The sequence below is a fragment of the Heptranchias perlo genome, chromosome 1, assembly GCF_035084215.1.
Source record: "Heptranchias perlo isolate sHepPer1 chromosome 1, sHepPer1.hap1, whole genome shotgun sequence".
NCBI lineage: Eukaryota > Metazoa > Chordata > Chondrichthyes > Hexanchiformes > Hexanchidae > Heptranchias > Heptranchias perlo.
The window spans coordinates 162,512,163-162,656,341 of NC_090325.1; the positions used below are offsets into that span (position 1 = coordinate 162,512,163).

A 144,179-nucleotide genomic window follows, 5' to 3' on the forward strand; every position below is an offset into this window, starting at 1 on the left:
TGTTTTTCCTTTGAACACTCCTGTTTATTAGTCATAAAAATATTGGAGATGGGGACAAAGGCTGCTTGACTGACACCCAAGAATGATCCAATTGGGTAATGAAGAGCTTTCCAATTGGCATGGGAAGGCAGTGCGCCATGAGAATGGACGTGTTGGGCGATCAATGGCAGGAGTTGGAGGCAAGAGGTCATGTGGTGAAACCTCCAGGAAGTCATTCAACCAGAATTAGCAATCCTAAGTGTGACTCTGATACCAGATCCAACAAGATCACACCCTTTGACCAGAGTCAAAAATGCTGCAGGATTCTGTTCTGTGCAGTAGCTTCCTGTGTGTTTCAATGCAAATACAGAACATGGATGATCTTGACCTTTTTTGAGGCCTGAATAAAATGCATGTAGAAGGCATTTAACTTTTCCTTGATAACTGCACTGCCATTCCTTGAGACGTCAGCCCTGTTCAGCACATGATTCCTTTCTCTGTCACTCAACAGTAGCTCAAAGCTGAAACTTTACAATATGGGAATTGTCAGAAATTCTACGGCAAACTACAATCTCTTATCTCAAGCATTGCTTAGTAGCCTATGATGCCAGTCAGGATATTGATGGATCTTCCTGTTACTAGTTATCTTCTGGACTGAGGTCATTCCATAGACCATTGTCAGCCATTAACATAATGCAAACATCACCAATGACAATTTATAAAACATGGATATGAAGCCAGGTGTATCATTTGATGATATTTCCAACCATGAACACTTCGTGGAAATGTGTTAAGAAGTTGCTCAACATGCCTACTGAAGTAGACTTTGAGGCATATTACCAACTAATGAGCATCAAAGTGCTGTCTGACTTGGAGATCACAGAACAAATCGGGTCAATGCATAGTGACAGAGGATGATTATGAAGATGACTAATCTGCCACCAACAACCAAAGTAATGTTAAATAGCCTGAAGACTCCACTCCTTTCCTTAATCCAGTAATGATATCTTGTATGTTAAGTTATCCTTGCCAACCTAGGTGAGTGTTGAGACAAATCCACGAGAAAAGTAACCCGACAGAGTTGATCACCTGCTCGTTGTAGAATCCACCTGATTTTTGTTCTTTTGAAAATCAGGCAGTTTCCACAATGGGCTGGTGATCCAATTTTCAACTTTGCTGCCCATGCAGCAAAGTTGAAAATTGCCCCCAATCACTTTTATTACTACACTTGTTAGAAAATGGTTCAACTGTAGTTACTGGGAGGATAGAAAGTTTGGTGTTCTGGAAGGGCAAGTAAAAATGGGTTGAGGGCTGTCTTTATCCAAATCTATCTTGCGAACAAACACTGTAAATTACCCATTTCAAGATGTCCTAACAATAGGATGCTTCAGCTGACATTAACAGGGCGGTAGTGGCCTCAAAATGGGGTTGGTAATGCCTCCCTGTTTCAGGAGGTAGGCCCCTTTTAATATTGCCATTTTAGGTTGGAACTGGTTGGAGCCTGTGGCAATGGAGCCGAGGAGGCCCAGCAAAGGTAAGTTTGGAATTATTTTTGTTGGGTGCGGAGCCCTGCAAAAATAATCTGGGCCTCTGCCTTCCCCCCGGTACCAGCCCCCCCAACCCCCCCGCGATCCCGACCCCTCACCCCAAATTTACCTTGCTGGTGGCTAGGGTGGCCCGATATTGCTAGGCCTAAATCTGATGGACTGCACAGAGGGTTGCCAACTCTGGTTGGAGGCATTCCTGGAGGATTGATTACGTGACGTTCGGACCTCATGACGTTCTGACCAAGTGACGTCTACAAATGTTATTCACCCATTAAAGATTGGGTCCCCTGTTGTTGAGTATCTTTGCTAGTGTTTTTGTGCCAGCCGCTGTTGTGCATGAAGTTCTGAGAACCAGGAGGTCACCCGGGTGATCAGGCAAAGAAGGGAAAGCGAGGGTGGGGAAGAGGGAAAGCGAAGGTGGGGGAGAGATTCGCAGGAGGAAAACCAGAGGTGCAAGGAACCCTGATTCCACCAGTAACTAACAGTAACACTCTGAACACTCAGATTCCCTTCCTAACCAACGGTAATACAATAACCCACTGTTAGTCTTTATATAACTGGTAGTAATAGGTGCAATGCCCTGATATCCTATCTGTAACTAGTAGTACTCCTATAACCCGCTGATATTCACCCTGAAACTACAATCAGAATCCCCCTGCACTGCTCCCCAGTCGATGCTACTTTTAACATGCCCCATCTCTCTCCCAATCTCCTTGGACTCTGGTTTGGGATCAGGTGCCATGTGAAGGAGACAACTCTGAACTGCAAGCCTCAGTCAGAGCCGATCTACACTTGAACTTCACTTGGCAAAACCAGCTGGCACAGATTGACCTGAACCAAACCGAGAGGTCACACAAATAGCCGTGCTTGGGACACTTCTCACAGTGCACATCGTCCTAAACTCTGTTTATCATCAACATTTCTGAACCACTCCCTGGACTCAGACTCAATAAAGGAGTTCTCATCGAATTCTAGAAATTACAGCCCCGGAGGAGGCCATTTTGCCCCCATTGCCTGTGCCGGCGCTGTCTCCTGTAACCCCATTCCTCCCAAATCCTTTAATATTCCTCCTTATCAAATATTTGTCCCATTCCCTTTTAAATGATGTTCTAGGCTGTACCTCAATAACCATTTGTGGTGAAGCATCCCATGGCCTAATATCCCTCAGTTCAAGAACCTTCTTTCTCCCTTTCCCCCTGGTTCTTCCAGTGATAATTCTCGGTCTCCATCTCCTTGTTCGTCTTCATCTCTATTCGCCCACCAGTGGAAACAATCTTTCACTATTTATCTACAGTAAAGTCCCCAGGTTTCACTCATCCCTTTACTGGCTGCTCCTCTTACGGCACCACTCCCACTCACCATGTTGCTGCTCCCAGCTCTGCAGGATATGCTGGCCCCAACGGACACACCCACCCAACTCTCCAATCTCCTTCTCTCTCACCCCAGCTTGAGCCCCAATCCCTGACCCCCAGTCCTTCTTCTTCTTCTCTCCCTACAGCCTGAGCCCCAATCACCTCAACCCCCCATTTCCTTCTCTCTCCTGATCCCCCCATCCCTGACCTCCATTCCCCAGACTCCCTCTCTCCCTGTCCCCCCAACCCCCAGTTTCCCTCTCATCTCTGATCCCCCACCCCCCATTCCATCTCTCCCCATCCCCATCCGACTCCCGAGCTCCCCATCCGACTCTCGAGCCCCCGATCGGGCTCCTGAGCCCCCGATCCGACTCCTGAGCCCCCGATCTGACTCTCGAACCCCCCCATCTGACTACCGAGCCCCCCATCCAACTCTCGAGCCCCCCCATCCAACTCCCGAGCTCCCCATCCAACTCTCAAGCCCCCGATCCGACTCCTGAGCCCCCATCCAACTCTCCAACCACCCCCCCCATCCTACTCCTGAGCCCACTCTCAGACTCCCAAGCCTCCCCTCCGACTCTCGAGCCCCTGATCCGACTCCTGAGCCCCCATCCGACTCTCGAGCCCCCCCATCTGCCTCTCCAACCCCCCCCCCATCCTACTCCTGAGCCCACTCTCAGACTCCCAAGCCTCCCCTCCGACTCTCGAAAGCCCCCATCTGACCCCCGAACCCCCCCCATCTGACTCCCAAGCACCCACCGACTCAGACTCCTGATTGTTCTCAGCACACCAGCCTGTGTGAACTCTCTGCGGCGGCAGCCGGTAACATCATATAGGGTGGGTGAGGAATTTAAAGCACGAAGATCTCCTTGGCTGCTAACCACAGTGCCCGAGAGATCCATGCCCCATTCTGGGAGACTCCTGGGCAATCTGGGAGTGTTGGCAACCCTAGCTTCATCAGGGGTCCTGTTTAGCGGCCCACAGCTCACCGGCTTGATGTAAATAAGGCCTGGGCGACTACATCCCAGTGAGATTGTCAGATAATCGCCATATATCAGGGGCACTATCACTGTACGGCTTTTGTGGGTGTGTGAGTCAAGTGGAACTTTGAATTCAGAATGTTACATTGTTTGTTTATAAGAAAGGAAAGGTCTTGCATTTATGTAGCGCTTTTCACAATCTCAGGATGCCCCAAAGCACTTTACAGCCAATGAAGCACTTTTAAAATGTAGTCACTGTCGTAATATAGGAAACGCAGCAGCCGATTTGCGCACAGGAAGGTCCCACAAGCAGCAATGTGATATTGACCAGATAATCTGTTTTTAGTTGTTGGTTGAGGAATAAATATTGTCCAGGACACCGGGGAGAAATCCCCTGCTCTTTGAAATAGTGCCATGGGATCTGGCCCGGTTCTTCGCTTGGAATGTGAGTGACCGGCTCCGTAACCCAAAAGTCAAAATCAACCCCACAGATTCTTTATATAACTTGGTACATATTTTTAATTCGCAGAAGCATCTATTTTTCATCTCTGATGCCAAACAAATCACAGTAAAGTTAATAATTACTGGTTGGCAACAACTGGTCACTGCCCAAGATTTGAGAAGTTTCATACAGACACTTCAAAGGTATTTGTCAGCAAAGCTGCAGATGCAAGATTAAAGGGATCTAGAAATGACTAACTAACCAGTTAGAAGCCTTTTGAGAAACTGGGCAGCAGAAACAGAAACAACAAAATAAAAATGGGGCCATCCAAACAAGTCAGATCTATTGCCAATGCCAAGCCCAAAACCCCAAGCTAAAACTGTGATGGTGAAAACCCATTCACCAAACATGTAGTCAGATGGACTTACTGAAAATGCAACCATTTTTCAAAGAGTTTGGTTGAATTCCTTTGGATCTGCAAAGAAACATATAAGACTACAAAAAAGATGCCCAGTCCAGCACTGTGTAATCCATGTTCAACCTGATGATGATGAAACAAAAACGGTTTTCCAATTTAGCCTTCTTATAAAAAGATAAACATTTCTTATAATAAGCTGGCTAACCTCAAACATTTCAGAGTAGACAAAATTTGCATCCAGTTTTTGTTTCCAGTCTGGCCCTCTATAAATTACAGTATAGTTTAAGAATGTGTAAAAGTTTCCTATGACCTTCATCTGATCAAGTAGAAATCAAAATATGATTCACATTATTGGCGTGTCTTGTGTTAAGAGATCAAGTATTCATTAGCACTGATACAAGCATACCAACCAAAAATGGAAAGAATAAACATTCATAAAAATCAAAAGGATTCATTCGTGGGATGTGGGCATCGCTGGCAAGGCCAGCATTTATTGCCCATCCCTAATTGCCCTTGAGAAGGTGGTGGTGAGCCATCTTCTTGAACCGCTGCAGTCCGTATGGTGAAGGTATCCTGACAATGATGTTAGGTAGGGAGTTCCAGGATTTTGACCCAGCGACAATGAAGGAACGGCGATATATTTCCAAGTCGGGATGGTGTGTGACTTGGAGGGGAATGTGCAGGTGGTGTTGTTCCCATGTGCCTGCTGTCCTTGTCCTTCTAGGTGGTAGAGGTCGCGGGTTTGGGAGGTGCTGTCGAAGAAGCCTTGGCAAGTTTCTGCAGTGCATCCTGTAGATGGCATGCACTGCAGCCATGGTGTGCTGGTGATGAAGGGAGTGAATGTTTAGGGTGGTGGATAGGGAGCCAATCAAGCGAGCTGCTTTGTCCTATATAGTGTCAAGCTTCTTGAGTGTTGTTGGAGCTACACTCATCCAGGCAAGTGGAAAGTAATCCATCACACTCCTGACTTGTGCCTTGTAGATGGTGGAAAGGCTTTGGGGAGTCAGGAGGTGAGTCACTCGCCGCAGACTACCCAGCATCTAACCTGCTCTTGTAGCCACAGTGTTTATATGGCTGGTCCAGTTAAGTTTCTGGTCAATTGTGACTCCCAGGATGTTGATAGTGGGGATTCAGCGACGGTAAAGTCGTTGAATGTCAAGGGGAGGTGGTTAGACTCGCTCTTGTTGGAGATGGTCATTGCCTGGCACTTGTCTGGCGCAAATGTTATTTGTCACTTATCAGCCCAAATCTGGATGTTGTCCAGGTCTTGCTGCATGCGGACACGGACTGTTTCATTATCTGAGGGGTTGCGAATGGAACTGAATGCTGTGCAATCATCAGCGAACATCCCCATTTCTGACTTTATGATGGAGGGAAGGTCATTGATGAAGCAACTGCCCTGAGGAACTCCTGCAGCAATGTCCTGGGGCTGAGATGATTGGCCTCCAACAACCACTACCATCTTCCTTTGTGCTAGGTATGACTCCAGCCACTGGAGAATTTTCCCCGATTCCTATTGACTTCAATTTTACTAGGGACTCCTTGGTGCCACACTCGGTCAAACACTGCCTTGATGTCAAGGGCAGTCACTCTTACCTCACCTCTAGAGTTCAGCTCTTTTGTCCATGTTTGAACTAAGGCTGTAATGAGGTCTGGAGCCGCATGGTCCTGGCAGAACCCAAACTGAGCAGGTTATTGGTGAGTAAGTGCCGCTTGATAGCACTGTCGATGACACCTTCCATCACTTTGTCGATGATTGAGAGTAGACTGATTGGCCGGATTGGATTTGTCCTGCTTTTTGTGAACAGGACATACCTAGGCAATTTTCCACATTGTTGGGTAGATGCCAGTGTTGTAGCTGTAATGGAACAGTTTGGCTAGAGGCGCAGCTAGCTCCGGAGCACAAGACTTCAGCACTACAGCCGGGATGTTGTCCGGGCCCAGAACCTTTGCTGTATACAATGCACTCAGTCGTTTCTTGATATCACGTGGAGTGAATCAAATCTGCTGAAGACTGGCTTCTGTGATGGTGGGGATATCGGGAGGGGGTTGAGATAGATCATCCACTCGGCCCTTCTGGCTAAAGATGGTTGCAAACGCTTCAGCCTTGTCTTTTGCACTCACGTGCTGGACTTTGCCACCATTGTGGATGGGGATGTTTATAGAGCCGCCTCCTCCTGTTAGTTGTTTAATTGTCCACTACCAACTTTAATTCACAGCTGTCAAATCACTGGCGAACCATTAGGAGCAAGTTCACAACGTCCACGTTTGAGTGCGCACGTACAAATGCGAGAACTTGCTCCTTCAATTAGTCATAAAAAACAGAGCGTGTTGTTGAGTGCCTCCGTTATTTCAGGTGCAATTTCTACCCCTACATCTTTATGAGGAGTTCAGTACGTAGGCGTAATTGGGGCTCATTGCCCAACAGAACCTTTTGCAACATGTGTGATTTTTCATGAACCAAGTTTCAGTCAAAGCCAGGATTTTAATGCAATCATTGACAATAAGATTGTGGATGACAAGGGCCTTGTTCCCAAGTGAACAGACATTTTGCAGGGAAATGCAGAGTGGAGGGGGGCGTTATTTGCAAAGTCCAAGGGTGGATGTGGTGAGTGGATTGGGAAGGAGGTTAGATCCTAGCAGCCATATGGGGCAGCAAGAAAGGAGAATGGCTGGAGAGTCCAAAACTAGAGGGCATAAGTCACAGGATAAGGGGTTGGCCATTTAAGGCTGAGATGAGGAGGAATTTCTTCTCTCAGAGGGTTGTGAATCTTTGGAATTCTCTATCCCAGACGGCTGCGTATGCTCAGTCGTTGAGTATATTCAAGACAGATCGACAGATTTTTGGACTCTAAGAGAATCAAGGGATATGGGGATCAGGTAGGAAAGTGGAGTTGAGTTGAATGGCAGAGCAGGCTTGAGGGGCCATATGGCCTACTCCTATTTCTTACGTTCTTATGATAGGGCAGTTTAGGTGCTGCTCATAAGACAGCAACCAGAACTTCAATAGGCGCTTCAGATAATTCCATGAGAGACACAGAGGGTAGCTGTGGGCTTATTCAAAGGGAGATTCAAGCATAGAACAGCAGGCGAGTGGGAAGGCCAGAGTAGTAATGGATTGGGATAGGGACTGGTAGGGGAAAAGTACGCTAGAGGTGAGAAATGAAAGGTGGCATGACTAGGGACAGGAAGGTGAGGTTATAGGAGAGAAGGACTCGAGAGGCCAAGAGGAAGAAAAGATGAAAGTAATGAGCTCAGGTTCGGAATGGCAGGCAAAATGTGCATGCGAATGGACATCGAGGGAATTCAGATTACATAAGCATGGTAAAGATTTGGGTAAAGGTCAATTCAATTCCATTTACCATTCAATACGGATCTAAGATGCTGGATTAGTCCAGCAGTACTATCAGAAAGTACTCCATACAATTTACACAGACACTGAAATTTCAGTGTTTCATTATCCATCAAGACCCCTTTCAATGTTCAACAATCTTTAAAAAAAACTTCTGTGGGGAATTACAAGTATGATTTACATTTAGTTTTCCCCCCCTCTTATACTGCATTCTCCTGTCCTCTGCAAAGCATTTGGATACAAGATGCAATAGTCTGCTAATTCACTGTCTGCAATTGAGAGTGCTTTCCCCCTTGTTCCACAACCTTCCAGCTCTGTGGGTTTATAACCACCCCGTCCTGTAACCATCAATTCCATCGACTAATTTTACCCGAGAAACATCACATTGTCCAGTAACTTGAGCTAATAAAGTTTTCACCAGCTTATCCATTTCTATTTGTTTTATACAGTTGCCTGTGGTCCCTGGGTTTTAAAGGCCTGGAGTTATTAGGCTAGGAAAGACTAAATGTAGAATGGCACTAAAACTTATAGAACCACTTCTCTAGCGAGAATCCAGGCAGCTGAATCTACCTGGAACACACACGCACTTCAACCAGGAAGCAGCTACGAAAGATTAGAGAGTCATAGAGTTATAGAGTCATAGAGTCATACAGCACCGATAGAGGCCCTTCGGCCCATCGTGTCCGCGCCGGCCATCAAGCCCTGTCTACTCTAATCCCATATTCCAGCATTTGGTCCGTAGCTCATAGAGTCTGAATCCCTTGTAAAAAGAGTCCTTGATGTTTGACAAACTGCCGATGCAATCCCAGTGACAGAATGACTCAAGCATTTTTTTAAAATCCTGATATTAACTTAAAAATTGTAAAACCAAGCATCTCCTTTTATTTTAATCTCAAGACAGTAATTGTTGATTCTCATCCTCTCCCCGGGATTTTTTTTAAAAAAACGTCCAAGGAGTCTTTCTAATTATTTTCCAAGATGCAAAATGTATTTGATTGCGGTATTAGATCCATGAAAGTGAAAGAAAGAGACACACACACTTTACAAAGATTTATCTGTTAGACATCTATTACACACCAAAAGCAATTACTGCCATATAAAATACATGGTAGACATTATCCATCACCTTATGCCAATAGTTTACTCCAGTTATGTAAACATTGTTTTAGTGACAATTACTTCATCAATAGCTAAAAGATTAAAAGGTTTTTGTAGCAATAGCTCATGTTAATTGAAACTAGAGGCGGTAGTGCATGATCTAAAGGATAAAAAGCTTTAAAGTGTTGCTCCCAGAAAAACTGTGATGCCAAAAACTTCCTCTTATACTGCCAATTAAAGCGAAGATTGATCTCACCACTAATGGTTTTATACCTACAGAGCCATCCCAACAACCATTTGTGCAGTGATCCTTTCACCTGCCCCCAGTAGAAACATTGTCCAATGCCTTCCATTCAAATTAATACAGGGTATCAAAACAACAGAAGTCATTTCCAGGAAGGGTAATTACAACAAAAATACCACTTGTCTTGGTCCATTGTTATGACAGAAGACAACATGCTTCAATACTGATTATATAGTTATTCTGCCTTCATTTGATATATGCATTAAAAATACTAGTCTCCCCCAGGAGTAGGGCAAAGACACATGTTTAGTCCTTATTATCTCATGTTGGTCCTTAGTTAGCTCATGTCATTTATATTAAGTTTATAGTTATCCATTTGATTTCTCAGACATACTGTTATGACAATAAAAAGCTTTTGAGTTAGCAGCTATATTAACTATTGGATTATGGGAGGCTGTTTTGCAATATCCAAGCTGCAAAGCCAATAAGCTCAACATAATGAACCCCATTGAGGTCAGAGGGGAATTGCTAATTTCAGGCATCACAAGTAGGCAACGAGGAGATATCAGAGTCCTTTCTCAAAGTGTTAAAAATACATTCCTAAAATGCTTTACAAGCTTTAATTCAGAAAAATATCTGCATTACAATAGTATTCGGTTAAGTAATCATACAGGCCAAAGCCTCAATACTGTATGTGGAATGGACTTCTTCACAAGGAGCATTATTTATTTTCACCACCACACATGCTTAGAAGAGCATTTCTGTAATCACCTGAAGTATCGTTCTGCAGAAGAAAAGGGATTTGTTAATTAAATCCTGCAGAATAAATGTATGGTTATTGAGGTGTATTGTTCAGAAAAATCATTTTAGACCCTGGGCATTAGATTTACATTCAGTCCTGATAAGAGGATAAACTCTCCTTGAAGATATTAAGGATCTTATGACTATAGCAAGTACTTTTGACAGTTTTTAAATAGGAATGAGACCACAGACAAGCTTAGTGACAGCTTATATAAACAGAGCCAGGAGGGAACTGTACAAAATAGATTTCCATGGAAACTATGGTCTCTCACACTTAAACCTTTTGTTTAAAAATCCATCTCAAGAGCTCAAAGCAGTTTCTTCCACATTACACATTGCAAAATCTGGAGATACATAATCACAAATCAAGTGTTTTATGCCATTTAATCTTTTTATATCTGCATTTCCAGCTGAGGGCAAGCAGATAATCTTCTCCTAGGCTTTGGAAAATGTACAGAAACCCAGGAGAGTGAATCCCTTTTCTGTCAGGGGAAAGTTATTCGACACCTAACTAAGACTGCACAGCTGAGTTACAGAATGCCTTGTACTGGGAAATAATGGATAGAAATTTCCTTTTTCCATTCAAATTTTATTCCCATTACCCTGAGCAACAAAACTGAAACCTGGAAATGAGTCGATTTCCCTAGGAGAGAGAGATTCGTAGTTCAGACTGGACTTAACTTTTGATCCTCATCTCCATCTCCACTGGGAAGGGCAAAGGATGAAAATGGTCTTCTGGCCCACCAAAGTTTGTCCCCACCTTTCCCAGTCTGACATAAAAGTTGATTTTGAACATCCTTAAAGTTTGTGCTGATAACCCTACCAGCAAATTATTGTACATATTCTACTGGAGAATGCTTTATTATTGTGCAAAGCTGCTTTATCTAGTCAAGCCTCTGGTAGCCTGTTTGCACTTTAATATCGCTAAGCTGTTTTTGTATATCCTGCATCCCTCCTGAGGTTCACCTTCTCCCCTCTCAAGGATTTATATTTTTTTTATAATTTCCATTTTAATTGTCCTGTTCATCTATTTTGAAACACTGTTTGAGCATCCTGCATATTCAACATTATGGTTTAATTTTGTTCAATTTCTCCTCAATTGAGATGTCGGTAGTACTATCAATCACTTTCTTCCTCTCATTCCTTGTTGACTTTGAAAAGGAAAACTAAGGTGTGGTCTTGGACCTTAGCTGTGCTAATTGCCAAATTATCTAAAACTGAAATCACGTTGTGATAAGATTCCAATACTACTTAAAATATGAATGCTTCCTTGATTCCATGCAAGAAGGTCACAATAAACTTTATCCTAAGTCAGGTTTTGACATACTGGGTCAAAGGAAGCAATCTTCTACCACATTGACCAATTCTGAGACTTTTTTCATTTAAATATACCCATCTTAGATCGAGTTGATTGAAGTTATCCATGACTATCACATTATTGTCCCTTCAAACCCTTTACAGATTATATCATCTTTATCATTATCCTGTCCTGGGAGTCTGGCCATCCATTGCTAACCCCATCAATGTATGCAAGTTAATTCAAGCCTGACTACCTCATTGTTTCCTGATGTCTCAGGGAGCACACAAAGAACAAACTTGCAATTACATGGCACCTTTCACATCCTCAGGACCTCCTAAAGCACTGCACGGCCAATTAAGTTCTTTTAAAAAGTGTAGTCACTGTAATAATGTAGGCAAACTGCTTTCATTTCTAAGTTATCCTGTACATAAAACACTATCCTTTTGTTCTGCCATTTCTCTCTTTCTTGAACATCCTAAAACCACTGATATTGAATTCACTCCTATCTTCTGGGGTGAACCATATTTCAGTCATCTTTAAATTGTCATTTAACTGGCACCAGTTCTGCCTCTACTCAAGTATCTTATTCCAAATCCTTCCAACATTCAGACAAGGGCACTTTATTGTTTTATTTTTAAACTTGTAATTTAGTTATATATCTATCTTCCATATCTGCAGCTTTGGGAGACAAATCACAGACTAGTTTTCTTTTATCTTTATCACAAAGTGGCACATTCTGTTTAATAGTCATACCTTGATCATGCTGAAAAGAGATTTTCCGTAGTTGGCATTGAATTTCTCACGGATATCAAGCAGATCAACTTCACTCCTTGAAATCATAACCCTGATAAGCGTGTCGTCATCTGTGCCAGCTCCCTAGTTACAAAAGAAAATAGGTTAAAATACTTAGTTATTTTTAACAGACTCCGATCAATTCACCATATCTGACATAATGCTGAGGCTGCATGGTTTATGCATTATTCTCAATAGAGAACAGAGTCTTCTCTAAAGGTGGTAAATCTGGTTTTACAAACTGTTTGGACTGCAATAAATAAGGAACAAGTTATACCGTGCTCAACTTATTCCTTTAAATATCAGACAGTAAAGGCAGTTACATAGCCAGAACTCTCAAGCAAGTATGAACAAGTTAGAATAATCTTCCTCCCATTTTAAGAAGTGCACAATCACTGGTGAACAACTGTTTATTCTATTGAAATATGCCTGCCAACTGAAACTACAAGTACCTTGCTAAAAATGTGCTCTGAAGCAACACACATCAATGTGGGCCTCCAATAAATTACATGGCAAGTGTTAATCTGTTTAGTGGACAGTTACATTCCCAAAGGCAAGCTACATTGCTACATTTTCAATGCTTCCAACATAATGCTTATGTAGTTGAAAGGAATTGCATACTATTGAAAGATTCCTGCTTATATTAACGTTTGAATAATATTGGGCCAAGTCTTGCTGGAAAATAATGGCGTATTAACAATGCTACCATTGTTAATGTGCAAATCAGCCAGCACATTCAGGGGGATTAAGATACGCTGTGAGCTGTAAATCTCCAGAATTTGCTGGACAATTTACGCCATTCTGCCATTTGCTTTGCACAAACTGCATCTCGCCCTAGAACTCCAACAGCAAATTAGGACTGGTAATTAAGACCGTAAGTACCCTTTTAATGATGTGATAATTGTTCCTGTGAAGCCAATCAACCTCTCTGGCTCAGAAAGGGAACAATTTAAACTACTGAATCTTATTCCTGCATGGAGCAAATTCTTCAGAGATTTAAAAAATTTCAAATTTAACATTTTTAATTTTTTTCCCTTACTTTTCCTTTGCCTCTTTTTTCCCTCTTTCTCTTAATCCAATCTTTCTTTCTCTTTCCGTATCTGATTTGACTATAAGTCACTCTCCGTCGTTCCTCTGTTTCTTGCTCAATCCTTAAGTGTTGTTGGTTAAGGAAGTACACTGTTGGTCCCGCCATTCACTAAGGTCCCAGATGCCCTGTTCCCCTTGTCATGCCATGATCAGCTCACACTTCCAGCAAGTTAGTGCAAAAAAGTTGAACTGATGGGCACAGGAGAAAGTCGAACTAAAGGCTAAAACCGTGAGATGCCCCGTTCCCGCAAAATTTGGCAAATCATTTAGCTCATAAGGAGCATTGCAAAATGTCTTCATACATAATGAATGGATACAACAAATTTAGAGGCAGAAAAATCAAACTATTCTTGTACATTCACATTTTACTCTAGTTTAACTGCAGATGTTTCAGTAGCAGTCGTTTGGTCAATTAAAATGTTGAGCACAACTTGGAGGAAGCACTGAGGGTTAGCAAGGGCACAGAATGTACTCTGGGTGGGGGACTTCAATGTCCATCATGAAGAGTGGCTCAGTAGCATCACTACTGATCGAGCAGGACGAGTCCCGAAGGACATAGCTACCAGACTGGGTCTGCAGCAGGTGGTGAGCGAACCAACACGAGGGAAAACCTACATGACTTCGTCCTCACCAATCTACCTGTCGCAGAGGCATCTGTCCATGACAGTACTGGTAGGAGTGACCACCGCACAGTCCTCGTGGAGACAAAGTCCCATCTTCGTACTGAGGACACCACCCAACGTGTTGTGTGGCAGCATCCACGAGGGCTGTGGGCCATCAGCAGCAGCAGAATTGTATTCCAGCGCAATCTGTAACCTCATGGCCCGGCATATTCCTCACTCTACCATTACCAACAAGCCAGGGGATTAACCCTGGTTCAATCAGGAGTGTAGAAGAGCATGCCAGGAGCAGCATCAGGTGTACCTAAAAATAAGGTGACAACCGGGTCAAGCTACAACTCACGACAACATGCATGCTAAACAGCGGAAGCAACATACCATAGACAGAGCTAAGCAATTCCACAACCAAAGGATCAGATCAAAGCTCTGCAGTCCTGCCACATCCAGTTGTGATTGGCGGTGGACAATTAAACAACTAACGGGAGGAGGAGGCTCTGTAACCATCCGCATCCTCAATGATGGCGGAGTCCAGCACGTGAGTGCAAAAGACAAGGCTGAGGTGTTGGCAACCGTCTTCAGCCAGAAATGCCAAGTGGATGATCCATCTTGGGCTCCTCTCGACAGCCCCACCATCACAGAAGCCAGTCTTCATCCAATTCGATTCACTACATGTGATATCAAGAAACGGATGAGTGCACTGGATACACTGGGCCCAGACAACATCCCAGCTGTAGTGCTGAAGACTTGTGCTCCAGAACTAGCCGCGCCTCTAGCCAAACTGTTCCAGTACAGCTACAAAACTGGCATTGACCAGACGTGGAAAATTGCCCAGGTATGTCCTGTCCACAAAACGCAGGACAAATCCAATCCGGCCTATTACCACCCCATCAGTCCACTCTCAATCATCAGCAAAGTGATGGAAAGTGTCGTCGACAGTGTTATCAAGCAGCACTTACTTACCAATAACCTGCTCATTGATGCTCAGTTTGGGTTCCGCCAGGACCACTCGGCTCCAGGCCTCATTACAGCCATGGTCCAAACATGGTCAGGGCAGTGTCCTAAGCCCAACCATCTTCAGCTGCTTCATCAATGACCTTCCCTCCATCATAAGGTCAGAAATGGGGATGTTCGCTGATGATTGCAGAATGTTCAGTTCCATTAGCAACCCCTCAGATAATGAAGCAGTCCGTGCCTGCATGCAGCAAGACCTGGACAACATCCAGGCTTGGGCTGATAAGTGGCCAGTAACATTCGTGCCAGACAAGTGCCAGGCAATGACCATCTCCAACAAGACAGAATCTAACCACATCCCCATGACATTCAACGGCATCACCATTGCCGAATCCCCCCCATCAACATCCTGGGGGTCACCATTGACCAGAAACTTAACCGTACCAGCCATATAAATACTGTGGCTACAAGTGCAGGTCAGAGGCTGGGTATTCTGCGGCGAGTGACTCACCTCCTGATTCCCCAAAGCCTTTCCACCATCTACAAGGCACAAGTCAGGAGTGTGATGGAATACTCTCCACTTGCCTGGATGAGTGCAGCTCCAACAACACAAGAAGCTCGACACCATCCAGGACAAAGCAGCCTGCTTGACTGGCACCCCATTCTCCACCCTAAACATTCACTCCCTCTACCACCGGCGCACAGTGGCTACAGTGTGTACCATCCACAGGATGCACTGCAGCAACTCGCCAAGGCTTCTTAGACAGCACCTCTACCACCTAGAAGGACAAGGGCAGCAGGCACATGGGAACACCACCACCTGCACGTTCCCCTCCAAGTCACATACCATTCCGAATTGGAAATATAATCGCCGTTCCTTCATCGTCGCTGGGTCAAAATCCTGGAACTCCCTTCCTAACAGCACTGTGGGAGAACCTTCACCAGATGGACTGCAGCAGTTCAAGAAGGTGGCTCACCACCACCTTCTCAAGGGCAATTAGGGATGGGCAATAAATGCTGGCCTTGCCAGTGACACCCACATCCCATGAACGAATAAATTTTTAAAAATTAAGTAACAAACTCAAGTTCAGAGCAACAGCCTAGACCACAGAATGCAACACTTTTAGTATCAGCAAGACAAGGAAATAGTAGCATGAACTGGCAAAACTGCCTTTGACTACTGAAGTCACCAAAAAGAAAAGTTGATCTCAATTTCTTCCCTCTTTAGGCACTAATCCTTTCATCCCTACAACCAGGGTTCAAATCCTCTGGTGCAATGAATCCCCTCCCAACACTGTACTGTGAAGAGCAGCCACTAGGAGTCACATGAACACGACAAAGGCTCCTCAGACTTGCTTCCCCTCTGGAAAGTTTCCACTTTTCACTGATCCAGACCAGAAACTTGCCATGCAGTAGCGAAATAAGAAAAGAGCAAGATTGTCAGGGCAAGCTATATCTTGACACCTCATGGCAGTGAATCTCTACAGTTACAGTAATAAAAAGGTATTTCTAGGGTGTAGATTAGCAATTTATTTCTCATATATACACTTTCCTCAGACCAGATCTCAATAACCACTTCTCTTTTTGTTACCAAACATTGCCTTCCGGATAGAACGTTTGCATTACTTGATTTTGATAAAATAAACAAAGATACTGGTGATGCAATGGAAAATCAAGAATCAGATGCTTACTAGCTTTACAAACAATTTGCTAGATAAATGTTCCTTTAATATATTGTTTTCAGGTACCACATGCAGCAGTTCCTAGCAACTAGCACTCTGCATTTAGTTGAAGAATGTGGGAACAAGGAGGCCGGTCATCTTTGTATTAAAGATTCTACCAAAAATAATTAATTTCAGCTTCTCTAATAAGTGAAATTAACCAGATAGTTTCAACATACCTGCATGGCATTGTGAAGAGTTTCAGCAAAATACTCAGGAACACCTCTTACACACTTCACTGAAATAAAAGTTAAATTGCAATTTAGGTTCAAAGAAAACACAAACATCAGAATTTATCTGCTTGGATCGCTTTAATTCCTTTTGACAAGGAAGCTCATCTCACCTACAGCTCTACCATTGAAGTGTACAAGGAATCAGTAAGTCATTTGTTTCATTTAATGAAATGGAACAGTTAATAGGGATGACTTGCAAGTCCAATCGGCCACTAGAACATTAGCTCTGGTTTCTTACCAACTGCCAGTAATGCACTCCTCAGATTTCCTGACGTCTCAGAAGAAATGCTTTCTTCTATTTGATAGCCTGAGATTTTCATGTACTCATCAAAAACTGAAAAAGAGCACATATTATTAAACGAGGCCATTCCCAACAATTACAGAATGTTGTGTCCTTTCCTATACACAAAAATGTGCATAGGTGGTTTAGAACATGAAACTTATCAGGAAAATTCATTTGTACAGAAATCAAAGTTCTTCATGCAAGAAGCTATGTTCTAGCTTTTCCCAAGCCCAAGTCAAGGATTGCGAGATACAAGATATTATACCTTGCATCTGATTTTTTTTTGAGGGAATAACATTGAAGGGTAAAGGCCCACAATGCAGACACCACTAGGATTGAAAAAAACTAAAAGAAAACAAGGTAAATCAGGAAGTAGCAAGGTGATAAGCTTAGGTTTTAAGAGACTATGGGGAGTAAGGGGTTCCATTTTTTTCAGTTCCTAGGAAAAAGTTAAGAGGAGAAGAAGGGGAAGGGTGAGCAGCCACAGGTGGTCCATATTGGTACCAATGACATAGGCAGAAAGAGGGATGAGGGTATGCAGGCAGAATTTAAGGAGCTAGGAAAGAAATTATCGAGCAGAACCTCAAAAAGGTAGCAATCTCCGGATTACTCCCAGTGCCACACGCCAGTGAGTACAGAAATAGGAGGATAGAACAAATGAATACATGGCTGAAGAGATAGTGCAGGAGAGGGCGCTTTAGATTCCTGGGGCATTGGGGCTGATTCTGGGGGATGTGGGGCCTGTACAGGCCGGACGCGTTACACCTCAACAGGGCTGGGACCAATATCAGCATGGGGAAGTTTGCTAGCACTGAAGGGCTAAAACTAGCTTGGCAGGAGGATGGGAACCTGAGCGAAGATTCAGAAGGAAAAGAAGCAGAGCGGAAAAGAAAAAAGTAGTAAGCGAGTATGGAAGGCAGAGAAAACAAAGATTAGAAAATGGACAACAAAAGAGTTTGGCAGTGCTTAATACTTCAATGCAAGGAGTCTAGTGAACAAGGCAGATGAACTAAGGGCACAATAGACACATGGAAGTTTGATATCTTAGCTATTCCTGAAACATGGCTTAAAGAGGGGGAGGGACGGCAGCTCAACATTCCTGGTTAGAGGGTTTTCAGATGAGAGAGAGGGGGTTAAAGGGGTGGGGTGGCAACATTGGTTAAAGAAACAATAACAGCCGTGAGGAGGGATAAGTTAGAAGGATCAAATGAGGCCATATGGGTTGAGCTAAAGAACAAAAACGGGGCAATCAACCCTGCTGGGAGTGTACTATAGACCGCCAAACAGTCAGAGGGAGATAGAAGAGCAAATACGTAGGCAAATTTCTGAGAAGTGCAAAAACAATAGGGCAGTAATAGTAGGGGATTTCAACTACCCTAATATTAACCAGGATACAATCAGCGTAAAAGGTATAGAGGGCACAAAATTCTTAAATTGCATTCAGGAGAACTTTTTTTAGCCAGTACATAGCAAGCCCAACAAGGTCAGGGGGGAGCAGTTCTGGACTTAGTTTTAGAGAATGAAGCTGGGCAGGTGGAAGAAGTATCAGTGGGACAGCATTTTGGTGGTAGTGATCATAATTCAGTTAGATTTAGCATTGTTATGGAAAAGGACAAAGATGGAACAGGAGTAAAAATTCTCAATTGCGGAAAGGCCAATTTTACTAAGCTGAGAAGTGATTTAGCAAAAGTGGACTGGAAACAGCTACTTGAAGGTAAATTAGTGTCAGAGCAGTGGGAGGCATTCAAGGGAGAGATTGAGGGTTGAGAACAAACATGTCCTCACAAAGAAAAAGGGTGGGACTGCCAAATCAAGAGCCCTTGGATGAAAAGGAGCACACAGGGTAGGATACAGCAAAAGAGGGAAGCTTATGTCAGATACAGAGAGCTCAATACTGCAGAAAACCTAGAGGAGTATAGAAAACAAAGAGGGCATGAAAGAATACTGGCATGTAAAATCAAGGAAAACCCAAAGATATTTTATAAATACATAAACAGCAAGAGAAAATTAAAGAATAGGGCCTATTAGAAACCAAAGAGGTAACCTATGTGTGGAGGCGGAAGATGAGGGTACAGTTCTAAATGAATGCTTTGCCTATGTCTTCACAAAACAGGGGGACGATGCAGACACTGTAGTTAAGGAGGACGAGTGTGAAATATTGAATGGGATAAACATAGTGACAGGGGAAGTATTAAAGGGTTTATAGCATCTTTGAAAGTAGATAAATCGCCAGGCCCGGATGAAATATACCCAAGGCTGTTAAGAGAAGCAAGGGAGGAAATAGCAGAAGCTCTGACCATCATTTTCCAATGCTCCCTGACGACAGGTGCCGGAGGATTGGAGGACTGCTAACTTTGTACCGTTGTTTAAAAAGGGAGAAAGAGATGGACCAAGTAATTATAGACCAGTCAGTCTAACCTCGGTGGTGGGCAAATTATTGGAATCAATTCTGAGGGATAGGATAAATAGTCATTTGGAAAGGCACGGGTTAATCAAGGACAGTCAGCATGGATTTGTTAAGGGAAGGTCATGTCTGACTAATTTGATTGAACTTTTTGAGGAGGCAACAAGGAGGGTCGATGAGGGTAATGCATTTGATGTAGCGTAGATGGATTTTAGCAAGGCTTTTGACAAGGTCCTACATGGCAGACATGGGATCCAAGGGAAAGTGGCAAGTTGGATCCAAAACTGGCTCAGTGGCAGGAAGCAAGGGTAATGGTTGATGGGTGTTTTTGCGACTGGAAGGCCGTTTCCAGTGGGGTTCTGCAAGACTCAGTACTAGGTCCGTTGCTTTTTATGGTGCATATTAATGATTTCGATTTGAATGTGGGAGACTTGATCAAGGAGTTTGCAGATGATACAAACATTGGCCGTGTGGTTGATAGTGAAGAGGAAAGCTGTAGACTGCAGGAAGAGATCAATGGACTGGACAGGGGGGCAGGAAAGTGGCAAATGGAATTCAATCTGGACAAGTGTGAGGTAATGCATTTGGGGAGGACAAACAAGGCAAGGAAGTACACAATAAATGGGAGGATACTGAAAAGGTGTGGAAGAACAAAGGGACCTCGGAGTGCATGTCCACAGATCCCTGAAGGTAGCAGGGCAGGTAGATAAGGTGATTAAAAAGGCATACAGGATACTTTCCTTTATTATCCGAGGCATAGAATATAAGATCAGGGAGGTTATGCTGGAACTGTATAAAACATTGGTTAGGCCACAGCTTGAGTACTGCTAACAGTTCTGGTCACCACATAACAGGAAAGATGTGATTGCACTAGAGAGGGTACTGAGGAGATTTACGAGGATGTTGCCAGGGCTGGAGAATTTTAGCTATGAGAAAAGATTGGATAGGCTGGGATTGTCTTCTTTGGAACAAAGGAGGCTGAGGGAGATTTAATTGAGGTATATAAAATTGACGGGTCTAGAGAGTGCAGAGGGAGGACCTATTTCCCCGAGCAGAGGGGTCAATGACCAGGGGGCATTTTTTAAAAATTCATTCATGGGATGTGGGCATCACAGGCAAGGCCAACATTTATTGCCCATCCTTAATTGCCCTTGAGAAGGTGTGATGAGCCTCCTTTTTGAAGCTCTGCAGTTTGTGTGGTGAAGGTCCTCCCACAGTGCTGTTAGGTGGGGAGTTCCAGCATTTTCACCCAACGACGATGAAGGAATGGTGTGTGACTTGGAGGGGAACGTGCAGGTGGTGTTGTTCCCATGTGCCTGCTGCCCTTGCCCTTCTAGGTGGTAGAGGTCGCAGGTTGGGAGGTGCTGTCGAAGAAGCCTTGGCGAGTTGCTTGAGTGTTGTTGGAGCTGCACTCATCCAGGCAAGTGGAGAGTATTCCATCACACTCCTGACTTGTGCCTTGTAGATGGTGGAAAGGCTTTGGGAGTCAGGAGGTGAGTCACTCGCTGCAGAATACCCAGCCTCTGACCTGCTCGTGTAGCCATAGTATTTGTGTGACTGGTCCAGTTAAGTTTCTGGTCAATGGTGACCCCCAGGATGTTGATGATGGGGGATTCGGCAATGGTAATGCCGTTGAATGTCATGGGGAGGTGGTTAGATTTTCTCTTGTTGGAGATGGTCATTGCATGGCACGAATGTTACTTGCCACTCATCAAGCCAAGCCTGGATGTTGTCTAGGTCTTGCTGCACGCGGGCACGGACTGCTTCATTACCTGAGGGGCTGCGAACGGAAATGAACACTCTGCAATCATCAGCGAATATCCCCATTTCTGACCTTATGACGGAGGAAAGGTCATTTATGAAGCAGCTGAAGATGGTTCGGTCAAGGACACTGCCCTGAGGAACTCCTGCAGCAATGTCCTGGGGCTGAGATGACTGGCCTCCAACAACCACTACCATCTTCCTTTGTGCTAGGTATGACTCCAGCCACTGGAGAGTTTTTCCCGATTCCCACGGACTTCAATTTTACTAGGGCTCCTTGGTGCGACACTCGGTCAAATGCTGCCTTGATGTCAAGGGCAGTTACTCTCACCTCACCTCTGGAATTCAGCTCTTTTGTCCATGTTTTGACCAAGGCTGTAATGAGGTCTGGAGCCAAGTGGTCCTGGCGGAACCCAAACTGAGCGTCGGTGAGCAGGTTATTGGTGAGTAAGTGCCGCTTGATAGCACTGTCAACGACACCTTCCATCACTTTGCTGATGATTGAATGGACTGATGGGGTGGTAATTGGCCAGATTTGCTATGTCCTGCTTTTTGTGGACAGGACATACATTTTTTTTTTTATTCGTTCACGGGATGTGGGCGTCGCTGGCAAGGCCGGCATTTATTGCCCATCCCTAATTGCCCTCGAGAAGGTGGTGGTGAGCCGCCTTCTTGAACCGCTGCAGTCCGTGTGGTGACGGTTCTCCCACAGTGCTGTTAGGAAGCGAGTTCCAGGATTTTGACCCAGCGACAATGAAGGAACGGCGATATATTTCCAAGTCGGGATGGTGTGTGACTTGGAGGGGAACGTGCAGGTGGTGTTGTTCCCATGCGCCTGCTGCCCTTGTCCTTCTAGGTGGTAGAGGTCGCGGGTTTGGGAGGTGCTGTCGAAGAAGCCTTGGCGAGTTGCTGCAGTGCATCCTGTGGATGGTGCACACTGCAGCCACAGTGCGCCGGGTAATTTTACACATTGTCGGGTAGATACCAGTGTTGTAGCTGTACTGGAACAGTTTGGCTAGAGGCGCGGCTAGTTCTGGAGCACAAGTCTTCAGCACTACAGCCGGGATGTTGTCGGGGCCCATAGCCTTTTACTGTATCCAGTGCACTCAGCTGTTTCTTGATATCACGTGGAGTGAATCGAATTGGCTGAAGACTGGCTTCTGTGACGGTGGAGATATCGGGAGGAGGCAGAGATGGATCATCCACTCGGCACTTCTGGCTGAAGATGGTTGCAAACACTTCAGCCTTGTCTTTTGCACTCACGTGCTGGACTCCGCCATCATTGAGGATGGGGATGGTTACAGAGCCTCCTCCCGTTAGTTGTTCAATTGTCCACCACCATCCACCAGGACTGCAGAGCTTTGATCTGATCCTTTGGTTGTGGAATTGCTTAGCTCTGTCTATAGCATGTTGCTTCCGTTGTTTATCATGTGTTGTAGTTTCACCAGGTTGGCACCTCATTTTTAGATACGCGTGGTGCTGCTCCTGGCATGCTCTTCTACACTCCTCATTGAACCAGGGTTGATCCCCTGGCTTGTTGGTCATGGTAGAGTGACTGATATGCCGGGCCTTGAGATTACAGATTGTGCTGGAATACAATTCTGCTGCTGCTGATGGCTCACAGTGCCGCATGGATGCCCAGTTTTGAGCTGCTAGATCTGTTCCAAACCTATGCCATTTAGCACTGTGATAGTGCCACACAACACGTTGGATTGTGTCCTCAGTGTGAAGACGGGACTTCATCTCCACGAGTACTGTGCGGTGGTCACTCCTACAAATACTGTCATGGACAGATGCATCTGAGACAGATAGATTGGTGAAGACTAGGTCAAGTAGGTTTTTCCCTCGTGTTGGTTCATTCACCATCTGCCGCAGATCCAGTCTGGCAGCTATGTCCTTCAGGACTCGGCCAGCTCAGTCAATGGTGGTGTTACCGAGCCACTCTTGGTGATGGACATTGAAGTCCCCCAACCAGAGTACATTCTGTGCCCTTGCTACCCTCAGTGCTTCCTCCAAGTGGTGCTCAACATGGAGGAGGACTGATTCATTCATCAGCTGAGGGAGGGCAGTAGGTAGTAAAGATGATTTAAAGTAATTGTTAGAAGGATTAGATGGGAGTTGAGGAGAAATTGTTTCACCCAGAGGGTGGTGGGGGTCTGGAATTCACTGCCTGAAAAGGTGGTGGAGGCAGAAACCCTCAACTCAGTTAAAAAGTACTTGGATGTGCACTTGAAGTGCTGTAACCTACAAGGCTACGGACCAAGTGCTGGAAAGTGGGATTAAGCTGGATAGCTCTTTTTCGGCCGGCATGGACACGATGGACTGAATGGCCTCCTTCTGTGCCGTAACTTTCTATGATTCTATGGGATCGTGCAATGAGCCTTATTTGAATACAGCGCATAGTTGCCAACTGTCTATGTATGGAGCAGGCAATCAGATTTTCCAGGTCTCGCCCATGTTGTTTGAACAGGAGTTAAGGAATCAGATGATTGATGAGGTCACATCAGAGTACATGCTCATGGCTCTGTAAATTTGATGAAGTATTTGGGTGTAATCTGCTGGTTAAGTTTCCAGTCCACTGATTAAGCAATGCACAAGCTGCAGTGACATTTTTAAATACACTTCATTTTAGTTATACTAGTACACATATTAGTTCCATCATTAATTCACCACCACCTTCTCAAGGGCAACTCAGGATGGGTAATACACTCATCCCAACAACTCATTTTTCTTATAAATCAGTTTATCTGAATTAGAAAAGACAAATCTGTGCCCACCTTTCCCACACCTATATGTTTGAATCTCTCCAATCAGGTTTCCACCCCTTCCACAGCATTGAACTGCCTGAATTAATGTCACAAATAACATCCTCTGTGACTGTGACAATCAGTTCATTTTGCATTTGAAATATTCTATTATTCGCATTTGTTTCAATAATTTTACCATGTTGTAAGTAAGCCTACAAACCATTATTATTTACATTTTCATCTAATTCAGCTTTGTCACCTGCAATCATGTAGGCTTGCTGAGTTGTACTCAATTATAGCATAACTGTATAATAAAAAAAAATTCAAAAAAAATAGCTTTGGCTTCAAAATACTAAATCACAGTACACATCAAGATGATGGAAAGTTGACAAAGTCAAAAATTAAAAATTTCCTTTTGATAGAGGTGGCATTTTGTACCAGAGTTAATATCCACTCAGCAAAAATTGCACTTGTGTGCTTCTCTTCTCCCCTGCCCCCCACCACCAACCCAACTCTGTACTACAATTGGTAGAACATTGGGTACAGTTGCAGCTCAAGTCATGAAAAGTTCATATCCCACTGCACTCCCATTGTACGTTTGGGGTCAAAATTAAGTCAACCCTAAGATCTTCCTCATTAAATGAAATCTAAATGTGTTTAGCCTGACATGCTAACATCACATGTCATTCACCCACTTCAAAGTCAGCCAAAATGTTCTGGAACGATTCAATAATGCTGTGGACAGCTCTCCTCTCCTCCCATTCAACATGTGAGCTTCAGCAAAATAAGGCTTCAGCCAACTTTCAGTTAGATCTTGCAAGTGAAGATAATTACTGTCCTGAACTGTATTATAAAGGTTGCTTTTCAAGCACTGTTGGTTGCATATTTGCCTATATAAAAGTGACTGTGCTTCAAAAGTAGTCTTTAAGTGCTTTGGGATGTCCCAAGGACATAAAAATGGTTCTATAAATTTTTCAGGCATTTCAAGCACTGAAGTTTTAAATTCATTGTTTTTTTCCAAATATTCTGTTAAAGTTGAAGAGTCATAGTTCAATATATTGCTTGACTAATATCATCACATTAAAAGTCAGTCACTATTTGTTACCAGTAGTGAAAGCTAAACCAACAAAGCATACCTTGCCGAAGATGATGAGCACTCCTGGTCCCAATGATGGTGAGGAACATAGACTCATCAGTACCACATTTCAGTTCTCCAGCTTGAAACAGCTCCTGTTGTATAAAGATGTTATTCATTAAAAGGGTAATCTTTTCAAGTTGTAAAGAAACACAGGGGGAGAAAATCATTCACTTTGATCCGCTGTAGAACCTGCATTTATTGCCCATCCCTAGTTGCCCTCGAGAAGGTTCTCAAGTGTTAACCTTATTAATGCTCATTAGACCAGAAGAGAATTTCAAGAGTGAAAATGAAGAGAGCTTCTGCCATATCTCAAGTGGGTGACAGGATTTTTAATTTTTTTTTAAAAATGGGTTAAGATTTAAATTTAAACTACATTTATGTGTCTAACATTGGGTATATTAGAACATGAATATCCTTTACTGCGATGAGTAAACAAAGTCACACCAGAATGTATAAAATTCTTAAGAGGGCTTGACAGGGTAGATGCTGAGAGGCTATTTCCCTTGGCTGGAGAGTCTAAAACTAGAGGTCATAGTCTCAGGATAAAGGGTCAGCCATTTGGGACCAAGATGAGGAAAAATTTCTTCACTCAGAGGGTTGTGAATCTTTGGAATTCTCTACACCAGAGGGCTGTGAATATACTCAGTCGTTGAGTATATTCAAGACTGAGATCGATAGATTTTTGGACATTAAGGGATAGGGCGGGAAAGTGGAGTTGATCAGCCATGATCTTACTGAATGGCGGAGCAGGCTTGAGGGGCTGGATGGCCTACTCCCGCTCCTATTTCTTATGTTGTTAAAACATTTCCCCTGCATTTTGTAGGTTGTCTGCTTTTCAGTGCAGGGATTATACATGCAATTGTACTAGACTAGTTCATCTTTGGACCTGCATCAGAACAGATGCCCACTGGGTAGTTTCAAGAATTTCTAATGGCTTGAGCCCAATTCAACAATCCTATTGTTCTGAGCAGCACCAAGATTTTCCAATCTCGCAACAGCAGGAATCCCGCCAGGAGTCCGTTCTGCATTCTCAATGACCCTGCACCCAGGAAAATGGGTTGGGATAAAGGTGGAGTTGGAGGGACAAGAAGAAATCCTGTCCTGCCACTACTCCATCTACAAAGGAAAACTCAACCCACTGAGTCCATAGGAATAATTGCTTCATTAGTACAGTAGTTTCACACACTATGGAATCAGTATTCCCAAGCAGAATGGGAAAGATAATCATGCCAGGTTATAAAGGGATTATCCTACCTTTTCTGGAGGTGCCATTCAATTGGGTCACTATTCTTGCAGTGCTCAGAACAAATGGTGATGTGCTCTAGTCCTCTATCTTGTACCTGCCTGTTCTGCTCTCTGAAGGGTATATTGTGAAGCTGATTGGAGACAAATGTGTTGGCCTCTAGGTGGAATCTGTACGTTGCATTTTCTAAACAGCATATATCCCCACAGGTGCTTAGTGGGAGAAACATAGGAACAGGAGTAGACCCCATTGATTCCCAATTCATTTCTCTGTATCTACCCTATCAAATCCTTTTAACATTTTAAACACCTCGATCAGATCATCTCTCATTCTCCTATACTTCAGGGAATACAAGCCAAGTTTATGCAACCTGTTCTCAAATTAACCCTCTAAGCCCCAGTATCATTCTGGTGAATCTGTGCTGCACCCCCTCCAAGGTCATTATATCCTTCCCAAAACTGAACTCAGTACTCCAGATGGGGTCTGACCAAGACTCTACACAAATGAAGCATAATTTCCTCCCCTTTGTAATCCAGTCCCTTGAAATAAAGGCCTCCACTGAATTAGACTTTTTGATTGCTTTTTGTACTCATCTACCTGCTTTTAATGATGTGTACTTGGACGCTCAAATCTCTTTGCTCCTCCACAGTTCCTAGTATCTCACCATAATACTCCGATTTAGCTTTCTTGGCTCCAAAGTGGATGACATCACACTTTCCCCACATTAAATTCCATTTGCCATAGTTTTACCCATTCACTTAATCGGTCTATGTCCCTTTACAACTTTCTGCTCCCATCTGCACTACTTACTGTCCCTCCTAACTTAGTGCCATCTGCAAACTTGGATAAACAACTCTATTCCTTCACCCAAGTCATTAAAAAATATGAAAGGTTGAGGCCTCAGAACAGATCCCTGAGAAGCACTTATCACATCTGCCAATCAGATTACGAACCGTTCAAACCCATTCTGTCTCCTATCTCCAACCAAATTTTCAACCAAAGTCAAAAAGCTATCTCCAAGTCTGCACGCTCTCATTTTTGCTAATAATGTCTTGCATGGAATCTTAATGAATGTGTTCTGGAAGTCCATATAGATAACATTCGTAGACATTCCCTTACCTATTTTGTTAGTGGCCTCCTCAAAAAATTCAACTAGATTAGTCAAACATGACTTACCCTTATAGCCATGATGGCCCTCTCCGATCAGCTCGTTTTTGTTCAAGTGCTCAGTCACTCTATCCCTAATTACAGATTCTAGAAGCTTCCAGCAACGGACATTAAACTGGTAGGCCTATGCTTACCTGGGGCTCCATTTTAGCACCCGCTGTCGGGTGCGTTCCTGGCGGGAGGGGCTCCGAAAATCGGGAAATCCCAGAGCGGGTCGGGAGCCCAGCTCCAACCCGCCCACTTCTGGGTTCCCCACAGACGCGCGCGCACAGCCCCCGCATGTGGGACTCCCGCAGGCCAGCAGGGTGCCACTTGAGAGTATTTATCTTGTCATTTCAGGTCATTAACAGACCTGATTAAGGGAATATGTCAGGAGGGGTGGGATTTTAGAAACAACTGGGACTGTTTCCCATACTGGGGGAAACACTCCCAGTTGAAATGGACGTGTTGCAGCTATCAGCCTGTGGCAGCTGCAAAGGTCCATTTGACAGGTGGGGGTGGTGGGGAGACCCTCACTCATTGCAGGAGGCCACTCTATCACTTGGGACAAAGTTTGGCCTCCACCACCCTCCTCCTGACGATCAAATTCACAAACTTGCATACTTACCTCGGGGTCCAGACACATGTACCTACCTTGCGGACCCCCTCAGATGTACATCTTCCGGATGGGGGCCGCCGTAGCTGCAGTCATGACCTCCTCGGAGGGTGAACAGCGTCACCAGCCGTCCACCTCTGACACGTGGAGCTCCACAACACAGTGCTGTGACACATCCACCTGCACTGCAGGAGGGAGGGCAACCGCAGAGAGAGATGCGTCGCAGGGGGCACTACCCTCGCCACAGGGTCCACAGACAGAGGCTCAGAGTCACTCGACATGTAGTTGTGGACATCTGCAGCCTCCTTCATGCCGAGCTGCTCCCGGCTGGCCCGAGCACCATCTTCTTACCTGTCGCTGTCAACGTCACCACTGCCCTCAACAACTTCTCCTCTGCATCCTTCCAGGGTGCCACCGGGGACATCGCCGACATCTCTCAGTCGTCTGCACAAAAAAAGCCCTGCAAATACACCTACACCCACTCTGCAGTGACACAATGGGTGGCATCAGGTGTGGGTCTTCATTGTGATCCTCAGGAAAGAGCATTATTGCACAAACCAGACAAGATTCGCAAAGACGTGGCAGTAGTGGTGCCAATATAATATGTGATGTGAGTTGGTCAGAAATTAAATAAGTAAAAACCATGACAAACCCTCGAATACCCTTGTGCAACCCCTTCATGCTCACGACACGTTTGCCTTACGCTTCCTACTGCACATGTGATGCACGCCCTGTGGCTGCAGCACAGGTAGTGGCAGGTTGAGTGAGGCTGACCGTGAAAGAGATGCATGAGAGGGTGAGTATGAGATAGAGCCATGAGATTGTATGAGGATTGGGTTGAGTGGTAGTGGCGGGATGAGTACTGGCGAGGTGAGTAAGTGCAGGTAAAATGAGGATGAGTTTTGAGTGGGTGTGAGGGGTGATGTGACAGAGTAGTGTTGGCAGTGCAGAAGGAGACATGGGGTGGGGGCGGTGATGTGCCAGACGGAGTGTCGGGGAATGAGTAAGTGTACTCACTTTGGCTGACCTACTTAGGGCATTGCAGCGCCTCCTGCACTGTACGCAGGTGGGCGATATGTTGGTGGTGCAGGTGACCTCCTCTGCCACCTCGAGCCAGGCCTTCCTGGTGGCAGAGGCAGACTGCTTCCTGCCGCTCACCGGATGGGGGGGGGGGGGGGGGGTGGGTGGGAAGATCTCTGTCCTCCCCCTCCTCCTCACCCCATGTATTGATACCTGGAGTGAGGCATCATTAAACTGGGAGAAGCCTTCCCCCTGGGCTGCTCCATGCTGTAATTTTTCCTATTTGTTGCAGCATCTGTCAGTGGAGGACTGCCCCTTTAAATAGAGCTCCTCCAGCTGACATACCTTACTGTGCATGCGCAGTCCGCCCGACGTGCAGCTCAGCAGTGGGGAACCCGGAAGACCAGGTAAGTGGATCCAATTAGGCTGCGATCGCACGCGGGGCAGACTAATTTCAACCCCCGCCACGAACCCGCAGCCCTGGCATTATCGAGCCCCTGGTTTCTCTCTCCCACCCTTCTTAAATAATGGAGTGACATTAGAAAATTTCCAATCTAATGGCACAATTCCAGAATCAAGAGAGCTTTGAAAGATTATGACTTACACTTCTGCAATTCCCTCACCTCCTCCTTTTACTATCCTGGGGCCGAAACCATCAGGTCCTGGAGATTTATCTATTTTAAGTCCCATTATTTTCTCCGTTATTATTTTTACGTACATTCAATTCAATAAGTTCCTCCCCTTGATTTATTTTTAGTTTCCCTTTCATCACTGGTGTTTTATCTTCCTCTACTATGAAAACAGAGCAAAAGTACTCATCTAATAAATTTGCCATTACCTTGTCTATTACAATATCACCTGCGCCTGTCTTTAACGAACCCAAATATTCCTTAGCTACTCTTCATATATTTATAAAAATGTTTACTATTAGCTTTTTTAACCATATTCCCTTTTTGCAGTTCTTAATATTTTGTGTCCCTTTGTTGTTTTCTATATTACTCCCAGTCTGCTGGAATACCACTTTTCTTGGCATTTGTGTTAGCCATTTCCTTTAGTTTTATATTCTGTCTCGCTTCACATGTTGACCACGACTGCGTGCCTGTACAAGTGGAACTTTTGCTCTCAGTGGTATGTATTGGTTTTGTATTGTACTAAATAGCTCCCACTGTTTCTCTGTAGGTTTATCTAATAACAGCTCTGCCCAGTTTAACGAGTTCAACTTGTGTCTCATTCTGTCGAAGTCAGCCTTACTTAAGTTTAAAACCTTGGTTTGGCTGTGAACTTTCTCCTTCTCAAACTTAATGTCAAGCTCTTACCAGAAGGCATTTGACAAGATTCCACATAAGACTTAACAAAAATGAGAGCGCATGGAATTGGAGGCAACCTATTGGCTTGGATAGAGATTTGGTTCGGAGGTAGGAGACAGGAGACAAAGAGTAGGGATAATAGGTACGTACTCAACTTTGCCAGATGTGGCTAGTGGCGTCCCCCAGGGATCTGTACTGGGGCCTCAGCTTTTCACCATATTTATAAATGAGTTGGATGAAGGAATAGACAACTGTATATCTAAGTTTGGTTCAATGTGGGAAAAGGTGAGGTCATCCACTTTGAACCCAAGAAAGATAGATCAGAGTATTTTCTAAATGGTGAGAAGCTAGGAACTGTGGATGAGCAGAGAGATTTAGTGGATAGTACAGAAATCACTAAAAGCTAGTGGACAGGTTCAAAAAATAATTACGGCATCTAAGAGAATGTTGGCCTTTATCAGGAAAGATAAGGAAGGAAAGGATGGGGGATAGCAGTATTGATCAAAGAAACTATTATAGCACTGGAAAGGGATGATGTAGTTATGGGGTCAATGACAGAATTAACCAACTTGATTGAGTTTTTTGATGAGGTAACAGAGAGGGTTGATGTGTGTATGGACTTTCAAATAGGCGTTTGATAAAGTGCTGCATAATAGGTTTGTCATCAAAGTTGAAGCCCATGGAATGAAACGGGCAGTGGCAGCATGGATACAAAATTGGTTAAGTGACAGGAAACAGAGTATTGGTGAACCGTTGCTACAGAGTGATAAAGGGGCAAAGAGGGTCAGAATTCCTGAAATGTGTTCAAGAGAACTTTCTGGAACAGTGTTTTCAGCCCAACCAGGAAGGAAACAGGGCTGGATCTAGTGCTGGGAAATGAAATGGGGCAGGTGGAGCATGTTGGAAAAATGAGGGAGCATTTGGGGAACAGTAATCATAATATCATTAGGTTTAGAATAGTTATGGAAAAGTTCAAGGAACAATCAAATGTGAAAATGCTTAACTGGAGGAGGGCAAATTTCAATGAGTTAAAAAGGGAATCTTGCCCAGGTGGATTGGAATCAAAAATTGGTAGGCAAAATAGTAATTGAACAATGGGAGGCCTCCAAGGAGGAGTTGGTTCGGGTACAGAGTAGACACATCCATACGACGGGGAAAGGTGGGGTATCCAAAGCTAGAGCTCCCAGGATGACTAAAGATATAGATTAAAATGAAACAGAAAAAGGAGGCTTATGATGAATGTAAGGTTCAGAATTCATTAGAGAACCAAGCAGAATACAGAAAGTACAGAGGAGATCTAAAAAATGGGATAAGAGGGGCAAAGAGTATAAGAATAGATTAGCAGCTAACAAAAGGGAACTCAAAAGTCTTTTAAACATATAAATAGTAAAAGGGTAGTCAAAGGAAGGGTGGGACCGATTAGGGACAAAAAAGATCTTCTTGTGGAGGCAGAGGGCATGGCTGCGGTACTAAATGCATACTTCACATCCATCTTCACTAGAGAAAATGATGCTGCCATTGTAGCAGTAAAGGAGGAGGTAGCAGCAATATTGGATAGGATAAAAATAGATAAAGAGAAGGTACTTAAAAGATTGGCAGTACTCAGATGGGATGCATCCTAGGTCACTGAGGGAAGTAAGAGTGGAAATTGCAGAGGCTCTGGCCATAATCTTCCAATCCTCCTTAGATATGGTGTGGTGCCAGAGGATTGTAAATTTTATACCCCTGTTCAAAAAAGGGGAGAGGAATAAACCTGGCAATTACAGGCCAGTCAGCCTAACGCCAGTGGCATCAGTGAGGAAATTTTGAGACAATAATCCGGGACAAAATTAATTGGCACTTGGAAAAGTATGGGCTAATAAATGAAAGTCAGCACGGATTTGTTAAAGGCATATTGTTTGACTAACTTGATTGAGTTCTTTGATGAAGTAATGGAGAGGAATGATGAGGGTAGTGTGGTTGTTGTGTATATGGACTTTCAAAAGGCATTTGATAAAGTACCATATAATAGACATGTTAGCAAATTTAAAGCCCATGGGATTAAATGGATAGTGGCAGCGTGGATACAAAATTGGATAGCGGACTGAAAGCAGAGTGTTTATTTGTATGTTTGTATGTACTGGGGAACGGTTATTTTTCAGACTGGAGGAAAGTATTTCCCAGGGGTCAGTATTAGGACCACTGCTCTTTTTGATATATATTAATGACCTGGACTTGGGTATAGAGGGTACAATTTCAAAGTTTGCAGATGCCACGAAACTCTGAAATAGTAAACAATATGGAGGATCGTAACAGACTTCAGGAGACCAGAGACAGACTGGTGAAATGGGCAAACACATGAAAGATGAAATTTAACACAGAGAAATGTGAAGTGATGCATTTTGGTAGGAAGGATGAGGAGAGACAACACAAATTAAATGGTACAATTTTAAAGGGGGTGCAGCAACAGAGACCTGGAGGTACACATATACAAATCTTTGAAAGTGGCAGGACAAGTTGAGAAGGCTGTTAAAAAAGCATATGGGATCCTGGGCTTTATTAATGGAGGCAGAGAGTGCAAAAGTGAGGAAGTTTTGCTAAACCTTTATAAAACACTGGTTAGACCTCACGACTTCTTTACTGCACAGGACCTCCAACCAACGCTATACACCAGATACATTGACGACATTTTCTTCCTATGGACCCACGGCGAAGAATCACTGAAGAGACTACACGACAACATCAAGTTCCATCCCACCATCAAACTCACCATGGACTACTCCTCAGAATCAATTTCTTTCTTGGACACACGAATCTCCATCAAAGACGGGCACCTCAGCACCTCACTCAACCGCAAGCCCACGGACAACCTCACGTTTCTCCACTTTTCCAGCTTCCACCCTAACCACGTCAAAGAGGCCATCCCCTATGGACAGGCCCTGCGAATACACAGGATCTGCTCAGACGAGGAGGAACGCGACGGACACCTACAGACGCTGAAAGACGCCCTCGTAAGAACGGGATAGGACACTCGACTCGTCGATCGACAGTTCCGACGGGCCACAGCGAAAAATCGCATAGACCTCCTCAGAAGACAAACACGGGACGCAACCAACAGAGTACCCTTCGTCGTCCAGTACTTCCCCGGAGCGGAGAAACTGCGCCATGTTCTCTGCAGCCTTCAACATGTCATCGATGACGACGATCACCTCGCTAAGGCCATCCCCACGCCTCCACGACTCGCCTTCAAACAGCCACCCAACCTCAAACAGACCATCGTTCGCAGCAAGTTACCCAGCTTTCAGGAGAACAGCGTCCACGACACCACACAACCCTGCCACGGCAACCTCTGCAAGACATGCCAGATCATCAACACAGATACCACCATCACACGAGAGGACAGCACCCACCAGGTTCATACTCCTGTGACTCGGCCAACGTTGTCTACCTCATACGTTGCAGGAAAGGATGCCCCGGAGCATGGTACATTGGCGAGACCATGCAGACACTGCAACAACGGATGAACGGACACCGCGCAACAATCGCCAGACAGGAGGGTTCCCTCCCAGTCGGGGAACACTTCAGCAGTCAAGGACATTCAGCCACCGATCTTCGGGTAAACGTTCTCCAAGGCGGCCTTCGAGACACAAGACAACGCAAAATCGTCGAGCAGAAATTGAGAGTCAAGTTCCGCACCCATGAGGAAGACCTCAACCGGGATGTTGGGTTCATGTCGCGCTACACGTAACCCCACCAGCGGAAAAAAAAGTCCTCTCCCTCTCCCTCTTCAGTAGTCTGGTACCTAAGGTTTATCTGTCTGAACACTATTCAATTCATTTGATGGCCTTGATAACGGGCAGTTGGAAAGATTATCTGTAATCACCAGGCATTGTTCTCTGACTATATATGCGGTCATTTTCAAGGAATCCGACACTCACCTGAGGAAGGAGAAAACCTCCGAAAGCTTGTGATTTTCAAATAAAACTGTTGGACTATAACCTGGTGTTGTAAGATTCCTTACATTAGTATTATATCGGTAAATTCTTTTAAATAGTTACTCTCGAGCAGGGCTCAATCACCAAGTGAGTTAGATACAGTAGGATAAGAGCCTCAAAACTAACTGAAAGTGTGCAAGATTAAAGAACCTATGGAATCATTTAAAAAGAAAGACCCGTTACCGATAAAAAATTCAACTTTGAAATACTTTGACTGACCTGTGCATCTTTTTTAACTGCGGCTTCATCATATGCCATGCGCTCATCTCTATTGGCCTAACCAGAGGGGAAAGAAATGTTAGTTTTTATTAATTATGATTTTCACAGTTGGTCAAACAAGTGCAGAGTCCATACCTATAAACTGACCAACTTCTGTGTTTTGTTACCACTCATACTAACTGAGACAGCAAGACATTGGCCCAGAAATTGCTGGAATGGCGCATTTCATGGTGAATTGGGCTTTTTTCCCCTCACCTTTCAGATCGCACTATTTTTGTGCTGCAAATTGCTGGAAATGCGAATTGGTAATGGCATAGCAATGTCAACATCACATCCGGGGCCTCAGGAACACCATGTCCAATAGTCTGACTCCTTCACCAATATAACAAGAGGATAAAGAAACAGAGCCAACAACAGAGAAGTAAATAGGGTGAATTAGTCAAATTACATACAGAGAGAGGGAAAGAGTGGATTGAGAGGGAGAAAAATAAGAGACAGAAAGGAATATTAAGAAAAATATTTTTAAAAAAGACAGAAGATGACATTGTAACCAGTTGTGTTTGGGAATTGTTGTATTGATCCTTGAGAAGTTAATAAGTGAATGGCAGAGTATGTGTGCGAAATGTACAAACTCATACATAAAATTATTTTCCGAAAGAAATCTATATAAATTTGCATTTCCGAGCATTAAAACAGCTTTGAATTCTGAAAATGATTGCCTTCTGACACTAACAAGTGTGTGGATGGCAAGACTGGCGTAAAAATACTGCCAAGACAGATAAAAAATAAACTTTAAAAAACCACTAGGAGCAATTCACTACCTGCTGGAGTGAGATTCCACAGCTTCATTTGTTCACTTTCTGGGCCTCCAAGGTTAAGTTTCACGTCAGGACCATAAATCACATCATTAACAGGGTCCTTAAGACACAAATTACCAGCTCCAAATAGCAGCAGTGAGATTAATTTTCTGATGCAATTAATTTCAATGGAAAAGCTCATGTTAAGATGGTAATTCTTTCAGTTTTGTTGAGGCTAATGGCGGAACACAAATCGTCCAGCAATTTGTGGAGAATCGGAACTCATGCCTTATCCCTTCACCACAAATTGCTAAATTTTTCTACACACAAATAATGATGGGCACCGTGAACTTGCCCATTATTTTTCCAGCAATTTCTGAGCCATTAAGTTCTGTCCAGTTCAGGTCATCAGGTAACAGTTGGCTTCTAACTACCAAAAGGTACAGTAAAGAGGTCAACAATTCAAAGTTACCTACTAATAAACAAGTCATACACATGTATAAATTGAGAAATTCAATTAAAACGCAAGCCACATTAAATGTTAGCTTCACCTAACAGAGAATTTTGCATTTTACATCCCAAGTTCCATAACCTCTTTTCCTGCATGGTCACTCCATGCAACAGGCAGGAACTGTGTGGGTGAGGAACTGAATCAATGCCTGCTCTCACTGCTGCTTGAAGATCAACCTACAAGCAGTGCCCTTTCCAATACCCATGTCTTCCTCTCTACGCTGCACTATAAAGGCATTCTAATAAAGCAAAGATGCTTTGCCTTGAGAACGGATTGAATTTGTGAACTAGTCCCTCTCCAGAAAAGGCACCTTTTTCTACCCCCCCACCCCTCCTCAGTAATCACCAGGATGTTGAAGCAGCTGTCGGTCGGATGCAGGTGATAAGAGTTGCACAATACTAAATTATTTAAAAGGAATTCAGGCCTGCAATTTTACATTTGTACTATAAGGCAGTTATATAAATGCGTAAAAATAGCTAGGTACATACAGACAAACAATGTCCGGTTAGTTTTGCTCAATCCCTCTTCTCAGGTACTGTTCCCCACCCCTTCAAATCTGCCGTCAAAAAAAAAATCTATCCTTGACCCCTCTGTCCTTGCAAACTACCACCCCGTCTTCAACCTCCCTTTCCTCTCCAAAGTCCTTAAACGTGTTGACACCTCCCAAATCCATGCCCATCTTTCCTGCAACCCCATGGTTCAACACCTTCAATCAGGCTTCCACTCCTGCCAAAGCAGTGAAACTGCCCTTATCAAAGTCACAAATGGCATCCTGTGACTGTGGTAAACTATCCCTTCTCATCTTTCTTGACCTGTCCGCAGCCTTAAACACGGTTGACCACACAATCCTCCTCCAACGCCTCTCCTCCATTGTCCAGCTGGGTGGGCTGCCCTCACCCGTTTCCTTTTTTTTAAAATTCATTCATGGGATGTGGGCCTCGCTAGCAAAGCCGGCATTTATTGCCCATCCCTAATTGCCCTTGAATCACCGCAGACCGTGTGCTGAAGGTTCTCCCACTGTTAGGTAGGGAGTTCCAGGATTTTGACCCAGTGACAGTGAAAAAACAGTCAGAATGTTACTTGCCACTTATCAAGTCCAAGTCAGAATGGTGTATGACTTGGTGGGGGGTGAGGGAAAGAAGGGAGAACGTGCAGGTGGTGTTGTTCCTCTGCCCCTGCTGCCTTTGTCCTTCTGGGTGGTAGAGGTTGCGGGTTTGGGAGGTGCTGTCGAAGAAGCCTTGGCGAGTTGCTGCAGTGCATCCTGTGGATGGTACACACTGCAGCCACAGTGCGCCGGTGGTGAAGGGAGTGAATGTTTAGGGTGGTGGATGGGTGCCAATCAAGCGGGCTGCTTTGTCCTGGATGGTGTCGAGCTTCTTGAGTGTTGTTGGAGCTGCACTCATCCAGGCAAGTGGAGAGTATTCCAACACACTCCTGACTTGTGCCTTGTAGATGGTGGAAAGGCTTTGGGGAGACAGGAAGTGAGTCACTTGCTGCAGAATACCCAGCCTCTGACCTGCTCTTGTAGCCACAGCATTTATATGGCTGGTCCAGTTAAGTTTCCGGTCAATGGTGACCCCCAGGATGTTGATGGTGGGGGATTCAGCAACGGTAATGCCGTTGAATGTCAAGGGGAGGTGGTTAGACTCTCTCTTGTTGAAGATGGTCATTGCCTGGCAGGAATGTTACTTGCCACTTATCAGCCCAAGCTTGGATGTTGTCCACGTCTTGCTGCAAGCGGACACAGACTGCTTCATTATCTAAGGGGTTGCAAATGTAACTGAACACACTGCAATCAGTGAACATCCCCATTCCTGACCTTATGATGGAGGGAGACAGTCATTGATGAAGCAGCTGAAGATGGTTGGGCCTCGGACACTGCTCTGAGGAACTCCTGCAGCGATATCCTGGGGCTGAGATGATTGACCTCCAACAACCACTACCACCATCTTCCTTTGTTCATATCTATCCAGTCACAGCCAGAGAATCTCCTGCAATGGCCTCTCTTCCCACTCCCACATCGTTACCTCTGGAGCCCCCCAAGGATCTATCCTTGGCCCCCTATTTCTCATCTGCCCCTTGGCAACATCATCCAAAACACGTCAAGTTCCACATGTACACTGATGACAACCAGTTCTATCTTACCACCACTCCTCTTGACCCTTCCACTGCCTCTGATGTGTCATGCTGCTTGCACGACATCCAGTATTGGATGAGCAGAAATTTCCTCCAATTAAATATTGGGAAGACCAAAGTCATTGCCTTCAGTGCCCGCCACAATCTCTGTTCCCTAGCCACTGACTCCATCCCTCTCCCTGGCCACTGACCAAGGCTGAACCAGATAGTTCGCAACTTTGGCGTCCTATTTGACCCCGAGCTGAGCTTCCGACCCCATATCCTCTCCATTACCAAGACCACCTACTTCCACCTCCCCAACATCACCTGTTTCCACCCCTGCCTCAGCTCATGGTCTCACCCCTCCCCATCTCTGTAACCTCCTCTAGCCCTACAAGCCTCCAAGAACTCTGTGCTCCTCCACTCTGGCCTATTTCGCATCCCTGCTTTTCATTGCTTCACCATTGGTGGCTATGCCTTCAGCTGCCTAGGCCCTAAGCTCTAGAATTCCCTCCATAAACTTTTACCTCACTCGCCTCCTGTAAGACGCTCCTTAAAACCTACCTCTTTGACCAAGCCTCCTTATGTGGGCTGTGTCAAATTTTGTTTGATAGCGCTCATGTGAAGCACCTTGGAACGTATTACTACGTTAAAGGCACTCTATAAATGCATGTCGTTATTGTTTGCGGATTAAAACAATGGGAAAATTGCAATACTATTTGCATAGACATGATGCCTCTAAAAACCTACGATTAACTCAGTGGTTTGATATGGAATTTAAATTTTTACCTGGAGAAGAATCACCAAAATCCTTTGGAAATGGCCAGAAGTGTCACTGACAACATTTTCTTCCAAATCTTCTTCATATTCTGAAAGAGGTTTTAAATAAGTTAGTCAGGGCCACAGATCAGCCGATCTATGGCAGTTGGTGAGTTAATACAGTACACCTCAAGGCATAGAGAAATGTCCAGGTCTCATAATAACTTAGTCCTAAAAGTATGAATCACATTTTTGGCTTTTGCCAATGGACCACCTGGAATCACCAACACAAACATTTTAATATTTGCCGCTTTTATTACATACACTACAGTGCACTAGAAGTGACAAATCTGGATTCAGCAATAAGTTTTACACTAGCCCACCAAAATCATTTATGCCTAGTTTCTTTTAGAAAAGTAACAATTTAAAGCTAAAGGACTGTATAAAAACACTGAAGCCAAACCAGGAGTAGAATGTAATACTGAAAAAGTTATCCAATAGCACTCAAAGCACTTTCTTTTCAAGCAAATTAGATTAATTTATTCTCCTCGTTCTGTACATGCAAATTCATCTGGCAGCCAGGAGGTATAGAAGAACAGTCTATCGATAGCTCTCCCTTCCATAGCCAAGGCAAGTCAGGCACCTCCCCACAGCACTGCAACTAAGATCAGGATCTGGGGATTGGGGAGGGGTACAGAAGAGAAAGCAGTCAGTTTACAGTGGAGATTAAGGCAGTTTCTTTTTAAATGATATAGCCAACATTCAGAATCCCTGAATCATGTTGCTACTGGCACAGAGCCTCAGTTGGAGGTAGGGCTGTAATTGCTATTGCTTCAATTCATGCTCACTGCCAACAAGGTTCTGCTGCAAACATTTCCGGGTTAGCTAGACAGGTCATTAAGTTGCTACAAAAGTATCGCTAAGAACCATGCAACTTAATATGAAATTACACAGTTGGAACTGTCCTCTGTGTGCTCTCTTGTGTTTGGAAGTTATACACAAAAGCACCTCCCAACAAAGTAGCCAATAGCAACTTGCTTTTAAGGCCCCAATAAACAATGCTTCCCACTAAGCTGCACATGAATTATTCGCCTAAACTGGGTTTCTCGGAAGAGTGCATTTAGTATGCTGCATCTGGCATTGCAGAACTAGGAAGTAGTTCTTTGATGCCAGATGCAACTCCCAGTGCTGCAGAAGCCATTACTGCAATAGTGGAACATTTATTTAACTATGCATGCACAATTTTTAAGTCAGGTTTTACAATTCTTTTTGTAGGATCATCACCACCAACGGTTGAAGGAGACGGGGTGCAGGTCAGTGAACACAAAACTGTTTCACTAGTCTGTACTGGGCAGGCAAGAGTGTATCAGTTCCCTCAGCCTGTAACAACCAAAAACATGGTTTCCTGCAACTTGTTGAAGGTGATGCTACCAGATCCATAGGCCATTCACCCCAGAGTATACACCATCTCCAATTAAATGACACCTCATCTGCTTTGCCAACCACAGCTGTCAAACAGTAAATGATACACAAAACGTATTACAGCGTTTACCTTGCTTATAAGCCTGAATGATTGCTCTAAGTTCCTGGTTGGTTCTTGAGGCAAGAATTTCTATTAAGCAATTTTCATCAGTTCCAGCGCCCTGCAGAACAAAATAAACAGACACAAGTCTGATCAAATTTAGGGAAGAACAACTACACGTCAATCATATGCTATAAAGACTTACATGTGAACTCCCAGACTGTTTTGGCAAATTTATGCTAGACATTTTGGACAAAAACACAATGTTCACCAAGGTTATTCAGGAGTGGTTTTATGACCTTTCAACTACAAAATTATGTGCAGTGTAGCCTTGGTATGCCTCAAACCACGTGCACAGCAGTACTGACTTTTCAAAGCTACACAGGCGTTTTCTCCACCAAACCGACAACAAATTCCACATCACAAGTTCAAAGCTTGTACAGCAGATATTCAAGTCAAAATACAAAAGCAAGATTCTTTTACATTGTTTTTTATTATACATTTCTGGGGAAACTCATTCTGTTTTATAAATGGTCAAAAAACAAAAATGAATTGCTTGAAATTTCTAGTTTGGAAAGGATTAAATAATAGAAGGATGAGCAATTTATTTGAAAGCAAGATTCAAGTCATGGTTAATAAAATACAACTTAACTCAAGGGACTGTCATTCTTTTTAATCCAGCTTTATAATCAGTGGATTCAGAGCTTTGCACAGTGCAGTTAAAAAGGTTAGAATTTTGTTCAAGGCAGTAAGAAGTACTAAAAACTGTATTTAACTAGCTAACTTTGTACCAGTTTAGATCTGCTTAGCTTTTTAATATGGTGACATGCACATGTAGGTGAATGTATCCTTCTGAAATCTTTTTTTTTAAAAATACACACACAATTTTTATTTCTTAACTGCAACTTAAAATTTGTGGCCTGTAGAACTATAGACGTTTACAGCACAGAATTAGGTCATTTGGCCCATCATATCTAGATTTTTGCTGAAGCAATCTAAACCTAATCGCACCACTCCAATTTTCCCCATAGAATTATCTTCTGCTTCAAATATTTGCAAAATTTTCCCTTAAAAGATGCAATGTTCTATGCTTCAAACACTCCCAGTGGTAAAGTATTCCATACTCCAACAGCCCTCTACATCCCACCTCACTGAGGATTTTAAATTGAATGGCACTGAGTGTTAAGAGAAGCAAGGGAGGAAATTGCAAAGGCTCTGACCATCATTTTCCAATCCTCTCTGGCTACAGGCTACCAGAGGACTCTTAACTTTGTACCGTTGTTCAAAAAGGGATAGACTGAGTAATTACAGGCCAGTCAGCCTAACCTTGGCGGTGGGCAAATTATTGGAAAAAATTCTGAGGGACAGTATTAATAGTCATTTAGAAAGGCACGGATTAATCAAGGATAGTCAGCATGGGTTTGTTAAGGGGTCATGTCTGACTAACTTGATTGAATTTTTTGAGGTACCAAGGAGGGTCGATGAGGGTAGCGCGTTTGATGTAGTCCATATGGATCTCAGCAAGGCTTTTGTCAAGATCCCACATGGCGACTGGTCAGAAAAGTAAAAGCACATGGGATCTAAGGGAAAGCAGCAAGTTGGATCCAAAATTGGCAGAGCGGCAGAAAGCAAAGGGTAACGGTCAACAAGTGTTTTTGTGACTGGAAGGCTGTTTCCAGTGGGGTTCTGCAGGGCTCAGTACTAGATCCCTTGCTTTTTGTGGTATATGTCAATGATTTAGACTTAAATGTAGGGGGCATGATTAAGAAGTTTGCAGATGATACAAAAATTGGCCATGTGGTTGATAGTGAGGAGGAAAGTTGTAGATTGCAAGAAGACATCAATGGACTGGTCAGATGGGCAGAAAGGTGGCAAATGGAATTCAATCCAGTGAAGTGCGAGGTAGTGCATTTGGGGAGAGAAAACAAAGCAAGGGAATACACAATAAATGGGAGAATACTGAGAGGTGTAGAGGAAGAGAGGGACCTGGGAGTGCACGTCCACAGATCCCTGAAGGTAGCAGTGCAGGTAGATAAGGTGGCATATGGGATACTCTCCTTTTATTAGCCGAGGTACTGAATATAACAGAAGGGAGCTTCAATCACCAACTCCGGTAATGCATTTCCACAGCCTCAACTCTGATGTAAAAAAAGTATCCCCAGCTCTGTCCTAAATCACACATAGTCTGATTTCAATTTCCCCTTCGTCAGACCTCTGGAAATAGTCTGTTCCTATCAACTCTGTCCCATTCCTTCATCATTTTATTACACCTCTATCAAATCACCCTTTAATTCCCTCTGTTCTAACAAAAGCCTCAATTTTCAAGTCTTTCTTGGCATTTGTACTTCCCCATACCAGGCACTAAAAAAAAGGAGTAAGAGGTGCAGAGATAGTATGAGAATTGACTCACTGCTAACAAAGGGGAATCCAAAAGTCTTTTATAAACATATAAATAATAAAAGGGCAGTCAAAGGAAGGGTGGGACTGATTAGGGACAAAAAAAGGGGCAAAGAGGGGGAGGAATTTTTGAAGTGTGTTCAGGAGAACTTTCTTGACCAGTACATTTCCAACCCAATGAGGAAGGAAACATTGTTGGATCTGGTCCTGGGAAATGAGGTGGGCCAAGTGTCAGTGGGGAAACATTTAGGGAACAGCGATTATAGTATCATAAGGTTTAGATTAGCTATGAAAAAGGACAAGGACCACTCTAAAGTAAAAATACTCAATTAGAGGAGGGCCAATTTCAATGGGATGAGAATGGATCTGGCCCGGGTAAATTGTAAGCAAAAATGGGCAGGCAAAACAGTTATCAAACAATGAGCGGCCTTTAAAGAGGAAATGGTTTGGGTACAGTCTAGATACATTCCCACGAGGGAGAAAGGTAGGGCCACTAAAAGTAGAACTTCTTGGATGACAAAAGAGATAGATAGTAAGATGAAGCAGAAAAAAGTGGCATATGACACGTCAGGTTGATAATACAAGAGAGAACCAGGCTGAATATAGAAAGTTCAGAGGGGAGGCGAAAAAGGAAATAAGAGGGGCAAAGAGAGAATATGAGAATAGACTGGCAGCCAACATAAAAAGAAATCCAAAAGTCTTCTATAGGCATGAAAACAGTAAGCAAGTAGTAAGAGGGGTGGGACCGATTAGGCACCACGGAGAAGATCTACGCATAGAGGCAGAGGGGATGGCGGAGGTACTGAATGAGTACTTTGCATCTGTCTTTACCAAGGAAGATGATGCTGCCAAAGTCACAATAAGTGAAGAGGCAATTGAGATACTGGATGGGCTAAAAATTGATAAAGGAGGTACTAGAAAGGCTAGCTGTACTTAAAGTAGATAAGTTTGACTTATAGGGAGAGGTTAGATAGACTGGGACTTTTTTCCCTGGAGAGTAGGAGGTTAAGGGGTGATCTTATACAAGTCTATAAAATAATGAGGGGCATAGATAAGGTAGATAGTCAAAATCTTTTCCCAAAGGTAGGGGAGTCTATAACGAGGGGACATAGATTTAAGGTGAGAGGGGAGAGATACAAAAGGGTCCAGAGGGGCAATTTTTTCACTCAAAGGGTGGTGAGTGTCTGGAACGAGCTGCCAGAGGCAGTAGTAGAGGCGGGTACAATTTTGTCTTTTAAAAAGCATTTGGACAGTTACATGGGTAAGATGGGTATAGAGGGATATGGGCCAAGTGCAGGCAATTGGGACTAGCTTAGTGGTATAAACTGGGCGACATGGACATGTTGGGCCGAAGGGCCTGTTTCCATGTTGTAAACTTCTATGATTCTATGATTCTAAGTCACCCTGTCCGGATGGGATGCATCCTAGGTTGCTGAGGGAAGTCAGGGTGGAAACTGCGAAGGCACTGGCCATAATCTTCCAAACATCCATAGATACGGGGGTGGTGCCAGAGGACTGGAGAATTGCAAATGTTACACTCTTGTTCAAAAAAGGGTATAAGGATAAACTCAGCAACTATAGGCCAGTCAGTTTAACCTCGGTAGTGGGGAAACTTTTAGAAATGATAATCCGGGATAAAATTAACAGTCACTTGGACAAGTGTGGATTAATTAAGGAAAGCCAGCACAGATCTGTTAAAGGCAAATTGTGTTTAACGAACTTGATTCCGTTTTTTGATGAAGTAACAGAGAAGGTCGATGAGGGAAATGTGGTTGATGTGGTGTACATGGACTTCCAAAAGGCGTTTGATAAAATGCCACATAATAGGCTTATCATCAAAGTTGAAGCCCATGGAATAAAGGGGGCAGTGGCAGCATGGATACGAAATTGGCTAAGTAATAGGAAACATAGTGTGAACGGTTGTTTTTCGGACTGGAGGGAGGTATATAGTAGTGTTCCCCAGTGGTCAGTACTAGGACCATTGCTTTTTTTTTAAGATATATATTAATGACTTGGACTTTGGTGTACAGGGCACAATTTCAAAATTTGCAGATGACAAAACTTGGAAGAGTGGTGAACAGTGAGGAGGATAGTGATAGACTTCAAGAGGACGTAGACAGGCTGGTGGAATGGGCGGACACTTGGCTTTAAAAATTTAACGCAGAAAGTGTGAAGTGATACATTTAGGTAGGAAAAACGAGGAGAGGAAAGATAAACTAAAGGGTACAATTCTATAAGGTGTGCAGGAACAGAGATCTGGGGTATATGTGCACAAATTGTTGAAGGTGGCAGGGCAGGTTAAGAAAGGGGTTAAGAAAGCATACTGGATCCTGGGCTTTATAAATAGATGCATAGAGTATAAAAGCAAGGAAGTTATGAACCACCTTTATAAAACACTGGTTCAGCCGCAACTGGAGTATTTGATCCAGTTCTGGTCACTGCACTTTAGGAAGGATGTGAAGGCCTTAGGGAGGGTGCAAAAGAGATTTACTAGAATGATTCCAGGGATGAGGGACTTCAGTTACGTGCATAGATTGGAGAAGCTGGGGTTGTTCTTAGAGCAGAGAAGGTTGAGAGGAGATTTGATAGAGGTATTCAAAATCATGAAAGGTCTGGACAGAGTAGATAGAGAGAAACTGTTCCCATTGACGGAGGGGTCAAGACCAAAGGACATAGATTTAAGGTGATTGGCAAAAGAACCAAAGGCGACATGAAAAAAAAATAACTTTTTTTTTTAAACACAGCGAGTGGTTGTGATCTGGAATGCACTGCCAGGGGGGTGGTGGAGGCAGATTCAATTGTGGCTTTCAAAAAGGAACTGGATAAGTACTTGAAGGGAAAAAATTTGCAAGGCTATGACGATTGGGCGGGGGAGTGGGACTAGCTGGATTGTTCTTGCAGAGAGCCGGCACAAACTCGACGGGCCAAATGCTTCAGTCCTTGCTGTAACCATTCTATGATTCTATCTTGTGGAAGCAGAGGGCATGCCTGAAGTACTAAATGAATACTTTGCATCCGTCTTCACTAGTGGAGGAGATAGTAGCAATATTCGATAGGGTAAAAATAGATAAATAGGAGATACTTAGAAGGTTGGCAGTACTCAGTAGACAGTATAAAAGTCACCTGGCCCTGATGGGATGCATCCTAGGTTACTGAGGGAAGTAAGGGTGGAAATTGTAGAGGCTTTGGCCACAATCTTACAATCCTCCTTAGATATGGGGATGGTGCCAGAGAACTGGAGGATTGCAAAAGTTACACCACTGTTTAACGGATGTGTTAAAGGAAAATAGTGTTTAACTAACTTGATTGAGTTCTTTGATGAAGCAATGGAGAGGGTTGATGAGGATAGTGCGGTTGATGTTTATATAGATTTTCCAAAGGCATTTGATAAAGTACCACATAATAGACCTGTTAGCAAAATTCAAGCCCATGAGATTAAAGAGACAGTGGCAACATGGATACAAAATTGGCTAAGGGACAGAAAAGAGAGTAGTGGTGAACAGTTGTTATTCAGACTCGAGGGAAGTGTACAGCGGTATTCCCCAGGGGTCAGTATTAGAATCACTGCTCTTATTGATATATATTAATGACCTGGACTTGGCTATAGAGGGTATATAATTTCAAAGTTTGTAGACACCACAAAACTTGGAAATGTAATAAACAATGTGGATAGTAACAAATTTCAGGAGGACATAGACTGGTGAAATGGGAAGACACATGGCAGATGAAGTTTAACGCAGACAAGTGTGAAGCGATACATTTTGGTAGGAAGAATGAGAGGCAATATAAATTAAAAAGGTACAATTTTAAGAGGGGTGCAGGAACAGAGACACCTGGAGGTGCACATCACAAATCTTTGAAAGTGGCAGGACAAGTTGAGACGCTGTTTAAAAAAGCATTTAGCATCCTGGGCTTTATTAATAGAGGCATAGAGTACAAAAGCCAGAAAGTTATGTTAAACCATTATAAACACTGGTTAGGCCTCAGCTGGAGTATTGTGCTCAATTCTGGGCACCACATTTCAGGAAGGATGTCAAGGCCTTTGAGGGTGCAGAAGAGATTTACTAGAATGGTGCCAGGGATGAGGGGCTTCAGTTATGTGGAGAAGCTGGGGTTATTCTCCTTAGAACAGGGATGGTTGAAGGGAGATTTGATAGAGGTGTTCAATGAAACTTTTTTTTTTTAAAACAGAGTGAGTTGTAATGACCTTGAATGCAGTGCCTGAAAGGTTGGTGGAAGCAGATTTAGTCGTAACTTTCAAAAGGGAATTGGATAAATTTTTGAAGGGAAAAATTCACAGGGCTATAAAGGAAAGAGCAGGGGAATGGGTCTAATTGGATAGCTCTTTCAAAGAACCGGCACAGATACAAGGGGCTGAATGGCCTTTTCCTGTGCTGTACTATGAATTCTGCACTGTAACCTCTATTGCCTCAACATCCTTCCTGTAGCATAGAGCCAAAACACAATATTCCAACTGTGGTTTTGCTAAGTTTTTAATATAGATTCATCATTACATCTCAACTTTTGTATTCTATATCTGTTCCATTAGACATTTCTTAATTACCTTATCGTAGTATGGTACAGCACAGAAGGCGGCCATTCAACCCATTGTGCCTGTGCCACTTGAGGTGCTGCTTTTAATGACTTGTGAACTTAAATCCCTAAATCCTTCTGCTCTTCCATACCACCTAACTTTCTCCCAGAGTATAATTATTACTTTTATTTTCTTTTAAACCAAATTGCATTTACCACTCAAGAACGAACAGCACTGTGGAAGAACCTTCACCACATGGACTACAGCAGTTCAAGAAGGCGGCTCACCACCACCTTCTCAAGGGCAATTAGGGATGGGCAATAAATGCTGGCCTTGTCAGCAACGCCCACATCCAATGAATGAATAAAAAAGTTAACATTTGAAATTGAAGTCCCCTGAACTTTGTCTTGGTTCCTCTTAAGTTCCAAATAAATCATCCTACAGACATTTCTCCTCTATCAAGCCTCACTCTTTCCTAGAACCTAAATCTGTGAAACTACTTACTTTCTTCAGTTCGTCCTTCAATCCTCAAAGTTCTGAAATTTAAGCTTGGTGTCAGCGAATTACTACTTCCTGATTTATCTCATCTTTTCAATCTTGTTGGTGTGCGCACCTTAGGGCTTGGAACCGCCACATTGGTTTCTCTATATTATAATAAATATATGCATGTTGAGTGCTACCCAGCATTTGCAGATGGGGGAGCTTTTGGATGAGATGTTAAACCAAGGCCCCATCTGCCCTCTCAGGTGGACACAAAAGATCCCACGGCACTATTCAAAAGAGCAAGGAAGTTCTCCCGGTGTCGTGGCCAAAATTTACCTCTCACCCAACATCGGTAAAACGGATTATCTTGTCATTTATCTCATTGCTGTTTGAGAGACCTTGCTGTGCGCAAATTGGTTTCCTACATTACAACACTGGCTACACTTCAAAAGTACTTCATTGGCTGTAAAACACTTGGGACATCCCGAGGCTGTGAAAGGCACTATGTAAATGCAAGTCCTTTCTTTCATATGCCTGAAAAATCAGCCTTGCTGGAAAGTGCACGTGGATGGCAGGCAAGCGCAGGATTAAGCTCCGCTTTGATATCCAGCTCCACCATCCACATATGGCTGTGTAACCCACTGGCATTCAACATGCAGTCCTGGGGGAGATTGTAGGGTCCATAAACCAGGCCTGACTACCCAGTGAAACACAAATCTACGAGAAAGGAAGAGAGAAAATTGAAAGAACGACTTCAGCCACTATTTTTGGTTGAAGAAAAATCTCTTTCCAGCATACAGAACTGACAACTGGCCTTTAACCATGGTGATCCCAACAGCATCACGTACTAGTTGAGAGAATAAACCTCAAGCTGCAGCATTACCCAGCAAGCAGTTGATTTCACACCAACCTTTTCAGTAGATTTACAAATAAAAAGTCTGTAAAAGAAAACCTCCACCTCAAGTTCAATTCATGTTTAAATTAAATCAATTCACACCAATAGTTGACCATGATATTGGCTTAATATGACTGGTGGTCTTTTGTCACTGGCATTCTGGTTTAAAGGGTGTGACATAAAACACAAACCAAGAAATTATTCCTGCTGCTACAATTATCTACAGTTCTGCAGGTGGGCAGCTAAAATGGAGCGGGTGAACTACCTGCTCCATCCCCGATCCTTTATGATTTTTAAATGCCTGATTTTTCAGGCATACGATGTTCCATGCCTCATGAACATGCTGTTAGCCAATTTCCTTACTAAAATATCCAGGGATCACCAGAAAGTCGGGCGACCCGAAGGCTGCCATCAGACCCAAGGTGAGTGCGGAGACGGGAGGTCTACACTAGCCTAGTGGGGTTCAGAGGAGCACTGCTGCTCCTCCCAGCACCATAAAGGAAAGTTTCAAACTTCCCTAACAAAGCCCTCTCGGTTCTTGGTGTTGGGACGACTGCTGGGGGCTGAATTTCTGGTTAGGATGAGGAGGGTGGAAGACGAAAGGCTGACCAGGAGTGTTGGAATAGTTGAGTCTGGATTTATTGATGTAGTAGGATCCCAATTTGCATAAACGTATGAGGCTCCTGTTTGACTCGGGTGGGAACAAGCAAGGCATTCATTCACACCATAACACTGGGTTAATCTCAACCTCCATTTAGACTAAAATCCATAACATCACGCATCTCCACCCCTGCCTCAACTCACCTGCTGCTGAAATCCTCATCCATGTTTCTGTTAACTCTAGACTCATCTATTCCAAAGCTCTCCTGCTCAGCCTCCCATCTTCCACCCTCCATAAACTTGAGCGCATCCAAAACTCAGCTGCCCGTATCCTAACCCGCACCAAGTCCCCCTCACCCGTCATCCCTATGCTCACTGACCTATATTTGCTCTTAGTCCACCAACACCTCTATTTTAAAATTCTCATCCTCATGTTCAAATATCTCCATGGCCTTGCCCCTCCCTACCTCTGTAACCTCCTCCAGCTCCACGATCTGCCCAGAACTCTGCCTTCCTCCGACTCTGGTCTTTTGTGTATCCCCCACTTCCTTCGCCCATCGTTAGTGGCCATACCTTTAGCCATCCAGGTCCTAAGCTTTGTAATTCCTATCCTAAACCTCTCCAACCCCCTCTCCTCCTTTAAAACCCTCCTTAAAACCCTTATCTTTGACCAAGCTTTTAGTCACCCATCCTAGCATCTCCTCCTTTGGCTTGGTGTCAATTTTTCTCTGGTTGCACTCCTGTGAAGCACCTTGGAATGTTTTCCTACACTTCGGGAACAACAATCGTAATATCATCAGGTTTAGAGTAGTTATGGAAAAGGACAAGAAACAATCAAGCGTATAAATACCCAAATCCATGCCCATCTTTCCCACAAAAATGTTTGAATCCCTCCACAGCATTAAAACGACGCTCAAAGTCACAAATGACATCCGACGTGACAGTAACCATGGTAAACTATCGCTCCTCATCCTTCTCGACCTGTCTGCAGCTTTTGGCAGGGTTGACCACACCATCCTCCTCCAATTTCTCTCCTCCGTCATCCAGCTGGGTGGGACTGTGCTCACCTGGTTCCATTCTTATCTATCCAGTCATAGCCCAAGAATCACCTGCAATGGCTTCTCTTCCCGCTCCGTTACCTCTGAGTCCCCCAAGGATCCATCCATGGCCTCCCTCCTATTTCTCACCTGCATACTACCCTTCAGTGACATTATCCGAAAACACGGCAGATTCCACATGTATGTTGACGACACCCAGTTCTCTCTACCTCACCATCAACTCTCTCAACCACTCCACTGTCTCTCATTTGTCACACTGCTTGTCCGATGAGCAAATATTTCGGCCAATATTAGGAAGACCAAAGCCATTGTCTTCGGTCCCCGCCGCAAAATCTGTTCCCCAACCATCATCTCCAACCCTCTCCCTGGCTGAACCAGACCGCTCGCAACCGTAGCATCCTATTTGACAGAAATAGGTTTCCGATTACATATCCGCTCCATCACCATGACCGCCCACTCCCATCTATTTTTTTTTATTTGTTCATGGGATATGGGCGTTGCTGGCATGGCCAGCATTTATTGCCCATCCCTAATTGGCCTTGAGAAGGTGGTGGTAAGCCGCCTTCTTGAACCGCAGCAGTCCGTGTGGTGACGGTTCTCCCACAGTGCTGTTAAGTAGGAAGTTCGAGGATTTTGACCCAGCGACGATGAAGGAACGGCGATATATTTCCAAGTCGGGATGCTCTGTGACTTGGAGGGGAATGTGCAGGTGGTGTTGTTCCCATGTGCCTGCTGCCCTTGTCCTTCTAGTGGTAGAGGTTGCGGGTTTGGGAGATGCTGTCGAAGAAGCCTTGGCGAGTTGCTGCAGTGCATCCTATGGATGGTAAACACTACAGCCATGGTGCGCCGGTGGTGAAGGGAGTGAATGTTTAGGGTGGTGGATGGGGTGCCAGTCAAGCGGGTTGCTTTGTCCTGGATGGTATCGAGCTTCTTGAGTGTTGTTGGAGCTGCACTCATCCAGGCAGGTGGAGAGTATTCCATCACACTCCTGACTTGTGCCTTGTAGATGGTGGAAAGGCTTTGGGGAGTCAGGAGGTGAGTCACTCGCCGCAGAATACCCAGCCTCTGACCTGCTCTTGTAGCCACAGTATTTATGTGGCTGGTCCAGTTCAGTTTCTGGTCAATGGTGACCCCCAGGATGTTGATGGTGGGGGATTCGGTGATGGTAATGCCGTTGAATGTCAAAGGGGCAGGGGGGGGGGGGGGGGTGGATAGACTCTCTCTTACTTGCCACTTATCAGCCCAAGCCTGGATGTTGTCCAGGTCTTGCTGCCCGTGGGCACGGACTGCTTCATTATCCGAGGGGTTGCGAATGGAACTGAACACTGTGCAATCGTCAGCGAACATCCCCAGCGAACATCCCCATTTCTGACCTTATGATGGAGGGAAGGTCATTGATGAAGCAGCTGAAGATGGTTGTGCCTAGGACACTGCCCTGAGGAACTCCTGCAGCAATGTCCTGGGGCTGAGATGATTGGCCTCCAACAACCACTACCATCTTCCTTTGTGCTAGGTATGACTCCAGCCACTGGAGAGTTTTCTCAGATTCCCATTCATTTCAATTTTACCAGGGCTTCTTGGTGCCACACTCAGTCAAATGCTGCCTTGATGTCAAATGCAGTCACTCTCACCTCATCTCCGGAATTTAGCTCTTTTGTCCACATTTGGACCATGGCTGCAATGAGGCCTGGAGCCGAGTGGTCCTGGTGGAACCCAAACTGAGCATCGGTGAGCAGGTTATTGGTGAGTTAGTGCCGCTTGATAGCACCATCAACGACGCCTTCTATCACTTTGCTGATGATTGAGAGTAGACTGATGGGGCGGTAATTGGCCAGATTGGATTTGTTCTGCTGTTTTACCTCTAACATCGCCCATCTCCGCCCCTGCCTCAGGTCATCTGCTGCTGAAACCCTCAACCATACCTTTGTTACCTCTAGACTCAACTATTCCAATGCTCTCCTGTCTGACCTCCCACCTAACTTGCACCAAGTCCCGTTCTCCCATCACCCCTGTTCGCGCTGATCTACACTGGCTCCCAGTCAGGGAATGCCTCAATTTTAAAATTCTCATCCTTGTTTTCAAATCCCTCCATGGCCTCGCCTCTCCTTACACGCCTCCAAGATCTCTGCACTCCTCCAATTCTTGCCTCTTGTGCAGCCCCGATTTTAATTGGTCCACCATTGACGGCCGTGTCTTCAGCTGCCTGGACCCCAAGCTCTGGAATTCCCTCCCTAAACCTCTCTCCTCTTTGACCAAGCTTTTCGTTACCTGACCTAATATCTCTATGTGTGATATTAGGTGCCTCGCTGTCAAATTTTGTTTGATAACGATGCTGTGAAGCACCTTGGGACGTTTTACAACATTATCGGTGCTATATAAATGCAAGTTGTTGCTGTTGATGTGTAAACGAACTTTCAAAAGGCATTTGATAAATAGACAGACTGATGAAATGGGCAGACACATGACAGATGAAATTTAACAGAGAAATATTTTCTGAAGTGAAATATTTTCGAAAGAAGAATGAGGAGAGGCAATATAAATGAAATGGTACAATTTTAAAGGGGGTGCAGGAACAGAGAGACCTGGAGGTCCACATACACAAATCTTTGAAGATGGCAGGACAAGTTGAGAAGGCTGTTAAAAAGCAGATGGGATCCTAGGCTTTATTAATGGAGGCATAGAGTACAAAAGCCAGGAACTTATCCTAAACCTTTATAAAACACTGGTAACGCCTCAGCTGGAATACTGTGTTCAATTCTGGGCACCACATTTTAGGAAGGATGTCAAGGCTTAGAGAGGGTGCAGAACAGATTTACTAGAATGATACCAATGATGTAGGACTTCAGTTATGTGGAGAGACTGGAGAAACTGGGGTTGTTCTCCTTAGAGTAGAGAAGGTTAAGAAGAGATTTGATAGAGATGTTCAAAATCATAAACTGTTTGGATAGAGTAAATAAGGAAAAACTGTTTCCAGTGGCAGAAGGGTCAGCAACCAGAGGGGACAGATGTGATTGGCAAAAGAACCAAAGGCAACATCAGGGGAAAAAAATTTACACAGCGAGTTGTGATCTGGAACACACTGCCGGGAAGGGTGGTGGAAGCAAATTCAATACTAACTTTCAAAAGAGAATTGGATAAATACTTGAAGGGAAAAGATGTACAGGACTATGGGAATGAGCAGGGGAGCGGGCCTAATTGGATAGTTCTACCAAAGAGGCAGCACAGGCACGATGGGCCGAATGGCCTCCTTCTGTGCTGTATCATTCTATGATTAAAGGTGCTCTATAATGCAAATTGTTATTGTAAAATCAGTTCCCTAACAAATGTCTTTGTGCTATGCACCTTGTTTCTAGTGTCTACCTAACAGAATGAGCAGCAAGTGGTTAACAGTCATGATTTCGGTGATTCAGCTCATATATTCTGGGCTCGCTTGCTTCCTTCCTGCCACGTGGACTGCACAGATGTGAATGCTGAACTAATGCAGTAATGGGAATTCTCTTAGTTCTCCTCAAAACATCGAAGACATTTTTAAGACAACTGCTTGATGACTAAAACATTAGAGGGTGCGTGCACAGCAGGGCCTTCAAGGAGTGTAATGATCTATCTTTCCCCATAATCTTCAGAAAAAGATCTATTTTCACATCCTCAGATTGAAATTGAAACAGTAGTAATAAGATAGCACAACATTCTTACTCTGCAATCAAGAGTTTGAAGCTAAAGATTGGAAATAACATTGATGACAATGTCAGTGTTGCATTTATGTACAACTCTAACAGCGATAAACAAAACCAGATGTGGGAAGTTTGCTCACAAGTTAATAAACTAAATCTTTAAAATTACACTATCCATTTCTGTTACACCAATTAGCTCAGTAATAAGTTTAGTCACAAACTAAAATTCCAGTACAATGAGAGGTGCTCTCCGATTTGCCCACTTTCTATTCTTTAGTTTAATACGTTAATTCTTCAATCCCATCTCCACACAGGCAATTCTACTGCCAAGGTTAATTTGGGCAGAGATTCATAAATTTGTTGAAAGTCTCCTGATGCTGTCGCAATATCCATCCAACAAAGTCAAGCTCTCTCGTCGAAGCAGTCAAGAGCAGAGCCACATAGACCAGGACAGTCCTAGGTTCAATCCCCGTTCTGTCCTGAGTTAGCTGCTCTCAACTGGGTATTGGTAGGGGTGCTACATTTGACCTCAGCTCCCCTAGGTTAAAAAGGAGAAAAAAAAAGCACAGCAGATTCCCAACCTGACCCCTACTGGAGGAGTATAGGAGAATGTCAAGTACAAACAGGAACTACAAAGTTTCCTGCGGGCAAATAGCCCAGAGACACTGGCCCCGGTAATAACAGGAGGGACGTTTCGTCAAATTGAATAGCAGGACCTGATTTAAATTATTTGAATGTTTCCCAGCTCGCTGCCAGCTGGGGGTCAGCCAGCCACGGGGGTCCAGGGCAAGAGGTAGATAGGGGTTCAGGGGATTGGAGCTCAGCCAGGGGAAGACAAAGGGAAACTGAGGAATTTGGAGGGTGTGGGGACCAGTATTAGCTGCAGAGGCGGAAGCAGCAGCAACATGGTGAGTGGGAGCCACACAGAGGAGCAGCCAGTAAAACGATAAATGAAACCTAGGGTCCTTACTGTGGGTATATAGTGAAATATTGGTTCCACTGTTGGGCAAACGAGAAACAAAGGGACACAGACTGAGGATTCTCACTGGAAGATCCAAGGGGGAAATGAGAATGAAGGTTCTTGAACTGAGGGCTATTAGATCATAAGAACACAAGAAACAGGAGCAAACCATACGGCCCCTCGAGCCTGCTCCGCCATTTAATAAGATCATGGCTGATCTTCGACCTCAATTCCACTTTCCCGCCCGATCCCCATATCCCTCGTTCCCTAAGAATATACTCAACGACTGAGCACCCACAGCCATCTGGGGTAGAGAATTCCAAAGATTCACCATCCCGAGTGAAAAAATTCCTCCTCATCTCAGTCCTAAATCACCCACCACTTATACTGAGATTATGCCGCCTAGTTCTAGACTCTCCGGCCAGGGGAAACAGCCGCTCAGCAGCTACCCTGTCAAGCCATCTAAGAATTTCAATGAGATCATCTCATTCTTCTAAACTCCAAAGAATATAGGCCCATTCTACTTAATCTCTCCTCATTGGACAACCCTCTCATCCCAGAAATCAATCCAGTGAACATTTGTTGCACCCCCTCTAAAAGGCAAGTATATCCTTCCTTAGGTAAGGAGACCAAAACTGTACGCAGTACTCCAGGTGTAGTCTCACCAAAGCCTTGTACAATTGCAGCAAGACTTCCTTACTCTTTTACTCCAACCACCTTGCAATAAAGGCCAACATACCATTTGCCTTCTCAACTGCTTGCTGTACCTGCATGTTAACTTTGTGTTTCTTCTACGAGGACACCCAAATCCCTCTGAACACCAACATTTAATAGTCTCACACCGTTTTAAAAAATATTCTGTTTTTCTATTCTTCCTACCAAAGTGAATAACCTCACATTATACTCTATCTGCCACCTTATTGCCCACTCACCTAACCTGTCTATATCCATTTGCAGACTGTCCTCCTCACAGCTTACTTTCCCACCTAGCTTTGTAACATCAGCAAACTTGGATACATTACACTCGGTCCCTTCATCTAAGTCATTAATATAGATTGTAAATAGCTGAGGCTCAAGCACTGATCCTTGCGGCACCCCACTAGTTACAGCCTGAATATGACCCGTTTATTCCTACTCTCTACTTTATGTCCTTTAACCAATCCTCTATCCATGCCAATAGGTTACCCTCAACCCCATGAGCCCTTATCTTGTGTAACATGCTATTGTGCGGCACTTTTGAAAATGTAAATATACTACATCCACTGGTTCCCCTTTATCTACCTTGCTAGTTACGTCCTCAAAAAACTCTAATAGATTTGCCAAACACGATTTCCCCTTCATAAAACCATGTTGACTCTGCCTAATCGTATGATGATTTTTTAAGTACCCTGTTACCACTTCCAAATAATGGATTCCAGCATTTTCCCAACAACTGATGTCAGGCTAAGTGGCCCATAGTTCCCTGTTTTCTCTCTCCCTCTTGAATAGCGGGGTTACATTTGCTACCTGCCAATCCACTGGGACCATTCTAGAATCTAGGGAATTTTGGAAGATCACAACCAATGTATCCATTATCGACTACCATCGACACCACAAACTGCCGGCTCACAGTGGAAAGGATATCCAAGAAGATCGCGCATTTAGACACAGACATCAAGTTTTTACAGAGCTGCAAGAAAGCAGACAAGATCCCGAAAGGACTCCAGATCACGAACCCACTCAAGTCCACATACAACTCGGATTACGCTGAGAGACTCTGCCGCCGTACCTCTCGCACACTCCGCAACCATCTCATACACCAACTCTACAGCAGACGCCACAACCTCGAAACCAAGATAGAGTCCATACTCTCAACCTGTACTCAGGACACAGCAGACCAGCTACGTTATACCGCCAAACAGACGAGGCAACGGAACTACGCTGCCTACATGAAAACCAAGAGCAGGAAGCTTGAGAAACTCGGCATCACCACCAGCAACGACCAAGCTTCCCCTGGTACCACGGTTGCAACCACAGGGAAGTCTATTGTCAATTTATCCGACCACACCCTTCAACCAGACGAAATCGAAGTTCTCAGCCGAGGGCTCAATTTCTGCCCCACTACCAAAATGGACCCCACTAGTCTCGCGGCGGACACAGAGGAATTCATCAGGAGAATGAGGCTCCGGGAATTCTACCACAAACCCCAAGATTTCAGCAGCGAACCCAATGAGACAATCGACGATCCGGAACAGCAGACAGAGGGATCCGCGGTACAGCAACCGAAGAGGAAAGAGTCAAACTGGACTCCTCCGGAGGGTCGCTGCCCTCAGCTGGACATGTATGCTCAAGCTGTCAGGAAATGCGTCAATGCCAGATTCATCAGCCGCACTCAGAAGACAGTCCAGAATGTCACCCGAGCACAACGCAACGCCATCAACGCTCTCAAGACCAACCGCAACATCGTCATCAAACCAGCGGACAAAGGAGGAGCCATAGTCATACAGAACAGAACAGACTATTGCAAAGAAGCATACCGACAACTGGACAACCAGGAACACTACAGACGGTTACCCGCAGATCCGACCAAAGAACACACCCACCAGCTCAACAAACTGATCAAGACCTTCGATCCAGACCTTCAAAGCATCCTACGCACTCTCATCCCACGTAATCCCCGCGTGGGAGACTTCTACTGCCTCCCAAAGATACACAAAGCCAACACACCCGGACGTCCCATCGTATCAGGCAACGGAACCCTGTGTGAGAACCTCTCTGGATACATCGAGGGCATCCTGAAACCCATCGTACAGGGAACCCCCAGCTTCTGTCGCGACACTACAGACTTCCTACAAAAACTCAGTACCCACGGACCAGTTGAACCAGGAACACTTCTCACCACGATGGACGTCTCGGCACTATACACCAGTATCCCCCACGATGACGGCATCGCTGCGACAGCATCAATACTCAACACCAACAACAGCCAATCTCCGGAAGCCATCCTACAACTCATCCGCTTCATCCTGGATCACAATGTCTTCACCTTCGATAACCAGTTCTTTACCCAAACACACGGAACAGCCATGGGGACCAAATTCGCACCCCAATACGCCAACATTTTCATGCACAAGTTCGAGCAGGACTTCTTCACTGCACAAGACCTCCAACCAACACTATACACCAGATACATCGACGACATTTTCTTTCTATGGACCCACGGCAAGGAATCACTAAAGAGACTACACGATAACATCAACAAGTTCCATCCCACCATCAAACTCACCATGGACTACTCCTCAGAATCAGTTTCTTTCTTGGACACACGAATCTCCATCAAAGACGGGCACCTCAGCACCTCACTCTACCGCAAGCCCACGGACAACCTCACGATGCTCCACTTTTCCAGCTTCCACCCTAACCACGTCAAAGAGGCCATCCCCTATGGACAGGCCCTGCGAATACACAGGGTCTGCTCAGACGAGGAGGAACGCGATGGACACCTACAGACGCTGAAAGACGCCCTAGTAAGAACGGGATAGGACGCTCGACTCATCGATCGACAGTTCCGACGGGCCACAGCAAAAAAATCGCATAGACCTCCTCAGGAGACTAACACGGGACGCAACCAACAGAGTACCCTTTGTCGTCCAGTACTTCCCCGGAGCGGAGAAACTACGCCATGTTCTCCGCAGCCTTCAACATGTCATCAATGAGGACAAACACCTCGCTATGGCCATCCCCACACCTCCACTACTCGCCTTTAAACAGCCACCCAACCTCAAACAGACCATCGTTCGCAGCAAATTACCTAGCTTTCAAGAGAACAGCGTCCACGACACCACACAACCCTGCCACGGTAACCTCTGCAAGACATGCCAGATCATCGACACAGATACCACCATCACACGAGAGGACACCACCCACCAGGTGCACGGTTCATACTCCTGTGACTCGGCCAACGTTGTCTACCTCATACGTTGCAGGAAAGGATGCCCCAGAGCATGGTACATTGGCGAGACCATGCAGACGCTGCGACAACGGATGAACGGACACCGCGCAACAATCGCCAAACAGGAGGGTTCCCTCCCAGTCGGGGAACACTTCAGCAGTCATGGACATTCATCCACCGACCTTCGGGTAAGCGTACTCCAAGGCGGCCTTCGAGACACACGACAACGCAAAATCGTCGAGCAGAAATTGATAGCCAAGTTCCGCACCCATGAGGACGGCCTCAACCGGGATCTTGGGTTCATGTCACGCTACACGTTACCCCACCAGCGAACAAATGTTATCTGTTTTTAATATAATGGGTCATTTGCTGGCTCTCTCTGCCTTCCGGATGTTTCTGCCTCTCTGTTTTTTTTCCTCTGTTTTTTTCCCTGTTTGTTTTTTTGTTGAATGTGTATTCGGGGGTTCTGCAGGTGACACCTCTCTGTCTGAACACGGTGATTGCCTTGGCAACGGGCAGTTGCAGGGGCAGTCTGTAAACACCATGTATTGTTCTATATGTATAAATGCGTAGGCTTCAAGGAGCTCCTGAAACATTTACCTGAGGAAGGAGGAAGTCTCCGAAAGCTTGTGAATTTAAAATAAAATTGCTGGACTATAACTTGGTGTTGTAAAATTGTTTACAATTGTCAACCCCAGTCCATCACCGGCATCTCCACTCCATTATCACTGCAGCCACCTCTTTTAGAACCCTAGGATATAGGCCATCAGGTCCAGGGGATTTGTTGGCTTTTGGTCCCCTTAATTTCTCCAGTAATTTTTGTTTACTAATATTAACTACTTTAAGCTCCTCACTCATTACTCTTTCTGGTATGTTTTTTGTGTCTTCTACTGTGAAGACAGATACAAAATACTTGTTTAATGTCAATGCCATTTCCTTATTCTCCATTATAATATCTCCTGTCTCGGCCTCTAAGAGACCCACGTTTACTTTTGCTACTCTTCCTTTTTACATACTTGTAGAAGCTCTTACAGTCTGTTTTTATATGTCTTGCTAGTTTACTCTCATTCTATTTTCTCCCTTTATCAATTTTTTGGTCATTTTTTGCTGGTTTCTAAAACTCTCCCAATCCTTGGCAACATTATAAGCCTCTTCTTTTAATCTAATACTATCCTTAACTTCTTTAGTTAGCCATAGATGGATCACTTTTCCCCTGAAGTTTTTATTTCTCAATGTATGTTCATTAAGAATTATGAAATATTTCTTTAAATGTTTGCCATTGCTTATCTATTGTCATACCTTTTAACCTAATTTCCCAATCTACCTTAGCCAACTCGCCCCTCATACCTATAATTGGCTTTATTTAAGTTCAAGAAACTAGTTTCTGACTTAAGTACGTCACTCTCAAACTGAATGTGAAATTCTATCATATGATCACTCTTCCCCAGAGGATCCCTTACTATGAGTTTACTAATTAACCCTATCTCATTACACAAGACAAGATCTAAAATAGCCTGTTCCCAGGTTGGTTCCACAACATATTGTTCTAGGAAACAATCTTGAATGCATTCTATGAACTTGTCCTCCAAACTACCATTGCCAATTTGATTTGTCCAGTCCATATGAAGATTGTAACCTTTGTTACAAGCTCCTTTTATTTCTTGATTAATGCTCTGTCCAACAGTATTGCTGTTGTTAGGGGGCCTATAGACTACTCCCACCAGTGTTTTTTGCCCCTTGTTACTTCTTATTTCCACCCAAACCGATTCTACTTCTTGATCTTCCAAGCCAAGATCCTTCTTCACTACTGTCCTTATGTCATCCTTTATTATCAGGGCTACACCGCCTCCTTTTCCATTTTGTCCATCTTTTCAAAACGTCAAGTACCCTGGAACATTTAGTTCCCAACCTTGGTCACCTTGCAACCAAGACTCTGATGGTTATTAGATCAAACCCATTTATCTCTATTTGTGCCATTAATTTGTCTATCTTGTTACGACCATGAGATGCTTCACCACATGGCTACTGAAGTAGAGATGAGAACATAATTTAAAAGGGACTGAGATAAGTATTTGAAAAGGTGGAATATAACTTGAATTGGGGGATATGGGGTTTTCAGGAGAGCACGCCAGAACCTGCACAGGCAAGTGGGCCGAATGGCCTCCTCCTGCGCTTTAATTTCTATAATTCTATGAAACCTCTTTTTTATTGAGTCAGAGACCATTTTGGTGCTGAGCTGAGTTTAGGACGACGTGCCCTATGAGATGTGCTCCAAATACAAAGCCCGGTGTCCTTTGTGCGATCTCTCAGTTTGGTTCTAGCCGGATTCAATCACCCTGTTTTCGAGTGAAAAGTCCAAGTACAGATCGGCTATGTCTGTGGTTCCCAGTTCAGAGATGTCAGCTTCACGTGGAACCCAAGTTCAAACCAGAGTCCTAGCTTCCCCTTAAATGCATCTATGCTAGTCACCTCAACTACTTCTTGATAGTTGGTTCCACATTCTAACCACTCTCTGGGTAAAGAAGTTTCTCCTGAATTTCCTATTGGATTTATTAGTGACTATCTTATATTTATGGCCCCTAGTTCTGGTCTCCCCCGTAAGTGGAAACATCTTCTCCACGTCTACCCTGTCAAACCCTTTCATAATCTTGAAGACCTCTATCAGGTCACTCCTCAACCTTCTCTTTTGTAGAGAAGAGCCCCAACCTGCTCAATCTTTCCTGATAAGTATAACCTCTCAGTTCTGGTACCATCCTACTAAGTCTTTTTTGCACCTTCTCCAATGCCTCTATCTTTTTTTATAATATGGAGACCAGAACTGTGCACAGTACTCAAGTGTGATCTAACCAAGGTTCTATACAAGTTTAACATAGCTTCTCTATTCTATCCTTCTAGAAAAAAACCCCAGTGCTTAGTTTGCTTCTTTTTTTTTTAAAATGCCTTCGTTAACCTACGTCACTACTTTTAGTGATGTGTCTCTGTACCAGATCCCTTTGCTCCTCTACCTCAATTAGACTATTATCCAAGCAGAATGTGGTCCCCTTATTCTTCCTACCAAAATGTAATACCTCACACTTATCTACATTGAAATTTATTTGCCAATTGCACCCCCATTCTGCAAGTTTATTAATGTCTTCCTGAATTTGCCGCAGTACCCCTCAGTATTCACTATACCCCCCCACCGATTTGGTGTCATCCACAAATTTTGACATTGTACTTCCAATTCCCTCACCCAAATAGTTTATATAAATGGTGAACAACAGTGGTCCCACCACCGATTCTTGTGGAACACCACTTCCCACCTTTTGCCAGCCTGAGGTTCAGGGTGAATAACAGCAGATTACAGGATTATTACTAGTTACAGGAAGGATATCTGGGCATTACACTATTACTATTGGTTACATATAGGGAATCAGTGATTTATTACTGTTGGTTATGAGGGGAAACTGAGTGTTACCAGTATTACTATTAGTTATCGGTGCAACTTCAGTGAGTTACTATTGGTTACTTGTGGAATCAAAGTACCTCCCAACTCCTGCTGTACGAATCACTCTGCTCAGCCCCGCCCTGTTTCCCTGCTCACGGGTAGCCTCCTAATTCTCAGAACTTCTCGTACAACAGCTGCTGGCGCAAAACCACAAGCAGATACTCAACGACATGGGACCCAACTTTTATAAGGTTCATATGCAATAACATTTGCAGACATTATGTGGTCGAAATGTCACATGGTCAACCCTCCAAGAATGCCACCAACCAAAGTTGGCAACCCTATCTGCAATATTGATTAAGGCTCCTAGTGCTGTGGAGTCTATCCCATAGCATTGTGGGGTGGGTAGATTCTAAAGAAAGACCGCAGCTTGCAAATGGAAGTTTTCAGGTCACAGAGCATTACTATTTTCTGATCACCATATCTTCCTCCGTGGCTGAAACAAGTTGGTATGGTCCAGTGAGTTTAACAAAAAAGTCACATTGCTAGTTTCAAGGTGGGCCCAGCCTGAAAAGATAGCAAAATTTGCCTTCAGTAGCCATCTTTATAACTGCCAAAGATGACAACATTGCCTCCTGAGGCTATTTTTACTAGCACCCTTTTAGGTTGGTCTCAGTGCCTCCAGAGGCAGCAGAACCACCTTGTTATCACGACAGACAGCAGCACCATAAAGGGATAATTTTCCAACTTCATGCTTCGAGCTTCACCAGTCAAGAACTCACATTGGAAATCAGAGCACCCATTATGCCCGATTTTCCATCCACTGAAGTTAATGTTCGGAAAATCATACTGGACATTAGGGAAAGTGTTGTGTATGTACTTTCTGCGGGTGAGGATCTCCCACCAAGAGTGTGAAAGATGAAAATTAACCCTACAAAGTCAGAGACAAGATTCAGACCTTGAGGGCAACACTGTTCTTTCCAACCAAGGTACAGTGTACAAAAAGATTGATGTTATAAATTTGGTCATTGTAGGCTTTAAGACATTTGCCCTATGGCAAAGGTTCAAACCATGGAGCCACAACAAGGGTAAGTAGAGAGACACACCTTGTGCAACTGAGCCAATGAAAACCCTGAATTATTCAAAAAGCAATGGGAAATTCTACAGATCTAAAAAAAATGTATAACCACTTCCAAACCTGACTATAGAAAAGGAAGTTAAAAACTGAGCACAGTTACCAGACTGCCTTTAACTGACCAGCAATTATACCAACTTCAGCTAAGGCTATGCAACTCTTACCTTTCCATTCAAATATGTTCAGCTTTAAATCCTCCCCAATCATCATCCTTCTCTATGGATGAAGAAGATAACAAACTGGATATCTATTGCAGAGTCCAGGAGAGGGGGAGATTTGCGGACTTAGAGATTTACTTACCAGTATCAATAGCGGACCAATGTTTTATGCACATGGTTGGATCACCGGACACAAATGTGGGCGTGAAATCAGCATGCACCACTTGAAAAGATTAAGTAGCAACAAACCTTCCTTTTTAGGATTAAACACAGCTGTACTTCTGGCATCTAACAGGTCTTCCATGCAGAACAAGATCTTCTAGATCTCACAGTAAAAAGCAGAATAATCCATCTACCAATTTACCTTAAGCGCGTTGTGCAATTCGGAGACATCATACTGCAGAGGAGTCTTCATCAGCCCAACAATCAGTTTTTCAAACTTCCCACCTAATTCAGATTTTAGGTCCTCAACCAGATCCTGTTGCACATAAATGAGATTACTGTTATACAGTACGCTCTTTGAACAAGCCTCTGCCAAGATTCCACAGTGAATACAGTTAAAACATAGTTTCACTTGGTGAGTTTGAGAATCCCTACGTGGTCAGTTTTCGGTAAAATATTAAAATGCCTACGTGGCAAAGAAGCAGAATGCAAAATGGTTAGAAAGGGTTAATTAGTTAGTAACTGAGATTGATACAAGTGGCCTGGCCCTCCTGCTGGGCCATATGTTTGCTTAGTCAGCAGGCCTGCATTGTCTTATCAATGATAGGTCTTTGATGTGAGTCAAGGACTGGTCTGAATGTCTCCATGTTTATGGCAGATCAATATAGGGAACGAGCTTAGCCAAAGTTGAAAGACATTCCAGGTTGGGAGATAAGGAACAGAAGGAACAGGGAAGAACATTCTAAGTTGGAAAGTGAGGAAGTTATCCCCTTTGATGTCTAACAGCAGCATGATCAGCACATGGACGATTTATGATTGGCCGGAAATAATGTAACCTCGCATGGCAACCTGTGCCCGGCTTATGATTGGTGTTGACCCTCGTTAAGTATGTTCCAACCCTATTGGTTTGTATAAAAACGTGTGGATTTCTGTATGTTTTTGTTCTTGCTCTGCCAGCATAGAGGGACTCTATCAGGAGTCCAAATCAATGTTGCAGACTAAGAACCCTGCTATTAAAGATGTGTTGGACTTTAAAATGTATTCGACTTCAGTTATTACTGAACCAGACTGAGGGGAAAGAATCCGGATCGTCATTTGGTGGCAGCGGTGGGGTCTTAACGGTCGTTCACAGAGAGTTCGCGGAGTAAGAGGCGGATTGTCTCAGACACGGAGGAAGGAAATGGCGCCCCGATGTAAGTAGTCTTAATTTACTATGTCGGTTTTCCTCCAATCCGTCAGTCTGACGATGAATCGTCCAATCGCTAACACTCGTGTGGCATCCTTACAAGATTCAGGTCAGTCTGGCGAATACACAGAAATAGCAGGAGGAGGTCAGTGGTCGAATATCACTGAGGGAATAACGTGTAAGCGGTAGGTCAGTGGTTAATATCACTGAGGTTAGTCAGGGTTTAAGTTCCTGATGATTGGATATAAACAGGAACTATTGATAAAACTTAGATGCCGCCAAAAAGGCTCAGGAATTAGAATTAATTTGGAAAATAACAGAGGTACCACAGCCAAAGAACTAATTGCTTTATGGAGACAGTACTGTAGAAAAAATGGATAGAATTAAGTGACTAGACAAATGTTTAAAAGACAGAGACCCGAAAAAGAAAGGTTTTGTTGTGTAAGTGTACTGTCCCTTTAAAAAGCCTGTCTTTGATCAGTGTTTTGTTTTTGTCGGTGTTGTGGGCTACGCCCCCTTCTTACTGTGTCTTGTGTGTTTTCTTCCTTTGTGTAATGTATCTGTCTTGTCGTGTGTTTAATTCTGATACTGCCAAATTAAAATTGGAGTTATTGAGGTTAAGTGACCTATTAAATTCTGGTTCTTATAAAGTGTGGGCATGTTAAATTCCAGAGATGGGATCTTCAAAAAATTGGCATTTTGAATGTTTATTTTGTGATTGGCTGTGGTTTAAAAAGAGGTTAACAATTAACGGGATAGATTAAAAAACTATCTGGTATCACTGTGATAGGAAAAGTCGGAAAGTTGGAACAGCTCGGAGCGTTGATTATAATCACACCCACTAAAAGTATGTGAAAAAATAGTGTGCAAAAATATAGTATAAAGCAATCCACAAATGTGAGAAGTAAAAAAATCAGTCAAACCTGTGTGAAGAGAAATTTTGAAGGTGGAAACTTAATCTCAAAAGGGAGAAGGATCAAGTTACTCCTACCACAAGAGCAAGTTAATATTAACCCCTTCCATCCCAAGAAGCCAGACTGTCATGCCAAGACCAGTTCAAACAGATAGAAATGACCCAGTCGGTTGAGAACTGTCTGAGGCTTGCCCAGAACACAGGTGAACATGAGGTAATAATTGGTATAGGTTATATTAGTAAAATTGTCCCAATCACTCGGAAATGCCAAAGGCTACAATTGACTGAGATATAAGTTTTCACGCTACAGTGAAAAATTGATAAGAAAGGAATGTAAAACAAATCATATGAAAAGGAAGCATAAGTTAGACAATTGGAAGTCCATTACTTGAGCTATGTACTGACACAGGGTACTAAACGCCTATCAGTTTTACCCTGCCACAGTATGATAAGGAAGTTTTGACAAGTTCTGGGGCTATTCAATTTTATTTGAAATTAATAGTAGAATACAAGATCTGACCAAAGAGGGGAGACCTTCCCTGACAAATTATATAACTCGCATTGAGACTGCTAAGAAAACTCAACAATTAGATCAACACCTCCTAACTCAAGTGTTAAAACAAAGAGCGACATGGAATGGAGGTGGACATCGTAAAAAGAGATAGGCAAATATGGAGACGTAAAGATCTGTGATAAGTGATATAGCAACTGCCTTTGCCTCCGTTGTTAACACCATTGATTTGACAACATTAGATCAAAAGGTCAGAGATTTAGGGTCTCGCATTAAAGATATATTAAAAGATAAATGAAGATACAGATAAGGAATTGTCTGAGGATCAAATGCTGACCATATATTTGCAAAGGATAGCTACAGTGCTAGAAACACATGCCCAAACCATTAATAAATTAATAAAAGAGGAATATAACGTATCTTAGCAGGCGGCTGCTAATGATATCTGCTTAATGTGGTTACATCTTGAAAGCACAGAGATTAGGACTTGGAGTTAGAAATTCCAGTCTGTGGGAGAGACCGTGTTTATTTCAGACAGGCTGCGTGCTTCAGAGAGAGAGCAAGAGTGGAACTAGGCAATTTCTCTCTCCTGTTTTGTTTTCTAAATTTGTTTTGGGTATAGGGATTATTCCTTTGGATAAATAAATAATAAATGAAGATTTGACAAATTAATCACTTGGGCTCTCAAGAAGAGCCGCAATGGATTTTCTGTGTTTCTTTTAAAACAGGTGACCCTGGGTTTTTTTGGGACCACGTGAGTGTTGATGGTGCAGGATTACCAAGAGTAGTTACAAAGTTACGGTGCAACCTTTGCTGGAGAAATTTGGTGCAGGAAACGATCCAGTGGTGTTAAAGATTTAAGACTTTAGCTGCAGACATCAGCGGATACCAAATGTCACAGCGTGGTGATATCAACCTGATTCTCTTCTTTTGAAAACATTTTGATTTGTTTTGTTTTAGCCTATTTGTTGTCTTCCGAGACAGAATGCTCGAGGTGGGGAGATATGGGAATTTCTCTAAGTCATTGAATTGGGCATGATAAAAAATCAATCTGGCATAAATATACAATCTAGTGGAAGTCAGGAAAGTGTAGTTGAGAATAGTAAATTGATAGCTTTCTCGTGGAGATATTTGTGTCCTTGCCTATAATGAATAATGAGAAAACTACACTCAATAGCCTGGCCACTACCCTGACATCGGGACCATGCAGGGGGAGATAAGCACTCTAGACATCCCTGATCTTTTTGATAAGATAACCTGAAAACCTAAGAATGGCTACAGTGGACATAAAAGATACAAATGTATGTTGCCATCATCTGAAATGGAGACCAGGATGAAGAACATGATTACAAAGGCCTGTGGCCTGGTGAGCTATTGCAACCACTCTTTAAACAAACCAGTTGCTTTTACAGGACTGAATCCTACAGGACATATGATGTGTGCCATGGGAAATGTTTGGAAATACCATGAGGAAGAAGAGACTGGCCAGCAGAAAGTTAATATCCAAGAACACTAAGCTCATTCCTATGAGATGCTGCTAGTATGCGGAGATACATGAAGAAGATACAGTGAAGAATGAGTCTCAGACAGGCTCAGTTACTTGACAACAGCACAACAGGAAAATGGTTAATGTGGTCCAGGCGAGTGAGAAATCCTTTTAAACAAGGCACTGACACATGGTCCATAGAGAAACCAACTAATTAATGAAACAGTCAGGAAACACTGGTATCAATCAAAAGGACTGAAATTAAAGTAAAGAGGGACACAGTAATTTGGATTTCCAAAATTCCGGGTTAGGTTCCCATCAGTTAACAATAAAATTGGGAGAAACAATATTTAGAAGATATCCGCACGATGGATACAAAATTAGAAGATTGTGAGGGGCCCAGATAAAGTAGACAGGAAGTACCTGTTTCCCCTAGCAGAGGGTTCAAGAACTAGAGGACGTAGATTTAAGCTGATTGGCTGGAACAAAATTAAAGGGATGTGTTACTAGACATGCTGTCACTGTGTGTCCACATAGTGTTGGACACAGCCTTGAAGCACAGTGTGGGTTTAATAATACCGGTACCAATCGGGATATTAACTGTACCATGGAGGCCCTAGAGGCGGATCTAAAACCCACTTAAGTGGTACATGCCGGAGAGGGCAAATATTGTGTTACAACTAATTTGAAAACGTTTAAATATGCCAATCTAACTTGTGATATTTTAAGTCCAGAATTCTGCTCCATTCCTGAAGTCCTGGTTCGGATTGGACCCGAGGAACTGGTAGAGATACACCGGCATAACCTCACCACCTTGCAAGTTTCTGAGAATGTCAGAAAGGACTTAAAAGCATATCAGGACACATTTGGGTATCTGACACCCCTGTTGCCTAAATACTTGGAAGTATTGCGAATGGAGATACGCCTCTCCCAGAAGGTTTATTATAACCTACAACAGGACAATAACAACATTAAGCATGACATTGACCAAATTAAAGTCACCACCTGGTGAAATGACCTCTGGAATTTGGGACTGAATATACAGATCCATCCTTGGATTAGATTAATTTCATATGTATTAGTCGTAGTGCAGTTTGTTGTAATGTGCTTCTTGATTTTCATTGCATGTAATAAATGTAAGCAGAGGATGAAGGGTTTGGCAAAGATAGTAAAACAGAGCCTGGGTGAGAATGTCCCCATTGTCTCTGTGGTTTCAACTAAGAAGACATCTTAATGGTACCGGGAGTAGCACCCGCTGGGGTAAGGTGCATGTAAAAGGGAAGACAATTATAGTTTGATAGGATTATCAGATGCTCTGCCTCTCTTCCACCCGGACTGGTGGCCAACACGAAGGGAACCTGGTTAAGATGAGGTACAGCATCTAACGGGATATTGTAGGGAGAATTTGGATTAAGGGATATAATGGGGAGGGCACCAATTCACAGGTGTAAAATGGTCTGAAAGGTACCATTCAGTCTAGTTAGGCTGGAAACAAAATATAAAGCACCATGGGATATTTGACTATGTTAGCCTTTTCAAACTAACATGAATAGGTTTAGCTGACCAAGGACATTCGCAGCTTACTTGAGAGATGTTTAGAAGGAGTCTGTTCCTGAGAACAGATAAGAATACAAAGGCGTATTGATGAAACATGTCTGTGTTCCATTGGGACTTCTCCAGTTCAAGGGCTAGTCATATTCATTGTTATAATTCTTATAGTTTATTGCTTACTTAAATGTTGCTGCACTGCAGAACCTACAGAACCAGTGAGCACCGTAATAATTGGTTATCATAAAATGATAAAAGGGGGGAATGAGAATCCCTACGTGGTCAGTTTTCGGTAAAATATTAAAATGCCTACGTGGCAAAGAAGCAGAATGCAAAATGGTTAGAAAGGGTTAATTAGTTAGTAACTGAGATTGATACAAGTGGCCTGGCCCTCCTGCTGGGCCATATGTTTGCTTAGTCAGCAGGCCTGCATTGTCTTATCAATGATAGGTCTTTGATGTGAGTCAAGGACTGGTCTGAATGTCTCCATGTTTATGGCAGATCAATATAGGGAACGAGCTTAGCCAAAGTTGAAAGACATTCCAGGTTGGGAGATAAGGAACAGAAGGAACAGGGAAGAACATTCTAAGTTGGAAAGTGAGGAAGTTATCCCCTTTGATGTCTAACAGCAGCATGATCAGCACATGGACGATTTATGATTGGCCGGAAATAATGTAACCTCGCATGGCAACCTGTGCCCGGCTTATGATTGGTGTTGACCCTCGTTAAGTATGTTCCAACCCTATTGGTTTGTATAAAAACGTGTGGATTTCTGTATGTTTTTGTTCTTGCTCTGCCAGCATAGAGGGACTCTATCAGGAGTCCAAATCAATGTTGCAGACTAAGAACCCTGCTATTAAAGATGTGTTGGACTTTAAAATGTATTCGACTTCAGTTATTACTGAACCAGACTGAGGGGAAAGAATCCGGATCGTCAAGTTCCCCTCCCACCAAACTTAACTGTCACAGAATAGGAATTTGAAATCATTTTTCAGAATGGATACAAGCCAGGCCTCAATTAAAATGAGTGACCTAACTGCAAACAGCCCAGGGCAAACATTGGATTGCAATGTCATAGTAGTGTTGTTACAAATTATATTCTTCTTCTCTGGTTACTCTTTAAAACACAGAATAAAGAAACTTCAGAAAACCTTTGACTGTGAAAATTCCAATTACCTCTACTTTTAAAAGTTTAACAATGGTAATTCCTTTTTTAATCTTCCATGGAACATAATGGAGCAGGATTAAAAAAAACATTTTTTCTAAATTATGAATTGCGATGTGAAGGTAAATAGTGAAATATTGTTTCCACCAGAGCAAAAAGTACAAATTTACATTTATATAATGCCTTTCTTGACCTCAGGATATCCCAAAGTGCTTTCCAGACAATTTTTTTTTGGAAATGTAGTGACTGTTGCAATGTAGGGAAACATGGCAGTCAATTTATACACAGCAAGGTCCCACAAACAACAATGAGACAATGACCAGATAATCTGGTTGAGGGATAAATGTTGGCCAGGACACCAGGAGAATTACCCTACTCTTCTTCCAATAGCTCCATGGAATCTTTTACATCCACCTGAGGGGGCAGACGGGGCCTTGGTTTAGTGTCTCATCTGAAAGACGGCACCTCAAGACAGTGCAGCGCACCCTCAGTATTGCACTGAAGTGTCACTCTAGATTATGTGCTCGCTGGAATTGACGAATCAATAAAAGGAATAAACTGAGTAGAGGGGGAATTATTGGAATTCATTTTACACAGCAGGTTATTAAAACATGGAATACATTTCCACAAGTGGCTACTGAGGCAGAGACTGCAGAGTAATTTTCTAACTTTACATCCCCCGCTCACCAGAAGGAGAAATTCACTCATTCTGTGCATGATTGAATTTAAATGGTTGGACAATCATGCACAGAATGAGTGAATTTAAATGGTTGGACACTCATTCTGTGCATGATTTTCCCACCATTGTGGGAAAATCATGCACAATGGCACCCAAATAAGCACTGCCAGAGAATGAGGCTTCCTGCTGGGAGCACAAAGTTACCCCTTATATCATTTATAAAAGGGAATTGGTTAAACATTTGAAAAGGAATATAGAAAGGATATGAGGAAAGGGTGGGGAAATTGGATTAGAGTAGAAGCTCCTGTTGAAGAGCTAGCATCACATCAGACACTACAGACCAAATGACCACCTGCTGTGCTGCAAATTCAATGAATTTTATTAAGGGAATGGTGCTGGAGGACTGCAAATATTACACCCCTGTTCAAAAAAAGGGGAGAGTGATAAACCCGGCAATTACAGGCCAGTCAGCCCAACGTCGGCGGTGGGGAAACTTTGAGGCAGTAATCCAGGACAAAATTGTCACATGGGAAATATGGGGTAATAAATGAAAGTCAGGATTTGTTAAAGGAAAATCGTGTTTGACTAACTTGACTGAGTTCTTTGATGAAGAAATGGGTTGATGAGGGTAGTGTTGTTGATGTTGTGAATATGGACTTTCAAAAGGCGTTTGATAAAGTACCACATAGACTTGTTAGCAAAGTTAAAGCCCATGGGATTAAAGAGACAGTGGCAGCGTGGATTCAAAATTGGCTGGTGGACAAATAGCAGAAAGTAGTGGGGAACAGTTATTTTTCAGACTGGAGGGAAGTATACACTGGTGTTCCCAGGGGTCAGTATTAGAACTACTGCTCTTTTTGACATATATTAATGACTTGGACTTGGGTATAGAGGGTACAATTTCAAAGTTTGCAGATGACACGAAACTCAAATGTAGTAAACAATGTGGAAGATTCTAACAGACTTCAGGAGGGCATAGACAGACTGGTGAAATGGGCAGACACATGGCAGATGTCTGAAGTGATCATGTTGGTAGGAAGAATGAGGAGAGGCAATATAAATAAAATGGTACAATTTTAAAGGGAGTGCAGGAAGATTTGTGTATGTGCACCTGGAGGCAGAGTACAAAAGCAAGGAAGTTATCCTAAACCTTTATAAAACACTGGTTAGGCCTCAGCTGGAGTCTTGTGTTCAATTCTGGGCACCACGCTTTAGGAAGGATGTCAAGGCCTGAGAGAGGGGCAGGAGAGATTTACTAGAATGGTGCCAGGGTTAAGGAACTTCTGTTATGTGGAGAGCTTGGAGAAACTGGGGCTGTTCTCCTTACAGCAGAGAAGGTTAAGGGGAGATTTGATAGAGGTGTTCAAAATCAAACGGTTTTGACAGAGTAAATAAGGAGAAACTGTTTCCAGAGGCAGAAGGGTCAGTAACCAGAGGACACAGATTTAAGGAGAACGGCAAAAGAGCGATTGGCAACATGAGAAACAATTATTTTTTTTTTTAAACACAGCGAGTTGTAATGATCTTGAATGCACTGCCTGAACGGATGGTGGAAGCAGATTCAATAGTAACTTTCAAAGGGGAATTGGATAAATACTTGAAGGGAAAAAATTTACAAGGCTATGGAGAAAGAGCAGAGGAATGGAATTAATGGGACTCTTTCAAAGAGCCGGCACAGGCACGAGGGGCCGAATGGCCTCCTCCTGTGCTGTACCTACTATGATACTAAGTGAAGAGAAAAGTCCTAATACTGTTCCATGCTTGAAAGGGGAAGGTAAATTCAAAATTAAACTGGGGAAACATTATGATCAAGTGGTAAATCAATGGAACAGGCTCCCTTGGGGGACAGTTGAAGCAAATAGCGTTGATTCAAATTTTTTTTTTTTTTTTAAATTCGTTCATGGGATGTAGGTGTCGCTGGCGAGGCCGGCATTTATTGCCCATCCCTAATTGCCCTCGAGAAGGTGGTGGTGAGCCGTCTTCTTGAACCGCTGCAGTCCGTGTGGTGACGGTTCTCCCACAGTGCCGTTCGGAAGGGAGTTCCAGGATTTTGACCCAGCGACGATGCCGATGCCGGGTGGTCCGTCCGGTTTTATTCTTATGACTTTTCATAACGAGATTTTACAACTGAGTGGCTTGCTAGACCATTTCAGGGGGCAATTAAGAATCAACCACATTGCTGTGGGTCTGGAGTCACATATAGGCCAGACCGGGTAAGGACGGCAGGTTTCCTTCCCTAAAGGACATTAGTGAACCAGATGGGTTTTTACGACAATCCGATAGTTTCATGGCCACCATTACTGATACTAGTATTTAATTCCAGATTTTTATTTAATTAATTAAATTCACCAACTGCCGCGGCGGGATTTGAACTCATGACTCTGGATTTTTAGTCCAGGCCTCTGGATTACAAGTCCAGTTACATAACCACTATGCTACTGTACCCTATAGTAAATGCAAATTAGAAAGATTTCTTTCAGAAATAATATTTTGGAATTCAGTATATGAGTAATTTAAGATATGACATTTAGTAAGTATAGCATGCTAGGGAGGAACTGGTGACTTTGGACCTACGATTCCCAAAAATTTCTACCAATGGAGGTTTTTGTCACCTCATATCTGTTGTAGACTAATAGAGTGATTGATTGCCAAGATTAGCCAACAATAACTTGCATTTATATAGCGCCTTTAACACAGTAAAACAACCCAAGGTGCTTCACAGCAGCAATTTTCAAATAAAATTTGATACCAAGCCACATAAGGAGATATTAGGACAGGCGAGCAAAAGCTTGGTCAAAGAGATAGGTTTTAAGGAGCGTCTTAAAAGGAGGATTGTAAACAATTTTACAACACCAAGTTAAAAGGAGGAGAGAGAGATAGAAAGGCGGAGAGGTTTAGGAGGGAATTCCAGAGCTAAGGGCCCAGGCAGCAGAAGGCATGGCCGCCAACAGTGGAGCGATTAAAATCAGGGATGCACAAGAGGCAAGAATTGGAGGAGCACAGAGATCTCGGAGGGGGCTACAGAAATAGGGAAGGGTGAGGCCATAGAGGGATTTGAAAACAAGGATAAGAATTTTAAAATCATGTGTTGCCGGGCCAGGAGCCAATGTAGGTCAGCGAGCACAGGGGAGATGGGTGAACACCACTTGTGCGAGTTAGGATACGAGCAGCAGAGTCTTAGATGAACTCAAGCTTATGGAGGGTGGAAGATGGGAGGCCAGTCAGGAGATCATTGTGGTCGTCAAGTCTAGAGTTAACAAAGGCATGGATGAGGTTCTGCCTGGAATGCCCTTCCTAACAGCACTGTGGGAGAACCTTCACCACATGAACTGCAGCAGTTCAAGGCGGCAGCTCACCGCCACCTTCTAAAGGGCAATTAGGGATGGGCAATAAATGCTGACCTTGCCAGCAACGCCCACATCTCATGAACAAATAAAAAAGGTAGGGAGTTCCAGGATTTTGACCCAGCGACGATGAAGAAACAGCAATATATTTCCAGGTCGGGATGGTGTGACACTTGGAGGGGAATGTGCAGGTGGTGGTGTTCCCATGCACCTGCGCTGCCCTTGTCCTTCTAGGTGGTAGAGGTCATGGGTTTGGGAGATGCCGTCAAAGCCGCCTTGGCGAGTTGCTGCAGTGCATCTTGTGGATGGTACACACCACAGCCATGGTGCATCGGTGGTGGAAGGAGTGTATGTTTAAGGTGGTGGATGGGGTGCCAATCAAGCGGGCTGCTTTGTCCTGGATGGTGTCGAGCTTCTTGAGTGTTGTTGGAGCTGCACTCATCCAGGCAAATGGAGAGTATTCCATCACACTCATGACTTAAATAGACTAATTTTTTTTTGTCTAATAATTCCTATGTTCCTATTAAATCCACTAAATCAAGTTGAACAGCATAATGAAACATCCACACAAATGTTTTCCTACCTTGCCAAACAGAGTTTTGTATTGAAGGCAGGTTTTCACACGCTGGGCACTGCTCCTGGTCGTTAAGACATGAAGAATGGCACTTTCATCAGTACCTATAGGACAACAGAAAATCTAAAGCTCTACAGCTGTATTCATTTAAGCACATATGAGATAGTCAAAACTCAGATAAAGTAACATTTTAAAGGAGGCAGAACTGCGTCAGTTTATTGCACGTAATTCTGGAGTTCTGCACTTGAAACATTATCCTTTCTTTTCAGATACCGTCAAAGAGAGTAAATGCATCATGCCACTGTCACAGAGGATATCTTTTGTGACTTTGGTTAAGGCTGGTGAGATTCAAACATGGGAGTTCTGGGAGACTTAAGCATGGGTTTGGGAGGTGATCGCACATTCAAGGACTTGAGAGGAGTACATTTATGTGAGTCATTCAACAAAAATAAACAGTCCCTCAAAAAAATCTGAAGCAAATAGAACATTTGCAGATTTGTAGGGCCATCCCATCAAATAGGCCGAAGTTGAGTTTGAAAATTCTAAATTTAGCACAGCTGGAAAACATCCACCTAATCAGAATTTGGAACCCAATGGTATTAAACTGTGGATCCTCTAAAATAAGGTCTTCATGAACCTTTCAAATCTTTCTATGGTTCCATTATGGAGATGGTTCTTCAACATTAATAAAGAAACCATGGACCATATAAATAGTTGCTTAACAGTGACAGCGCAAAAACAACAAGAGTTACTGTTCTCCCCACCCTCATTTTCTTGCCAACACTGACCTGCCAGACGATTGTCAGGATGAAGACTGTATCCAGAGAAACAGTCTGTTATCGAGTGCCTACTTTGCAGTGACCAACTGCAAAGACAGTTTTGTGCTGCGACTTTGCACTGTTTCATCCAGCCAGCATTGAATTACTCTTGGAACTATTACTACCAACAGAAACAGCACACATCCGGGCACCATCTGACAATGGAAATTTTCCTATGCCGTATTCATGTAGATTACTACAACTATAGTATTTGGTGGTTGTTTTTGTATCTTCACACTTTTCCCTTGGAGAATAGCGTGAAGTAGTGGAAGGATTTGCCGGCCATTTAACAGTCTTGACAAGCTGCGATGTGTATGCTCCTTCCATAGTTGTAAAAAGTATTCGGTGCAAGTAATAGATAGTAAAGCAGAATTGGTCCCAATTCAGCAGTGAAGAATATGTCACATGGAAAACATGTTACAATCAGAGTCCTAAACACAGAAGGCCATAGATCGAGCACAGACAAGTATTTTTGAATACAACTTACATCTGAACATAGGCCTTTCAGCCCCTTGAGCCAGTTCCACCATTCAGTTAGATCATGGCTGATCTGTAGCTCGACTCCATTTACCCTCCTTTGTTCCATATCCCTTACCCAACAAAAATCTATCAATCACAGGCTTGAAAATTTAATTTGACTCAGTATCCACAACCTTTTGGAGGGAGCGAGTTCCAGATTTCCACTACACTTTGCGCAAAAAAGTATTTCCTGAATTCACTCGCAGATGGCCTAGCTCTAAGTTTAAGATTATGCCCCATATGTTCTGGATTCTCCCACCAGAGGAAAGAGTTTCTGTATCTGCCCTAACAAATCCTTTTATCATTTTAAATACCATAATTAGAACATCCCTCACCCTTCTAAACTCAAGGGAATACAAGCCAGGTTTATGCAAACTCTCCTCTTAAATTAACTAAGCCCTGATATCATTCTGGTGAATCTGCTCTGTACCCCTTCCAAGGCAAATATATCTTTCCTGAGGTTTGATGCCCAAAACTGAACACAGTGCTACTTGGTTCCAATTGGTACATTTGAAAACCTTTTCCCTTACAACTCATCTATACACTTCAAGACACATAACAGTAGGAATTAATGAAAGGAATAAGAGTTCAATTTTTGCTAACAGTAGTGCAAGTTTACAGTTTCTGATCCATTACAAGTAAAACATCTATACAGGATGCTCAATTATCAGGATGACAAACGTCTATTAAGTATGTACAGCTTCAGGTGAGCAATTAAGATAAGATGCCTGCTGCACTGTGGTTTTATTTGGAAGTACTGTTAGTTTGTTGGGTATCAAAGTCTTATTGAGGGCAGGAGAGATAAAATGATTTTGGGTTTAAGCCACAATCTAGTATGTGAGCATATAATCTTGGCTGATCCTCAGTGCTGCACTGGAGTAAGTGCTGCATTGTCAGAGTTGCCACCATTTGAATGAGGTGGTTAACCAAAGCCCCATAAACATACCCCCGTGGTTCAGGTGGTTAAAGATCCAATAGTACTATTTGGAAACAAAGCAGAGTGTTCTCCTGGTGTCCTGGTCAACATTCCTCCTTCCACCACGACCAAAACAGATTAACTGGCTATTTATCTCATTAGCGTTTGTGGTGTGTTCAAAATGACTGACTTTTACGTAGGCAAATGTGGGCAATGAACTTTAAAGTAATGAATTAAACGTGAAGCGCTTTGAGATGTCTGAGGTGCAAGTAGTTACCACATAAATGCAAGTCTACGTCCTATCCCATCCATTGAGGGCAGAAGCAGCAAGAAGAAAATAGTTTGAGGTCTGTCTCAGATTGAAATGCAGCACCATAAACCAAAAAAGAAGAAAGTGATGAAAGGGGGGTGGGGGAGGAACTATCGCCTTTGGCAAGTATCTTGAACTCCAAGATGCCAGCGGACAATATGCAATCTGGGTTGTGCTCAATGTTGTCAACCAAATCAGCTACACTTCAGTCACCAATAGGAGGGCAGCTCCATACTGTTTAATGGAGACTGATGGATAATCAAGAGCTCCCAAATTTTGGCTTTACACACATCATAAAGCAAAACACTCAACATGAGAATGATGTCAAGAAAATTACAGAAGAAACATCATCTAGTTTATGCGTTATGTATTTTTAATATCGGTTTTAATACAAGAGTACTTACCCAGTCCCTTCATTGCTTTTCTAAGCAGCTCTGCATCATGATTTGCATCAAAGTTTGGATAGTCCTTAATAATTCCTCTTGGAGCCTAGCCAGCATATTGCAATTGAAAAAGTATCAGTTAGTTAATATTTTTATTTAAATATAGACGGCTATAGGATTATAAATGTTTGTAAACTCAAGTCCATGAACAGAACCTGTTTTTGTTCTTCAGTCGAGTAACCTAACCTCAAAACTTTAATGTTATTATGAAATATTGCACTTTTATGGATTATAGGACTGTAGCTTCATTGTCCACAGAATGAAGCTGTGCTCTAGGGGTGACTTTTCATTATACACCTTAACACAACTGGGCAGAGCCATAATTTATTCCAACTGAATCGCAATGGTATTCTGTAACTTTAGCCACTCAATTCTACATGTAGCCAAAATTTACAGGACCAGAATCTTTTTTTAAGCACAGGGCAGGCCACTTGACACTTCTTGCACGTGGTGAATTTGACACAGTCCCATTTTATTGCTTTTCCTCCTCAAACATCATACCAAATTATACATCGATTCATCGGACATTTTATCCAATTTGTCCCTAATGTGTATCCTCTGTTTCTGATCGGTCTCAACAAAATGCAGCAATACTGAATCTTTGCATATATTACTGATTTAATACAAACAGGTACATACCCACAAAAATCTAACATTTAGTGCACAGAAGCAGTTTTGGTCCGTATTAATCAAGATTAAGTTTAAGCTTCATTAACTATTTTAAAAATTAAAACATATTTCCTACTCAGGACAACAAAAATTGTGCAACAGTTACTGGATTTCAAAAAAATTTTTTCAAGGTGTCGACAATGCAAGAGTGTATTTATTGCTCATCCCTAGCTCCCGCAAAGGTGGGCCTGCCCCTTGAACCGATGCAGTCCTTGTGCTGTTGATGCTCCCTCGATGATGTTCGAGAATTCCACAATTTTGACCCAGCCAACGATGAAGAAATGGCACTTTATGTCCAAGTCAGGATGGTGAGAGACTTGGATGAGGTCCTTGGAGATGATGTTCATCCCTTGATCTCATTTCTTTTGCCCTACTTGGTGGTAGAAGTAACAGTGCTGGGAGGTGCTGTCGGAGTAAGCTTCACGACTTGCTGCAATACATCCTATAGATAATACATACTGTACCCACAGTCCGCCGGTGGTGGAAGGACTAGATATCGAGTCCAGTGGCAAGGGCTCTGTTATTACAGCTGCACCCATTCAGATGAGTGGTGTGCATTCCATTACACTCCTGACTTCAGGCTTGTAGATGGTGGTCAGGTGAGCCATTCGGCATACAGTACTAAGTTTCTGCCTTGCTCTTGTAGCCATATTGTTGCTACGGCTGGTCCAGTTGAGCTTCTGATCAATGGTGACCCTCCAGGACGGTGATGGAGGGGGTCTTGGTGATAGTGATGTCGTTGAAGGTCAAGGGGAGATGGCTGGGCATTTTCTTGTTGGAGATGGCACTGCTTGGCACTTGTGACAAATGTTACCTGCCACTTCCAAGCCTGTATGTTGACCAGGTCCTACTATCGGCTGGCATGGGCTGCTTCATCAATGAAGGTGTTGCGAGTTGAGCAGAACGCTATAGAATAAATCAGCAGATAGCCCCAACTCCTAATCTTATGAGGGAGAGAAGGCTATTGGTGAAGCAACTGAAGATGGTTGGGCTATGTACACAGCCCTACGGAACTCAGCGATGTCCTAGGGCTACAACAATTGGCCTCCAACAACCATCGTTCTTTGTGAGGTATCACTCCAGACATCTGGAGTTTTTCTGCCTGACCCCTTCTGACCTCAGCTTTGCTATGGCTCCTTGGTATCATATTCAGACAAATGCTGATTGATGTCTAGGACAGTTATGGACACCTCGCCTGAGGCATTCAGTTCTTACACCCATATCTGGATCGAGGCATTGATGGGGTCTGGAGCAGAGTGGCTCTGATGGAAACCAAACTGTATGTCAGCAAGAATGTTATTGGTGAGCAGGTGCCACTTGATGGAACTGTTGATGACCACCTCCATCACTTTGCTGAGCATTGGGAAGAGGCTTGTAGGGAAATAATTGGCTGGGTTAGATTTGTCATGCTTTTTGTGGATAGGATATACTTGGGCAAATTTTCTACATTTATCAGATAGATGCCAGTGTCATAGTTGCATTTAAGTAGCTTGACTATTTCTAGTATGGGGTCTTCAGCACTATAGCCAGGAAGTTGTAGGACCCATAGTCTTTGATATATCCAGTACACTAACTTCTTAATACAGTGAACCGAATTAGCTAGACACTGGCACTTACGATGGCAGGTACCTCAGGTGGAGAACAAGAGATTATCCACTTAGCATTTTTGACTGAAGGCACATGCAAACATTTCTTGCCTTGTCTTTTGCACCCACATGCTGGACTCCATCATCGTTGAGGATGGAGAGCTAGGATCTTTTCACTTGTAAAATTTTGATACAGGTTAGCTGGATTATGAAACATCTAATCTGTAAAGAGGATGACCTGATTCAACTGAGGTTAGCTGGTTGAAGTTTGGAAACCAAAGTTTTTATAACAGCAAAAAAATATTTTGAAACATGTGTTAGAAATTGGATAGCCAGGTGGTGAAAGAAAGAATACCAGAGCCTGGTCTTCAGCTGTTTCCAAGCCTTTATTCACAGAGATCCCCTTACACACACACACTCTTATGCTCTCATACAAAAAGGATACAAAAGTCCCCAATTGACACACATCACATGATACAATTAACAATATTGCCTTAAGAAAATCCTGAGAAGACACCTCACAGAACAGCATCTTAATCAACAAAATAATAGTTCATAAGTCAAGTGTCTAATTGTCAGGCAGTGATTAAGCATGCTGGAGCATCAGGCTATTGTGATGATTCTAAAAAGACACTATTGTGATTGCTGAAGAAATCAAGCCATATGTTTACATACACACAACTATAGAGGATATGTCATGGTAGACAATGAATCCCACAAATTGATTAGATAATTCATGAATGAGAAGTCAAACAAGTGATGGTCAGTCTCAGGAGGATACATTTACTGTGACAGTTTATAGTTTTAAATACAAGTTACATTTATGGAGTCACTGCTGTTTACTGCTACAGACTGAAACATCCAGAGTACCTAGTCTGCAGTTTTAAAGCAACATCTGACTGAGTTAAAGCTTCTGTAATAAACTTAGTATCAGATGTCCATTACATGTGTTCACCACAATTTGAGGCAATGGTTGGAGGTATTTAGGAATATGCAACTTCCAAAAAAAAAGTTTATAATCAGAAGTTCTACTCTATAAATCTCTAAGTGAATACTCCTATGCAGTTGGTTTAAGAGGCCTTTTGAACACCGAAACTTGACTTGAAGATAATTATCCATCCAGTGCCAGGTGATCATACCAATTCCCATAGAAGAACCAAAACTATTTTAACCGTGTGTACGAGTAGTAATCTATCACTCATTAGCTAACATGTCGCCACACTACAGGAAGGATGTGATCGCTTTGGAGAGGGTGCAGAGGAGATTCACCAGGATGTTACCAGGGCTGGAGCGCTTCAGCTATGAAGAGAGACTGGGAAGATTGGGTTTGTTTTCCTTGGAGCAGAGGAGGCTGAGGGGGGACATGATTGAGGTGTACAAAATTATGAGGGGCACAGATAGGATGGATACTAAGGAGCTTTTTACCTTCGTTGAGGGTTCTATAACAAGGGGACATAGATTCAAGGTAAAAGGCGGGAGGTTTAGAAGGGATTTGAGAAAGAACTTTTTCACCCAGAGGGTGGTTGGAGTCTGGAACTCACTGCCTGAAAGGGTTGTGGAGGCAGGAACCCTCACAACATTCAAGAAGCATTTGGATGAGCACTTGAAATGCCATAGCATACAAGGCTACGGACCAAATGCTGGAATATGGGATTAGAGTAGACAGGGCTGATGGCCGGCGCGGACACGATGGGCCGAAGGGCCTCTATCCGTGCTGTATAACTCTATGACTCTATGTCATGTTACCAAAATTCTCATTTGAAACAATTTGATTTAATAGTGGACTTGAATCTGCCTCCCATTTTTGGACAATTTAAAAGTGCAAGCTATTTAAAGTTTAATGCTGTTGAGGAAAAAACTACTTGGACATCATCAATTCGATTATAAATTAAGTAGTTAACACAACTAAACAAAAAGCAAAAAAAAACTGCAGATGCTGGATATGGAGGTTGTGATGAAGGGTCCATATCCGAAAGTTAACTTCTCTGTTCCCTCCACAAATGCTGCTTGACCGGCTGAGTGTTGCCAGCACTTTTTTTTAAAAACAACCAACAGCCTTCCAGGACGGGAGGATACTCATAGCTCAACACTTTTTCCCCAGACATTCAGTTTAATAATACTACTTACCTCTTTTTTAAAAAATGAATAGCAGTAATGTTTAGAGAAGTACCCTAAAGTATAGCATTAGGGCAGCACACATTATTAGTCATGCTGCTGTCATCTAACCACAGGCCAATGTGCCCACTAATGCTACAGCAAGTTTGCCAAAGTTGTAAGTGATTTAAAATAAACTTATTTTAGAGATCAAAGCATTTAACCAGTACTGTATTAGTGAGATGGAAGGGGAAAAAAAGGAATTTCTACAGTTTCCAGTATCTGGGTGTGCAAAATGCCATGGTAGTTGATTCCAGATTACATTACTGACATTATAAAGATGCCAGTGTTTAGCTTTAAATTATAGACAACTCTGATGTAAGCACTTAATACACCATATAAAGTCACCTGACACCGACTTGTTTTAATTTGAGTGTCTAAAGAGCAGATGCCAAGTTTGATATGGAGACGGAAAGGAAGAAGCATACTATCTATATATCTATATAAATAAATAATGGAAGGGGAAAAAGGAAAAAAAAATTAACAGATCTGGAGCTGAGAGGGGAGAGGGTTACAACTCAGGGCAAAACACATTTGGGGAGGGGTAGAGGGGTGAATCCCACTCATTCCCACCAGTGGTTGCACTTATGCCCTCAAAGAACAACAGACAAGGTCGACCTCCCACAGGGCCTTTCCATCTGCTCCCCAGGAGAAAGGGAGTGTTTGAGGCCTGAGGGGTGAACAAGGACATAGAACTAAACAGCAGCCAGCACAATAAAAATAACATACCCACAAGGTGGAGAGAAGTACTGTATATGTCCAGACTATGAAAGTTAGTGTCATCCACTGCGCTTTACCTGCCCAAAAGCTATTCTTTGTCTAGAGGCAGTATTAACAAGGACAGTGCTCTTTTGACAGAAATTTTTTAATTGTATTGTAGCCTACAAGATGCATACAGTACAATATGCCATCTCTGCATGGTTTAGATTCTGTTATTGAGCTATCAATCTCTTCAGTCCTGAAGCTCATCCCTTCAACCCTTTTTAATTTGGATAAAAGAACAGCTACTTCAGTCCAAGGAAGCAACTACACATTCTTTTTTAATGAGGATACTGTATTCAATTCAAAGTACTTCAAATTCTGGAAGAGCTAGAAACCCAGCACTACACTTCCAGACAAAGCACACTGTCTCTCCATAAACAGTACTTCAGCAAGAATATTAACTTATATCTTGGCTCGTGCTCAGCATTTGGAATCCCCTAACCCTGCCTGGTTTCCCAACAGTATCAACTAATTCCTGTTCAAATTCAAAAACATATTAATTTAACAAAGCCGTGAAGACAAGGGTCAGCAAGCCAGAGTTCAGAAGGCTGGTTTTAGATTGGATTCAGTTATTCATAAACTAAGTCCAGTCAAATTTAATGTAATTACTAATTACCCACATAATATCACTGTGGACAGAGATTGGTGCAGGTGGGGGGGGGGGGGGGGGAGGGGGAGATAGAGGATAGAAACAGGGCAGGATAACAAATCCAAGTAAAGACTTTAAAACTGGTCCGTGGAGTGAGTTAAATTGTTTAAACAGTTCTGACAACTGAAATTATTGCATCCCAAAATTTAAGATTAGCTAAATCAATACCAAAGAGATTGATTAATCAGGAGGATAGGGAGCAGTGTAACAGGCTGCAAACTGTCAAAAAAAAGTAAAGGAAAATCTATACACAAGTTGTAAGCACACCAACATTACTTTTAAACGCTTTGCTTTTCAGCTCACCACAGCTTTAGTTCAAAGTCTAGTTCAATTGTTCTACCAATGAAGATTATGGCATTATATAACTCAGTACCTGATAGAAATCATAAACCTGGGTTTGATTTTAATCCTGTCCGCCCAGTGGACACAAGGTGGATGGGCAATTAAAATCGGAGCAGCCCCTCCGATCCCGCTGCCTTCCCGCAGGCTGTAATGTTAACCTGCTGTTTTTAGCAGACACACAAGACACCTACAGGAAAGCAGGAGGGTCTTGCTGAACTTACACAGATTGGGCTCCGATGTCATCATCATGGCCCGACTGCAATTTTAACCGCAGCAGAACCGGCGGGGAGCAGACCTGGGAGGAGCACCAGAGCGGCGCCAAGTTTAAAAGCGGCGAGGCAGCGGAGAGGCCCCACTGAGACCAGCAGCGGAGTTCCAGACGTGACGTCACTAGTGAAAAAGTTATGCGGCGCAGAGGAGGCAGCTGATTGGTAAGTAGGTTCAGGTGAGTATTTCTACTATTCTACAGTGCAGTATCTAAAATAAAAAGGTAAGGTCTACAGGTCTTATAGCGAATAGCGTTTTTTAGTGAATCAAGGTCCCTAGCGTAGTTAACATTCTCTAAATTAAGAGTAATTTAAAGGAGTAAACTCCTTTCAGGGAGTTACTAACAAGCTTAATCTAAGGCAAATCATGGCAATAGAGCTCGCACCTGTGATATGCTCCTGCTGCGCTATGTGGGACATCACGAACACTACCGGTGTCCCTGGCGACCATGTATGCAGGAAGTGTGTCCAGCTGCAGCTACTGGCTAGCCGCACTTTGGAGCTGGCGCTGTGGGTGGATTCACTATGGAGCATCGCGATGCTGAGACTATCGTGGATAGCACGTTCAGTGAGGTGGTCACACCGCAGGTAAAGATTGCGCAGGCAGAAAGGAAATGGGTGACCGCCAGGCAGAGTAAAAGGACTAGGCATGTAGAGCAGGAGTCCCCTGGGGCCATCTCCCTCTCAAACAGATATTCTGCTTTGGATATTGTTGGGGGAGATGGCTTATCAGGGGAATGCAGCAAGAGCAAAGACCGTGGCACCACGAGCGACTCATCTGCACAGGAGGGGAGGAAAAAGAATGGGAGAGCAATAGTGATAGGGGATTCCATAGTCAGGGGAATAGATAGACGTTTCTGCGGCCGCAGACATGACTCCAGGATGGTATGTTGCCTCCCTGGTGCTAGGGTCAAGGATGTCATGGAGCAGCTGCAGGACATTCTGAAGGGGGAGGGTGAGCAGCCAGAGGACATGGTCCATATCAGTACCAACGACATCGGTTTTTAAAAAAAGGGATGAGGTCCTGCAAGCAGAATATAGGGAGTTAGGAAATAAATTAAAAAGCAGGACCACTAAGGTAGTAATCTCAGGATTACTCCCAGTGCCACGTGCTAGCGAGAGCAGAAATAGGAGAATAGACCAGGTGAATGTGTGGCTAGAGAGATGGTGTAAGAGGGAGGGGTTTAAATTCCTGAGGCATTGGGACCGATTCTGGGAAAGGCGGGACCTGTACAAGCTGGACGGGTTGCACCCAAGCAGAACTGGACCAATATCCTCACGGGGGCATTTGCTAGTTCTGCTGGGGAGGGTTTAAACTCGCATGGCAAGGGGATGGGAACCAAAGGGCAGGTACAGATAGGACAAATTCAGACCAGGAAACGGGAAGTAGAAAAGCAGTTAGTGACGTCGTTAGCGACTCAAAGGCAAAAGCAGCAAAGGTTAAATAGTGTTCAGCACAGGAATTTGACGGGGTTAAAGGGTATACTTCAATGCCAGGAGTATTACAAACAAAGCAGATGAGCTAAGGGCACAGATAGACACATGGCAGCATGATATCATTGCTATAACGGAAACCTGGCTTAAAGAGGGGGATAATTGGCAGCTCAATATCCCTGGATATAGAGTTTTCAGGCAGGATAGAGTGGGTGATAAAAAAAGGAGGGGGGGTAGCATTATTGGTTAAAGAATCAATTACAGTTGTGAGAAGGGATGATATGCTAAATGGATCATCAATCGAGGCTATATGGGTTGAGCTAAGAAATAAAAAAAGGGCAGTCACACTACTATAGACCCCCAAATAGCGAAAGGGAGATGGAAGAATAAATATGTAGGCAAATTTCTGAGTGCAAAAATAAGAGGGCAATAATAGTAGGGGACTTCAACAATCCTAACATCAACTGGGATTCAGACAGTGTGAGGGGCAGAGAGGGCGCAAAATTCTTGATCGGTGTCCGGGAGAACTTTTTTAGCCAATACATGACAAGCCCAACAAGAGGGGATGCAATTCTAGATTTAGTCCTGGGAAATTAAGATGGGCAAGTGGGTGACCATATTGGGGATAATGACCACAATTCAGTTAGTTTTAGCATTATTATGAAAAAGGACAGAGTTAAATCAGGAGTAACCGCTTTAAATGGTTTGACTTATAGGGAGAGGTTGGATAGGCTGAGACTTTTTTCCCTGGAGAGTAGGAGGTTAAGGGGTGATCTTATAGAAGTCTATAAAATAACGAGGGGCATAGATAAGGTCGATAGTCAAAATCTTTTCCCAAAGGTAGGGGAGTCTATAACGAGGGGGCACAGATTTAAGGTGAGAGGGGAGAGATACAAAAGGATCCAGAGGGGCAATTTTTTCACTCAAAGGGTGGTGAGTGTCTGGAACGAGCTGCCAGAGGCAATAGTAGAGGCGGGTACAATTTTGTCCTTTAAAAAGCATTTGGACAGTTACATGGGTAAGATGGGTATAGAGGGATATGGGCCAAGTGCAGGCAATTGGGTATAAACTGGCCGACATGGACATGTTGGGCCGAAGGGCCTGTTTCCATGTTGTAAACTTCTATGATTCTATGATTCTAAATTGGGGGAAGGCAAATTTTACAGAACTAAGGTGATTTGGCAGAAATGGACTGGACACAACTACTTGAGGAGAAATCAGTGGCAAGCCAGTGGGAGGCACTAAAAAGTGAAATTCTACAGGTACAATGCAGACACGTCCCCTCAAAGAAAAAGGCTGGCACTGCCAAATTTAGAGCCGTCTGGTTGTCTAGAAGTATACGGGGCAGAAAAAGAAAGCTTATACTGTCACAGAAAACTAAATACTGCAGGAAGCCTAGAGGAGTATAGAAAGTACAGGGATGACATAAAAAAGGAAATAAGGAAAGCAAAGAGAGGACATAAAAAAATATTTGCTGGTAAGATTAAAGAAAACTCAAAGATGCTTTATCAGTACATTAAGATCAAGAGGATAGATAAGGAAAAGGTGGGACCTTACAGGGATGATAAAGGTAACTTGTGTGTAGAAGCAGAGGATGTGGGTAGGGTTTTAAATGAATATTTTATCTCCGTATTCACAAAGGAAAGGGATGATCCGGACTTAGTAGTTAAAGGGGAGAGGTGTGAAATATTGGATAAGGTAAACATAATGAGGGGAAGTACTAGAGGGACTGGAATCCTTGAAAGTTGATAAGTCACCAGGGCCGGATGGATTGTTTCCTAGGCTATTGAAGGAAGCCAGGGAGGAAATAGCAGATGCTCTGAGGATTATTTGCCCATCCTGACTAGATACAGGGGAGGTACCGGAGGACTGGAAAACTGCAAACGTAGTACCATTGTTTAAAAAGGGTACAAGGGAAAGGCCGAACAATTATAGGCCGGTCAGTCGTACCTCGGTGGTGGCAAACTATTCGAATCAATATTGAGAGATAGGATAAACTGTCACTTGGAAAGGCATGGTTTAATCAGGGATAGTCAGCATGGATTTGTTCAGGGAAGGTCATGCCTTACAAATCTGAATAAATTCTTTGAGGAAGTGACAAGGAGGATTGATGAGGGTAATGCAGTGGATGTTGTCTACATGGATTTTAGTAAGGCATTTGACAAGGTCCCACATGGCAGACCGGTCAGAAAGGTAAAAGCCCATGGGATACCGGGAAATGCGGCGAATTGGATCCAAAATTGCCTCAGTAAAAGGGTAAAAGTCGATGGATGTCTTTGCGAATGGAAATCTGCTTCCAGTGGTGTGCCACAGGGCTCAGTGTTGGGTCCCTTGCTGCTTGTGGTATATATTAATGATTTGGATTTGAATGTAGGGGGCATGATTGGCAAATTTGCAAACGACACAAAAATTGGCCATGTAGTTGATAGTGAAGAGGATAGCTGTGGACTCCAAGAAGATATCAAAGGGTTGGTGGAGTGGGCGGAAAAGTGGCAAATGGAGTTCAACCCCGAGAAGTGTGAGGTAATGCACTTAGGGAGGGCAAACAGTAAAAGGGAATACACAGTAAATGGGAATATATTGAGAAGGGTAGAGGAAGTGAGACACCTTGGAGTGCATGTGCACAGGTCCCTGAAGGTGGCAGTACAGGTAGATAAGATTAAGAAGGTGGCATACGGAATGCTCTCCGTTATTAGCTGAGGTATAGAATACAAAAGCAGGGATGTAATGATGGAACTGCATAAAACACTAAGGTCACAGCTGGAGTATTGTGCACAGTTCTGGTCACCACATTACAGGAAGGACATAATTGCTCTGGAGAGAGTGCAGAGAAGATTTACAAGAATGTTGCCAGCTTGAAAATTGCAGCTACAAGGAGAGATTGGATAGGCTGGGGTTGTTTTCCTTGGAGCAGAGGCAGCTGAGGGGTGACTTGATTGAGGTGTACAAAATTATGAGGGGCCCAGATAGAGTAGACAGGAAGTACCTGTTTCCCCTAGCGGAGAGTTCAAGAACTAAGCTGATTGGCGGAAGGATGAGAGGGGTCATGAGGAAAAACTTTATTACCCAGAGGGTGGTGGGTGTATGGAATTTGCTGCTCGAATTGGTGCTTGAGGCAGGGACCCTCAACTCTTAAAAAGTACCTGGACCTGCACCTAAAGTGCTGTAAGCTGCAGGGCTACGGACCGGGTGCTGGAAGGTGGGATTAGAATGGGCAACTGGTTGTTCTTCGAGCCGGCGCGGTCACAATGAGCAGAATGGCCCCCTTCTGTGCTGTATCTTTTCTATGGTTCTCGGTTTGCACAGGTTCTAGTCTCAATCTGTGTTGAGTTGGCTGATTTAATTTGGGGTACTACATTCAGCTGTTTTGAGAAGGGGATTGAAGCCAGCATTCCTGATTCCGATCACTGGAAAGTGCTCATGTGTGGAGCCCAGTTGAGAACAGGGTTATGCTCAGTCGTGATATACACTTTACATACAAATGAAGATTGAGGCCCACTTATTAACGGTTGTTGGCAACTTGATGCTTTTTTAAAATTGTAGGTGCATGTGATATTTGCATTACAATGGTACAATCTATATCAGTATTTCAATTCAATGGAATAAGCAGCATGGTTATTAAACAAAATAGAACTAGAAAATGGAATGGCTGGTCTGAAAACAAAGTTCGCTTGAAGCGGTACCATGAAACAACTTTTTTTTTTAAAAACTGAAATGTTCCCGCTTTCCCGAGGACAGACGAAAAATATCAGCCACCGTTCCTGCTCCTGACCACTATCCAGTGACATCTGCAGGAATGATATGCACATGTAGAAGATTGGGCTTGGTTGCAATACTTTCCATAGTTGAATAGCCCACCAACATTTGCTTTTTAGGCTCATGTATGAAGGATGTTTACTTTGGAGAAATACTGGAGGGCTACCACCAACTTGCATTTATCTAGCACCTTTAACAGAAAAATGCCCAATAATAACAAAAATCTGTAGCCCCGTTTAGGGTGGGCGAGGTGGATGGAGTGTGGTAACGCCACCAGGGACCCATGGAAGCAGTCCCCAATAAGGTAAGTCGCGAAGGAGGGGAGTCCGGACCAGAGAAGGCTCAAGGAGGAGCACTTCCATTCCTGCTGGTGGCTTAGATACCGTGTGCTATCGCACATTTTAGAGTTGAAATTACGTCAGGGTCCAAATTAAGTCATCAGGTCCCGACCTTTCAATATGTACAAGACCCCCGCCTGCCTACAGTGAAAACCCGGGAGTTAAAAATCGCAGCAGTTGGGAACGCTCACACCGTTTCCGCACGGCGGGCAAGGTTAAAATTGGCACTTGCGGAACCACACATCAGCAGCAGTCAATCCCTTCACAAGAGAGAGCAAAAAGCTTGAAAAAACTGAAACGAAAGGATTTCCCTCCAGAATGGATGGTAGCAGATTTACTGCTAATTTGGTCAACGGTAGATTGTGCTCTACATAAAACGCTCCCTTTCTCTCCCAGTTTTTTTAAAGATATATCCACTGAATAGTTATTCTGTACTGCTGAGGTCACCTATAGGTGCGAAGTCAGATCATTGGCCAAAGTATTATGGATAGCCAATGCCAACTGTAAAAGGGGAGAGAGGACATTATACTCAAGACAATTTTTTAAAAAAGCACACACACCATAAGATACCAATGATTTATATCAAATTTTCAAACAACAATGCTGGATACAGCAGGAGAAAAATCCAACCCTATTTTCTCTTTCAGAGATCAGCTACTCGCTTAAAAGCAGTTGAAATGTTCCATGAAAGCTGTGCAGGAGTAACATAAGCTGACATGTGAGAACATTGTTTGGGGGAAAAAAATCTTTGAAATCGGATGCCCCAGATGTAATCATGATGTGGAGATGCCGGTGATGGACTGGGGTTGACAATTGTAAACAATTTTACAACACCAAGTTATAGTCCAGCAATTTTATTTTAAATTCACAAGCTTTCGGAGGCTTCCTCCTTCGTCAGGTGAAAGGCCCATTTTCACATCGTTCACCTGACGAAGGAGGAAGCCTCCGAAAGCTTGTGAATTTAAAATAAAATTGCTGGACTATAACTTGGTGTTGTAAAATTGTTTCCAGATGTAATCAAAATCCCTTTGTTGTGCAAATGTTGTACTCATCCAAAGACGTGATACTGAAAAGAAGTGAGCCCAATTAAAGGCAGCTTTTACTTTAAACTGGATTTAAATAAGCGTTAAGCATACAAAGGTTGAACAAAAAACCTGATAACCAGTGTTTAGTCTGAGAATAAGATAGGCTTAGAGTACGTGTATTTAGTCTTATTCACAATCCCAATAAAGCAGCAATTACATAAGGCAGCATGGTATGACACCTCTCTGTTGATTTCTCACAAATTCCTGCTTTGGCAGATTAAATTGAACAGTGTGAGGTTTGGTGGCAATGGCCAGGCTGCTAGATGAACTAGTTCACTGCTGCCACACTCTAGTCGTGGGCCTTGTCCTGTTCAGCCTTTAGGACAGTAGTCAGAGCAGCATTGGCACTAGCTGTGGAGAAACATAGAGCACAAATCATATTGCTCACACAGCTGATCAAAAATGGCACCAAGCATCAGTAACTGTTATAAGTGAAACAGTAATCTAAACAAAAATAAAATCTCTTAAGGAAGTTAGTTCCAGAACAATGAAGCACAGATATTACGGGGGTAATCTGAACCCCCAAGAACGGGTGGGTTGGGGGCGGGACAGCATCCCGGCTCCAAAAGGCCCATTTCCAGGTTTAACCCACGTGTGTTTGGATGCGCGCGCACGCGAGCAACAGAAAATCAGAAGTCCTGTCCCCAAATAAAGCCAGCCAGGGCGATATTAAAGGGGAAATGTACATCATTGTGATAGTTAAGACACTTAATTTGTGTATTAGAATTGTCAAACAAATTTTACCTTACCTGTTCAGGTTTCCCATCACTTCTGATTCACTGCTTGTGGGCAAGGAGTAGCAGGAGTGCTTCATCCAGGCCCAATAAGCGCTCCTGGCATGATCAGCCACCCTCCCCGATTTTCTCCAAGGGCCCACCCAATGTCGTCCATGTTCCACCTCCTCCCTTCCCCCCTCCAATTTCTTCCACGGGCCACGCTCTCCCTCCCTCCCCCCCTCTGATTCGTGGCTCCTTTCCCTTCAGACAGGCAGCCTGTCAATCTGGCGCGTGGGAAACTCGGAAGCACAAATACTCACCTTCAATTGAGTTGCAGTCACAGATTGTGACGCACTCACTTGACTTCCAGATTTCCCACGCGAATATCTATGCACACGTTGGGTTCCCGGCTCAGAGCTAAGATCATGCCCTATGGCTCCCCCAAATCCTCAGTACATTAATCCAGTAAGCTGAGCCACACAGATCAAGGAGGTCTCAGGTTCAATCCCCAGGCAGTGCTGAGCTAGTGTATCTCAGGTAGAATCGCAATTTGGCATTATAATTAGGCTTGGTATCACCGGATTAGGGAGGGGAAGCTATAATGCGCATGTGGAAACAGATTAGGATACAATTGGCCTCAGTTGTGCCCCCTCCACCTGTCAAATAGCCTGCTGACACTTATTGGCAAGGCTCACATAATAATGCCCACTTGGGTCAGTTACCAGTAGTTACTAATACCATGGAATCATAACTTGATAAACAGTCAGTACCTTTTGGGGGAGAGAAATGGAGACACAAAGAAACCCAGTTCAGTAGTCACAGTGAGCCTACATGTGTACGGAATCAAGTCTTCTGTGGCTTTTTCAAAAAATTTGGAATCAGTTCAACATTTCCACCCATTTTTCAAAAAAGCAATCATAAGCAATTCAGAATACCATAGTATTAAACGGAAAATATGGGCTTGACTCTTTTCTATCTCACATGTCTGAGTATTCAGTCTGACGTTATTGAAACTAAATATAGCAATGTTTTTTTTGAAAGTTTTCGACATTAAAAGCATTTAAAGTTATTCAATCTGCAATTTCATCACTAGTGTACAAACAAAGCAGCTTTTTTATTCATTCGGTTGCAAATATTTGACCTACCTTCCCATATGTTGCCATTTTTTCCAGTCTAGTCAAAACAAAAACAAAAACAATTTACTGAAGTAACCACAAAAGGAAAGTTTGTATAAAAGTTATCTACAAAAACGTCACTTCAAAATTTCTTCTGAGTCATCATTTTGTATTTTTTAATTCAAATATACAACCAAATTCTAATCAGACAACTTTACAGCTATTCTGTTAAACTGAGCAGAAAAGACTAATCATGCTCTTTGCCTTTCCCTTTTTCCCTCTCCCCTCCCGCTCTCGCCCGTTTCTTTTTTTAAAAAAAAAGATTAAATATACTTACAGTAAAGGAATGCCTCGGAGCCTAGCTCTGCAAAGACTTCTCTCAGATCCGTACAGGCACAAATCAAGTCAAAAACCACTAGAACTGTCAGCTCACACTCTCCAACTCCTTCAACTAGAACTGACCCCACCCTGCCTGAGGAAATGGTGTAATTTCATGGAAGCCACAGTATTCTGGGAATTGTAGTTCTATCTAGTGTGAGTTTTTACAGTCAGTCAGTCTGTCTGTCTGTCTGTCTGTCTGTCTGTCTTTCTTTCTTTCTTTCTTTCTTTCTTTCGTTCACCCCAAACAAGGTTGATTCAGAAAGGATACAGCATGTCAGAAAAAGTGCCTATATTTATTAATGAAAACCTAACTGCTTTAGGAAGATGGGATTTTGTTACATTAGATACAGCTGAACCTGGGTTCAAATAGATCAGGCTCATGGCCATAGACTGATTATTGGTAATTGTTACAGACCTCCAAGTCAAGAATCTCATCGTGATGGGGCACTCTGGAAACAAATCACGAAAGTGTCTAAAACTGGACTATTTTGGCGCAGACCAGTCGAGTGAAATTGGGCTAACCAGATGGGGTTTTTACAGTGCCACACCCCTGCAGAGATTCCTGTGTTTTACTGGTCCCAAATAAAGAAGGGAATGTTTTGAGACTGTCACTTACAAAATTCCTCCCTGATGTGCATTTGCTCTCTTGCTTGGTTTTCTCCCTGCGAATGTTTGTTTGCTCTTAACGGCTGGCTAAAATTTCCCTATATCTTCCTTGCAGTCCCTTTGTCATTTTCCTGTATTTTGTGTTGAGTAACCTTGTTATGCAGAATCAGACATTTTAGGTGTGCCATAGTACAGTTCTGTTGTAAATTTTGAGTTGCTGCAAGGCAGTTTGTATTTTTACTGTGTAACTGTCGGCGAGTCGGCGTGAGTTCAACATTTTACGTTGGGTGTGACATTATAGATTAAAAAGAGCCCAGACAATCTGCTTTCGTTTTCTGATATTAGAAATGAGCCAACTATCTTGGCAGTCTGGTGTAGTTTTGTGCGCACAGTTTCCAGTAAAATCATCGGAATCACCCATCTCACATGCACACAGATCGGACATAACATTGTGAGCATGCGATTCCTGGGAACACATGTACAAAATAAGAGTGGAAATGGGATTTTTCTTTCACCTGATGTAGTGTTAATATTTGTCCGAAGACAATTATCCACCATAACCATTTTCTGGCATTCAGTATTTCAGGCGATATTAATTCATTGTTCTTTTCTATTCCCGCCCCCCCCCCCCCACCCTATGGTGTTGTGCTACTTAGTGACACACTGGGGATTACCAAACCAAATCGAGGGAGGGTTGGGGATCTGGTGTGAAGGTAGAAACTGGCAGCCCTAATGTCCTATGTTGAGGTCAGGGAAGTCACTTAGGAATACTATCTACAAACTGCCCAGATGTTTCGATGGGTAGGTACATCACGTGACATGATGCTGACCCATACAGATAAGGAAGGTCCTAAGTATTCGCTAGTCTGTGCCAAGTCAGCTAATCTCAATGGTAGGGGCACTGCATTGGCGTCAGCATACCTGGGCCAAGAAGGAGAAAGACAACAGGCTAGAAATTGGGCCGTGTAGTGCCAGTTGTTTCGGCGCTACGCAGCCTCCCGAAGTGCCAGGATGGCATCTTGGCTGCGCATGCAAGTTTCCAGCGTGACGTAGGCCATCTTGGTATAGGTATTAGCGAGTGCGCAAATACCAAACACTGGCTGCATGTAAAGAGAAAATGGATACAATCAGAGTGCAATGCTGATTTAAAGTGACCGATACCATTTTGGAACTTCATGCTCAACTCAATGCACAGTCTTAACCCCGACCATCTGAACATGTCTTAGAGTGCCTGGCAGAACCCCACCAGCATTATTTAAAGGGACCATGCAGGATTTGCAGGTTAGTGGCTTCTGGCTGTTGCTGCATTTGTTACACTTTTTGGAGGTCTCCTATACTTGAACACGAGGATGAGGGGACATAGCCAAACATTTAGAGCAAGGATGTGCAGGAGTGAAGTTAGGAAACGCTTCTACACGCAAAGGGTGGTAGAAGTTCGGAACACTCTTCTGCAACCGCAGCTGATGCTAGTTCAGACAGGGGGAAAAAAAGTTATCTGTTTTTAATACTCTCTCTCTATCTCTGCCTTTCGGATCTCTTTCTCTCTGTCTGTGTAATTTGACACAATGTGTATTCAGCATACTGGGACCTACTGTTCTCCGTGGCTAACCTGTCTGAACACCAACGATACCTTTGATTGGTGTGATGGTGTCCCAGCCTAATATAAGATATGCGATTTGAGAACCTTTCACTCACTCACCTGACGAAGGAGATAATCTCTGAAAGCTTGTGATTTTAAAATAAAATTGTTGGACTATAACCTAGTGTTGTAAGATTCCTTACATTTGTCCACCCCAGTTGATCACCGGCATCTCCACAACAAAGATTGGTGGCATTGTAAGCAGTGTAGATGAAAACATAAAATTACAAAGGGATATTGATAGATTAGGTGAATGGGCAAAACTGTGGCAAATGGAATTCAATGTAGACAAATGTGAGGTCATCCACTTTGGATCAAAAAAGGATAGAACAGGGTACTTTCTAAATGGTAAAAAGTTAAAAACAGTGGATGTTCAAAGGGACCTTGGGGTTCAGGTACATAGATCATTGAAGTGTCATGAACAGGTGCAGAAAATAATCAATAAGGCAATTGGAATGCTGGCCTTTATATCAAGAGGACGAGAGTACAAGGGGGCAGAAGTTATGCTGCAGCGATACAAAACCCTGGTTAGACAGCATCTGGAGTACTGTGAGCAGTTCTGGGCACCGCACCTTCGGAAGGACATATTGGCCTTGGAGGGAGTGCATCGTAGGTTTACTAGAATGATACCCGGACTTCAAGGTTATGAGGAGAGATTACACAAATTGGGATTGTATTCGCTGGAGTTTTGAAGGTGAAGGGGTGATCTGATCGAAGTTTATAAGATATTAAGGCGAACGGATAGGGTGAATAGAGAGAAACTATTTCTGCTGGTTGGGGATTCTAGGAGTAGGGGGCACAGTCTAAAAATTAGAGCCAGACCTTTCAGGAGCGAGATTAGAAAACATTTCTACACATAAAGGGTGGAGAATTGCAAATGTTACACCCTTGTTCAAAAAAGGGTGCAAAGATAAACCCAGCAACTATAGGCCAGTCAGTTTATAGAATCATAGAATCATAGAAGTTACAACATGGAAACAGGCCCTTCGGCCCAACATGTCCATGTCGCCCAGTTTATACCACTAAGCTAGTCCCAATTGCCTGCACTTGGCCCATATCCCTCTATACCCATCTTACCCATGTAACTGTCCAAATGCTTTTTATAAGACAAAATTGCACCCGCCTCTACTACTGCCCCTGGCAGCTCGTTCCAGACACTCACCACCCTTTGAGTGAAAAAATTGCCCCTCTGGACACTTTTGTATCTCTCCCCTCTCACCTTAAATCTATGCCCCCTCGTTATAGACTCCCCTACCTTTAGGAAAAGATTTTGACTATCTACCTTATCTATGCCCCTCATTATTTTATAGACTTCTATAAGATCACCCCTTAACCTCCTACTCTCCAGGGAAAAAAGTCCCAGTCGATCTAACCTCTCCCTATAAGTCAAACCATCAAGTCCCGGTAGCATCCTAGTAAATCTTTTCTGCACTCTTTCTAGTTTAATAATATCCTTTCTATAATAGGGTGACCAGAACTGTACACAGTACTCCAAGTGTGGCCTCACCAATGCCCTGTACAACTTCAACAAGACATCCCAACTCCTGCATTCAATGTTCTGACCAATGAAACCAAGCATGCCGAATGCCTTCTTCACCACCCTATCCACCTGTGACTCCACTTTCAAGGAGCTATGAACCTGTACTCCTAGATCTCTTTGTTCTATAACTCTCCCCAACGCCCTACCATTAACGGAGTAGGTCCTGGCCCGATTCGATCTACCAAAATGCATCACCTCACATTTATCTAAATTAAACTCCATCTGCCATTCATCAGGCCACTGGCCCAATTTATCAAGATCCCGTTGCAATCCTAGATAACCTTCTTCACTGTCCACAATGCCACCAATCTTGGTGTCATCTGCAAACTTACTAACCATGCCTCCTAAATTCTCATCCAAATCATTAATATAAATAACAAATAACAGCGGACCCAGCACCGATCCCTGAGGCACACCGCTAGACACAGGCATCCAGTTTGAAAAACAACCCTCTACAACCACCCTCTGTCTTCTGTCGTCAAGCCAATTTTGTATCCAATTGGCTACCTCACCTTGGATCCCATGAGATTTAACCTTATGTAACAACCTACCATGCGGTACCTTGTCAAAGGCTTTGCTGAAGTCCATGTAGACCACGTCTACTGCACAGCCCTCATCTATCTTCTTGGTTACCCCTTCAAAAAACTCAATCAAATTCGTGAGACATGATTTTCCTCTCACAAAACGATGCTGACTGTTCCTAATTAGTCCCTGCCTCTCCAAATGCCTGTAGATCCTGTCCCTCAGAATACCCTCTAACAACTTACCCACTACAGATGTCAGGCTCACCGGTCTGTAGTTCCCAGGATTTTCCCTGCCGCCCTTCTTAAACAAAAGCACAACATTTGCTACCCTCCAATCTTCAGGCACCTCACCTGTAGCGGTGGATGATTCAAATATCTCTGCTAGGGGACCCGCAATTTCCTCCCTAACCTCCCATAACGTCCTGGGATACATTTCATCAGGTCCCGGAGATTTATCTACCTTGATGCGCGTTAAGACTTCCAGCACCTCCCTCTCTGTAATATGTACACTCCTCAAGACATCACTATTTATTTCCCCAAGTTCCCTAACATCCATGCCTTTCTCAACCGTAAATACCGATGTGAAATATTCATTCAGGATCTCACCCATCTCTTGTGGTTCCGCACATAGATGACCTTGTTGATCCTTAAGAGGCCCTACTCTCTCCCTAGTTACTCTTTTGCCCTTTATCTATTTGTAGAAGCTCTTTGGATTCTCCTTTGCCTTATCTGCCAAAGCAATCTCATGTCCGCTTTTTGCCCTCCTGATTGCTCTCTTAACTCTACTCCGGCAATCTCTATACTCTTCAAGGGATCCACTTGATCCCAGCTGCCTATGCATGTCATATGCCTCCTTCTTCTTTTTGACTAGGGCCTCAATCTCCCGAGTCATCCAAGGTTCCCTACTTCTACCAGCCTTGCCCTTCACTTTATAAGGAATGTGCTTACCCTGAACCCTGGTTAACACACTTTTGAAAGCCTCCCACTTACCAGACGTCTCTTTGCCTGCCAACAGACTCTCCCAATCAACTTCTGAAAGTTCCTGTCTAATACCATCAAAATTGGCCTTTCCCCAATTTAGAATTTTAACTTTTGGGCCAGACCTATCCTTCTCCATAGCTATCTTAAAACTAATGGAATTATGATCACTGGTCCCAAAGTGATCCCTCACTAACACTTCTGTCACCTGCCCTTCCTTATTTCCCAAGAGGAGGTCAAGTTTTGCCCCCTCTCTAGTCGGACCATCCACATACTGAATGAGAAATTCCTCCTGAATACACTCAACAAATTTCTCTCCATCCAAGCCCCTAATGCTATGGCTGTCCCAGTCAATGTTGGGAAAGTTAAAGTCCCCTACTATTACCACCCTATTTTTCTTGCAGCTGTCTGTAATCTCCTTACATATTTGCTCCTCAATTTCCCGTTGACTATTTGGGGGTCTGTAGTACAATCCTATCAAAGTGATCTCTCCCTTCTTATTTTTCAGTTCTACCCATATAGACTCAGTGGGCGAACCCTCGGATATATCCCCTCTCACTACTGCCGTGATGTTCTCCCTAATCAAGAACGCAACTCCCCCTCCTCTCTTACCTCCTGCTCTATCTTTCCTATAGCATCTGTACCCTGGAACATTGAGCTGCCAGTCCTGCCGCTCCCTTCGCCATGTTTCAGTAATAGCTATAACATCCCAGTCCCATGTACCCATCCACGCCCTGAGTTCATCTGCCTTGCCCATCAGACTTCTTGCATTGAAATAAATGCAGTTTAATCTAGACTTCCCTTGGTCTTTGCCCTGCTTTCTCAGACCATCTGTCCGGTCATGTTCTGTCCACTCTCCGTTACTGCCTTTTGTTTCTGTCACCACTTTATTTCCCACTGACTTCCTGCATCGGTTCCCATCCCCCTGCCACATTAGTTTAAACCCTCCCCAACAGCACTAGCAAACACTCCCCCTAGGACATTGGTTCCAGTCCTGCCCAGATGCAGACTGTCCAATTTGTACTGGTCCCACCTCCCCCAGAACCGGTTCCAATGGCCCAGGAATTTGAATCCCTCCCTCTTGCACCATCTCTCAAGCCACGTATTCATCCTAGCTATCCTGTCATTCCTACTCTGACTAGCCCATGGCACTGGTAGCAATCCTGAGATTACTACCTTTGAGGTCCTACTCTTTAGTTTAACTCCTAACTCCCTAAATTCAGCTTGTAGGACCTCATCCTGTTTTTTACCTATATCGTTGGTGCCTATATGCACCACGACAACTGGCTGTTCACCCTCCCCCTCCAGAATGTCCTGCAACCGCTCCAAGACATCCTTGACCCTTGCACCAGGGAGGCAACATACCATCCTGGAGTCTTGGTTGCGTCCGCAGAAACGCCTGTCTATTCCCCTTACAATCGAGTCCCCTATCACTATAGCTCTGCCACTCTTTTTCCTGCCCTCCTGTGCAGCAGAGCCAGCCACGGTGCCATGAACCTGGCCACTGCCACCTTCCCCTGGTGAGCCATCTCCCCCAACAGTATCCAAAACGGTATACCTGTTTTAGAGGGAGATGACCGCAGGGGAGCCCTGCACTGCCTTCCTACTCTTCCTCTGTCTGTTGGTCACCCATTCACTATCTCCCTCAGTAATTTTTATCTGCGGTGTGACCAACTCACTGAACGTGCTATCCACAACTTTCTCAGCGTCGCGGATGCTCCAAAGTGAGTCCATCCGCAGCTCCAGAGCCGTCAAGCGGTCAAACAGTAGCTGCAGCTGGACACACTTCCCGCAGGTGAAGGAATCAGGGACACAGGAAGGATCCCTGAATTCCCACATCCGACAAGAGGAACATGACACGGCTCTGGGATCTCCTGCCATGACTTAACCCTTAAGTTAGCTTAACAACAACTACAATGTCAAGAGAAAAAAAAGGAAAGAAAAACTACTTACCACTCCCTTTAAGGAGTTTACTCCTTTAAATTGTTCTTAATTTAGAGAATGTTAACTACACTCGGGACCTTGATTTACTAAAAAAAACGCTACTTCCTATCAGACCTGCAGACCTTCCCTTTCTTTTTACTTTAGTTACTGTAGATAAGTAGAAATACTCACCTGAACCTACTCACCAATCAGGTGCCTCCCCTGTGTCGCGTCCCGATCTGATTCCTGACGTCACTTCGAACTCGGTCGCAGCTCCGCTCGGCTCCTCTCAGCTGTTCTCAGCGCTCTGAAATCCCGCCTTTTATCGGACGCTCCCTCCGCTCGGCTCGGCTCCTCTCAGCTGTTCTCAGCGCTCTGAAATCCCGCCTTTTATCGGACGCTCCCTCCGCTCGGCTCGGCTCCTCTCAGCTGTTCTCAGCGCTCTGAAATCCCGCCTTTTATCGGACGCTCCCTCCGCTCGGCTCGGCTCCTCTCAGCTGTTCTCAGCGCTCTGAAATTCCGCCTTTTATCGGACGCTCCCTCCACTCGGCTCGGCTCCTCTCAGCCTCAGTGGTGGGAAAATTTTAAGAACGATAATCCGGGACAGAATTAACAGTCACTTGGATGAGTGCGGATTGATTAGGGAAAGCCAGCACCAATTTGTTAAAGGCAAATAGTGTTTAACTAACCTCATAGAGTTTTTTGATGAGGTAACAGAGAGGGTAGATGAGAGCAATGCAATTGATGTGATGTATGTGGACTTTCAAAAGGCGTTTGATAAAGTGCCGCACGGTAGGCTTATCATCAAAATTGCGGCCCATGGAATAAAGGGAGCAGTAGCAACATGGACACAGAATTGGCTAAGTGACAGGAAACAAAGCACAGCGGTGAACGGTTGGTTTTCAGACTGGAAGGAGGTGGAGTGTTCCTCAGAGGTTGGTGCTGGGACAACTGCTTTTCTTGATATATATTAATGACTTGGACTTGGGTGTACAGGGCACAATTTCAAAATTTGCAGATGACACAAAATTTGGAAGGGTGTAAATAGTGAGGAGGATAGTGATAGACTTCAAGAGGATATAGATAGGCTGGTGGAATGGGTGGACACATGGCAGATGAAATTTAACACAGAAAAATGTGAAGGGATGCATCTCATTAGGAAGAAGGAGGAGAGGCAATATAAATTAGGGAGCACAACTCTAAAAGGGGTACAGGAACAGAGAGATCTGGCGGTATATGTGCACAAATTGTTGAAGGTGGCAGGGCAGCTTGAGAAAGTGGTTAAATAAGCATAGGGGATTCTGGGCTTTAAAATAGAGGCATAGAGTACAAAAGTATGAAAGTCATAATGAACCTTTGTAAAACATTGGTTCGGCCACAACTGGTGTATTGTGTCCAGTTCTGGGTACCGCACTTTAGGAAAGATGTGATGGCCTAAGAGAGGGCGCAGAAGAGATTTACTAGAACGATTCCAGGTACGAGGGGCTTTAGTTACGTGGATATACTGGAGAAGCTGGGGTTGTTCTCCTTAGAGCAGAGACGGTTGCGAGGAGATTTGATAGAGGTATTCAAAATCATGAAGGGGCTAGACAGAGTAGATAGAGAGAAACTGTTCCCATTGGTGGAAGGGTCAAGAACCAAAGGACATAGATTTAAGGTGATTGGCAAAAGAACCAAAGGTGACATGAGGAAAAACCTTTTTTACACAGCGAGTGGTTATGATCTGGAATGCACTGCCCGACGGGATGGTGGAGGCAGATTCAATCATGGCCTTCAAAGGGAACTGGATAAGTACTTGAAAGGAAAATATTTGCAGGGCTACGGGGATAGAGCTTGGGAGTGGGACTAGCGAGATTGCTCTTGCATAGAGCCAGTGCAGACTCAATGGGCCGAATAGCTTCCTTCTGTGCTGTAACCTTTCTATGAATCTATGATTCTATAAGCAGTTGATTGCAAGAGTTGAGTACTGATAGAAAGAGTTTGTTGGTATGTGGGTGATGGGGGGTGTAGTGCATGGTGCAGTGGATGAGGCTGGTGGTGCAGTTGGTAGGAGACGCCACTTGACAGTTGATCTCACTCATCTTGACCACTGCATCCATGTTCGTGCTGCTATGCGCCTGGCATTGTCTTCGTCCCCCGCTGCCTCCCACTGCCTTTTAGGCATATGTCTGGAGGGCCTCTTGCGCCCACCACCCCCACCCCGGCGATTAAATATCCTGGCAACACTTGTTGTTAGCCTCATAGATGGATAATGGATGTAAACCAATTGGCACTGGTGAAAGCATAACCCACTACTTCAAGAGAGGAGGGGAGAGGAGAAAATTGGCAGGGAGAAAAAGCATTAAAATACGGAAAAGATACAGAAATGATTTTTTAAAAAACTGCAGTGATTCTTCCAAGAATCTCAGCAGCCATTTTGACATCTGAGCTGTGTCCAGTGATCCTCTGATCAGTCAAGTTGGCCAGCAAAATGGGGGAAAGAATACTGCTAAACATCTGCATTTCACACAATTATACAATGCTTTATTATCTGTGTTTGTGGAAGAAAATCAGCAACACTCTCGGTACCCTGTTCAACACCACTCCCAGTTCCCTCTTGAATACCTCTCCCAGCTCCCCCATTAACACCGCTCCCAGTTCCCTCTTCAACACTGCTCCCAGTTCCCTCTTCAACACTGCTCCTAGTTCCCTCTTCAACACCACTCCCAGTTCCCCCTTCAACACTACTCCCAGTTCCCTCTTCAACACTACTCCCAGTTCCCTCTTCAACACGACTCCCAGTTCCGTCTTCAACACCGCTCCCAGTTCCCTCTTCAACACTACTCCCAGTTCCGTCTTCAACACTGCTCCCAGTTCCCCCTTCAACACTACTCCCAGCTCCCCCTTCAACACTACTCCCAGTTCCCTCATCAACACTGCTCCCAGTTCCCCCTTCGACACTACTCCCAGCTCACCCTTCAACACTACTCCCAGTTCCCTCTTCAAAACTACTCCCAGTTCCGTCATCAACACTGGTCCCAGTTCCCTCTTCAGCACCGCTCCCAGTTCCCCCTTCAACACTACTCCCAGTTCCCTCTTCAACACCACTCCCAGTTCCCTCTTCAAAACCACTCCCAGTTCCCTCTTCAGCACCGCTCCCAGTTCCCCCTTCAACACTGCTCCCGTTCCCTCTTCAACACCACTCCCAGTTCCCTCTACAGCACCGCACCCAGTTCCCTCTTCAACACTACTCCCAATTCCCTCTTCAACACTACTCCCAGTTCCCCCTTCAACACTACTCCCAGCTCCCACTTCAACACTACTCCCAGTTCCCTCTTCAACACTACTCCCAGTTCCCTCTTCAGCACTACTCCCAGCACCCCCTTCAACAATACTCCCAGTTCCCCCTTCAACACTACTCCCAGTTCCCTCTTCAACACTACTCCCAGTTCCCTCTTCAGCACTACTCCCAGCACCCCCTTCAACAATACTCCCAGTTCCCTCTTCAACACTACTACCAGTTCCCCTTCAACACAACTCCCAGCTCCCCCTTCAACACCTCTCCCAGTTCCCTCTTCAACACCACTCCCACTGGTTAGGCCACAGCTGGAGTACTGTGTGCAGTTCTGGTCGCCACACTACAGGAAGGATGTGATCGCTTTGGAGAGGGTGCAGAGGAGATTCACCAGGATGTTACCAGGGCTGGAGCGCTTCAGCTATGAAGAGAGACTGGGAAGATTGGGTTTGTTTTCCTTGGAGCAGAGGAGGCTGAGGGGGGACATGATTGAGGTGTACAAAATTATGAGGGGCACAGATAGGATGGATACTAAGGAGCTTTTTCCCTTCGTTGAGGGTACTATAACAAGGGGACATAGATTCAAGGTAAAAGGCGGGAGGTTTAGAGGGGATTTGAGAAAAAACTTTTCCACCCAGAGGGTGGTTGGAGTCTGGAACTCACTGCCTGTAAGGGTTGTGGAGGCAGGAACCCTCACAACATTCAAGAAGCATTTGGATGAGCACTTGAAATGCCATAGCATACAAGGCTACGGACCAAATGCTGGAATATGGGATTAGAGTAGACAGGGCTGATGGCCGGCGCGGACACGATGGGCCGAAGGGCCTCGATCCGTGCTGTATGACTCTATGACTCTATGACTACTCCCAGTTCCCTCTTCAACACTGCTCCCAGTTCCCCCTTCGAAACTACTCCCAGCTCACCCTTCAACACTACTCCCAGTTCCCTCTTCAACACTGCTCCCAGTTCCCCCTTCAACACCACTCCCAGTTCCCTCTTCAACACCACTCCCAGTTCCCCCTTCAACACTACTCCCAGTTCCCTCGTCAACACCACTCCCACTTCCCTCTTCAACACCACTCCCAGTTCCCTCTTCAACACCGCTCACAGTTCCCTCTTCAGCACCACTCCCAGTTCCCCCTTCAACACCACTCCCAGTTCCCCCTTCAACACCACTCCCAGTTCACTCTTCAACACCATTCCCAGTTCCCTCTTCAACAACACTCCCAGTTCCCTCTTCAACACGACTCCCAGTTCCGTCTTCAACACCGCTCCCAGTTCCCTCTTCAACACGACTCCCAGTTCCGTCTTCAACACTGCTCCCAGTTCCCCCTTCAACACTACTCCCAGCTCCCCCTTCAACACTACTCCCAGTTCCCTCATCAACACTGCTCCCAGTTCCCCCTTCAACACTACTCCCAGCTCACCCTTCAAAACTACTCCCAGTTCCCTCTTCAAAACTACTCCCAGTTCCGTCATCAACACTGGTCCCAGTTCCCTCTTCAGCACCGCTCCCAGTTCCCCCTTCAACACTACTCCCAGTTCCCTCTTCAACACCACTCCCAGTTCCCTCTTCAAAACCACTCCCAGTTCCCTCTTCAGCACCGCTCCCAGTTCCCCCTTCAACACTGCTCCCGTTCCCTCTTCAACACCACTCCCTGTTCCCTCCACAGCACCGCACCCAGTTCCCTCTTCAACACTACTCCCAATTCCCTCTTCAACACTACTCCCAGTTCCCCCTTCAACACTACTCCCAGCTCCCCCTTCAACACTACTCCCAGTTCCCTCTTCAACACTACTACCAGTTCCCCTTCAACACTACTCCCAGCTCCCCCTTCAACACTACTCCCAGTTCCCTCATCAACACTGCTCCCAGTTCCCCCTTCGACACTACTCCCAGCTCACCCTTCAAAACTACTCCCAGTTCCCTCTTCAAAACTACTCCCAGTTCCGTCATCAACACTGGTCCCAGTTCCCTCTTCAGCACCGCTCCCAGTTCCCCCTTCAACACTACTCCCAGTTCCCTCTTCAACACCACTCCCAGTTCCCTCTTCAAAACCACTCCCAGTTCCCTCTTCAGCACCGCTCCCAGTTCCCCCTTCAACACTGCTCCCGTTCCCTCTTCAACACCACTCCCTGTTCCCTCCACAGCACCGCACCCAGTTCCCTCTTCAACACTACTCCCAATTCCCTCTTCAACACTACTCCCAGTTCCCCCTTCAACACTACTCCCAGCTCCCCCTTCAACACTACTCCCAGTTCCCTCTTCAACACTACTACCAGTTCCCCTTCAACACTACTCCCAGCTCCCCCTTCAACACCTCTCCCAGTTCCCTCTTCAACACCACTCCCACTGGTTAGGCCACAGCTGGAGTACTGTGTGCAGTTCTGGTCGCCACACTACAGGAAGGATGTGATCGCTTTGGAGAGGGTGCAGAGGAGATTCACCAGGATGTTACCAGGGCTGGAGCGCTTCAGCTATGAAGAGAGACTGGGAAGATTGGGTTTGTTTTCCTTGGAGCAGAGGAGGCTGAGGGGGGACATGATTGAGGTGTACAAAATTATGAGGGGCACAGATAGGATGGATACTAAGGAGCTTTTTCCCTTCGTTGAGGGTACTATAACAAGGGGACATAGATTCAAGGTAAAAGGCGGGAGGTTTAGAGGGGATTTGAGAAAGAACTTTTCCACCCAGAGGGTGGTTGGAGTCTGGAACTCACTGCCTGTAAGGGTTGTGGAGGCAGGAACCCTCACAACATTCAAGAAGCATTTGGATGAGCACTTGAAATGCCATAGCATACAAGGCTACGGACCAAATGCTGGAATATGGGATTAGAGTAGACAGGGCTGATGGCCGGCGCGGACACGATGGGCCGAAGGGCCTCGATCCGTGCTGTATGACTCTATGACTCTATGACTACTCCCAGTTCCCTCTTCAACACTGCTCCCAGTTCCCCCTTCGAAACTACTCCCAGCTCACCCTTCAACACTACTCCCAGTTCCCTCTTCAACACTGCTCCCAGTTCCCCCTTCAACACCACTCCCAGTTCCCTCTTCAACACCACTCCCAGTTCCCCCTTCAACACTACTCCCAGTTCCCTCGTCAACACCACTCCCACTTCCCTCTTCAACACCACTCCCAGTTCCCTCTTCAACACCGCTCACAGTTCCCTCTTCAGCACCACTCTCAGTTCCCCCTTCAACACCACTCCCAGTTCCCCCTTCAACACCACTCCCAGTTCACTCTTCAACACCATTCCCAGTTCCCTCTTCAACAACACTCCCAGTTCCCTCTTCAACACGACTCCCAGTTCCGTCTTCAACACCGCTCCCAGTTCCCTCTTCAACACGACTCCCAGTTCCGTCTTCAACACTGCTCCCAGTTCCCCCTTCAACACTACTCCCAGCTCCCCCTTCAACACTACTCCCAGTTCCCTCATCAACACTGCTCCCAGTTCCCCCTTCGACACTACTCCCAGCTCACCCTTCAAAACTACTCCCAGTTCCCTCTTCAAAACTACTCCCAGTTCCGTCATCAACACTGGTCCCAGTTCCCTCTTCAGCACCGCTCCCAGTTCCCCCTTCAACACTACTCCCAGTTCCCTCTTCAACACCACTCCCAGTTCCCTCTTCAAAACCACTCCCAGTTCCCTCTTCAGCACCGCTCCCAGTTCCCCCTTCAACACTGCTCCCGTTCCCTCTTCAACACCACTCCCTGTTCCCTCCACAGCACCGCACCCAGTTCCCTCTTCAACACTACTCCCAATTCCCTCTTCAACACTACTCCCAGTTCCCCCTTCAACACTACTCCCAGCTCCCCCTTCAACACTACTCCCAGTTCCCTCTTCAACACTACTACCAGTTCCCCTTCAACACTACTCCCAGCTCCCCCTTCAACACCTCTCCCAGTTCCCTCTTCAACACCACTCCCACTGGTTAGGCCACAGCTGGAGTACTGTGTGCAGTTCTGGTCGCCACACTACAGGAAGGATGTGATCGCTTTGGAGAGGGTGCAGAGGAGATTCACCAGGATGTTACCAGGGCTGGAGCGCTTCAGCTATGAAGAGAGACTGGGAAGATTGGGTTTGTTTTCCTTGGAGCAGAGGAGGCTGAGGGGGGACATGATTGAGGTGTACAAAATTATGAGGGGCACAGATAGGATGGATACTAAGGAGCTTTTTCCCTTCGTTGAGGGTCCTATAACAAGGGGACATAGATTCAAGGTAAAAGGCGGGAGGTTTAGAGGGGATTTGAGAAAGAACTTTTTCACCCAGAGGGTGGTTGGAGTCTGGAACTCACTGCCTGAAAGGGTTGTGGAGGCAGGAACCCTCACAACATTCAAGAAGCATTTGGATGAGCACTTGAAATGCCATAGCATACAAGGCTACTGACTAAATGCTGGAATATGGGATTAGAGTAGACAGGGCTGATGGCCGGCGCGGACACGATGGGCCGAAGGGCCTCTATCCGTGCTGTATGACTCTATGACTCTATGACTACTCCCAGTTCCCTCTTCAACACTGCTCCCAGTTCCCCCTTCGAAACTACTCCCAGCTCACCCTTCAACACTACTCCCAGTTCCCTCTTCAACACTGCTCCCAGTTCCCCCTTCAACACCACTCCCAGTTCCCTCTTCAACACCACTCCCAGTTCCCCCTTCAACACTACTCCCAGTTCCCTCGTCAACACCACTCCCACTTCCCTCTTCAACACCACTCCCACTTCCCTCTTCAACACCACTCCCAGTTCCCTCTTCAACACCACTCCCAGTTCCCTCTTCAACACCACTCCCAGTTCCCTCTTCAACACCGCTCCCAGTTCCCCCTTCAACACCGCTACCAGTTCCCTCTTCAACACCACTCCCAGATACCTCTTCAACACCACTCCCAGTGCCCTCTTCAGCACCGCTGCAAGTTCCCCCTTCAACACTACTCCCAGTTCCCTCGTCAACACCACTCCCACTTCCCTCTTCAACACCACTCCCAGTTCCCTCTTCAACACCGCTCCCAGTTCCCTCTTCAGCACCACTCCCAGTTCCCCCTTCAACACCACTCCCAGTTCCCCCTTCAACACCACTCCCAGTTCCCTCTTCAACACCACTCCCAGTTCCCTCTTCAACACCACTCCCAGTTTCCTCTTTAACACTGCTCCCAGTTCCCCCTTCAACACCGCTCCCAGTTCCCCCTTCAACACCGCTACCAGTTCCCTCTTCAACACCACTCCCAGTTACCTCTTCAACACCACTCCCAGTTCCCTCTTCAACACCACTCCCAGTTCCCTCTTCAACACTACTCCCAGTTCCCTCTTCAACACTACTCGCAGTTCCCTCTTCAACACTACTCCCAGCTTCCCCTTCAACACTACACCCGGTTCCCTCTTCAACACTGCTCCCGGTTCCCCCTTCAACACTACTCCCAGTTCCCTCTTCAACACTACTCCCGGTTCCCTCTTCAACACTGCTCCCAGTTCCCCCTTCAACACTACTCCCAGTTCCCTCTTCAACACTACTCCCAGCTCCCCCTTCAACACTACTCCCAGCTCCCCCTTCAACACTGCTCCCAGTTCCCCCTTCAACACTACTTCCAGTTCCCTCTTCAACACTACTCCCAGCTCCCCTTTCAACACTACTCCCAGCTCCCCCTTCAACACTGCTCCCAGTTCCCCCTTCAACACTACTCCCAGTTCCCCCTTCAACACTACTCCCAGTTCCCTCTTCAACACTACTCCCAGCTCCCCCTTCAACACTACTCCCAGCTCCCCCTTCAACACGACTCCCAGTTGCCTCTTCACAACCACTCCCAGTTCCCTCTTCAGCATCGAACCCAGTTCCCTCTTCAGCACCGAACCCAGTTCCCTCTTCAGCACCGCTCCAAGCTCCCCCTTCAACACTACTCCCAGTTCCCTCTTCAACATTACTCCCAGTTCCCTCTTCATCACTACTCCCAGTTCCCTCTTCAACACTGCTCCCAGTTCCCCCTTCAACACTGCTCCCAGTTCCCTCAAAACCGCTCCCAGTTCCCTCTTCAACACTGCTCCCAGTTCCCCCTTCAAAACTGCTCCCAGTTCCCTCTTCAACATTACTCCCAGCTCCCCCTTCAACACTACTCCCAGTTACCTCTTCAACACTACTCCCAGTTCCCTCTTCAACACAACTCCCAGTTCCTTCTACACCACTCCCAGTTCCTTCCACACCAATCCCAGTTCCCCCTTCAACACCACTCCCAGTTCCCCCTTCAGCAGTACTCCCAGTTCCCTCTTCAACACTGCTCCCAGCTCCCCCTTCAACACTACTCCCAGTTCCCTCTTCAACACTGCTCCCAGTTCCCCCTTCAAAACTGCTCCCAGTTCCCTCTTCAACACTACTCACAGTTCCCCCTTCAACACTACTCACAGTTCCCTCTTCAACATTACTCCCAGTTCCCTCTTCATCACTACTCCCAGTTCCCTCTTCAACACTGCTCCCAGTTCCCCCTTCAAAACTACTCCCAGTTCCCCCTTCAACACTGCTCCCAGTTCCCTCTTCAACACTGCTCCCAGTTCCCCCTTCAAAACTACTCCCAGTTCCCCCTTCAACACTGCTCCCAGTTCCCTCAAAACCGCTCCCAGTTCCCTCTTCAACACTGCTCCCAGCTCCCCCTTCAGCACCGCTCCAAGCTCCCCCTTCAACACCACTCCCAGTTCCCCCTTCAACACCACTCCCAGTTCCCTCTTCAACACCACTCCCAGTTCCCCCTTCAACACCACTCCCAGTTCCCTCTTCAACACCACTCCCAGTTCCCTCTTCAACACCACTCCCAGTTCCCCCTTCAACACCACTCCCAGTTCCCTCTTCAACACCACTCCCAGTTCCCTCTTCAACACTGCTCCCAGTTCCCCCTTCAACACCGCTCCCAGTTCCCCCTTCAACACCGCTACCAGTTACCTCTTCAACACTACTCCCAGTTCCCCCTTCAACACCACTCCCAGTTCCCTCTTCAACACTGCTCCCTGTTCCCCCTTCAACACTGCTCCCAGTTCCCCCTTCAACACCGCTCCCAGTTCCCTCTGCAACACCACCAGTTCCCTCTTCAGCACCGCTCCCAGTTCCCCCTTCAGCACCACTCCCAGTTCCCCCTTCAACACCACTCCCAGTTCCCCCTTCAACACCACTCCCAGTTCCCCCTTCAACACCACTCCCAGTTCCCTCTTCAACACCACTCCCAGTTCCCTCTTCAACACCGCTCCCAGTTCCCCCTTCAACACCGCTACCAGTTCCCTCTTCAACACCACTCCCAGTTCCCTCTTCAACACCACTCCCAGTTCCCTCTTCAACACCACTCCCAGTTCCCTCTTCAACACTACTCCCAGTTCCCTCTTCAACAGTACTCGCAGTTCCCTCTTCAACACTACTCCCAGCTTCCCCTTCAACACTACTCCCGGTTCCCTCTTCAACACTGCTCCCAGTTCCCCCTTCAACACTACTCCCGGTTCCCTCTTCAACGCTGCTCCCAGTTCCCCCTTCAACACTACTCCCAGTTCCCTCTTCAACACTACTCCCAGCTCCCCCTTCAACACTACTCCCAGCTCCCCCTTCAACACTGCTCCCAGTTCCCCCTTCAACACTACTCCCAGTTCCCCCTTCAACACTACTCCCAGTTCCCTCTTCAACACTACTCCCAGCTCCCCCTTCAACACGACTCCCAGCTCCCCCTTCAACACGACTCCCAGTTCCCTCTTCAAAACCACTCCCAGTTCCCTCTTCAGCATGGAACCCAGTTCCCTCTTCAGCACCGAACCCTGTTCCCTCTTCAGCACCGCTCCAAGTTCCCCCTTCAACACTACTCCCAGTTCCCTCTTCAACATTACTCCCAGTTGCCTCTTCATCACTGCTCCCAGTTCCCTCTTCAACACTGCTCCCAGTTCCCCCTTCAACACTACTCCCAGTTCCCCCTTCAACACTGCTCCCAGTTCCCTCAACACCGCTCCCAGTTCCCTCTTCAACACTGCTCCCAGTTCCCCCTTCAAAACTGCTCCCAGTTCCCTCTTCAACACTACTCCCAGCTCCCCCTTCAACACTACTCCCAGTTAACTCTTCAACACTACTCCCAGTTCCCTCTTCAACATTACTCCCAGTTCCCTCTTCAACACTACTCCCAGTTCCTTCTACACCACGCCCAGTTCCTTCCACAACAGCAATCCCAGTTCCCTCTTCAACACCACTCCCAGTTCCCCCTTCAGCACTACTCCCAGCTCCCCCTTCAACACTACTCCCAGCTCCCCCTTCAACACCACTCCCAGTTCCCTCTTCAACACTGCTCCCAGTTCCCCTTCAACACCGCTCCCAGTTCCCTCTGCAACACCACCAGTTCCCTCTTCAGCACCGCTCCCAGTTCCCCCTTCAACACCACTCCCAGTTCCCTCTTGAACACCACTCCCAGTTCCCCCTTCAACACTACTCCCAGTTCCCTCTTCAACATTACTCCCAGTTCCCCCTTCAACACCACTCCCAGTTCCCCCTTCAACACCACTCCCAGTTCCCTCCTCAACATCACTCCCAGTTCCATCTTCAAAACCGCTCCCAGTTCCCTCTTCAACACTGCTCCCAGTTCCCCCTTCAACACCGCTCCCAGTTCCCTCTTCAACACCGCTCCCAGTTCCCTCTTCAACACTGCTCCCAGTTCCCTCTTCAACACCACTCCCAGTTCCCTCTTCAACACTACTGCCAGTTCCCTCTTCAACACTACTCACAGTTCCCTCTTCAACACTACTCCCAGCTTCCCCTTCAACACTACTCCCGGTTCCCTCTTCAACACTACTCCCAGTTCCCTCTTCAACACTACTCCCGGTTCCCTCTTCAACACTGCTCCCAGTTCCCCCTTCAACACTACTCCCAGTTCCCTCTTCAACACTACTCCCAGTTCCCTCTTCAACACTACTCCCAGTTCCCTCTTCAACACGACTCCCAGTTCCCTCTTCAACACTACTCCCAGCTCCCCCTTCAACACTACTCCCAGTTCCCCCTTCAACACTACTCCCAGTTCCCTCTTCAACACTACTCCCAGCTCCCCCTTCAACACTACTCCCAGTTCCCCCTTCAACACTACTCCCAGTTCCCTCTTCACAACCACTCCCAGTTCCCTCTTCAGCACCGAACCCAGTTCCCTCTTCAACACTGCTCCCAGTTCCCCCTTCAACACTACTCCCAGTTCCCTCTTCAACACTACTCCCAGTCCCCTCTTCAACACTACTCCCAGTTCCCCCTTCAACACCACTCCCAGTTCCCCCTTCAACACCGCTCGCAGTTCCCTCTTCAACACTGCTCCCAGTTCCCCCTTCAACACTACTCCCAGTTCCCTCTTCAACACTGCTCCCAGTTCCCTCTTCAACACTGCTCCCAGTTCCCCCTTCAACACTACTCCCAGTTCCCTCTTCAACACTACTCCCAGTCCCCTCTTCAACACTACTCCCAGTTCCCCCTTTAACACCACTCCCAGTTCCCCCTTCAACACTGCTCCCAGTTCCCCCTTCAACACCGCTCCCAGTTCCCTCTACAACACCACCAGTTCCCTCTTCAGCACCGCTCCCAGTTCCCCCTTCAACACTACTCCCAGTTCCCTCTTCAACACTGCTCCCAGTTCCCCCTTCAACACTACTCCCAGTTCCCCCTTCAACACTACTCCCAGTTCCCTCTTCAACACTACTCCCAGTTCCCTCTTCAGCACCGCTCCAAGTTTCCCCTTCAACAGTGCTCCCAGTTCCCTCTTCAACATTACTCCCAGTTCCCTCTTGAACACTACTCCCAGTTCCCTCTTCAACACTACTCTCAGTTCCCTCTTCAACACTACTCCCAGCTCCCCCTTCAACACTACTCCCAGTTCCCTCTTCAACACTGCTCCCAGTTCCCCCTTCAACACTACTCCCAGTTCCCCCTTCAACACTACTCCCAGTTCCCTCTTCAACACTACTCCCAGTTCCCTCTTCAACACTGCTCCCAGTTCCCCCTTCAACACTACTCCCAGTTCCCCCTTCAACACTACTCCCAGTTCCCCCTTCAACACTACTCCCAGTTCCCTCTTCAACACTACTCCCAGTTCCCTCTTGAGCACCGCACCCAGTTTCCTCTTCAGCTATGCTCCAAGTTTCCCCTTCAACAGTGCTCCCAGTTCACTCTTCAACATTACTCCCAGTTCCCTCTTCAACACCGCTCCCAGTTCCCTCTTCAACACTACTCCCAGCTCACCCTTCAACACTACTCCCAGTTCCCCCTTCAACACTACTCCCAGTTCCCCCTTCAACACTACTCCCAGTTCCCTCTTCAGCACTACTCCCAGTTCCCTCTTTAACACTGCTCCCAGTACCCCCTTCAACACTACTCCCAGCTCCTCCTTCAACACTACTCCCAGTTCCCCCTTCAACACTGCTCCCAGTTCCCCCTTCAACATTGCTCCCAGTTCCCCCTTCAACACTGCTCCCAGTTCCCCCTTCAACACTGCTCCCAGTTCCCCCTTCAACACTGCTCCCAGTTCCCTCTTCAACACTACTCCCAGCTCATACTTGAGCCCCACTCCCAGTTCCCCCTTCAACACTGCTCCCAGTTCCCCCTTCAACACTACTCCCAGTTCCCCCTTCAACACTACTCCCAGTTCCCCCTTCAACACTGCTCCCAGTTCCCCCTTCAACACTACTCCCAGTTCCCTCTTCAACACTGCTCCCAGTTCCCTCTCCAGCACTGCTCCCAGTTCCCTCTTCAACACTACTCCCAGCTCACCCTTCAACACTACTCCCAGTTCCCCCTTCAACACTACTCCCAGTTCCCCCTTCAACACTACTCCCAGTTCCCTCTTCAGCACTACTCCCAGTTCCCTCTTTAACACTGCTCCCAGTACCCCCTTCAACACTACTCCCAGCTCCTCCTTCAACACTACTCCCAGTTCCCCCTTCAACACTGCTCCCAGTTCCCCCTTCAACATTGCTCCCAGTTCCCCCTTCAACACTGCTCCCAGTTCCCCCTTCAACACTGCTCCCAGTTCCCCCTTCAACACTGCTCCCAGTTCCCTCTTCAACACTACTCCCAGCTCACACTTGAGCCCCACTCCCAGTTCCCCCTTCAGCACTGCTCCCATTTCCCTCTTCAACACTGCTCCCAGTTCCCCCTTCAACACTGCTCCCAGTTACCCCTTCAACACTGCTCCCAGTTCCCCCTTCAACACTGCTCCCAGTTCCCTCTTCAACACTACTCCCAGCTCACACTTGAGCCCCACTCCCAGTTCCCCCTTCAGCACTACTCCCATTTCCCTCTTCAGCACCGCTCCCCGTTCCCCCTTCAACACTGCTCCCAGTTCCCCCTTCAACACTACTCCTCGTTCCCCCTTCAACACGACTCCTCGTTCTCCCTTCAACACCACTCCCAGTTCCCCCTTCAACACCACTCCCAGTTTCCCCTTCAACACTGCTCCCAGTTCCCTCTTCAACACTGCTCCCAGTTCCCCCTTCAACACTACTCCCAGTTCCCTCTTCAACACTACTCCCAGCTCCCCCTTCAAAACTACTCCCAGTTCCCTCTTCAACACTGCTCCCAGTTCCCTCTTCAACACTGCTCCCAGTGCCCTCTTCAACACTACTCCCAGTTCCCTCTTTAGCACCGCACCCAGTTCCCTCTTCAACACTACTCCCAGTTCCCTCTTCAGCACCGCTCCAAGTTTCCCCTTCAACAGTGCTCCCAGTTCCCTCTTCAACATTACTCCCAGTTCCCTCTTCAACACTGCTCCCAGTTCCCCCTTCAGCACTACTCCCAGTTCCCTCTTCAACACTACTCCCAGTTCCCTCTTCAACACCGCTCCCAGTTCCCTCTTCAACACTGCTCCCAGCTCCCCCTTCTACACTACTCCCAGCTCCCCCTTCAACACTACTCCCAGTTCCCCCTTCAACACTACTCCAAGTTCCCTCTTCAGCACTACTCCCAGTTCCCCTTTCAAAACTACTCCCAGTTCCCTCTTCAATACTGTTCCCAGTTCCCTCTTCAACACTGCTCCCAGTTCCCTCTTCAACACTACTTCCAGTTCCCCCTTCAACACTACTCCCAGCTCACCCTTCAACACTACTCCCAGTTCCCCCTTCAACACTACTCCCAGTTCCCTCTTCAGCACTACTCCCAGTTCCCCCTTCAACACTACTCCGAGTTCCCCCTTCAACACTACGCCCAGTTCCCTCTTCAGCACTGCTCCCAGTTCCCTCTTCAACACTGCTCCCAGTTCCCCCTTCAACACTACTCCCAGCTCCTCCTTCAACACTACTCCCAGTTCCCCCTTCAACACTGCTCCCAGTTCCCCCTTCAACACCGCTCCCAGCTTCCTCTTCAACACTACTCCCAGTTCCCCCTTCAACACTGCTCCCAGTTCCCCCTTCAACACTGCTCCCAGTTCCCCCTTCAACACTACTCCCAGTTCCCCCTTCAACACTGCTCCCAGTTCTCCCTTCAACACTGCTCCCAGTTCCCCCTTCAACACTGCTCCCAGTTCCCCCTTCAACACTGCTCCCAGTTCCCTCTTCAACACTACTCCCAGCTCACACTTGAGCCCCACTCCCAGTTCCCCCTTCAGCACTGCTCCCATTTCCCTCTTCAACACTGCTCCCAGTTCCCCCTTCAACACTGCTCCCAGTTCCCCCTTCAACACTACTCCCAGTTCCCCCTTCAACACTACTCCCAGTTCCCCCTTCAACACTGCTCCCAGTTCCCCCTTCAACACTACTCCCAGTTCCCTCTTCAACACTGCTCCCAGTTCCCTCTCCAGCACTACTCCCAGTTCCCTCTTCAACACCGCTCCCAGTTCCCTCTTCAACACTACTCCCAGCTCACCCTTCAACACTACTCCCAGTTCCCCCTTCAACACTACTCCCAGTTCCCCCTTCAACACTACTCCCAGTTCCCTCTTCAGCACTACTCCCAGTTCCCTCTTTAACACTGCTCCCAGTACCCCCTTCAACACTACTCCCAGCTCCTCCTTCAACACTACTCCCAGTTCCCCCTTCAACACTGCTCCCAGTTCCCCCTTCAACATTGCTCCCAGTTCCCCCTTCAACACTGCTCCCAGTTCCCCCTTCAACACTGCTCCCAGTTCCCCCTTCAACACTGCTCCCAGTTCCCTCTTCAACACTACTCCCAGCTCACACTTGAGCCCCACTCCCAGTTCCCCCTTCAGCACTGCTCCCATTTCCCTCTTCAACACTGCTCCCAGTTCCCCCTTCAACACTGCTCCCAGTTACCCCTTCAACACTGCTCCCAGTTCCCCCTTCAACACTGCTCCCAGTTCCCTCTTCAACACTACTCCCAGCTCACACTTGAGCCCCACTCCCAGTTCCCCCTTCAGCACTACTCCCATTTCCCTCTTCAGCACCGCTCCCCGTTCCCCCTTCAACACTGCTCCCAGTTCCCCCTTCAACACTACTCCTCGTTCCCCCTTCAACACGACTCCTCGTTCTCCCTTCAACACCACTCCCAGTTCCCCCTTCAACACCACTCCCAGTTTCCCCTTCAACACTGCTCCCAGTTCCCTCTTCAACACTGCTCCCAGTTCCCCCTTCAACACTACTCCCAGTTCCCTCTTCAACACTACTCCCAGCTCCCCCTTCAAAACTACTCCCAGTTCCCTCTTCAACACTGCTCCCAGTTCCCTCTTCAACACTGCTCCCAGTGCCCTCTTCAACACTACTCCCAGTTCCCTCTTTAGCACCGCACCCAGTTCCCTCTTCAACACTACTCCCAGTTCCCTCTTCAGCACCGCTCCAAGTTTCCCCTTCAACAGTGCTCCCAGTTCCCTCTTCAACATTACTCCCAGTTCCCTCTTCAACACTGCTCCCAGTTCCCCCTTCAGCACTACTCCCAGTTCCCTCTTCAACACTACTCCCAGTTCCCTCTTCAACACCGCTCCCAGTTCCCTCTTCAACACTGCTCCCAGCTCCCCCTTCTACACTACTCCCAGCTCCCCCTTCAACACTACTCCCAGTTCCCCCTTCAACACTACTCCAAGTTCCCTCTTCAGCACTACTCCCAGTTCCCCTTTCAAAACTACTCCCAGTTCCCTCTTCAATACTGTTCCCAGTTCCCTCTTCAACACTGCTCCCAGTTCCCTCTTCAACACTACTTCCAGTTCCCCCTTCAACACTACTCCCAGCTCACCCTTCAACACTACTCCCAGTTCCCCCTTCAACACTACTCCCAGTTCCCTCTTCAGCACTACTCCCAGTTCCCCCTTCAACACTACTCCGAGTTCCCCCTTCAACACTACGCCCAGTTCCCTCTTCAGCACTGCTCCCAGTTCCCTCTTCAACACTGCTCCCAGTTCCCCCTTCAACACTACTCCCAGCTCCTCCTTCAACACTACTCCCAGTTCCCCCTTCAACACTGCTCCCAGTTCCCCCTTCAACACCGCTCCCAGCTTCCTCTTCAACACTACTCCCAGTTCCCCCTTCAACACTGCTCCCAGTTCCCCCTTCAACACTGCTCCCAGTTCCCCCTTCAACACTACTCCCAGTTCCCCCTTCAACACTGCTCCCAGTTCTCCCTTCAACACTGCTCCCAGTTCCCCCTTCAACACTGCTCCCAGTTCCCTCTTCAACACTACTCCCAGCTCACACTTGAGCCCTACTCCCAGTTCCCCCTTCAGCACTACTCCCATTTCCCTCTTCAGCACTACTCCCAGTTCCCTCTTCAACACTGCTCCCAGTTCCCCCTTCAACACTACTCCCAGCTCCTCCTTCAACACTACTCCCAGTTCCCCCTTCAACACTGCTCCCAGTTCCCCCTTCAACACCGCTCCCAGCTTCCTCTTCAACACTACTCCCCGTTCCCCCTTCAACACTGCTCCCAGTTCTCCCTTCAACACTGCTCCCAGTTCCCCCTTCAACACTGCTCCCAGTTCCCCCTTCAACACTGCTCCCAGTTCCCCCTTCAATACCACTCCCAGTTCCCCCTTCAACACTACTCCTCATTCCCCCTTCAACACCACTCCTCCTTCCCCCTTCAACACCACTCCCAGTTCCCCCTTCAACACCACTCCCAGTTCCCCCTTCAACATAGTTCCCGGTTCCCCCTTCAGCACAGCCCTTGGTTCCCTTAGGACTCCAAAGTACTCTTGAAAGAAGTACAAGTAAACCGCTGTTTCAGTTTCCTTGGAACTCTAAAGGACTTTAGTCGTAATGGACTCTATTCCCTTCTCCCAGTTTCTTCGTCTCCATTGCTTCTGTTCTGACGATACCACCTTCCACACTAGTGTTTCCAATATGTCTTCCTTTTTTCTCAACCGATGATTCCGCTCCACTGTAGTTGACAGGTCCCTTGAACGTGTCCATCCTACTTCCTGCACTTCTGCCCTTACCCCTTCCCTTCTCTCCCAGAACCATGATGGGGTTCCCTTATCCTCACCTTCCACCCCACCAGCTTCCATATTCAACGTATCATCCTCCACCATTTCCATCACCTCCAGCGCGATCCCACCACCAGACACATCTGCCCCTCCCCTTTCAGCATTCCGAAGGGACCGTTCCCTCCGCGACACCCTTGTCCACTCTTCCATCACCCCCAACTCCCGCTCTCCACCCCAAGGCAGCTTCCCGTGTGAACGCAGGCGATGCAACACCTGCCCCTTCACCTCCTCCCTTCCCACCGTCCAGGGCCCCAAACGCTCCTTCCAGGTGAAATAGCGGTTTACTTGTACTTCTTTCAATTTACTATACTGTATCCGCTGCTCGCAATGTGGTCTCCTGTACATTGGGGAGAGAAAACGCAGATTGGGTGATCGCTTTGCTGAACACCTCCACTCAGTCCGCAGGCGAGACCATGATCTGCCGGTCGCTTGCCATTTTAATTCCCCGTCCCATTCCCACTCTGACCTCTCTGTCCTTGGCCTCTTACACTGTTCCAATGAAGCTCAATGTAAGCTCGAGGAACAGCACCTCATCTTTCGTTTCGGCACTTTGCAACTTTCCGGACTCAACATTGATTTCAATAACTTCAGATCATAACCACTACTCCCATTTTTTCGGTCAGCAGGTGCTGGTAATGGTTCTGCTGCTGCCATTCGTAACTGCTCCTGATCAATCTTGTGTTTCTCAACCTGTCCCATTACTACCTTCCTTGCCTTGCACCATCATCCCTTTTGTCATTTAATCACTCGTGCCCTCTACCCTATTACAGACCTTCCCTTTTGTTATTTCCTCCCCTCCCCTTCCTTCCCCCCTTTCCCGTGCTCTGTACTTGCACAAAAACTTTAACTCTTTTAACATCTTCCAGTTCTGAGGAAAGGTCTTTGACCTGAAACATTAACTCTGTTTCTTTCTCCACAGATGCTGCCTCACTTGCTGAGCTTCTCCAGCATTTTCTGTTTTTATTTCATATTTACCTATATTGAAATTCATCTGCCAATTACACATTCATTCACAGAGATTTGGGTATCCTCGTACAAGAAACACAAAAAGTTAGCATGCAAATACAGCAAGCAATTAGGAGGGCAAATGGCTTGTTGGCCTTCATTGCAGGGGGGTTGGTGTCCAAGAGTAAGGAAGTCTTACTACAGTTGTACAGGGCTTTGTTGCAGGATAAGAGGTCAGCCATTTAAGACTGAGATGAGGAGGAATTTCTTCACTCAGAGGGTTGTGAATCTTTGAAATTCTCTACCCCAGAGGCCTGTGGTTGCTGAGTCATTGAATATACTCAAGCCTGAGATGGATACATTTCTGGATTCTAGGGAAATCAAGGGAAATGGGGATCGGGCGGGAAAGTGGAGTTGAGGTCGAAGATCAACCATGATTTTATGGAACGGCGGAGCAGGTTCGACGGGCCGTATGGCCTACTCCTCCTCCTATTTCTTATGTTCTTATGTGGGTTAACCAAGGTTCTACACAAATTTAACATAACTTCTCTGCTTTTCAATTCTATCCCTCTAGAAATGAACCCCAGTGCTTTGCTTACTTTTTTATGACCTGCATCGCTATTTTTAGTGATTTGTGTATCTGTACCTGGAGATCCCTTTGCTCCTCTACCCCATTTAGACTCTTGTTAGCCAAGCAATACATGGCTCCCTTATTCTTCCTACCAAAATGCACCACCTCATATTGAACTTCATTTCCCAATCACACATTCATTCTGCAAGTTTGTTAATGTCTTCTTGTATTTAACGCATTCTTCCTTTGTATTAACTACCCCCACCCCCAAAATCGTGTCATCCGCAAATTGTACTTCCAATTCCCGACTACAAATCGGTAATGTAAATTGTGAACAACAGTGGTCCCAGCACAATCCCTGTTGTAGGGAATTTCGGGTCTTTCCCGGACACTCATGGACCTGGACGATAGTTCAGACCTGACACGTGAATCGAAGTTATTCTTTATTTAGTCATTTAAAAAGAGCACATAGCAAGCATGAAGCAACACAATTAATACCAGGATTACTCTACCTGATAATGCAATTGGGGGTTCGCAATGTTCCTTACTTAATGATTTAAAATAGCACATGAGCAGGCATGAAGCAAAGCGGGCAAGTAACAGATACAACCTGATGCATCAAAGCAGTCATTTAGGTCCAAAAGTAGGGAGTTGATTACCGTGGTAACAGGTGATTTGTCGAAGTTCTTCTCATCAAGGTTTGTTTTTTCATCAAAGTGGTTTGGTCAAAGCTCAGAAACAAAGTTTCATTGGAGGAACTCATGCTGCAGTCATTAATTCTCGAAGCTTCTTCCAGCTTCTCCGATGTTGTCTGTTGTCTGTCTGTTTTGACAGCCACAATGTCTTATCTTTATGTGCTTTTGAGCAAATAGGTGAGAACTGAGAGCCAAGTTACGAGAAGGCCCAATTTGTCCATAGTATTAAGATGGATGGCTGGTTGGACCACTCAAGAACCATATGAGCACCTTATGTCCTCCCCTCCACACAAAGACAGGTGTCCTATCAGATCTTTGTCCTTCGTCGTTGTTGTTGACATCGAGAACCTTCTGGAAGCTTCTTCTTATCAGTTGTTATTGAAAGTCGCAACCTGTCTATAGTTTCTGTAGATTGCAGTGTTAAACTGATGTCTAACTGTCCAGGGGTATGGTAGCATAGTGGTTATGTTACTGGACTAGTAATCCAGAGTTATGAGTTCAAATCCTGCCACGGCAGCTGGGGAATTTAAATTCAATTAATTAAATAAAAAATCTGGAATTAAAATACTAGTATCAGTAACGGTGGCCATGAAGCTACTGGATGATTGTAATAAACCCATCTGGTTCACTCATGCCTTTTAGGGAAGGAAACCTGCCATCCTTACCCGGTCTGGCCGATATGCGACTCCAGACCCACAGCAATGTGGTTGGTTCTTAATTGCCCTCTGAAATGGCCGAGCAAGCCACTCAGTTGTAAAATCTCACTAAAAAAGTCACAACAAGAATAAAACCGGACGGACCACCCGGCACCGGACACGACAAAAGCAAACCAAGCCCAGTTGACCCTGCAAAGTCCTCCTCGCTAACATCTGGAGACTTGTGCCAAATATTGGGAGAGCTGTCCCACAAACCAGTCAAGCAACAGCCTGACATAGCCATACTCACAGAATCATACCTTTCAGCCAATGTCCCAGACTCTTCCATCAACATCCCTGGGTCTGTCCTGGCGGTACAGTGATATACAGTCAAGAGGGAGTGGCCCTAGGAGTCCTCAACATTGACTCAGGACCCCATGAAATCTCATGGCATCAGGTCAAATATGGGCAAGGAAACCTCCTGCTGATTACCACCTACCCGCCCTCCCTCAGCTTGTGAATCAGTCCTCCTCCATGTTGAACACCACTTGGAGGGAAGCTCTAAGGGTGGCAAGGGCACAAAATGTACTCTGGGTGGGGGACTTCAATGTCCATCACCAAGAGTGGCTCGGTAGCACCACTACAGACCGAGCTGGCCGAGTCCTGAAGGACATAGCTGCTAGACTGGGCCTGCGGCAGGTGGTGAGCGAACCAACACGAGGGAAAAACTTACTTGACCTCGTCCTCACCAATCTACCTGTCGCAAATGCATCTGTCCATGACAGTATTGGTAGGAGTGACCACCGCACAGTCCTCGTACTGAGGACACCAACCAACGTGTTGTGTGGCACTACCACCGTGCTAAATGGGATAGATTCATAACAGATCTATCAGCTCAAATCTGGGCATCCATGAGGCGCAGTGGGCCATCAGCAGCAGCAGAATTGTATTACAGCAGAATCTGTAACCTCATGGCCCGGCATATTCCTCACTCTATCATTACCAACAAGCCAGGGGATCAACCCTGGTTCAAATGAGGAGTGCAGAAGAGCATGCCAGGAGCAGCACCAGGCATACCTAAAAATGAGGTACCAACCTGGTGAAACTACAACACAGGACTACATGCATGCTGAACAGCGGAAGCAACATGCTATAGACAGGGCTAAGCGATTCCACAAACAACGGATCAGATCTAAGCTCTGCAGTCCTGCCACATCCAGTCGTGAATGGTGGTGGACAATTAAACAACTAACGGGAGGAGTGGATGATCCATCTCGGCCTCCTCCCGATATCCCCACCATCACAGAAGCCAGTCTTCAGCCAATTCAATTCACTCCACATGTTATCAAGAAACGGCTGAGTGCACTGGATACAGCAAAGGCTATGGGCCCCGACAACATTCCGGCTGTAGTGCTGAAGACTTGTGCTCCAGAACGAGCTGCACCTCTAGCCAAGCTGTTCCAGTACAGCTACAACACTGGCATCTACCCGACAATGTGGAAAATTGCCCAGGTATGTCCTGTCCACAAAAAGCAGGACAAATCCAATCCGGCCAATTACCGCCCCATCAGTCTACTCTCAATCATCAGTAAAGTGATGGACGGTGTCGTCGACAGTGCTATCAAGCGGAACTTACTCACCAATAACCTGCTCACCGATGCTCAGTTCGGGTTCCGCCAGGACCACTCGGCTCCAGACCTCATTACAGCCTTGGTCCAAAAATGGACAAAAGAGCTGAATTCCAGAGGTGAGGTGAGAGTGACTGCCCTTGACATCAAGGCAGCATTTGACCGAGTGTGGCACCAAGGAGCCCTAGTAAAATTGAAGTCAATGGGAATCAAGGGGAAAACTCTCCAGTGGCTGGAGTCATACCTAGCATAAAGGAAGATGGTAGTGGTTGTTGGAGGCCAATCATCTCAGTCCCAGGATATCGCTGCAGGAGTTCCTCAGGGCAGTGTCCTAGGCCCAACCATCTTCAGCTGCTTCATCAATGACCTTCCCTCCATCATAAGATCAGAAATGGGGATGTTCGCTGATGATTACACAGTGTTCAGTTCCATTCGCAACCCCTCAGATAATGAAGCAGTCCGAACCCGAATGCAACAAGACCTGGACAACATCCAGGCTTGGGCTCATAAGTGGCAAGTAACATTCGTGCCAGACAAGTGCCAAGCAATGACCATCTCCAACAAGAGAGAGTCTAACCACCTCCCCTTGACATTCAACGGCAACACCATCGCCGAATCCCCCACCATCAACATCCTGGGGGTCAACATTGACCAGAAACTTAACTGGACCAGCCATATAAATACTGTGGCTGCAAGAGCAGGTCAGAGGCTGGGTATTCTGCGGCGAGTGACTCACCTCCTGACTCCCCAAAGCCTTTCCACCATCTACAAGGCACAAGTCAGGAGTGTGATGGAATACTCTTCACTTGCCTGGATGAGTGCAGCACAAACAACACTCAAGAAGCTCGACACCATCCAAGACAAAGCAGCCCGCTTGATTGGCACCCCATCCACCAACCTAAACATTCACTCCCTTCACCACCGGTGCACAGTGGCTGCAGTGTGTACCATCCACAGGATGCACTGCAGCAACCCGCCAAGGCTTCTTCGACAGCACCACCCAATCCCGCGACATCTACCACCTAGAAGGACAAGAGCAGCAGGTACATGGGAACAACACCACCTGCACATTCCCCTCCAAGTCACACACCATCCCGACTTGGAAATATATCGCCGTTCCTTCATCGTCGCTGGGTCAAAATCCTGGAACTCCCTTCTTGTTAGCAGGACTGTGGGAGAACCTTCACCACACGGACTGCAGCGGTTCAAGAATCATAGAAAATTTACAGCACAGAAGGAGGCCATTCAGCCCATCGTGTCCATGCCAGCTGAGAAACAAGCCACCCAGCCTAATCCCACTTTCCCGCATTTGGTCCGTAGTCCTGCAGGTCACTGCTCTTCAGTGGCACATCCAAGTTTTTTTTTAAAGTTGAGGGTTTCTGCCTCTACCACCCTCTCAGGCAGTGAGTTCCAAAACCCCAACACCCTCGGTGAAAATTTTTCCTGATTTCCACTCTAATCCTATAACTTTAAATCTATGCCCCCCCTGGTTATTGACCCCTCCGCTAAGGAAAATAGGTCCATCCTATCTAGGCCCCTCTTGTTGGACTTCAATAAATTGATTTCTAGCTATTCTTTGCCATTTAACTATCATAGCCTTTTCCAGGCCTGCCAGCTTCTCTCCCAGTCTCATCTCCTTCTGTTCAGTAAGACTTTCCAATGCAATGAGTGTTAGTTTGTCTCAGTAACTGATAGACATAACAAATTGTTTCTTATTGGGTCTAAGAAACATCAAAGCTAGCTCATTAATCCAACTAATCATTTGGCCCCACCTTTTTCTTAAAAAGATTTGCATGAATAGATTATGCTTTCAACATTTAAAAATTATATTTTCCCCAGATCCTGTGTGGGAAAGTGATTAAAAGATCCTGAAACATGACAATAGGTAATAACTGATCTTTGCTATTCGTGGTCCTAAACTTAAACAGTTTTATTAAACAAACTTCTGAAGTCAAACAATTATGTTTTCTAGGCTCCCTCATGGCTCAGTGGGCTCACATGGAGAAATAGTAAACAGACCAGGAAGGTTACAGGCCTGGTCCCTGGCCTGTACACAAACAGACTTTAAGTCAGTTGTTTGTAAGCTGCCCTGGATAATGTCTTTGGAATAGAGAGGAGAGGGAAGAAAAGCAAGTTTACACATTGCTACCCATTATCTGTGCTGAAAGTGCATATATATGGGCAGAGGACAGAATCTGATTTGACTTGGCTGTGGTGTGCCCCCCTCCCACCAAACAGGGAAACTGCATGGACAACATTCACTGCCAAGACCTGCACAAGTAACAGCCACCTGAGCATGATACTTGTAAGGCAACTAGTGCCTTTGGAAGTCAAGTGCCTTTGATAGCAATCCAGTAAATCCTGCAGGAAACGGCATTTGTAGACATTAGGTAAAAATAATTAAGCTTGGCTATGATACACGTGCCAAATGGTATGCAGATACGGTCAACACATGCTCACACTTTGGGAGGCAGCAAAGGAATAGGCTGCTGGCAGCTGTGCAGTTATGCCCCTGAATGAATCACCTTCATGCAGAGGGACAAATACTTATTATGGTATCAAATAGTTCCACTGTTAAGTGTTCCCAAATAGTTCAAATCATTGGGCAAAAAGCTATGAAGTTCATACTCACGATGCCAACAGCATGGCAGCTGTTCCTACAAGCTGGAGTTTCCCTCTGAGGACCGACATGGATGACAAGAATCTGTCAATGTAGTTTACAGCTAGATACAACGTTTCATTCTGCAATTTGTATTCTTCGCCAACTTCCACCAGCCAATCAACAAGGATGGCCCTCATACTGTTGGTTATATCAGGTTGTTTTTTCATGTATCCTGCTTTGGGTCTACATTTCAGCTAATTGGTGAAGGCAACTCACCACCACCTTCTCAAGGGCAATTAGGAATGGGCAATAAATGCTGGCCTTGCCTGCGACTATCACATCCCATGAACGAATAAAAAAAATTTAAATGGTCTGCACTTTGCTGTTTTGCAATTGTGCATTTATACTGTAATGTCCAGGGTAAGTTAACCTTTGCTTTCAAATGTACTGTAAATGTACTATCCAAGTGAATGTCCAAATCCTTAAAGGAACTGGTTAACCCTTTATGTTGAATCGTCCAGTAGTTCAAAAGAGTAAAATGGAGTTTGACCCAATGTCCAAAATCCTTACACTGTGGAACACCACTTCCCACCTTTTGCCAGTCTGAGTACATACCCTTAATCCCGACTCTCTGTTTTCTGTTTGTAGCCAGCTTGCTATCCATTCTGCTACCTGTCCCCTGACTCCACATGCTCTGACCTTAGTCATGCGTCGAAGACCTTTTGAAAATCCAAATATATTACATCTATTACATTACTCCTTGTCTACTTTTTCTGTTACTTCTTCAAAATTGGCTAAAGGACAGAAAACAGAGAGTAGTGGTGGACAGTTGTTTTTCAGGCTGGAGGGAAGTATACAGTGGTGTTCCCCAGGGGTCAGTATTAGGACCACTGCTCTTTTTGATATATATTAATGACCTGGGTATGGAGGGTATAATTTCTAAGTTTTCAGAAGACACGAAACTCAGAAATGTAGTAAACAATGTGGAGGACAGTAACAGACTTCAGGAGGACATAGACAGACCGGTGAAATGGGCAGATCGATGGCAGATGAAATTTAACACAGAGAAGTGTGAAGTGATACATTTTGGTAGGAAGAATAAGGAGAGGCAATATAAACTAAATGGTACAATTTTAATGGGGTTGCAGGAACAAGTTGAGAAGGCTGTTAAAAAAGCAAATGGGATCCTGGGCCTTATTAATAGAGTACAAAAGCAGGGAAGTTATGCTAAACCTTTATAAAATGCTGGTTAGGCCTCAGCTGGAGTATTGTGTTCAATTCTGGGCACCACACTTTAGGAAGGATCTCATGGCCTTAGAGAGGGTGCAGAAGAGATTTACCAGAATGATACCAGGGACGAGGGACTTCAGTTATTTGGAGAGATTGGAGAAGCTGGGGTTGTTCTCCTTAGAACAGAGAAGGTTATGGGGAGATTTGATAGAGGTGTTGAAAATCATGAACGGTTTTGACAGAGTAAATAAGGAGAAACTGTTTCCAGTGGCACAAGGGTCGGTGACCAGAGGGCACAGATTTAAGATGATCAGCAAAAGAGCCAGAGGGTGAAAGGGTGGTGGAAGCTGATTCAAGAGGAACTTTCAAAAGGGAATCAGATTAATACTTGAAGAGAATAAATTTACAGGGCTATGGGGAAAGAGCAGGGGAATGGGACTAATTGGATAGCTCTTTCGAAGACCCGGCACAGGCACAGGCACGATGAGCTTACTGCCTCCTCCTGTGCTGTACCTACTATGATACTATGGGCGCTAAATTGGGCTGTGTAGCGCTCATTGTTTCGGCGCTACATGGCCTCTCTGACATCCAAGATGGCGTCTCGGATGCGCACGCATGTTTTCAGCGTGACGTGCGCCGGACGCCATCTTGGTATAGGAGTGAGCGCTGGTGCAGATAACGAACGCGGCTGCATATAAAGTAAGGAGAAGATGGAGACAATCAGTGTGCAATGCTGATTTAAAGTGATAGACACTATTTTGGCACTTAACGCTCAATTCAACACAAATTTATCCCCGACCATCTGAACATGTCTTAGAGTGCCTGGAAGACCCCCCACCAGCGCTATTTAAAGGGACCATGCAGGATTTACAGGTTAGTGGCTGGATTATTGCTTCTGACTGCCGAGACATTTGTAACTGTGTTTGGAGGTCTCCTATACTTGAATACTAGGACGCAGGGACATAAGCCTAACATTTAGAGTCAGGACATGCAGGAGTGAAGGTAGGAAATGCTTCTTCAAGCAATGGGTGGGAGAAGTTTGGAACGGTCTTCTGCAGATGGCAATTGATGATAGCTCACTTGTGGAAGTTAAATCTGAGATTAATAGATTTCTGTGAACCAAGAGTATTAAGGGATATGGGGCTAAGGCGGGTATATGGAGTTAAGTCACAGGTCCGCCATGATCTCATTGAATGGCGGAACAGGCTCGAGGGGCTAAATGCCACTGCCACTTGCTGCCTCCTGATATGCGCCATCTTCTCCTGCAAGAAAGCGGGACGTGTGTCTGGGTGATGTGGCTGTCATGGTTGAATAGCTGCCAGTGTGTGTGACCTGTGAGTTGTGGGTGGGTGGCTTGCAACAGTGGTAATGTGTAAGGGTGAGAGGAAGCATCTGATTGGAAGAGTTGAGTACTGATGGAAAGAGTTTGTTGGTATGTGGGTGATGATGGGTGTAGTGCATGGAGCAGTGGATGCGACTAGTGGTGTAGTTCTTAGGAGACGCCACTTGACAGTAGACCTCACTCACCTTGACCACTCGTATCAAAGCATTGAACTTCTTCCTGCACTGCATCCATGTTCATGGTGGTGTGCACCTGGCATTGTCTTCGTCCCCCACTGCCTCCCACTGCCTTTTGGGTATATGTCTGGAGGGCCTCTTGTTCACCACCCTCCCCCCCACCCCTGCAGATATAGGATGTCCCTCCTTCTGTCCACCTCGTGAACCAAGGCCTCTAGTGCATCAGCAGAGAACCTTGGTGCACCCATTCTCGCAGGCCTGGTACCAACTCAGATCAGCAGATTGGTGAGGTCTGGTATGCAGATTGGAAGATGTGGGATTTAGTAGTGCGCAACCTTTATTCAGTTTTTTAACATAACTCATCAGTTTGTAAACATAGGGACGGGACCTGCATCTGTGTTTTACTTGTGTTATGTCTGATTTCCGTTCAGACTTCGTGCAGACAGCAGACTGTTATTTTCAGCAAATAACAGGTACCAGCTCCCTTTAGGAGATTTCTAAGCAACATCCTCCCTTTAAGAGATTGGGGCTCCATCTGCTGGTGAAAAGTGTGAATTGCATTGAATCAACATGTAAGGCCTGGAATGGAACACTGTTTGGAGGTGAGTCCTTAGGCCGGATAAAACTCTCGTCCTGCCTACACAGGAGTCATTGGGTGTGGGGTACTTGTGCATTACACTACCTACGCCCAAAAATAGCCCTACTCCAATTTCCCCCCCCCCCCCCTATTAATTCAATAAGGTTGGTAAAGCATGACTTTCCCTTCTGAAATCTGTGCTGACTATTATATTTTCGATCTCTGGATGTTTTTCTATTGCATCTTTTGAGTAAAGATTCCATTATCTTTCCTCCCACCATGTTAAGCTAACTGTTTTATAGTTCCCTGGACTTGTTCTATCTCCCTTTTTAAATATAACAATAACATTAGCTGGCCGCCAGTCCTCTGGCACTATTCCCTTTTGTAATGAATTTTTATACGTATGAAGTAGTGCTTCGACTATCTCCTCCCTAACTTTCTTTAATATGCGCATATGCAATCCATCCAGACCAAGGGTTTCATCCTCTCTAAGTTTGATTAGTTTCCCCCCCCTTTCTATCTTAAATGTCTTTATATCTTGCTTGTTCTCCTCTTTTAATATCATACCCACCTTGTTGGTCTCCCTGGTAAATACTGTGGCAAAGTAGCTATTCAATATTTCTGCCATTTCGCTGTCATTATCTGTGGGTTTCTTGTGCACCCCTTAGTGGCTCTATCCCTATCCTGATTTTTCTTTTGTTATTCATGTGTCTGTAGAATACTTTACTATTGCTTTTTATATTCCTTGATAATTTAATTTCATACTTCCTCTTTGTTTTCCTAATTGTTTTTTTAACATCCTTCCCAACCTCATCTTTATTGTCTATGTACTTAGAATATGCCTTTTTTTAGTTTCAATTTTATCCTTATCTCTTTATTCATCCACACTGTTTCATTATTGGCTAGTTTGTTCTTGCTTTTTAGAGGCATATATTTCTCCTGAACTCTGTTGATCACCGTTTTAAATATTTCCCACTGTTGTTCTATCTCTTTGTCTGTCAACATTATATTCCACTTTATCTTCCCTAGTTCCATTCTCTTCCCCTCAAAATTAGCTTTTTTCCAATCTATTACTTTGGCCTTTGTCTTAGTTATGTCTTTCTCAGTCGTTATTTTAAACCTTATTATGTTAGGATCGCTATTGCCTAAATGTTCCCCTACACTTACTTCTCTTATCTGTTCTGGTTCATTTCCCATTACTAGATCCAGCAGTGATTCCTGCTGTGTTGGGCTTCTCACATACTGGGTGAGAAAAGAGTCCTGTACACACTGTAAAAACTCTATTCCCCTTTCCCTACCTCTTCTTGCCAGTTTACTTGGGGGTAGTTGAAATCTCCCATGATTATTATTCAATGTTTTTTATTCATTTCATAGATTTGCCTACATATTTCATCCTCCATTTCCCTTCCACTATTAGGTGGTCTGTAGAATACACCAATTAACGTGATTGATCCCTTCTTATCCTTTGTCTCAATCCATATGGACTCTGTTTCTATCTTAATGTTACTTATGTTCCTTTTTTCTATTATCTGTTATCTCTAATTAGTACAGCCACTGCACCCACCCCCCTCTTCCTTCCATATCCTTTCTAAATACATTATATCCTGCAATATTTAACTGCCAGTCCTGTTCTTCATGTAGCCGTGTTTCAGTTATCCCTACCACATCTGGCTCCTCGCTATGATTTATTGCCTCCAGTTCCCCCGATTTGTTTTGGATGCTGTGCACATTGCTGTTTGGGAATTTAATTTGTTTTTATTAATTGTTCCCATCACTTTATTTTTAACAGTCATTTTGTATTCATGTTCTATGACTGTATTTGCTCCCTGACTGCTTATGTTACCCTTGTTCCTTACCTTGGTCTGACCTTTACTCTCATCTCCTATTTCATTTATCTTCAGACTTATGTTATTTTCACCAGAACCTTCCCCCCGTCTTAGTTTAAAGTCCTATTGGCAGCCCTATTTATCCTTTCCTATAGGACACTGGTCCCATTCTGGTTCAGGTCGAGCCCGTCCCAGCAGTACAGCTCCTCCTGTCCCAGTACTGGTGCCAGTGTTCCATGAAATGGAAACTCTCCTTCAAGCACCAGTCTTTCAGCCATGCATTCACCTTCCTGATCTGTTTATCCCTATGCCAATTAGCACATGGCTCTGGTAGTAATCCCGAGATTACCACCCGTGAGGTCCCGCTTTTTAATTTAGTTCCTAACTTCTGATATTCTCTCAGCAGGACCTCCTCCCTTTTCTTTCCAATGTCATTGGTCCCAACATGGACAACAACAACTGGATCTTCCCCCTCCCTTTCCAAGTTCCTCTCCAGTTGCACTGAGATATTCTTTGCTTTTGCACCAGGTAGACAACACACCCTTCCGGACTTGGGATCGCGACTGCAGGGGACGCTATCTATCCCCCTAATTTTCGAATCCCCTATGACTACAACCTTTCTATTTTGCTCTTTCCTGCTCCACGTGCCATGATTAGCATTCTGGCTGTCCACCCCGCAGCCTGCATCCTTATCTTCACAGGTAGCAAGTACATTGTACTTGTTGGACAGGTCCAGTGTCTGTGGGACCCCTTTCTCTATCTCCCCTTGGTTCTCTTTACCCTGCTGACTAATAGTCACACTCGCCCCTTCCTGTACCTGTGCTTTCCTCTGAGGTATAACTTTAGTCTGGTGAAAACTAACCAAAAATTTCTCCCCCTCCCTTATGTGTCGGAGTGTGTCCAACTTGCACTCCAGCTCAAGGACTCTTAGTCAGAGTGTCTCTATCAGAAAATATTGAACAGGCTGGAGCTCTTCTTTCTAGAAAAAATTGTAAACAATTTTACAACACCAAGTTATAGTCCAGCAATTTTATTTTAAATTCACAAGCTTTCGGAGACTTCCTCCTTCCTCAGGTAAATGTAAGGAAAAATTCTAGAAAAAAGACTAAGGGATGACTTGATAGAGAGCCTTAAGATTATGAGAGGATTTGATAAGGTAGAGAAGATGTTTCCACTTGCGGGGCAGACCAGAACAAGGGACCATAAATATAAGATATAAGAATGGTGAATTCAGGAGAAACTTCTTTGCCCAGTGTAAGACTACAAATATGGAAAATACTGTAAAAACATTGTAAAACTGCAAGACATGAAACAGGCTGCGAGATATGAAACAGTTAACCCCAGGTGCCAGTCAAAGAGACTCCAGCCCATGATCAGTTTCAGAGACTCATTTACATCAAACAATGATTCCCTGGTGAAGACACATTAACATCGAGACAATGTACAATCAGACTGAGCCTCTGAGCCATGCCCAGTCTCGGACAAGAACAGAAGGCCTTTCACACCTAAACAATACTGTGAGCCAAGGGCCCATCACAGTGAGGAATACCGCATTGTCCTGATGCTGTGCAGGTAGTGGGAAGGAGATAAGAAGTTGTCTCTCGACCTCACAGCTCTGCACAACTAAGGAGCTTTGAATCACTGAGATGCCCAGATGAAGAGGTGTGAATGTCAAGCAATCCAACAGATTGATAGCTGAAACCACAGATGAGGCCCAGGTGGGCGTTTGCATGACTGGAACACTATAAGAATGTACAACAGCAGCATGGAGGCTGCAGTCAGGTGAAGACGGATGGAGACCAGTCATTTCCAGATCCAGGCCTAGGATCAGCATCGGTAATGATTGGCCACATGAGTGATTGTAAGTTTCAGTCAAATCATAGAAGGGTTTGTACTGGGGTTTTGTTGATCTAATAAACTAACAAGTTTGGGTTGAGCCAAAGCCTGTTTGTCGCGTGCAATTTTGTTCTTGTAATTCCGAGGTCCAAGAACCGGTGTAAGGCGGAAGGGAACGGAACACCTTAGAGATCTTGGTGACCACGAAGGGACCTCAAGGTCGAGAACAAAATGACGAATAAGGTCAGAGGCAAGAAACCCTCAATGGAGGATAGGATATCCTCATACATGTGTAAAAAAGTAAACATTTCTGAGCCATGGGCACAAGAAATGATGCACTCTGTGAATCCGCAGGAAAAAGCGGCAGAGTGGACAATGGGTAGTAGCCATAGAAAATCGAGGGAAAAGGCGATTTGGCTATGGTGTCTGCAAAAGCAAAACAAAATTCTCATAAAGACAGTAAGATGGTTAGAAGAAGGGAAAAGGAAACTGGAGAGTAAGGCAAGTGACAGAGAAGCAGTGATAGATCGGGTGACGAGAGATTAAGGGGAGGAAAGGCGGGGAAAGAAAATGAAGGAAGAAACGGCATGTAATATGATAGAGTACTTGCAATGTCAGGTTATGGAGTGTAAGAGGCAGAGTCAGACTCAGTGTGAGGAGAGGGCAAAGAACATAAAAAGAGCCGAAGAGGAAGAGGAGCAGTTGGAGGATATTAAGGTGGCGTATAGGGTAGCCAGTAGACAGGGATATGCAGGGGTGGATCATGGGCCCTGTAAGGAAAAAAATTCAGAAACTGACCCTAGCACTATCCGGGGCCAGAGGTAAAGTTTGTCTCATGGCGCCCGGAGAAGTTGGAGAAGACTAGGATAAGAGGGGGAAAAAGAACCGGATGATGGGTCCCAGTATAACGAGTGTCGGGCGGCTCCCGAAACACCGGGATCACCGAGACCAATGTGCCCCCTGTGACAGCAAAAGTACGGTCCACCACCGGCAGATGGTGGCCGAGCGCCGTTGCAGAGTGATTATGTACTTCCATATACGCCCCTCCAGTTACAAGAAATGCTAACTAGCGTAGCGAAGTTAAAACATGGGGGAGATGCTTCCGTCCATTTCACCAATGTAGAGCAGGTGGGCGGTATCAATAATTGTAATGAGGACGAAATGAAAAAGCTGATACTGTTCTCCCTGGATGGGGAAGCTGTATCAGAGTTTGTCGACAGCCACTAAATTGGGGAGAGGGACCGTGAACGGCTTGAAAGATGAAATTTTAATGGCACTGGGATATTGCCAAGGTAGTCCTTTCTTACAAGTTGAGCAAACGAGGCAGCAGGCAGGCGAGTCGTTGGACGGATTTGCGGATAGATTGTGGCTGGTATACGTGAAAGTGACTGGAGGAAATCTAGTACGCGTGCAGTTAATAGGGGCCCCCAGGAATCATTGGCTGAGGACCGTGGTGTCTAACAGTTTGCAGCGGATCAGGGCAAAAGTCGAGTCATGGTTTGACCCTGAGGAAGATGATAATACAGAGGCGGGCGTGCTAAGAAAGCTTACTTTAGCTTTTAAGTCAGTCAAAGGGGAAGAGAATAAACAAAAAGGGAGTCAGAGGGAACGTGGGAGGTAAAAAGGAATGGAGACAAGAGGGGGGTAATGCAGGCAGATTCCAAGCATGCTTTAACTGTGGGAAAATGGGACACTGGAGTAAGGAATGTAGGTTCCCGAAAGGAGGGAAACCAGGATATGAGGGTCTTGGAGGGTCAAAACCACGGGTGGTGGAGACAAAGCAAGAGAAGGCAGAAGATCCAGTAAAACTCTTAGTGGCCGCATTACAGCAGGTTATGTGTAGGGATCAAAGAAAACTGGATACTGCAGTAAGTAAGGAGGGATCTGGTGCGTCTACACCCCCACAATGACTAAGCTGCGCACAGCCAGAATATCTGTGCCCACTGACCTATGATGAGTGAGGCAGACCGTGTGTCAATATTAAAGTAGGGACCACTTGGAGAAGTTATCTAGTGGACACTGGAGCCTCGAGCACGACGGCTCACTCACCCAACCCGACCACTTCTCCTTGGTCGAGAGGGGTCCCGTTTAAAGTGACAGGTTTTACAGGTGATGAACAGGCTTGGACGGTATCAATACCCTTGACTATAGAATTAGTACCCGTTGTCACCAAATGGGAATGTGTGCTTATGAAGTGGGAACAACCCGGCTCGGGAGTTCTTGGAGCCGATTGTATGTTGGCCCACCATGTGATTGTAGATATGAAAAATAATTGCCTATGGGGGGCAGTTGATTCAGACAAGCTAGAGGAGATTTTAGTCATTCCCAAAGATGAAAAGATTAAAGGCAGTGCTTGCATGATGAAACCAAAGGGGAGCTATGACCTGGAACAATTGGTCGATAGCATCCTGGCGAGGTATCGAACGAATGTACAGGATAACCTCACCCTCTTCACTACTCACAGACATGATTGTGGAAGGGAGACAGGGGTAGAAGTGAGGGTAGATGGGGATCCAATGTCAAGGCCTCGGAAACAATACAATTTTCCCCGAGAAGCAGAAAAGAATTTGGGAACTGTGATAAACTCCTTAGTAGACAAAGGCATACTGAGAACAATAGCAACCCACATAAATTCACCACTTTGGCCGGTTAAGAAACCCGATCAGTCGTGGAGACCCACAGTGGACTACTGGGTTCTCAATGAAAATATTCCAGCCTGTGCGCCCACTGTAGTGGCAATAGCAGATTTGATAGGAAGCATCCCAGAATGACATTTACTGTACTTGACATATCAAACGGGTTTTGGTCGATCCCCGTGAGACGGGAGGATCAGAATAAATTCGCCTTTACATTCAAGGGACAACAGCACACCTGGACGTGTCTCCCACAAGGGCTTCACAACAGTCCTTCAATTTTTCACCAGTGTATGGCCGATGCATTAAAGGGTTTCAGTCAGCCCAACCAGCTAATCCAGTATGTGGACAACTTCTTGTTATTCTCCGAAGGTACGGAGGATCACGGGCCATTACTGAGTGAACTATTGAAGCTGTTACAGGTGACAGGTTTTAAGGTGAATCCTAAGAAAGCCAAAATTGGACAAGAGGAGGTGCAATTTCTAGGACTGACAATTAGGGCAGGAGAAAGGGCTATAGATGGGGCAAAAAGAAAGGCAGTTCAGGAACTACCAGTCCCGCAGGATGTATCTGGAGTAAGGCCCTTCCTGGGACTAACGGGATTCTGCAGGGAGTTCATTGAAGGCTATGCAGCCATGGCAGCCCCTTTACTTAGGCTCCTTAGAAAAGGGGTAGAATGGGAACAGTGAGCAGCAGTCGAATATCCCGTTGGAGGCTGTTGCTCTCTCAGACGAACTTGAAAGTGGAGAGATTAGGGGAACCAAAGCTAGCCCCGAACATGGTCTATCCGGGGATGGATCATGTGTGTTCAGCAGAAGAAATGTGGGATGTAGATATGGGATTCTGAGGATGGGGAACACCCGACACGTAGGGATATTTATGTGGATGGGTCCAGCTCAGTAACGAATGGAGAATGTAGGACAGAGTGTGAGATTTATGACCCAGAGAGAGGAATAGAAAGGGCCATAAAACTTCCCGACACACTGAGTGTGCAGCAGGCCGAACTGGCGGCCTTGACCTACGTAGTAACGAATTCCCAACCCCCTACACTACATGTTTGGACTCGATGTTCACCTGCAACTCCTGCACCGAATATTTGGCGATATGGACTAGACGAGGTTTTAAGTCTTCAGACTGGAAACTGTTGGTAACGGCCCCTCTGTTGGAAACTATCTTAACCAGAAGGATTATTACATTCAGAAGGTTGAGGCATATTCAAAAACGGAGCCTAAGTGGAAAGGTAACCAGAAGGCCAATGAACTGGCCAAAAAGGGGGCCATGGAAGGAGTGCCTTGGGACCCGTACTAAACTGGACAAGTTACAGCCATAAGGAAAAGAGAGGGACACCAGGAGGTGAAATTGCAGCAAGGACTCCGACTCGTGCTGGTGCCGATCCTCACAGAAACGCAGACTAAGGAGGTCACCCGAGACAGATTTGTGAGGGATCTGCATGATACTTTAAGGAAGCTGCATTGGGAGGCAGCTAATAACATGGGAGAACAGCACCAAGAGAATAAAATACTGTTGGAAACACAGAAAGGACAGGAATGGAAAGTAGGGGACCACATCATGATCAGAAATAGCACAAGAATAGGAGCATTCGAACCATTGTATAAAGGGCTGTACAGCATTGTGGATAAGGCAAGTCCCATGGTATATGCAGTACAACTGCCAAAACGGGTAAAATGGTTCCATATTAACCAGTGTAAGCTCTATGACCCCGAAGTGAGGAGAACAAAACAAACTAAAGCCCAGGGAACGATCATGAGTTTGATCAGTGCAAGCCTTCCACTCATGTTGTGGGATGATGAGGATAACTCAGGGGGAGGAGAGGCGAGAAGGAATAGTCGGATACTTCGGCCCAGGGTGCCCTGGACGCCACCTCCTACCCCACCCCTGGGCCCCAAACAGCCCAAACCTCGAGGGAAAGGAAAAGGAAAGCGGTGATTAAACCGTAAATAAGTGAATAACTTTAGAGTCATAGAGTCATAGAGTTATACAGCACGGATAGAGGCCCTTCGGCCCATCGTGTCCGCGCCGGCCATCAAGCCCTGTCTACTCTAATCCCATATTCCAGCATTTGGTCCGTAGCCTTGTATGCTATGGCATTTCAAGTGCTCATCCAAATGCTTCTTGAATGTTGTGAGGGTTCCTGCCTCCACAACCCTTTCAGGCAGTGAGTTCCAGACTCCAACCACCCTCTGGGTGAAAAAGTTGTTTCTCAAATCCCCTCTAAACCTCCCGCCTTTTACCTTGAATCTATGCCCCCTTGTTATAGAACCCTCAACGAAGGGAAAAAGCTCCTTAGTATCCATCCTATCTGTGCCCCTCATAATTTTGTACACCTCAATCATGTCCCCCCTCAGCCTCCTCTGCTCCAAGGAAAACAAACCCAATCTTCCCAGTCTCTCTTCATAGCTGAAGCGCTCCAGCCCTGGTAACATCCTGGTGAATCTCCTCTGCACCCTCTCCAAAGCGATCACATCCTTCCTGTAGTGTGGCGACCAGAACTGCACACAGTACTCCAGCTGTGGCCTAACCAGTGTTTTATACAGCTCCATCATAACCTCCTTGCTCTTATATTCTATGCCTTGGCTAATAAAGGCAAGTATCCCATATGCCTTCTTTACCACCTTATCTACCTGTTCCGCCGCCTTCAGGGATCTGTGAACTTGCACACCAAGATCCCTCTGACCCTCTGTCTTGCCTAGGGTCCTCCCATTCATTGTGTATTCCCTTGCCTTGTTAGTCCCTCCAAAGTGCATCACCTCACACTTTTCCGGGTTAAATTCCATTTGCCACTGTTCCGCCCATCTGACCAACCCATCTATATCGTCCTGCAGACTGAGGCTATCCTCCTCGCTATTTACCACCCTACCAATTTTTGTATCATCAGCGAACTTACTGATCATACCTTTTACATTCATATCCAAGTCATTAATGTAGACCACAAACAGCAAGGGACCCAGCACCGATCCCTGTGGTACCCCACTGGCCACAGGCTTCCAGTCACAAAAACAACCTTCGACCATCACCCTCTGCCTTCTGCCACTAAGCCAGTTTTGTATCCAAAGTGCCAAGGCACCCTGGATTCCATGGGCTCGTACCTTCTTGACCAGTCTCCTGTGCGGGACTTTATCGAAGGCCTTACTGAAATCCATGTATACCACATCCACTGCGTTACCCTCATCCATACGCCTAGTCACCCCCTCAAAAAATTCAATCAAATTAGTCAGACATGATCTTCCCCGGGATATACAGGTTTAATCGAACCTGTGAAGGGAAGACCCCTCATAGAGCAGTGCTTTGTATTTTATGTTTCTTTTGTAGAAGCGAGTTGAACCACGGATGCGAGATGAAGTGGACACTGTGGCTGAATGTGGTGGTGATCCAAATTGGAGCAGGGCAGGGGAGCCAGGGGAACATCGAGATGTCTCTCGTTTAAGGGTGTATGGGAGGAATCTGTCCCACTGTAACTAAGGGGAGGATGATACGAGGTAACAATGGTACGGATTACATACTCCCATGATGGGAATTAGCCAGGCTGGCTAGGGTCAAATTCCACTGAGTACTCAGGTCAAACCGAGTACAAAATTAGGGAAGTATCGGTGTCCTGTCCAAAAGTAAATATCACAGTCAGCGAGGTACAGCTGAAGGAGGGTAGATGGGTTTGTCTAGAATGTCAAGGGAGCATCCCCATGGGATGGTGGTGGTGGTTACGAAAGGCAGATGGAAACAAAGGTGATGCATCCACGGATTGGGAAAAACTGGGTAATAACTCAAACAGATGGACTGTGGGAACTAAGGAAAGGGTAAAATTGTGTTGGGACAAATGGCGGAAAAGGAAGCAAGGAGTTTATGTGTGTGTGGTCGGGTCTAGGCATAAATGTCAAGAAGGGTTCACCATTGCTTTTAAACGACAATGGTAAGACTCCAGGTCAGGAATGAATTGGACCCAGAGTTTCAGTCACCCTGGTATGGGGAGACGAAAAAGGGGATTGATCAATGAGGTGGCCACGGTATTTAATACAGGGACATCACTGGCCAACAGTATGGACCCAGGTCTCCGATCCTCCAGGGATAGTCAATGCTTCCGAATTGGTCGCGCACAAAATAAAGTCCCCACCAAAAACCCCAAAGACTCGGGATATAGAGGTTAAGTGTCCCAAAACGACACCCAAACCTAGAAATGGGGTGGTGTTGATTCCAACAGGGAAAGTGGTGTATCACGATGTGCATTACGAGGTAGCCTTGGTCATTCTCAATTTAACAGAGTTACAGTTGCCCAGGTGGTGCCCACCAGAAACGGAGAGGTTGTATGAGAAACTGCTAAAGGAGATGTTCCAGCAATTTTATGAGAACAACTATGGGGACAAGAATAGGGAAGATTTATATAAACCAGTAAAAATCAGTCACCCAGGTATGGGAAGACGAAAAAGGGGATTGATCAATGAGGTGGCCACGGTATTTAATACAGGGACATCACTGGCCAACAGTATGGATAATGCTCAGCTACAAATGCAGGGGAATACCCTAAAGGACCAGCTAAAGGAAATACTGGGGGAGGGTAATAATATTGAGGGACAAGAGTTGCAGGAAGGCCAAGTGATGACAATTCACTTGAAGGAAATAATAGCTGAGTTGGAAATGCGTCGGACCAGGCCGCCAGAAATGACATGTGTGTCATGTACGGTGCCTGGTTGTTAAATGAGGGGGGCAGTAATCTGGAGGATTTAAAACAAGGCCGTGTACTGTCATGAATTGGCAACAGATACCTAGGAGCTATAAGTGCACATAACAACTGTATTTTTTTTTTATTTGTTCACGGGATGTGGGCGTCGCTGGCGAGGCCAGCATTTATTGCCCATCCCTAATTGCTCTTGAGAAGGTGGTGGTGAGCCGCCTTCTTGAACCGCTGCAGTCCGTGTGGTGACAGTTCTCCCACAGTGCTGTTAGGAAGGGGGTTCCAGGATTTTGACCCAGCGACAATGAAGGAACGGCGATATATTTCCAAGTCGGGATGGTGTGTGACTTGGAGGGGAACGTGCAGGTGGTGTTGTTCCCATGTGCCTGCTGCTCTTGTCCTTCTAGGTGGTAGAGGTCGCGGGTTTGGGAGGTGCTGTCGAAGAAGCCTTGGCGAGTTGCTGCAGTGCATCCTGTGGATGGTACACACTGCAGCCACAGTGCGCCGGTGGTGAAGGGAGTGATTGTTTAGGGTGGTGGATGGGGTGCCAATCAAGCGGGCTGCTTTATCTTGAATGGTGTCGAGCTTCTTGAGTGTTGTTGGAGCTGCACTCATCCAAGCAAGTGGAGAGTATTCCATCACACTCCTGACTTGTGCCTTGTAGATGGTGGAAAGGCTTTGGGGAGTCAGGAGGTGAGTCACTCGCCACAGAATACCCAGCCTCTGACCTGCTCTTGTAGCCACAGTATTTATATGGCTGGTCCAGTTAAGTTTCTGGTCAATGGTGACCCCCAGGATGTTGATGGTGGGGGATTCAGCGATGGTAATGCCGTTGAATGTCAAGGGGAGGTGGTTAGACTCTCTCTTGTTGGAGATGGTCATTGCCTGGCACTTATCTGGCGCGAATGTTACTTGCCACTTATGAGCCCAAGCCTGGATGTTGTCCAGGTCTTGCTGTATGCGGGCTCGGACTGCTTCATTATTTGAGGGGTTACGAATGGAACTGAACACTGTGCAGTCATCAGCGAACATCCCCATTTCTGACCTTATGATGGAGGGAAGGTCATTGATGAAGCAGCTGAAGATGGTTGGGCCTAGGACACTGCCCTGAGGAACTCCTGCAGCAATGTCCTGGGGCTGAGATGATTGGCCTCCAACAACCACTACCATCTTCCTTTGTGCTAGGTATGACTCCAGCCACTGGAGAGTTTTCCCCCTGATTCTGTGTATGAATCTGTCAGTTACGGTCTGCCTCCGAAGCAAACCCAGTCCCGGACAACTGTGGCCATAACAAACAAATGGTAACAGGAATAGTCCTTAGGATGCTGGTGATGGATCAGTCACAATGACCCGTGTCGGTAGACCAGGTCGAGAATGTCGGTGTTATTCAGAATGGGGTACATGTAAGGCATCATAAGACCCCTCCGTATGTGGTTAAAATGGGAAACTCTATAACCGGCACCAATCTTGGGGATGCCAGGGAGGAGGTACACATGTGGTGTTGTGCCCATACCACCTGAATCTTTTCGATAGGCCAGTATGTGGGTTCGAATTTGGGGGCGGACAGCCTATCAACTGTACTATGGAAGTAATGGCTCAGGGCCATATCCCGCCCCAGGCTGCGTATAAGGGTAATGGAACTTACTGTGTCACCATTAGTGAAAGCCGATATAGGGTACACAATGATACCTGGTGCCCAGTTCAAGATTCTACCTTTTGCTTCAGACCCCAGGTAGAGGGCCGGGTAGCACAGGAAAGGATAATCCCTATCTCGGATCATACCCCAATCAATATCACAATTAACGGTACTTTGCCGAACCTCCAGGAATACATATCGCATTTTGGATATGATATCCCGCCATTACCAGAACATTGACTAAACTGGAAAAGGATGTAGAACTTTCACAAAAACATTGCTATACGCTACAGCAACAGAGTAATAAAGTGAAGGATGAAGTTGAAGAAATAGTTACCCCTCCTTGGTGGGATGTTGGGTTCAATATTGAGGTCCCGTCTTGGATTCAAATCGCCTCGCATGTATTAGTGATTGTGCAATTGATTATTGTGTTGTATTAATTGATACTGTTCTGTAAACTAAAAGGAAAGGTTAAGAAGGAAAAACATGGAAGATTGTTCAAAGGGGGTTTGGGATGATTAGACCAAATGTATTGGTATGATTAAAAAATGTAAGATTTGGCTGAAACCGGCAATGCATCTGAGAGTGGAGGAGAAGCATCAAAAGTAATATCTCTAGTGTATACGAGATATTAAAGGAGGGTCTGTTTGACTACAAATATGGAAAATACTGTAAAAACACTGTAAAACTGCAAGATATGAAACAGGCTGCGAGATATTAAACAGTTAACAGGTGCCAGTCAAAGAGACTCCAGCCCAAGATCAATTTAAAAGCATCATTTACATCAAATGATGATCCCCTGGTGAAGACACATTAACATCGAGACAATGTATAATCAAACTGAGTCTCTGAGCCATGCTCAGTCTCGGACAATTGTAAACAATTTTACAACACCAAGTTATAGTCCAACAAATTTATTTTAAATTCCACAAGCTTTCGGAGGCTTCCTCCTTCGTCAGGTGAACGGTCACCTGACGAAGGAGGAAGCCTCCGAAAGCTTGTGGAATTTAAAATAAATTTGTTGGACTATAACTTGGTGTTGTAAAATTGTTTACAATTGTCAACCCCAGTCCATCACCGGCATCTCCACATCAGTCTCGGACAAGAACGGAAGGCCTTTCACGCCTAAACAATGCTGTGAGCCAAGGGCCCACCACAGTGAGGAATACCGCATTGTCCTGATGCTGTGAAGGAGATAAGAAGTTGTCTCTCGACCTCACAGCTCTGCACAACTAAGGAGTTTTGAATCACCGAGATGCCCAGATGAAGAGGCGTGAATGTCAAGCAATCCAACAAATTGATAGCTGAAACCACAGATGAGGCCCAGGTGGGGGTTTGCATGACTGGAACACTATAAGAAGGTACAACAGCAGCACATGGAAAAGTTTGTAGTTTGTGCTGAAAAACACCTTTGACCACAAGGCGATCAGCAAGTGGTCTGCACGCAACGTCCTCGAGATCCTGAGGGAAAAGGAGATGGTGGATCCTGTCGGTTGTTTCCCCGAGCGAACTGTCAATGTCATTTGGCAGAACGCCTCATCGCCAGAGCTTTCAAACAAGCACCAAGACCTAGCTTGGCTGGTGGTGAGAAGGGCCCTTCCCGTCAGATCCTTCATGCACTCCTGGAGTCTCAGCACCACCGTGCGCTGTCCCCGAGGAGGCTGCAGTGGAGACGAGACCGTCACCCACCTCCTTCTGGAACGTGCTTTGCAAAGAAGGT

General features: G+C 45.2%; 1 protein-coding gene across 1 annotated transcript; it reads right to left on the reverse strand.

Annotated features, from left to right (window-relative positions):
* Positions 1-9,107: 9,107 nt before the first annotated feature.
* LOC137327369 (annexin A5-like) lies at positions 9,108-93,666 on the reverse strand. Its single transcript, XM_067993096.1, has 13 exons — positions 93,515-93,666; positions 93,208-93,235; positions 78,267-78,351; positions 75,309-75,403; positions 64,096-64,209; positions 40,512-40,602; positions 38,990-39,069; positions 34,778-34,834; positions 25,251-25,344; positions 17,158-17,253; positions 16,866-16,924; positions 12,267-12,389; positions 9,108-10,196 (listed from the first exon to the last, which is right to left on the reverse strand). Exons 2-13 carry the CDS (start codon positions 93,223-93,225, stop codon positions 10,134-10,136), a joined length of 975 nt encoding a protein of 324 aa, XP_067849197.1. The 5' UTR covers positions 93,226-93,235; positions 93,515-93,666; the 3' UTR covers positions 9,108-10,133.
* Between the last annotated feature and the right edge of the window lie 50,513 nt (positions 93,667-144,179).

Coding starts and splice junctions, on each gene's coding strand:
- LOC137327369 (XM_067993096.1), bottom strand. Junction 34,835..38,989: donor TTTTGGTGATTCTTCTCCAG/GTAAAAATTTAA, acceptor CCCTCTGGTTAG/GCCAATAGAGATGAGCGCAT. Junction 12,390..16,865: donor CTCTTCACAATGCCATGCAG/GTATGTTGAAAC, acceptor TTTTGTAACTAG/GGAGCTGGCACAGATGACGA.